At 34.5% G+C, this 144,179-nt stretch overlaps 8 protein-coding genes and 1 long non-coding RNA gene across 13 annotated transcripts; 5 read left to right on the top strand and 4 right to left on the bottom strand.

The window, feature by feature from the left end:
* Positions 1–14,042: 14,042 nt before the first annotated feature.
* Positions 14,043–30,265, top strand: l(1)G0289 (plexin domain containing lethal (1) G0289). The gene is made up of 12 exons (XM_090102960.1): positions 14,043–14,238; positions 15,114–15,353; positions 20,321–20,431; positions 21,757–21,827; positions 21,923–22,048; positions 22,429–22,621; positions 23,485–23,691; positions 24,459–24,610; positions 25,164–25,236; positions 26,049–26,168; positions 26,569–26,741; positions 27,735–30,265. Exons 1-12 carry the CDS (start codon positions 14,148–14,150, stop codon positions 27,801–27,803), a joined length of 1,626 nt encoding a protein of 541 aa, XP_089959086.1. The 5' UTR covers positions 14,043–14,147; the 3' UTR covers positions 27,804–30,265.
* Positions 30,266–30,705: 440 nt separating this feature from the next.
* On the top strand, positions 30,706–31,222 carry LOC149911118 (uncharacterized). Its single transcript, XM_090112232.1, has one exon. The coding sequence runs from the start codon at positions 30,706–30,708 to the stop codon at positions 31,177–31,179; it is 474 nt and encodes a 157-aa protein (XP_089968358.1). The 3' UTR covers positions 31,180–31,222.
* A 412-nt stretch (positions 31,223–31,634) lies between these two features.
* Drat (Death resistor Adh domain containing target) lies at positions 31,635–36,231 on the bottom strand. 3 transcript variants are annotated; one of them, XM_090102973.1, is made up of 5 exons: positions 34,477–34,612; positions 33,649–34,385; positions 33,419–33,566; positions 33,165–33,317; positions 31,635–33,083 (listed from the first exon to the last, which is right to left on the bottom strand). In XM_090102973.1, the coding sequence occupies exons 1-5, from the start codon at positions 34,516–34,518 to the stop codon at positions 32,967–32,969; spliced, it is 1,197 nt and encodes a 398-aa protein (XP_089959099.1). In that variant the 5' UTR covers positions 34,519–34,612; the 3' UTR covers positions 31,635–32,966. The 3 variants fall into 3 exon arrangements, with proteins under 3 accessions (XP_089959099.1, XP_089959117.1, XP_089959108.1); XM_090102991.1 differs by lacking the exon at positions 34,477–34,612 and adding an exon at positions 36,085–36,210 and having other exon boundaries at positions 31,636–33,083; positions 33,649–34,382; XM_090102982.1 differs by lacking the exon at positions 34,477–34,612 and adding an exon at positions 36,085–36,231 and having other exon boundaries at positions 31,638–33,083.
* A 714-nt stretch (positions 36,232–36,945) lies between these two features.
* On the top strand, positions 36,946–43,105 carry LOC149911120 (uncharacterized). Of its 2 annotated transcripts, none has more exons than XM_090102999.1 (8): positions 36,946–37,077; positions 38,012–38,066; positions 38,150–38,326; positions 38,506–38,637; positions 38,761–38,930; positions 39,141–39,321; positions 39,435–39,513; positions 39,834–43,105. In XM_090102999.1, the coding sequence occupies exons 3-8, from the start codon at positions 38,159–38,161 to the stop codon at positions 40,433–40,435; spliced, it is 1,332 nt and encodes a 443-aa protein (XP_089959125.1). In that variant the 5' UTR covers positions 36,946–37,077; positions 38,012–38,066; positions 38,150–38,158; the 3' UTR covers positions 40,436–43,105. The 2 variants fall into 2 exon arrangements, with proteins under 2 accessions (XP_089959125.1, XP_089959133.1); XM_090103007.1 differs by having other exon boundaries at positions 39,435–39,504.
* Positions 43,106–52,615: 9,510 nt separating this feature from the next.
* LOC149911121 (tyrosine-protein phosphatase non-receptor type 61F-like) lies at positions 52,616–81,744 on the bottom strand. Of its 2 annotated transcripts, XM_090103039.1 has the most exons (9): positions 81,297–81,744; positions 72,288–72,449; positions 71,907–72,163; positions 68,500–68,725; positions 68,117–68,266; positions 66,955–67,105; positions 60,976–61,114; positions 59,539–59,649; positions 52,616–54,944 (listed from the first exon to the last, which is right to left on the bottom strand). In XM_090103039.1, the coding sequence occupies exons 1-9, from the start codon at positions 81,381–81,383 to the stop codon at positions 54,902–54,904; spliced, it is 1,326 nt and encodes a 441-aa protein (XP_089959165.1). In that variant the 5' UTR covers positions 81,384–81,744; the 3' UTR covers positions 52,616–54,901. The 2 variants fall into 2 exon arrangements, with proteins under 2 accessions (XP_089959165.1, XP_089959156.1); XM_090103030.1 differs by lacking the exon at positions 52,616–54,944 and having other exon boundaries at positions 57,511–59,649.
* Positions 73,251–80,165, bottom strand: LOC149911122 (uncharacterized). Its single transcript, XM_090103019.1, has 2 exons — positions 75,992–80,165; positions 73,251–75,904 (listed from the first exon to the last, which is right to left on the bottom strand). The coding sequence occupies exons 1-2, from the start codon at positions 79,184–79,186 to the stop codon at positions 73,766–73,768; spliced, it is 5,334 nt and encodes a 1,777-aa protein (XP_089959145.1). The 5' UTR covers positions 79,187–80,165; the 3' UTR covers positions 73,251–73,765.
* Positions 81,745–83,021: 1,277 nt separating the features above from the next.
* ArfGAP1 (ADP-ribosylation factor GTPase-activating protein 1) lies at positions 83,022–93,609 on the top strand. Its single transcript, XM_090103049.1, has 9 exons — positions 83,022–83,229; positions 83,312–83,479; positions 83,691–83,804; positions 84,276–84,430; positions 85,806–85,923; positions 87,653–87,763; positions 88,949–89,082; positions 89,388–89,556; positions 91,657–93,609. The coding sequence occupies exons 1-8, from the start codon at positions 83,170–83,172 to the stop codon at positions 89,548–89,550; spliced, it is 1,023 nt and encodes a 340-aa protein (XP_089959175.1). The 5' UTR covers positions 83,022–83,169; the 3' UTR covers positions 89,551–89,556; positions 91,657–93,609.
* Positions 93,600–95,207, bottom strand: Pex16 (peroxisomal biogenesis factor 16). The gene has a single exon (XM_090103062.1). The coding sequence runs from the start codon at positions 94,958–94,960 to the stop codon at positions 93,968–93,970; it is 993 nt and encodes a 330-aa protein (XP_089959188.1). The 5' UTR covers positions 94,961–95,207; the 3' UTR covers positions 93,600–93,967.
* Positions 95,208–101,609: 6,402 nt separating this feature from the next.
* Positions 101,610–103,543, top strand: LOC149911125 (uncharacterized). The gene is made up of 3 exons (XR_016457579.1): positions 101,610–101,912; positions 102,114–102,287; positions 103,168–103,543. It is a non-coding gene; the product is annotated as an uncharacterized LOC149911125 (long non-coding RNA).
* The last annotated feature ends 40,636 nt before the right edge of the window (positions 103,544–144,179 follow it).

Raw genomic sequence — 144,179 nt, forward strand, 5'->3', positions numbered from 1 at the left:
ATCTGTACTGGTTCTTAGTCGAAGTATAAAGATGTTCGTCACAAAACTTTTCGATCAGAGTGGCGATGTAAGTTTAGTAGTGTAGTGTGTATTCAAAGTAGATTAAAAAAATAAAATGCTCGAGAAACGTGAAATAACGTCCAGTAGTAAAATATGTACCATAAGATGATATATAATATTTTAAATAACAAGATATATTATTATAAAAACCGACCAAATACGAACATGTAATCCCTTACGAATGTTGAAATTTGAAATTTGCGAAAATTTGCAACATAAACGGCTGTATTTGCATTGGCTTATAAGTTTGGTTTTTTTTTTCACAGGGACCGCACTTAGACTTGAGTATTCAATATAGCTCGCGGTTCTGAGAATAAGGGTATTGACAGACAGACGGACAACGAAGTTATCCTATAAGGGTTAAGTTTTTTCTTTTGAGGTTCGGAACCCTAAAAACAAAGCCCGTCTGCAAATTTTACTATATAAATTATTTTTTGGCGCGAATATTAAATAAATAGTTACGTTTATACACTCGAAAAACATTGCCCGGCCTTTATTGCAGTTAGGTAAAAATGAAATAGGATATCATACTTTTTTAGATAACTAAAGTAATTTTCATGTACATTTTTTTATTGTGCAGTGAAAGCACCACTTGCTTCATGTTACGCCATGAAATCTATTTATATAAAGCTATTTCGTTTGTCTAGATCTATCTGAGGCACACGTCTGAGGTTTTAAATCCTAACACAACTTCCGTATTAACTATCATAAACTAATTTTAACTTCTCATCTTGTTTGTCTCTCTTTTCCCTAGCTTTGAAAAGTTTATGGGCAGTTAATTAAGCTAAGCAAAGGAATTACAGAAAGTTTAAATGTGAATTTATAGAAGAGGTGTTATATTTTATTTTTCAGTTTAGCAGAGGTTGTTCTTTTTTATTTTAATTTAGTAGTGAAGTTTAAATATGGTGCGGACTTTCTTGGTATTCTGGCCAATGTTTACCTTTTACTGAAGGCAATATTGAACTTTGAGAGCTATTAGAGTTTAATGACTGCAATTTAATTACGAATACTCAGAATTCCTTTTGCAAGATACTTATGAAGAGAAATAAAAAAACGTATCCTTGTATTTTTATTTTTGAGTCTATGGTCTATTTTCTGTTCCTACTAGATTAAGAAATAGTTCTTGAAATTCCAGTCTTCTCAGAATCCTGTAAACTTACGTTTACCAAGCTAGTTATAGGAAGACAATGTTATGCCCACAGGTTATGCCCTTGTTATGCCAATGCCATTAATTGTCCTGTGAATGCATCGTGTGTATAACACACATGAATGAAATTGAACTGTTATCAAACATTAAGGAAACGCCTTGATCGCACAACTATACATATTTTTACCATAACCTAAATTATATTATATAATACTTTAACCTAAATTACATATACTAAATACTTCGTTACAATAATTTTTTTTGCTCGATTAATTGCACGCAGTGCACGAGCGGACATTTGCGATGTTTCACTTGTCTCAGGGCTAATTATCTTTGTCTCAACCTTAGCTCTCAACTGACTACGGTTGTAAAAGAAAGTATCTTCAACAGAAAACCAAATAAAGTAAAATAAGGCCTTATACTTATGATTTCCGTATCTACTTACGTACGCCTCGGACGTTATATTGTTGATGATAGGCGAGATGCCAGCTCGCTCATAGCTCTCACAGTAGGACGTTAAATAATAATAAAGTGCTACAGTAATTCTCTCCGGCGTATACTCTACACTACAGGAATTGCAACCACCCCGCTAGCTTCGAGAACGCGGCCAAGAATCACGATACATTTTCGGTCATAACCCAGTCATGCTGGGAGTTGGGACATGAACTCTACGATAGGTACCTACCCCTCATGTCTCGTAGAAGTTAGATTTTTAGATTAATAAGTACCTACTTAACATAATTTTTACTGCATTTAAATACTTACTTTCATTGATTAAGATTCCGGTCATACGAGAATTATATAAATAAGTTTATAACTACGATGTTATTATATTGGCGGCTTGGATTTGAAATTTGCAAAGTGTAGTATTTAACTAGTGAAGCCATTTCATTTGATTCACCTTTAGATATATATTTATTAGGTATATTGAAGGAGATGTGAAAAAATATTTACTTGTGCTAAATTTAATATCCAAGAACCACCGACGGGAAACTGGCTGTCGAATTAAAGAAATTGAGTTTGAGAGCTACAATAACACAGACAGAAACAAAACCACAGAAACGGATAGACAAACAGATTTCGTTGTCAAACTAATAACACGGTAAAATGGTAGTCATCTTAAATAGTAATTATACCTACGTCTTTAATAAGATTGCAATTTCATGCTTTGGTACCCCATTATATGGAAACTCAGTCACTTAAATATGGAAGCTTACATCCTTTAGCTTGTAGACGTGTGAATTTATCCCTGCGTTTGATATACAGAGTTTAATTAGAAATTCATATATATTCTCATACCAAGCTCATACCTATCCGCAGTCAGGTCTGCCTTGTCAAATGGCAATTCCATTAATGTAAGTTTCAGCCTTTGACTGATTCAGTGTGTCTCTCTTAGGATTAAACTGAAACTCGTTAGTCAAATGGTGTAACACAAATGGTTGACTTTGACTGGACTGTGTCTTGTCGACGCTGTAAATTCACTAATCAAATATAATAGAGTGGAGCTTTGTCGGCATCGGATGGGATTGCTTGTGAAAAAGGCATTCCGTAGGCTCACAAGAATGAATGGTGATCGATCCATTGAATACTAAAACCTGACGATAACCTAGATATTTAAGATACATAAATGTTCCTAGAATTTTATAACAAATTTACATCATCAGTCATCATCACTACATAGGTAGTATAAAACCAGAAGCGTAGCGTGCCTTGACGGGGCCCCATATAAAAATTTGTTTGGGGGCCCTTAGGAAGGGTAAAGATTTCTCACAAAAGCGTACGTTGGGGGCCCCCTTGGCGCGGGGGCCCCGTATAATTGATACGGCAGATACGGCGATAGCTACGCCCCTGTATAAAACAAAGTCGCTTTTTCTGTCCCTATGTCCCTATGTATGCTTATATCTTTAAAACTACGCAACGGATTTTGATGCGGTTTTTTGTAATAGACAGAGTGATTCAAGAGGATGGTTTAGGTATATAATTTATTAGGTTTTAGACAAAGCGGGTGAAGCCGCGGGCGGAAAGCTAGTTGAATTTGTAAAAGACTAAAAGTAGTGAATAAATTAGTGCATGAACGGTATAGGACTGTGATGTAACTACGTAGGTAGGTACGCTAAATGCCAGCAACTTTAAACTTTTTAAATTTTAAATACATGGGATCGATATCGTTTAAAATCCAATAAAGAAAAGAGTGGCGTAACGAAAATGGTGGCCAATTACAATTGGTATTCTTATCTACATATACCTAGATAAATAGCCCACTCAAGTGTGATCTGATGATACGTTATTGCACGCCTCATGCGAAGCGTTGAGGTGGGTACTACTGTGGTACTACTGTCACTTCGCGCAAAACATCAGATTTTTCAAACTTAAAATGTCTTTATGTATCATACATTGCACTTGTAAGATAACAACGGGTCACCATGAAATTTGACTTTGATTGCAAAGCATTAAATTTCGTAGTTTAGGTCGTAATTAGACAGAAAAAAAATATATGGCATGAAAAACTTTGCTTTTGTGCTTAGAAGACTGATTGAAGGAAATTTTTAAAAATCTCGGATTTTAATTTTTTATCTATACATATAATAAAATCGTAGGAAAGTCAAAACTGTACATTGAATATTTTTTTAAAAGAATACATAATCCATGATCTATAATCGATATAGAAGCCAAAAACATAGTTTTTGGAATTTTTGTCTGTTTGTCTGTTTGTCTGTTTGTCTGTATGTTTGTCCAGGCTAATCTCGAAAAGTACTGCATAGATTGACTTCAAATTTTGCATGAATATTACTAAGAGGTCGAGTGAGGCTTTTTTAAACATATTATCATGCTATCACCTCCGGGGGAGGAGCTGTGAACCTTTTTTTTTCTTACGTATTCCGTGTATTACGACAGCGTACAATCTAAAGACTCATGTTTAAATGTTGGTTTCGGGTAAGCCATGCTATTATCTAGCTTTACACAATAAAAACTATGTCATTTACGTAATTTGGGCAGAGAATCAGTTTAATGAATTTATTTTAGTATACAAATTTGAAACAGCGCCATCTATGAGATTTCGTAAAAATCAAATCAATTTACATGTTAACACTACTGGACACAATGTTAAAAATTAATAATTTAAATATAATTATGTTATTTATTTATTTAACTCTTTAACCCATATCTTCCCTTCCCTATAAGGTGCGCTTATAATTCGTGTGAACTGTGAATATACTACATTTTTAAAAGTGAGGGTAGATGTTTATTATTTTAAGTCAAACTAGACACCATTACAGTTAATCTAATATTGATTGTGTTCATTAGTTACATTTTTAAAAATCTTCGTGTTTTAAAAATTCGATAACGAGGCGGGACTCGAACCAGCATTCTTTAGTGGTCGAATTTTTTCTATTCTTTATAAATTTATTGTTTATGAATTTATATTTATAAACAATAATACAAAAAGGTTAGTTCGTTGATAAGTATTATTCCTTCATCATTTACATGTTGTAAGTGAAAATATACTTTGACTGTTAATACTTTTGTTCAGTATTTACCTGTATGATTATTGCTTGGTAATTAATATAATATTTTCATGTCGTATACCTAATTAAAAACATAAGTTTGATGTGAAACTAGCTGGATTTATTTTTACACACTCACAGTCTTATATTTTGTGTTAATGTTAAAATAGTATTAATATTGTAAATCATAATATTTTTTCACAATTAAAAATATTTCCTTTTTTTTGATGGTGTTGGCATCGAATTAAACCGCGCTGTCGTTTCGTTCACAAAAAGTGAAGTTATGAGGACCGAATATGTAGCCGCCTCAACTTACGGAAACGAGAGTAACCTGCGTTGTCTGTTAGTTATTGTATAGTCGAATTTAACGTTACATGGAAATTGGAATCTAATTATATGTATACTTATATACTTATAAATATTAAATCTGTAGAGGTCAATTCTGTACATGAAATATATTTCCTAAATAACTATCACGAGGTGATTAGGGATCGACACTGACGCCAAAAATTTTTCCATCTGTCTGTCTGTATAACCGTTATAGAAACAAAAACTACTCGACGGATTTAAACGAAACTTGGTACAATTATTTTTCATATTCGTGAGCAGAGCAGTAACTCCATTTTTAAGCTTTCGTCGCGTGTGCAACCTACGGGTTAAAGCTACACAGAAATCAAGTATGAAAGAAATGTATATATAAATGTCTATCTTTTATGGTTGACCTTAGGAGTTCAAAGCTTTCTGATTATATTTGTCTACTAGCTGTGCCCGCGACTTCGTCCGCGTGGAATAGTGACTATGGGACCTATGACCATGGGCTCAGGGTGGGTCAAGAATAATTGTTTTTATTTTCATGCTTCCACTCCCACGCCCACTCCCAGGCCCACGCCAAGGCCAGGTTCCTACCAGATCAAAGCCAGGGTAAGCGCCCCACCCAGCCCCACCGTGGCTACGCCCATGCTGAATTACTACTTAACATACAATTATTGAGTAAATACGTACTACCATAAATAATTAAAAGAATTGTTATTAAAGTTTCTTACTAAACTGAGCTAAAAAACTTACGTACCAACTTATTAAAGAAAATCAAGAAATGAAATGCCTAACCTATACCAAATAGTTACTACATAATATTGTAATTAAAAATTATGATTAGTATATAATATCGAAAATCAAAAAAGAAATGCCTAACTAATTCTACGTAAAATTTATTTTAAATTATGTCATATTATTTTTTAGGAACCAGGGGGGGAGAGGAGCAAAATTCTATTCCCTTCCTTTCTTAAATGGATGTTTTTAATAATGTATGGTGTAGCCACTGATCAGCTTAATCGATACTCAATTTTTATCAAATCCAGCAACAAATCCAAATTAGATGTTTCCTGTCTCACGCACGTAACTAAAGGCTGAAGAGAGAGAGAGGGAGCACGTAACTAAACCGTTTAATCGAAGAAAAGTGTATAGAAAAAGGAATAAATAATTTCATAAACTTCCCGACGATCTTTAAAAATAAATTATTATATCATTTTTTTCATTCCTACTTTTACCCCTATGTAGGTATAATAAGTGGATGAACCGATTTTGATACAATTTATCTAAGAACCAGCGTCGGAAAATATGCTGCCTAACAAAAAAAAGCCGCATCTAATTCGGTTTACCTGTTAGCCAGCTACGGTGCCATAGACAGACACACACACACACACACACACACACAGAAATACATAGCAGTCAAACACATAACACCCGTCTTTTTGATTACGACATAATTTAAAGGACATTTTATGTGGAAAATTTACCTATTAGAAGTAACCATAATGTTAATTTGACCCCGCCCCCCCCCCCCTACTACCTCAGCTTACCCCCAAACCCTTGGCGAATTTTGATATGATCATCTGGACATGTAAAGGAATAACTGTAGCGTATAACAGATAAATTACGTTTTATCGTACACTGTGTACAGTGTACGATGATGCTAAGGCATTCTATTGTACACTGTAGTGTACAATAGAATGCCTTAGCAAATGTTCGCCGTGATTACTTATAAATTGTCATAACTTTTTTATTTATGAACCGATTGACATGAATTAAACACTAAATGTTAAATGAAGATTACCACAATACATTAGTGAAAACCGCATCTAAATCGGATAAGCCGTTTCTGAGATTAGCGTGCACAAACATACATACAAACAGACAAAAAAAATTTTAACTACAGTTTTGGGTTCAAGATCAATTTAATAATATCACCTGCTAATTTTTTTCTACATATTTTCATTGTACAGACATCGCTTTTCCACAATTTTATTATATGTATTGATGATGATGATGATTGATGATTATAACACTCTCAGTCCGTTTCAACTTAATTTTTATTCACTCGCATCAGTGCCACCTAAAAAATCTTTATATCGAATTTCGAGCAAAGCTAAGAAAATGAGAAATAAGAGTTCTCAAGGATCGTTAGAGGTAAGAGGCTTACTATTGACCGAAAACAACATGTGTTATGCCGAGAACCTGAAACCGCTTCACAACGAGAATTGCGGCTCACAGCTAACCGCGAACGGCATGTACTATCCTGTGAGACCGAAACCTTCACTGAGAGGGTTTTACGTCTCACAGCTGACCGCAAATGGCATATTTTATCTCGATAATCTGAAACTTTTACTCAATATGAAGACCGTTTGACAAATGATAGGGTGCACCATAATATTATTCGATCTCTTGAAGATGAACATGAGCATAAGCAATGACTAGAGAAGGGACGCGAATATTACCATTATTTGAGACAAGTACGATTAATAAGTTTGTTTAATGAAAGATTAAGAATTGAAACTATTTGGTCTCTTGAAACGGACGAATAGCGAGAGGCCCGTCTTACTGTAGACAGATTTCGAGTCTTAATGACTTAGAGGTAAACATAGAAGATCAATCTACGAATTCGGTGGTGTGGTCCGACAAATATAAAAGTGGGTTTGCTAATTGCTTATAACCTCACAATTGATTACAGATCATCTTCTGTATAGGCGATATTAACGTAGTATGTTCATTTTGTAATGCTTTAAAGAGGAGTAAGGAGTCGGCTTTCGTTTGAAGATACACCAGAACCTTTGAAATCACTACTTTTAGAGGAACATGTGCAATCTAAACAGTTCTTAGACAATATTCGCTCTTATAGTAGTGCGTTTTAAATGATCCTTTGGTGGTGAACAATTATCAGAGGATCCTTTCATGCTTACTTTTAAGATACAAGGTCAAGTTTATCATTTGATAGGATCCCTTTTGCCTGAAGGCCAACCTAAGTTTCTTCAAATATATTTTGTATTCGACTACAACGAATAGTCGAATACAAGAAATCAATATTTCTCGAATTTAAAATATGTATTACAATTTTTCCTACGGTAGGGCGACGAATGTATTTTCGCATAGTAACGGAGGGGAACTCACGGGGGGTCGAGTGACGCGGGCCACGTACCACAAACATGCTTAGTTTGTTGTACCGAGCGCGAAAGAAAGTCATCGTGTTTTTAGTAAAATTACTATGTAAACTAACGTAATTTAATACTTAGGTACATATTATATAATGATGCGCTCAAACTGTTAATCTACATTTAATTTAGATTATTATTTGAATTACTAAGTAATGTAGAATTTAAATCAAATTCACTCATGTTTTCCTCAGATTTTCGATGTCCTCCGATTTTAAGATTTTCTTATCAGAGTATTCAATTTTAATGTAGTTAATTTTTATAAGAGACAATTAAGAACATTCAAAAATAAAGTGTTTTTTTAAAACGACGAATGACGAAAAACGACGTAATCGCGGACGAAGTCGCGGGCAACAGCTAGTTGAAAATAAAACTATTGAAATAAAAATGTTTATTATTTTTATTAAGTTTTACTATCAAATTAGCTTACAGAGAAGTGGAAAATAACTTAAAAGTGCACACTTTTACTTTTTCTTTTATGTTCATAGCTACTTTCTCTCTATAAACCCCAAATATAGTCGCCCATCATGTTTTCATTGTATTGGCCTTGATAGCGTTGTACAAAATCCATGATGTCCTGATGGAAACGTTCTCTTTGCTCTTCGGAATAGGCTCCCATATTGTTTTTAAATTTATCCAAATGAGCATGCAGCATATGTACTTTTAATGACATCCTGCAGCCCATGGCCTTAAAATTTGTAATTGGAATTTGCCTTTCCTTCCAAACACCTTTTACAATATCTACAAGCAACATGTGGAGCCCATGGCTTATCTTGATTCCGTACAGGACAGTCAAAATATGCTTCATAGGCTTCACAGAGAACGTTAGATATCTTTAGTTCATATTTCACGTCTCGAACTATAATAAATTGACCACATATAAAACAAAATGCATCAGCATCGTATTTGCACTTTCGTGACGACATTTTAAGTTATTCTGGGCTTGTAAATAATACCTGATGGTTGTTTATCACTCGGGTGCCATCTAGCGGCACAGTGTAAACGTTAATATCCCACTCTCACAGCGCGGTCTTTTTAAAAATATTAAAATCAATTAAAATTTATGAAAAAATTGAAAAATTAGTATTATTATTATAACTATCACAAAAGCAAACTTTATACCGAAAAAAGGTATTTTCTTTTCGTTTTTGTGCATAACTAACTGGAAAATAATAGTATAAACTTTAGGACAAAGAACGAAAATTTTTTTGTCGAGTCGTGTAATACATACACACATATTAAGAAAAAACACTATTTTTAACATTCATGATATTTTTGATGTCATTTTTGTTATTTAAACTAGTTAAAAAACAGTTTAAAAAAGTTCTGTCTTGGACGTCCGTGTGTCTGTATGTGCGGAGCATTTTCTTGTTAACACGATAGCGACCGAAATACTTTACTAATCGAGTCTTTTTTTTTCTCTTACGCTTGAGTATGCTCAGGAATAGAACCCTTTCATTTTTCAGGGTCTGATTCGATGTGGTTTAATTGTTATTAAATAAACAAAAAAAATAATTAATAAATAATTATTTAAAAAAAATTATGAAGCGTGCACTTTTGGATTTTCCAAACTATTTAGAATTTTTATCTAAAACTTTTACTTCTCTTCCATAACTATCTACGAAATAAAATAATACAAATAATAACATAAATAATAGTGAGTGCTACATCGTAAAATTCTTGGAAGAGAATTTAAGCCTCAATCAAATTTTTCATACCTATAGAGATAGGTATGAAAAATAAGAAAAAGGACTAAAAGGAAAACTGTACATTGCATAAAGTGAAACGTCAACAGCCCCGTAATAACTTACCTACTTCTTCAGCCAAAGAAATGAACATACGAAATCAAAATAAATTATGTAAGTATGTATATAATATTGTAAACTAGTATTCTACCGAACCCTAAAATAGTTGAATTCCCATGTTAGTAGGTAATTGAAATTTCATGAAGAATCAAAAAAATCGGAACTAAATTGGTCACGAACATCGAACACTAGTAGGTATTTATGTATGTAGCAAATACAATTCCTGTGAATAATTAGGTACTGTTTCTATTTTTACGTTTTAAATTCAAAAAAGGCATGGCTAAATCACATTCTACGTTACACGGTATCGTGAATAAATTAGATACCTACCTATATTTCTCTTTTTGTACGTCTATAATTTCTTAAGGCCTAGCTCACGTTTTACTTTACAAGTTTGTATTTTTTTATGTCAGCATTCAGCAACGGTCAACGGAAACGGTAATGCAGTTGCGTCGGGCTACCGCCCATGCAGTACCTACATTTTCAGACGCCTTATGCTATGGAAATTTATTAAAAACTTCAAAAGCTAAGGGATAATGAATGAATTGATGAGGACAATATGGGCAATGACTGCAATGGGCAAAGGAAAAGCATACCTACTACATAATATATAATATGCCAATCTGAAATTTCCCGGAGTGAGTTGGCCCAACTCCTGCCGAAGCATTCTTGACTTCCACATTAAAAGATTTACAAATTACTATTCTCCATTAATTATTATCAACTGACTTAGTAATATTAATCTGACTAGTGACTATGACTGACTATGACGATTGATACCTACCAAATCTTCCTAATAAAAAACCAAAAATTACGTCACACATACGAAAAATGTTAAAAAATTAAATGTTATGAAAACTATTGTATATTTATACCATTAGGTATACAATATACATGCGATACATTTTTACCGGCTAAACTTAGCTTATGTAAGCTAGAATCGTGCGTATAACGGCTCCTTTAAAGTTTTAATAATTATAATAATCATCATTCAGTATTCACTACGAATACCTAAGTACATAGGTAATAAGTACCTAAAATCAGCGATGGATGTATAATTATATCAACTCTAATAATTTTTTAAATAGATATTTTATTGATATTAATTGTGAAACGTTATTTTGTGTAGCTATCAGTTATTTTTTTTTTGTTCTTATTTCAAAACCGTTTTTAAAGGCATGTGGTGTTAGCCTATTATTAATTGTTGCACTTGATTTGTTAAATTGCATTTTCCTTGTATGTCTATAATTAGTGTTAACAATTGTTGGCTATCCTTTGTAAAATAAATAAATAAATAAACTCTAAAATGAATCAGTTGTGTACATGTACATACCTACGTAATAGCTCATGATTGGTATAGCTGAAAATTGGTAAACTGTATAGTTATTATTTAATGCAGTATATACTACCTTTTTTAGCTACCGCACTAATTAAATTCAAGTAGGTATTTGGTACGGTCTACATACGAAATATCGTATGTAAGACGTAAGTACCACAAACAATAGTAACATTCAACTTAATATTTAAATAGGTACATACATATATTTTTATATCTAAACACAAACCTATTATAAATAGCTAATCTGGATGCCTATGAAATATCTTAGTCGTACTAAACGCACCTACATACCTATTCCCCATATTATACAGTGTGGAAATTTTCAATAGGCCCTGGAGGGAAAGTATTTGAAATACTAGAGATAGCAAATATTGCTGAAATAAAACATTCCTTTATTTTTAAAAAGAAATAGAACTGCATTCAAAGATTTTCGAAAATTCTAGCTTCGACCGGAAATCGAAGGAACTAAAAATGTAAAAGAATAAAATTTTCTATTATATTCTTCAAATCGACACGAATAAGTCTATTTTCTACAACATAGACCGTAAAATATTAAATCTATAATATTGAGTACACTGAGCCTTGGCCCTTGATCAACGTCTACGAAAGTTGTCCGTCGGTCAATTAGTGTGAAGTGAACATCAACATCTTCTGTATTTCTATCACTTTCCCTTCAGGGCCCATCGAAAATTTCCACACTGTATGATGTCTGTGATTACGCCTTTGGATAAAATAATATATTATTGTTACCACTCATTCCCCGTAGCCACGTAGCCATCTAGCCTTAGGGCGTATTCAGAAAGAAAGCTTGAAACTTATAAGCGCTTATCGGCGCTTGTCATGTTCATATATTTTCCTGTCAGTGCTGGTAACCCGCGCAGGAAAATATATGAACATGACAAGCGCCGATAAGCGCTTATAAGTTTCAAGCTTTCTTTCTGAATACGCCCTTAGAGTAATATATATACTTGTTATATATACTCTAAGCATCTATGATCTATGATTCTTTGGGCGTATTCAGAAAGAAAGCTTGAAACTTATAAGCGCTTATCGGCGCTTGTCAGCGCTGGTAACCCGCGCAGGAAAATATATGAACATGACAAGCGCCGATAAGCGCTTATAAGTTTCAAGCTTTCTTTCTGAATACGCCCTTTGTTCTGAGATGATCTAGCTAATATTTTGAAATTGATGTAAGAAATAACATTGGCAACATTATTTTAGGCACAGAACAATAAAAACAAATAGAAGTGCTTTAATGTCATAATTAGTATGAAAACCAGTGTCGCCAAAGCCACACATTTAAACCGATAGTTATACAGTACACTACAAGTAAACTATGCCTTTGATTGGACTGCTTAATTTGAGTAAAAACTGACTTAGGTTATAAATTCAGCATTTCAATATGTACCCTAACGTACCATGTTACGGTTTATTTTAGTATAACATCTCTAGGTATATTAGCTGTTTTGTTTCTCATTGCACAGAAATTCCAAATTCGAAAAACATTCAGCTACTCCACAACAGAGGGCGTTAGTTTTCAATAGATATAACTTTGAACCTCAACACATAGAGATAAGGTTGAAATTTGTGTCACTCAACATTAATGACATTAACTTGATATTTATCTGATGCTATGCCCTGAGGGATGTCAGCCTTGTTATCGATATCGAGATATCGATAATTCACAAATAAATATTTTTTGTGTATTTTTTTTTCTTTCTATTATACGAGTATAGTATAATGTGTCACATTTTGGAGTATGTTTATTACTACTAAGTACGTCTTTTTATATTATTATTATTAAATAAAAAACGGAATAGAATAGTATTAATCTATATTTAAAAAATACAAACAGAAAATATGCATTATTTTAAATCTTGGAACTGCCGTAGGTTTACTGTATCGGTGGCCTTTGTTAGACCGCTTAGTGCTGTTCGGCATTCAGTTAACTCGTCACGTTGCATTTATCCATTTCTCTTTTAAATTAGCCTCTTTGGGAAATCTGTAAATAAATTGGACAAATGAAAGCTAAGGAAAAATAAAATAAAATTTAATATTTATAATGTTTGTCTTTTCTAAAGTATCGATACTGTCGATATGCGCCACAAGCATCACTAAAGCGACATTCGTTTGTTTATTGCAATAATATTCCAGAAAGTCTTGTTTGCTGTTCAATCTATAATAGTACTAATTTCTTATGGATTAAGGTTCATTTTGACTAGATATTTGTATACAATTTTGACAAATTACGACAAGCGAAGTTATAACATAAAATATAATTAAAATAAATAAAAATAAGACTTACCGATGGTATGAAATGCCTCCATTGCTGATATTATTTCGTCTGCTATCATTTTTGCACTCTAATACCGAACAACACGTCCTAATTAATGAATAAATACGGAAAAAAGGTTTGACAGCTGACAACCGACTCGAATATTTTTCTGCGCACAACTGAGAGCAAGTTAGGTGATCTTACCTTACAAGTGACACGTGGGCCACGCCCACATCACACTTCTATCTACTTTACTGTTCTGTGATTTTAGGCGCCAACAGCGCCATACGGGACCCCTTTCGCGGCACGCAATCTAGTTTACACTCTGTAAATTGAAATCAATCATTACTCGTTCACATCACGACTCGTTTTGTTTATGGTTCATACTTTGTACTGCGTTCAATTCAGTTCAATTATACTTCAAATTCAGTTCGTTTATCGCCAGCGTGGATAACGTCAACGTAAAGTGTTATATGTCATTCTAACTTCTTAGAAAAAAAAACCACCCGTTCTATCCATTATTATTCATTATGAAAATGGATTCTTTACAAGTGAAGACGGCCACGAGATTATTATTAACACTTTTGTTATTGGCGCTAACATTCAATCTTGCTGTAACAGGTACTCTAATTATTTAAAATGTTAAAATATTTCGTATTAGTTTGGAGGTTTATGATCACTTGTTGTATTGTAGTGACGTAAATACTGGAACAAACAAGAAGGCGCTATTTTCCATTTCACCTTATGCTTAATCTTCTTTTATTTAGAAATATATTATCATGTCGTGTATATTCGCATTTTTTTAGAACTTTATACTTGGAAAGTCCTCTATTTTTTAGATATTTAAAATTCCGGGTGTATATTGTACATTTACGGTACATTCATGTGTCCTAATACAAATGAATGCCTTAATTAAAAATGCCATTATGTTTTTTTGTTAGATATATGCACATATAGGTATTAGGAATTGTAAAATAACATAAAATATTTTAATAACACCTCGAATCTGCAAACTGAAACAAATTAGATAAACCAACTTGCTGTCTTAAAAAATATTGTTCTTTAAAAAAATTTTCAAAATTCAAAAGCCATGTTGTATGTTCATATTTTTTTAAGAAAAAGTATTTTGAATATTTATCATAAAATACATATTTTACCTAAATGTTACTTAGGGGCTAAAACCTTTAATCATTGAATGTATGTAACATACTATTTCTATATTTCATTTACACCCTAAAAAGGTTGTGGTTATTACATTAACATCTAAATAATCAATGTTACCATGAGTGCAGTTATACCACTTTAAAGTATAGATTCAATAATATTTATTAACATCAATGATAGAGCAATTCCATATAAAAAGCTGTATTGTTTTATGATATTTGACCTGTAGTGTTGAATGTTTATTATTGTATAAAATACCTTCTGTCTATTTGAAAAATCTAGTAAATCTCATTTTATGAAGAAGCGAAGTACACATACTTTTCTTGTTTCAGATTATGTAGAATATGAATTTGTAAATAGTCCATTAAGTCATAGTTTTGTAAGACCAGAATTTGACTTGTTAAAACATGATAGACTCCGCCGAGACACTGGCGTTGAGAATGCAAGTGCCATAGCTACAAATATGACTCCAACTGTGACTATAAGTGCAACTAATGTGACCGATACAAAAGAGATGACTCCGCAATTGAATAAACCACTGGTTACCAGCAATACAACCAGTGATGTGAATAGTAAGTACATATTAGCATGTATAGTGTTAAATTCAATTGGGTGATATATTGTACAAATCTCCATCACTACTGACACTTTCAGTATTTACTTGTGAAAATGTGTCCTATATCTTTCTACAAATACACTTTACAACATACAAGTTCTAAATATTTTTTTTCTATGTGGCTTTTAAATCTATTCAGAATTTCTACTTGATAACATACAGTAACTTTCACATTATTTAACAGTCTAATAGTTGCATATAAGATTTGTTTGTCACATTATAATTTATAAAAACTTATTTATCAACTGCCTCTTCAAAATCCCTAAATTTTATATTAAATAAATATGTATTGTACAAAAATTGTATTTCATATAATTTTTCTCAAACAGAGGAATTTGATATGCCCATAAATTATGTGTAAAGCTATTCGTACGCATATAATCATGAACAACATATTGATTCAGATGTTACATTTATGTTTCAAGGTATAGAAAACATTATTATAAATTCTTGTTATTTGCATTCTGTAATTCTGCAGATGTTTCATTTTATATAGTATATGTATACTACATATATATTATATACATATTATGTATTACTAAATTCCTAAACAATTTCTATGGACGTTTGTCAGTCTTTATTTGTTAAGTACAATTTAATGTACTGGTAATGCTATCCTTACTAATTAAAACAATGTTTGTCGCCTTCGTAGAGAATATTAAACGACACCAGCATACAAATGTACAGTGCATAAATGTCTACTTATTACAATGACGACTTGTTAGGCGCCATTAAAACTTGATAACCTAAGCATTATTCGAGTTCATGGCTATTGACATTACATTAACGTTTTAGTATAAATATGATAATATAGAGAATATAATATATCTAACATCATAACGTGATATTATCCATAAAATTATGCACATAAAAGAAATAGTTTTCCTCAAAACGATTGTATTGTTTAATTCTTATCTAACGGTAACAATAAAATAGGCAGTTATAAGCGAAACAATGAAAGAAATATCATTCGCATGGATGACAAGGATTTTCTCTTTAATACATAGCGTGATATAATTCCACCTTGATATAGAGAATAAGATAATTATTGTTATAATAAATATTATTATCAAGATGACGGTCATGAGGACGTTTTGTTTGAATAAATTATTGTTTGTGAATTGAATATTCGAATTAACTCTCCGTTCTCTTCCGTATCTTTAATTTACGTAAGGAAAAATATATATTTTTAAAACTCTAAAAATATTGTTGTAAATCTGTTGATTAATCTGAAATGAGTAGTCCCCACAAATACAGTTGTGACGCGGGGATTTCCTTAATGCGTCAGCACTAGCAGATATAAGTGTGCAACTTAATTTTGTAGTCCTTATACATTTACAACGTTGCAATACCGTTACGTCACTGCACGTACCTGTTTACAATTATTGTGTAATTAACAGATAGGCACACGCCGGAATTACATCCGTTAAACGAAAAGTACCCATGCGCATTCTAACTTCTCTTTCACATTCGATACTTATAACATTTACGTTTTATATTAGTAGGTACTAATTTCGCAATTCAGTTCATAAAAACATGTTTACGTATAGAAAAGACGTACGCTTGAGCCGGTTAATGTTTCCTCAGCTTCATCAATATTACTGTAGGTATAACATGTTTAGAGAAAAAATATGTAAAATACCTATACGAGTAAAATTCAAAGTTCACTGATATTAGTAAAACGTCAGTACATACATAAAAAAATAGTAAGTACCTATGGTCGTATGAACTACATGCGACGCGACAGTTGAAATAACGAAGGCCGCGTTTATTAACAGGCTTCTGTTATATAACCAATAACATATGTTACCAATCATCTACAATGAACTAAGGTGAAATCAAAAGTTTTCTTATAAAATATTATGTACCTTTTTATTTACCGCGTTAAAACATCGCCTTTCCTCAAAATTCTAAAATAAAATAAGTAGAGTTTAAACTTTATTAATATACCTAACAGGAAAAGTTTAATTATCGCGATTATGCATCATTGAGGTCGTATCAATAAACAGAAGAACACAAACAATGTTTAAAATATATTAAACAAGTCCTTAACTATAGGTCTACCAGAATCTGATGGCATATTTATATTAAAGAAATAAAAGATTTTCATGTGGCAACTTTAATTGACAACTATTAAATTGGTTGTCAAATAATTTGTCTTCTTTGCAATTGATGAATAATTTTTAGGATTTTGTCTAAAAAATCTTCGAAAATGTCGAAAAAGCCGCTGCGATCACAAGCAAGAGGTGTTGTTTATAATGTGTATAGAAAAACATTCGATGAAGAAGGGTCAAACACATCACAATTTTCAATTTTGAAAATTTTATTGGTAAATTGGACTTACCCGTTTTGATACTTTAAATTAATAATATTATTTGTAGGTAACTATTATATTGTTTGTTGTTTACAATATAATTTTATGAAAAATTATTACAGGAGTTTCCAATACGGCTATTCGTCAAGTCCAATAATAATACTTACGAAAATAAACATGGTTTTATTTTATTTTATAAAAAAGCTAGCGGTCCGCCCCGGCTTCGCCCGTGGTACATATTTCGCAATAAAAGGTAGTCTATGTTCTTTCTCAGGGTCTAAAGATTGTCTGTGCCAAATTTCATCAAAATCGGTCCAGTAGTTTATGCGTGAAAACCATACATACATACATACATACAAACCTTTCCTCTTTATAATGTTAGTATAGAGTATAGATTATAAGCAAACTACTTTGGATCTGCATTATCATTACATCCATATTTTTACATGGCATAATGATAATGATAAAATATAATGTAAATAATAACATTACCTAAGTATATAAAAGTAATATTTATATTATATATGTAAGTGTGTACCTACATAATATTACGTGGATATCTCATTATGTATGTACATAATATGTACTAAGTACAGTATTGTTTACTTATGTAATGTGACTAATGATATTGAGGACAAAATAAAAAAAATAAGTAGTATCAAGATCGTTCAGTCCATTTTCCCTAGGTTTGCACACTCAAAATTTTGATTTCCCTAATTGCCATCAGATTCTGGTTTACCTATAAACTTAATTGGTTCTATCCACGTTCTATCATCTATGTATGGGTTAGAACGAATTAATTAAACGCTCTATACGCTAATGGGGTTCGTCGTACTTAAATTATTCAAAAAAATTTATGTGTTTTATATGTAATTAAAAGTATTTATTATTTTCCATGCTTTCCATTATAATTTTCTTCTGATTGATTCTGAATATTATAATTTGTTAACAATCTTGTATATTATTGATTAGGCTTATATTCCAAATAATATGCCCTTGCATATACAAAAATTATTAACTTATTACAGTAAGCACAGTTTGAAGTCGGTACCTCTAAGTAAATATTTTGTGCCGTTTACCACAGATTACTTAATAGGTGGTTACTACTTTTACCTCCATGTGGAACACAGTCTTCATGGTTTTGTAAATCGAAAATTCTTAAATATTTTTCTTATTAGCAAAATATAATAAACTATTGTTAACAAACTGCCTGCAAAAAGTTAAAATAACATACTGGCAAGTAGATGTCGATGCCTAAAATAAGAAAACATTTTATGTATTATGAATCGCAAACTTCGACGTGACTTTAGGAAAGGAGTTTTAACTTTTAATTTGTTAAATATAGCTCATTTTTCCATTCTTACTTTTAAGTTTAGCGTTTTTTTTTTCTTGAACTTGGTAAACCCCAAAATATAAAACGACGACCTACTTTTAAAGTTGTTTATGAAGTATCTCCGAAGTTTTAGATCCTCAAACAAACAAAAAATAAAGAATTCTTATCGACGTCGAGTACCTACTACCTACTCGAATAGATAAAATTAAAAATAACTAAGGTATATTATTCACTATTTTTTTGAAACCAGTTAATAAAATATGACGTACAAAAGGTGATTTTTTTACAATTCGAAACTCGATATGTTACGAGGATAAAAACAACTTCTATCTTGACTCTTGACTCTTGAGTAAACATCAACACTGATCACAGGATTTTAATTTTTAAACTTACCTTAATAAATTCCCGAATGTGATTATGTTTCAGTGAAATATTTTCGATGATTTTGTATTTTTTTGATTAAAGTACTTACTTATAACCTTAATTATAATTGAATATCGCAACGCGATCTTCTTGTTTTTTTATCTCTGTATTTTTAGACATTTGACCTTTGAATATTTTCTAAAGCAATGAATAAGTATTTATTATTGTGTATTATCATAAATTGTGCTTTTTTGAATCTTATGAATTACCTATGTGGCATTATTACCCATTGACTGAGAAGTGCAATTTTTTAATATTATTTCTTGATTATACATATAATGTATTCTAATAAGTTGAGATCTGCGTACAATTTTTAATCATCACTACAATATAATATTATAAATGCGAATGTAAATCTATCAGTCGGTCTGTCTGTCTGTCCGTGTGTCTGTCTGTCTTTTCACCTAAACCACTGAACCGATGACAATGACATGCAGTTCAATGAAGTAACAAAAGTAAGCAACACTCAACGCGTCATAAAGTAAGGCCTATTAAGATGCAGAAGATATTTTTTGACCGATGATAAACGTCACAGAGAGTCTACTGCAGTACCTATCGAAACATACCGAGGTCAATGCCGTCAGTTTCGATACTGGATAAGCTACACAATTTTTAAATTGAACCATCAGGGACGCTTGCCTTTTAGCATTATTTACTTTCTCGTCGTTTCTTTTCACAACAATAACAGTTTTTGCAACGCGAAGGCGAATGTATTTTTCATAAAACATGCAATAAGTATAAAAGACGCTGCGATTTTATTTTTGCTTAAGAAAGTGCGAATTATTATGTATTACATATTTTGTCTTATTATGTTTTGTTTTTGTAAAAGTAATCATTATTTTGTATTTTTTAGAATCAAATGTGACGACGGTTGTTACCCAAACTCCTTTATTGCCATCAAGTATTGCTAACGTTACGGCTGGCAATACGCCTAAAGTAAGCGACCCTATTACAGCTGATGACGGTAAGTACTTGATGTTTCATCAAAAATATTAAAAAAAATTCAATAACCTTTAAAAAACGAATAATTTGCAGTCACAACAGAAGATTATAATGTTATTGATAGTATTATGCAGAGTTAATGTTATTAAAAACCTGATATACATAGGTATACTTAAGTATATGTTTTTGTGTTTGATGTTGAACCTCTTTTGCTGACTGTGGAAAACCTTATTTTTCCCCACGAAGTGGATCAGACCGGAATATAAAATAATAAAATTGGAGTGTCTGTTTGTAATATTTAAATAGTCGATTTTTACGAAAGGCATAATATGGATATAACATACACTGTACATAATATACGAAAACAATAGAGCTCTACCTCTCCCAGGTGTGCATTGTGCGAACTGCAATATTAATTTTAATATTTTGGTCTGTCTGTCTGATCCGGCTAATCATTTTTGACGTGACTTTCACTGACAGCTAGCTGATATTTTAAGAAGTAACTTAAGCTATTTTTTATACTGATATTCCCACAGGATTAAAAAGGAAAAACTCATATATCTATCAATAATGCGCGTGGTTGAAACCGCGGGATAATAAAGTTAAAATAAAGTTGATCCCCTGGTGGTTCACAACTAGGGGTCATATCGGAAATTTTCCATCTTTGCCTTCCTATTTTTGCGGGGTTATTTGATAAACTACTAGCGGTCCGCCCCGGCTTCGCCCGTGGTACATGTTTACGTTTTCTCTAAATAAGAACCATCCTCGTACTTCAAGGAATATCATAAAAAAAGAATTATCGAAATCGGTTCAGCCGTTATCGAGTTATGCGCTTACGAACACATTTTGCGATTCATTTTTATATATAAGAAGATAATAATTGTTTGCTATTATTTAGTATAGTGTGTCTCTTATTATAGTAATTCAAAAATATTCAATAATGCATGTTTACGTCATTTGATAATACATATTTATATAGAGAAATTATTCACACCACAAATTAGAGTTCTCTGCGATAACCTGCTATTAAGAAGAACTTATCTATGAAAAATATTTATACTATGTATGATAAACTTTGTTTATAAAAAACCTAATATAAGTGTGCCGAGTTCAATGGTTTGTTTCCATAACTTTCAACGAAGTAAAATTATGATTATCTTTTTAATAATATTTCTACTCTGCGTTTTTTTATCACTGAACTCCTTCGAAACGGCTGGACCGATATTAATGAAATTTTGTGGTTATCAATCATATGTTCTTATTTAAATATGAATTTAAAATAATTACTTTATCTGCCTCAATCATGTTTTCCTTGTTAAATGGTAATTTTACCTCGCTTTATTTCAGATTTTAGCGACTTATTTAATGATACGTTGCAATCGATCAAGGCTAAGGAAAATATATCAAACGTAACAGAAGTGAGTACTTTAACTCATGAATATCTATTGATTTTAATACTGATTTTTAAACATAATATAATAATAACGAATGTTAAATATTTTCGCGTTTTTAGGATCATCACGTTTTCTACAATAGCACGTTTTTGGGCAAGGAGTCGTTCAAAGATTTTTGGGAAAACATTACGCTACAAAAGGCGGAAGTTCACGATGTCCTCAGCAATTCACATCGCCGTGCTACTGTTAGTATTGTTCTCGGTTATTACGTAATTTACTTGTGAATTGTCACGTTGAAGAGACTTCATTAATTTATGTTCGTGAAAAATCTCGCATAAGAATAAAATAAAAAAAGTTTTACAAATAATAATTGACCTAAAATGTGTAGGTACGCTTACAAATTGTGTCAGCTTTCGATGGATGTATCATAATGCATGTTTCCAATTGAAACGTAACAATCCTCTTAACTATATTCTAAAACATGTTGCGGCAACGCATTTTCCACTGTTGTCTCGCTTTGTTTAAACTCAGGCTTTATCATTTCGATGTGCGTCGTATGAACGACAAATTCCATTTAATGAATCACCGTGTATGCAGAGAATTGACGTGGAGGGTTTCTTTACAGACGATAAAATTGAGTTTCGACTTTCCGTTCTACGGTCACCCAGTGAAGAATATAACTGTAGCGACCGGGGGTTTTATTTACATCGGTGACCACGTGCACAATTGGCTTGCCGCCACACAATACATAGCCCCACTTATGGCCAATTTCGACACAACGCTGGGCAACGACAGCTTCGTCAAACAATATGATGATGGTAAGATATATATGGTGTTCATTGTCGATACTAAATCAAGTATTTATAAAATCAATAGGAACAATTAAAGTTCATAGTATCGATCGTTGCTAGAACAATTAAATGGAAATGAGAATAATAAAGGATATGGCTAAATGAATACTAGACGTATTTAACTTCATGTGTCTACAGATTTTTTATCAGAAATATACAAGTTCACAAATATGTGGCAAAGGGTAATTGGGTGTAATGTTTATAAATATGACAGGGCACTGACCTCCAAATGATTGATAAAGACAGGCTAAACATTAGAGGGTCAATCGCCTCGTTTTTAATTAAGATTAAAATATAAGAGTATGAGTTTAACGAAGTTGAAGAAGGGTTTTGCACTGATAATATTATAAGTACATAACATTTAATGGTTCAAAAAATAAAATTCGTATGTATGATTTTCTTTAAAAATTTATTATTATTATTTATTTTCATTTGTTCCATTGTGGACAATTAGTATTCATTTCTAATTATACGTTAGTAATAAATGTATAACAAACATCAGTTTTTAGTTATGATAACTGGCACTTTATTGAGCTAGTGTTGAACGATCAACAAGGCATCAATGTGTGGTACATTAACTCATTTTACTGTGTGAAATACCAACCATAAAAGAAAGATAAGATGATATAATATGATGATGATGATAAAGTCTGTCTTGTAAATTAATATTATAAAAATTAAAGACAATACCAAGTCATAATATCATAAACTGAAGATTTCGGGGTTATTTATATTCTTCCCTGCTGGAATTAGGGCATAATATTATTGATGAAATATTGCAAAAAAAGGTTAAGATATTTAACAAATATACATAAGTATCTTGGTTGCAGGTGAAAAATTCGCGGTATTTTGGGAAAATGTGACACTGCAAGAGAATGCGACACAAAAGTTTACGTTCGCAGCGATATTGTATAAAAACGGTGACATCGTGTTCGCATACAAGGACATACCTATAGCGGTGCAAGCCATCAACGACAGCGAGCATCCCGTCAAAGTGGGAATAAGTGACGCTTATCTGGCTGATAAAAGCTTCTTGCGTAAGTTTGTCATTCACAATCTCGTTTAGGGCTGATTTTTCAATCCTTGGTTAAAACTTATCCATCGAATAACGTATTAAACGACCATTTCAAAAATGTTTTCTAATTGTCCGTATATGACAGTTTACAGATGACATTTTAAAATATTCGTGTAATACTTTATTGGACGGATAAATTTTAACCAATGAGGATTGAAAAATCGGCCCTTAGTATTTAACAGATATTTTAGGCCAGGCGTAGCCCCGACATGGCAAAAACGCGAGTTCAAATCCCGCCTCGTTTTTTTTTTATTTCTTATTTATAAAGCATTTGAATGCTATAAATCTCTTTATAACTTACTGACAAGTAATACATTTTTCAACAATACTACTACTAAACTGTTTAGTGAAGTACAGTGTCCTATACAGGGGTACAGGGTAGAACTAGAAGCATTATTCATACAAATGTTCGACCAATGGACTTTCGTTAGGGTCAAGTTGGTGATGAGCCATAAGTATCCTGCCAGACCGAGACATTTACTACTAAACTGTATTATACTGATTTATTTTCACTACCCTTGTTAAGCTTAAATTCTAATATTTTTAAGTACTTAGTGTAATTTTGGTTTGGCTGGTACATTTAAATGTATTCATTCATAAGGAGAAACGCTGGCTCTTAATTTACAGATAAGCTCTAGTTCAAGGCACATTGTACATAATTAAGTAAGCTATAATATTTTTGGCAAAATCAAGATTTTATTGTTATTATTTGGTATTATTTGCACCCAGATCTAAGACGCAAGACGATATACGAGTACCACCGCGTGTCGTTCAAGAACTACGAGATCACGAGCGACACCATGTTGAAACTCACGGCTCTACCAACCTGCCTGCAGTACGACACTTGTGAGGGATGCGTCAACCACGATACCAGCTTTAACGTTAGTTTTTATTTATTTCTAGCTTTCCCGATGTGTCTAAAACCTTATCTATACTAATATTATAAAGAGGAAAGGTTTGTATGTATGTATGGTTTTCACGCATAAACTACTGGACCGATTTTGATGAAATTTGGCACAGATAATCTTTAGACCCTGAGAAAGAACATAGGCTACCTTTTATTGCGAAATATGTACCACGGGCGAAGCCGGGGCGGACCGCTAGTAAATTATACACTAAAATCTTCTTTGACAAGATTCAAAGATACCAAAGTCGTTGCCTTACTCCATGACGTGACGGTATTGCCATGTGACCTTGAAATTTAAAAAAACGCGGGCGAAATCGCGGCCGGAAATCTAGTAAGCAAATAAAATGTAATTTATTTATTTTTTTATTTTATTTATTTATGTCAGGCAGCATTGCCCATATATTGTTAGTAGTACTTATTCTTATGTTAGTAAAACTACATAATATATCATACTACATCAACTACATATACAATAAAATTCAAACTACTGTAAGAACTAACATTATTAATTTGTTCTTCCTTTTTAGTGCTCTTGGTGCAGCACATTACAGAAGTGCTCGAGTGGAACTGACAAATACAAACAAGAATGGATAATGAAAAGTAAGGCTTTTTTTTGCAATTTTTCACTTTTGATAATTGATTTCATCTAGTTCTATAATCTATTGTTTTTATCGAGATCGTAAACACAAGTCGTAAATATAATAACTAACCACCCTAAATTTGATAATAGAAATAAATAATGTGTAACTATTTTTTAACAATACATCTACTCATCTTTATAAATATGAAGCGTTTCAATATTCGACAAAATAGAATCACAAGTTGTCCAATTTTCATTTGAATACATACGTTTTCAATTGTAGAAAATTCTTCGAACTCCGAATGATATTTCCAGATATATTTTCCCTTTTACTGCACAATAAGAGCCGTACGTAGGATGCGAATTGAAATTGCTTTGCGAATAATTTTCTCAATGGCAACAGAAAATTCTGATACGGTCTTCTCAGACGTACTATTGTTAAAGTATACAAAGAATAAGTGGACGATGCATTTCTTTTAGACTTTGAATTGTAATATTATATTTTAGAGTAGAATAGAAATGTTTTATTTGGTGAAGCAGTTTAAATATACGTAATAACTAATTATAACGTAATACATAATTTCAAAGCATCAAAATAAGATCGTACTTTTCTTATTGGACAGATGATATTATACACGGAGCGAGGGCAATAAGATTTATTTAAGTAATTTTATAAATTTTTTATTAATTATTCCTTTCCCTTGCAAGTTTGAAGAGGAAAGAAATATTTGATTTCATTTACAACTTCATGAATCGTATCTGTAAAAGTAGTGAAGCTTTTAAGTAAGTTTGTTAATACATAATGATTGTATGTATGTTTGTATGTGTACAGATTGCGAAAGGACGGCTATATCTCAAGAAAGTTCATGTCCCGCGGCCCACGAGGCCACCCCTTCAGACACAGTCAATACTGCTTACACCACCGTTACTGACGCTGACAGCCATAACGCACGTAAGTTATTATCTATAATATATATTTTATATTAGCTGAACCGACAGTGGCTGTCTTGTCCTCGCGCGAACTGTTAAGCGCGTAAAGTTTAAATAGTAAGTGCTATATGTTTATGTATAATATGTTTTCTTTATTTTTTATGCCTGTAACTTTTTTCTTTCCTAAGATCCTTCTCCAGGCAATAACGAACACAACAAAAAAAGAATTATCGAAGTCGGTCCTGTCGTTCATGCGTGATGCCATGACCAAGAGAAATAGTCGCCCTGGCATAGCATGCGAACGCGGGTCGGAATTCCGCTTCTTGATCGATTTTTTTCTATTCTTTAAAAAAAATATGTTTATAAAGAATTTGAATGCTATGAAAATAAATATCTAATTATATTACTTCTTTTTTTTATAGAAGAAGTGAGTCGAACCAAAATGAACGCGGACGCCGGTACGGACAAACCCCACTCAGCCATCGGGGGCGTGGTGGCAGCGTTCGCGGTGCTCACTGCGGTGTGCAGCGCGGCCGCGTGGGTCCTGTACGCGTTCAAGAACCCGCATACGAGGAGCGGACAGCTGCTCATCAGAGTGAGCCTCTTAGTTTCCCATACATTTTATATTCAAAGCAAATGTTCGAAGTGCTGTCCTCGTTTTGGAATACCATTGTAAAAAAAAAAGAACCAAAATATTTCATATTACATGTTTGGGATAGTCATATCTCATACAAAATGTATGGGAGTGATTGATGTAAAAAATTTTAATATTTCCCGTTTTATTTTTAAAAAGTTATTATAGTCATTTTACTCATTACGTTAAGTACTTTCGATATCAGTTAAAGTTTTTTGATATCTTCAATAGTTACGGAATAATCGCCTGTGCACACTTAACGATTACACCCTGTATATATTAAGATGATACACCATCTCTTCGTATCTGCTTTGTGTGATAGACTAAAGCCTTGTTTCCACTTGAGCATGCTCAGGCGAATGAGCGGCTCGGCCAAATGAGCCGCTCATTCGCCTGAGCATGCTCAAGTGGATACAAGGCTTTAGTCTATACCAATAATTAAATTAGAGTCAAGTCATTCCAACCAACTTGCCAAGTTAGGTGTGAAAGGGATAAAAAAACATACAGGCGTCATTTAACGCCATATTTTCTTGTTACAAGTTAATGGTCATAGTGCAATCTCCAGTGTATTAGATATAAACTTCTTGAGTCATTCAATCAAATACCAGATTCAACCAGATGATAGCAACATATACATATGGATGTTTCCGTCTGTCTCTATGTGTTTCATCTCACATCTAAATATTAATTACTAATAATACATAACTTCATAAATGTATATAAATAAATCACATAGGTATCTTATCAGTTATCATGAAAAATGGCTCTTGATGTTTATTTCATAATCGGAGGAGGTTCATAATTCGGCTGTTTTTATTTTTTGTTTAGGGATAATTTTATAATAGTTTTTTATCCCTACAGAGTTGAGAAATTAAGCATGGTGGGAATGTCTAAAATGTATTTTTAACGTGATAACGTAAACTTACTTTACAAACAACCAATTTTTTTTTACAGTATCGACCATCGCAATGGACGTGGCGACGCGGGGAAGCCCGATACACGGCGGCTACCATCCACATGTAGAGTGTAGTAGTAGGGTTGTGTGCGATACTCTTTTGATTACAGTGGGTTTGTTCATTGGTCGCGCTTCAACTGTCAACACCATCACCGGTTCAGTTGCTATACTCAAGAAGCTTATATCTAATACACTGGAGATTTCAGTATGAACATAAACTTGTAACAAGACAATATGACCTTGAATGACGCCTGTATGTTTTTTTATCCCTTTCACACCCACTTGCCAAGTTAGGTGTGAAAGGGATAAAAAACATACAGGCGTCATTCAAGGTCATATTTTCTTGTTACAAGTTAATATTCATACTGAAATCTCCAGTGTATTAGATATAAGCTTCTTGGCTACATACTTCGATATTTGAAATCCGCCATTTTGAATATAACGGTTTGGAACGTCCGCTCTTGTCAGACTGCACAATGTACTTATGTTTTCTAGTGTATAATTTCAGATGAATTGGATATTATTTTTTTCATGTTATTATTACAATATTATAATGCACTAATTAATTTTCATTACGAGAAATTGTATTTCTTTTTTCGATTATTTTCGGAATAAGTAACTGATTACTTTTTTTTATTATGCTCATTTAACTTCCATGACTTTAATTATGCTACTATACTTTAACCATCAATGTTTAATTTTATAAAAAAAAACATTCCATAAAAAATTAATACTTTTCTATCATTTATTATATCATATATCTGAAATTATGTACAAAATAGTACCATAAATCGGTGTTAGGCCTTTATCATATTTTAAATTAGAACACATAAGAGTATAACAACTTATTACACCAAGAATACAATAGAACGCGGATTATCATAGATATCAGTAGATTAAGTAGTACTAATAAATTTTCATAGAATTGGTATGTGTACTTACCCGTAAGATATATGTATACTGGGGTCCCTTATACTGTTTCCTAATAGTGCCTTATCTTGTATTACACCGTATACTTACAGAAATAGTAACAACGAGCCGGTGATACTATATGAGTGTAAATTTTACCAAAGTCGCTACTCGCTGTCACTTTGCACGAACACGAATCGCTTCAAACAAGTGCCTTACCTAACGCCTCGGTAGCTCAAATATACGTATTATATCGCGATACTTAAATTTTGAAAATTTATCCTAAGGAATCTCGGTAAAAACAAATATTAGATTTTTATATTATGTTTTTCTTCAATACTGGAGGTTATATAGTTATATTGTAATTACGTCTAATGTTTATTAATATCTTTAAATGTTTTCTTATTTAGCACTTAATGCAATATTTCACGTACGTATAACGCTATTTTAAGTGAAATTTAAAGTTTATTGAAAATGAAAAATTTTTGTGCAATTTTATATGCCATGTTGCATTTTGCTTGTCAAGTATTAAAAAAGTATCAACATGAAATTTCCATATATTAGGTTATCTTTATTAATTTTGGTTTATAAAAAAGTTTGAAAGCTATAAGTATCTTGAGATGCATTTAATTATCTGTTCGAATAATCATAATAAATAAAAATAAGTCCGTCCCTATATAAGACTACAGTTTACATTAAGGTTTGTAGTGTTTACCCAAAATTTGTATATTGTATAAAATTTTATGCTTAAAATTATTTACCAAAGGAATGCATTCCCAAGGTACTTTTATCTTAACGTGAATCAGCTACATCTCAGGGACATATTATAATTAAACATTACAAACTCTTCATAAATAATATAGTAGTGTAATTTTACTGAACGTTGATTTGTAATTATTTTTAAGTTTAACCGACGGAAATCGTTTAAACTAAAAGGGTATATATACAACAAATATCTTGAACATAGTTAATTCCATAACTTTAGATCAATCTGTAAAATTCTTGCAGAACTAATATTATCGCAAAACAAAGCAGAATGAGGAATACCATATTTGAAGTAAAGATAAATTCTATGTTCAAATTATTTGTCGGCAGCTGTAAGTTACAGGAAACAAATATTACGATAGTGTACAATGCATGCGTCAATTAATTTTAGTTTTAGTAATATAGTTTTCATTTCCAAAGTAAAAATACATAATCATTTTGCTCAAAAACAAATTTAAAAAAGACATTGTTTGGATTTCTCATATATCTTTTATCTATTTTAAAATAAAAATTACTCATGAAAACAATATCAACTACCAATCGCTTTTGCTGAATCGATTTCTTCTTTTTTAGTCAATAAAATTTACAAAACGTGCCTTCTCTAAACATGTTTTTAATCACTATTTTCTTCACCGTTTGTATTTCACACAAGAATGCATTGTCACCCACTCATCTTTTTTTTTATATTTATAGTAATTATTGTATCTAGTTACTTGGTTGTTTCGTTACACTATCTTAAACGTAAATTTAAAACATTCAATGTTATCTTTTTTTTTTTCAAATAGGTTTGGACTATTTTATATTGTATCGATATAAAAGGTGATATTACGTTTAAAATATATTATCATTATCGTAATTCTGTTTTTTATTTATTCTAAATTATAGAAGGTATGAGCATCTTATTATTATATCTTATCTTTTATTAGTCAATTAGGAAGGTAATACTATGTTATTAATTCATTAATTCCCAATAAGCCCATCTCAGTTCACATACTATTCCTAAAATTCTTTGAAGGTGCCAAAGCAGTCAATATGGTGTGGAACTGATGTGTGGACTCATTCATTTAATAGTATAGAAATGAACAATTTGCATAAAATAATCATTTCCAGAGTAGGTATTTTCGAAGATAAGAGAATTATAAGCATTATTTCGTAACATAAGAAGCAAAAAAGAAAAGCACTACAATGCTACTCCTGTTTTATTAACTCCAAGTAGTTTTCGATTCATTTCATTCATTGTTCTTAAACAATGAAGAACAGGTGTTAGTGTTCATTCTCCAAAGACTCGCTAAGTCAATGGATCTAGTGAAATTTTTACTTTTCATTTCTTTCGCTCATTTTGCGAAAAGTAGATTATTTTGTGGAAAGTCCAAAATACCACTGGAAATCGGGGAATGGCATCATCATTTAAAACACATGGATTCAGCAGTGGTAGAGAATCGGCCCGTAACAATTAATGAAGGACAAGTGTACGTATATGAGAATTATTTTCCTGGATACATAATTAATTACATACACGTGGACAATGTTGCGATGAAATCATGTGGAGCAAGCGCTTCGATTAAAAAAGGGGGTATCGGCACTTCGTCTGTTCTTATAATTCTGCACGCGGAAACAAATGAGGAAATTAGATCTGTTATTGACATTTGGGGAACCAAACATTTTGAGCAAACAACAAGAACATTGCCGAAGGATGAGAACACGAAAAATTTAAAGTCATTATATCTCTTCAAGGAACTAAGGGCAGTCAACCACAACAAAAAATATTGATCACCATTTTTCATTGAAATTTTTGATGTCTTTTTAATAAATCGTTAAGTTATTTAAAAATATTTTGTGTGTTATTTAATTTTATCATTGTTCCAATTGCTAGGAGGACCATTATCATTAATAATATAATTAAACGGATTTTTTTTTTATTTATATTATTGTAAAATGTTATGGAAAGAATAATATAGAGAAAAAATACTGAAGATAATAAATAATACTAATCAAATACATCTGACTCAAATAATATTATTGTGACCCATACAGAACGTAGGGTGTTCTGGTCCAAACTTTGATTCAAGAAACAGACCTCAAACAGGGCAAACTAAATAAGTCTAGAAATCCGTTCAAATGAAATTAGTCCTTAGGTGGGTGGAATCGAAATAAATGAAAAACAATTATTTAAACAAAAACATTTATTTTTCAATAGGTACTTTTAACAAAATACATGATTGGTAATTTTACGTAATATGAATATATTTCATTTTTATATGTACTTGATTTGTGAAATGTAAAAATTAGAAAATTCTATTACTTTATTACACTCATGTACATGACTAGATAATAATTAAAAAATACATAAAATTCCAATGAATCTCGGATTATATAAAAATAAATTCTGTTGAAAATATTTGCACCAAATATCACTTTATGACTTCTCAATAAATTAATATCTAAATATCAAATATAAACTGATATAAATATATCAATTGTTACTTTCTAAACCTTTTTGTGCGATTCAATGTGATGATAAAAAGAAATATTGATTTAATAAATTGAATTACATTTTACCATACAGTCTATATATTATGTGTTATTTTATTTTTTTTATCCGTCTTATTCTACTATCTCATTACATAATAATATGAAGGATATAATGTAAATAAGTATTACCTGCAAGCATAAAGTTATTTCACGACATTTTTAATATAATCGTTCTTTCTCTTATTTTTATCAATAAACTTAATAGGTATGATAAATACCATAATATGTATAGTAAACATTTAATACTCTTTGATCGGCGACTTGTTTCCATAAAAGAATATTATGTATAGAAAGGTTTTTTTTTAATTTCCTGCTACTATAGTCTATAATTACAGATTTAAAGTTTTATTCGGTCACTTTTTATTAATAAAAAATCATGGTTCCATTACCATAGATAAAAAATAATTCGCAATTCCTTATTTTAAAGAGTCAATATCTGTGTCTCGTCACAAGTAAACAATTGATATTTTCCTTAACAACTTCGCGCAAATGAACGATACAACATAGATGTGGAGTATATACGATAAGGTTAATAATAGCATGTTCCACTTTCATAAAACTTATTAACAACACATCGACCTATTTAAAATCGCGTTGACGTTATTTATTGATCAATGAAAAATACATGTAAAGCTAATTTCGCTTTCGATTACGCTACTCACGACATACAAGCTTTGAATACATCGACTATACACTATACTATATTTTAACAACATAATAGAACACACTATATAATAATAATGTCAAAGCGTAGATATTTATAAATGTATTATGCCCATATTAGGGGAGATAAAGTAATATAATATCATAATACTCATTGAAATTCACTTTTCATAATTCTTACTCTAAACTTTGTGAACATATCACCTACATCTAATTTCTGCTTTGTTGTGTACTGAGATCTGGTAGTATTTTAAAATTCAAATGACTATTTTGTTTTGGCAGCATCTGTTGTGCTTCAATTTGCTACATCTGTTTCTGTTATGGCAATGAGCAATATTAAGGACAAATAAATTTTGATCAACTTAATCAATGTTATGGAATTTCAATATGGCCCGGCCCTGTATCTCCGAGTTGCAAAGCTTTCTTACAACTTCTTGTGCTTCCTCTGCCGGAAACACTGAATGTGGCGGGGGTTCGATCTGTGAATATAAACCGAAAATAAACATTCCATATACCAAATGATAAAATACAAAACATTTAAATATCACCAAATCACTTACATTTCCATTGGCAACCAATTGAACTAATTCTCTCAACTGTTCAATACTGCCATTTGGTACCATGATAATGTTGACATTCATTTCCTCTGCTTTCTTGGCAAACTTAGGTAACAATTTATCCCCTACATCCTCTGTTACAAGGACCATACCACCCTGTCAACATAAAGAAACAGTTATAAAAGCAATCAAAAATGTTACATGAACAAAAAAAAATATTACAAATATTGTATATACATTATGATTTTAAAATCTACCTGAGCCAAACATTGAAGCGAACGATGGAGAGATCGGGATGTAGTCCCGAAATTAAGCACAATATCCACAGGTCCTCCGCAAGCGTCGATAGTACGCTCGATTAACTGCTTTTCATACAGATCTTCAGACCATTGTACCACTTTCACCCTATTTATTTACGACAAAAATAAATAAAATAATTTTTTTCAATATCCATTATATAGTATGAGTATATTACTAAGGAACTTACTCTTCACTCTCATGCGCCAGGACAAAACCTTCATCCTTAATAGTCGCGACTGATATGAAAATATTGTTGTGGTGTGGGCTTTCTTTGAAACAGTGTGTCGCAATACGAAGCGCCCACAGTGCTAAGCCACCAGTGCCAACAATCAAAACAGTAGCTTTGTCCTTCTTATTAGGACCTTCTAGAATTTTATTCAAACATTCAATAGCAGTATACACGGTATTCATAGCTAGCAATGCACCCGTCGGAAGCATTGCAGCTACGCTTAAAGGTAAAGTATCTGGCACTGGCACGAGACATTTAAAGTCGGGCACAACAATGTAATCTGCGTAGCCGTGTGGAACTCCCTCATATGGAAACAACACAATTCTAGTGCCCTCGCCCAATCCCTCAGTGTCTTCCGCAGCTTTCCCTATAGCATCGACAACACCGGCTACTTCGTACCCTGGGAAAAGAGCACCATCTCGCAGTCCTATATGCGCCGGTGTGGAGTGTAATCCGAATCCCTCCATCTCTCCCGATAGACTTCCGATGGAGGAAACCGATGACGTACTACACACTGATGCTGAACGGGTTCGATGAGCTCGATAACACGCTCCGGCATATACTACTCTAATTCTCGCGCCATACATGGGCACATCGGGAACGGGGACATCAAAGCTAAATACACACTCCTTGAGGGTCGGCCCAGGAGACTCAATTGATACCTGTCTGCACAGCTTACTCATTTTAGTGTCCTTCTGAAAGAAAAAATATATTGAAAAACACATGTTACAGATGACACAGATGCACACACAACTAAATTATTTATAAAAAGACAAATAATATTACTTTCTGAAATGAAATTCCTGATGCGGAATTTAATAAAGCCATAGTTTTATTACTAAACAAGTGTACAAATCAATTCAAATGCTGCCACTATAAGAACTAATGAATAATATAATATCTGCAAGTATCTCTATGAAAAATTATTTTCATAATATGTATTTACACAACCAATTAGGTGTTCTGATTATTCAATTTGTTATCTTATTTCAGTGTTCAATGACATTGATAAAGGATCTTTATCATGCATCTTATCAGTTGTTTTGCTATTCATTCTCTTTTGTTATTTATGTTAATAATTAATAATTAGCAGTCAGACATTATTTGTATTCTGAATTATTATTGGTTGTTGGGTGTAACATTTTTATGTTGTGTAGATGAATTACAATAATTATTGTTACTCTGTAAATAACAAATATATTTTTTATTTATTTATACAATAAATAAATATATAAAAATTGCTTATTGATCAATGAGTAAAAAAAGATGTTTCTAATATTAATACATTACAATAAATATTATATTCTAATGTATTAGTAGTAGAAACACTATTAAAACAAAATTAAATAAGTAGGGTACCTACTAGTAGTATTGTAGTAGTAGTACTAGTAGTAGTATTTGTTTTTTTTTTTTCATTATTTTAAACTTGAACATTCAATTCAATACATAAATTAATAAAAAAATAAAATGTTTGCAACTAATTTTTACTATCTAATATTCTAATAGGTATGTGTTCAATGTTAATACAATATTCTACACTAGCTGTTCCCCGCGGTTTCACCCGCATTGCTCCGCTCCTGTTGGTCTTAGCGTGATGATATATAGCCTATAGCCTTCCTCGATAAATGGGCTATCTACCGAAAGAATTTTTCAAATCGGACCAGTAGTTCCCGAGATTAGCGCGTTCAAACAAACAAACAAACAAACTCTTCAGCTTTATAGATTATCATAGTCATCAAATGAAAAAGGGTATTAACTATTCTGTTTGAATAAATTTATGTACTTACATAATATTATAATGTGTATTCATAAAAAAGACAGTGATAATGTCAAGACACAATTTTAAATCTCAGGCAACTTAGCACCAAATTTAAATTACTCTCAAATATAAGTGGTATATTGAATAATAATATACTGAAAAAATATAATTGTATATTTTCAATTTTAATGAACAAACTATTAAGTAACTAGGTATTTTGTTTAAAAATATATCTGCAAATATTTGTATATCAGTGTTAACACAGTTTCTTGCCACCTAAGAGCCAATGAGGACAATGAACGAATAATAACATTCATATAGAACATTATCACGCCAGCGGACAGTGAAAAACAAAACAATGAAAATTATATAAACATCAGTATTATGACCTTCCTGAACATGAAGGTCGTTCTTAGACGTATGTTATTCAGAAAAACTAAATATGAATTAAGACATAAAACAGTTTAAGAAATGTTAAACAAAAATAACTTCTGTGTTATAAATCCTATTTAAAAACGAAGCCATTCCAAACGGGTAAACAAGAGATCATGCAAGATGGACGTGATAAAAAAAATAGGCATAAAATACAAAAGGGCTTGAATTATATATCAAAGATTCAATAATCAATTACTTACCTATTCTATACGACTTTATAACTGAATCACCCCTTTTTCTTCAAAGATTACTCTTTTGCGTAACGTAATTCGCGATTTTTGAAAACATGGGTCAATATTCAAATCCTATGTCAAGTGTCATATGTCAAATCAAAATCTAAAATGACATTTGACAACAGGCGACAGACGTATCGAAACTTACGAAACCTCAGAACAAAGAATCCTGTATGATCGTTGTTCAGAGATCGAAACCTCGAAACGAGCGAACGATGCAGATGTCTCTGGAAAATAATATAGTCAGAATAAAGTACAATTATAAAAATAAAATCACGTAAAGAAAGTACAATCTAAGGTATAATCCTTCATATAGATCTCAATACATTACTTGCTCTGAGATCTCAATATAAAAAGCTTTCGCTTAATCGCTTCGCACGCAGAATGAGGAATGACAAGGGAATGATGGGAATGACCCACAGGAATGACCAGTCCATTATGGATAGGAAAAGAAATCCATGTAAGCCATAGAACTTTATGAATAATGTTTCATCACCGTGATATTTTAAAATATAAAGCTTCTAAAGTATATAAAATTTGAAAGTCAGGCTAATTATTAGACAAACAATATTATTAATAAAATATAAGACTTAGTCTACATACATCAATAAATTTACTTATAAATAGCATTCGTTTTCTTTGAGTTTGAGCAGTCGAATTAATTGTTCAAATAGTCTATTACTATAATTACCCAAAATCCATTGAATTAAGTCAATCAAATATTTAATAATCACATATTTTTCATGATTCAGTAAAATAGTTATATTATGTACAACAACAAAAAAACAATTCATATTTATAAAATTATATTGGCTAATGGCAATACCTGTTGGCGTGGGTTTGAACTTTAGTTATTGTTAGCGTGGGTTGATTAAATTTATTTTACATAAAAACACTATTTTGATTAATTGGTGCATAAGAATTTGTTAATCAAATGATTTTTTGCACTAAGCGGTTTAGGTAAGTGTATATTGAATAACCAAATATACCAAGCACTTTGATTTAACATTGTTATTGATTGATGTCATTTGTCCGAAGTGGCCTCATCAGCATTCGTTGTGTTTTTTTGTATCTCATTGATTTGAAAATAAGTAAAATGAAATGCGCAGCGCATTCTATTGATTTAATAGTGAAGATACGAAGATGTGAGTATCAATATCGTTATTGTTACAACTTGAAAAGCTGAAGCTTGAATTCTGTGACTATGATGACAGTGAGCGACGCGGTTGACAATTATTAGTGTTATTGCAGTTTGCATTGTTTGCGTTTTTAGTATTTACATAAGTAAATACATATTTATATCAAAAGCAAATATATAAGAATCATAATTCCTCAAAAACTATTCCCAAAATGTCTCGGCGTATTCAACTTGTCCATACGTATAAAAAATTCTATGGGACCATAGTCACCACTCATTTGAAATAATTGATGTACCTACATCAAAGTAAATTTATAATATTACTAATGAAAACGCACAAATTTCATACTTGTATCATAACACAGCCACAGCGAAAATACTATGATGAATGTACATATTTTTTTTAAAGCATAGCGAATACATAAGGCATGTGAATATGTATCTACACCACTATCATTAAGAGATATGTAACATCAATAATATATTAGGAAATTTGTTTTTGTATATAGAATATGTTACAGGATGAAATTGAAAAAATCTTTCACTGCTATAATGATATTTTTTTTCTTATTTGAGAGCAGAGGAATTCAGAAAAGTTCTTATAACAAAGTTAAATTATATACAACTGTTAAATATTTAACTATTACTATAATACTGCACTGCGAAATAGAGAAAATTTTACCTGTAAAAAAATAGTGTTCTTTTAATGTGTAACTACATGTTTATATCTAATAAAGAATTAAACATTTTTTTCAGAGTGTGGTTGCCTATGAAGTAGTAAAGCTTCATATCTGAAAGGATTGTAGAAGAGGTATATTAAATATTTTCTTACAATATCCATTTTAAATGTTATTCATATTGTATTAAATTGCCATACTAAATTATTTCTTCCAGGCAGTCACCATGTCTCAGCAATACAGTTTGCGGTGGAATAACCACCAGCCAAACTTTATATCAATGTTCACAACACTTCTGAACACAAAGACACTTGTAGATGTGACACTAGCGGCCGAGGGACAACACTTACAAGCACATAAAGTTGTCCTTTCAGCATGCAGTACATATTTTCAGGTAGAAATATGTTATATATTACTCAGATTGTTTTTTTAATGAGGCTATTCTTTTGGGAATTAGTTTAACACATATTTATAAATGGATAAATGTAACAAATGAAAGACTTGTAGAACGCAAACTTCTGATGTTGCTATATACTGAATAAAAAAAAAGTAAGATATTATATAATGTTTCAGGCACTCTTTGTGGACAATCCATCTCGTCATCCAATTGTCATCTTGAAAGATGTATCTTTCTCTGATCTTCGCACAATGGTTGACTTCATGTATTATGGTGAAGTCAATGTCACTGAAGAGCAGTTGCCACAGGTAAATTTCATGCACATTGTTCACATTTAATAAACCAGTGTTCAACCAAATTCATTAAAGTGTTGTTATTTTTATAGCATTGAAATGCTTAAAACTTTATTTGAGTGTAATCATTTCTTACAGGTACTGGACACTGCAAAATTACTGAAAATCAAAGGTCTCACTGAGATGCCTGATTCTACATCCCTCACACGACAAAATACATCATCAGATTTCCAGTCGCCAGGGGAGTCTATGGAATCACATAGGCCTTCTGCGTCACCATCATCGTCTCCATGTAACAGAAGAAGAAGGTTAATTTATGTTCTTAATAGTACATATTTAGTATCCTATGTCCTTCTCCTGGCTCTAAACTACCTCCCTGCCAATTTTCAACTAAATCGGTTCAGCCGTTCTTGAGTTATAAGTGGAGTAACTAACACGATTTTCTTTTATATATATAGATTTTATATTGTGTAATCTTTTTTGAAGACATTGAATAAATAAATCTTTCTTCCCCTTAGACGCCGGAAAAGTTCATCTGGTTCAACGAATCTAGGCAATCTGGTGCATGATGAGCCCAAAAATGAAGACTATGGGCAAAGCACCCATGACATTGTCCGCGGTGAGACCATCACACTCAGCAGTCTGCCTCAGCAAAGACGCATGAGGGAATATGAGGAACGGATGGATGTCATTCAGCAGGTAATTAATTCTAAAGATTTTGAGTTTTCTTTACATAGAGGCATATAATATGTGACTTGCCCCCTAATAAAAAGTTTGCAATTATCATGACTGAATGTTATTTTCTGCTTCAGCCTGGAGAAGCCCACAATCTAAATGTTGAACCTATGACAATGGATAACAATGCAGTGGGACTAGCGCAAGGTATGTCAGGTACTGTCACTCTGTACTTCATTTTCATTGCTTCAATTTGATTTTATTTACCTCACTACCCTGGTCTCTTGAACTTCGATAATATTCATTTAATTCTTCACTTTATTTTGCATAATTCCATACATTCACATCAATTCTTATAATACAGCATGTCTACATTGAAAATGTATTATAATATTGTTCTAAATAGTAAGTTTAAAAGTTCGGGATGTATGTTCTGTTTTCCAGGGAAGGGAGATAAATGAATATTATTTTTTTAAGTTTGAATATTTCTTTTTTTTTTAATTGTATTATACGAAATCATTCATCTCTCTTCCCAGGAGGACAATGGAGTATGTTGGAGCACACTTACCCGCGATACCCAAACGCCGCTTGTATCGGTGGGGGAGGGCTGCAACCGGACCCGGGAATGTATATCAACAATGTCATTAATCCTCACGCGGATCACGAAATAAACGATTACGGCCAAAATTTAGGGGTGACCGGCCCGTCGCCGGGCCCCAGTTGTGCGGCGGAAGCTCAAACGACCCACGACATATCGGCACAGAACCAACCGAAACGACGGCGCACCACCAACCCACAGGCCGCGGAGAACTTCCAGAGGGCGTTGGAAGCCGTGCGCATCGGCGGCATCGGGTTCTGTAAAGCGGCGCGGCTGTTCGGCGTGAACAACAGAACGCTGTGGTTGGAGTACAAGAAGAAGGGCTACCCCAACAACCGGCCGAGCATCAAGAGCCGGATCAAGCGCGAGCACTCGTCGCCGCCGATCGAGACGAAGGAGGAGATGCCGCCGCAGGAGCAGCAGATGGCGCTGATCTGCCCGCCGCACCCGGTGCCCGTCGGGTTCATCGACCCGCGGCCGCTGGACTTCCAGGTGCAGGTGAACAACCCGACGCTGAACGTGAACTACCAGATGCAATAGAACGCGGCTTGCGGCGCGCCGGGCGTCGAGTCGTACTCGTTGTGACCGGGGTGGGCCGGCGGGCCGCTGCCCCCGCCCGGCCCCGCGCTGCCGCTGCTGCTCGGGCCCGCCGACCCGTGGCGAGTCGTCAACGTGCAACTGCCCCTGTAGATACTGCACACTCGCGCGAGGCCCGCGTGCGCGCCATCCTTCGCTCAACGGAATTGAACGTGCATTTCTATTTGCGAACTTTCGACCTTAAAATATATTGAGAGGATTTTTTGTGTCGAGCTGTACTGAAGAAATATACCCATAAGTGTGGCGGGTTATCTAGGATGCCAATTGCTACTAATGAAAAAAGCATATAAATCTTCCAGCGACACAAATATACATTGAAATATATTTGATCCTGCTACATTAGAGGATAAACAATACTTTTAAACTTGTAAATACAGTTCCAGTTAACCAAACAGTTTGTCTAAGATACATGGTTTGTGATGGCTTTAGACATTCTAACGTGTTTTATAAAGAAACCTATTCATCGTAATAAATGCAGTTGAAAATGCATACAATTCAATTGTGATGATTAGACTTAAAGTACTTGAGTATCGTAATATTGCACGCCAAATGACTATATTGTATTAGCTTAATCGACTTTAGTTCTCTAACCTCAAGACAAAAGTACCAATGTATGTTGTACGAAATCAATTATTAGGTTAACTTTTCTCTTGAGGTAATATGGAGGAAATAAGTACGATAAGTGTATTACAATAGAGTAAAACAATTGGATGCACTTGAAGTGTGACGCTGGGCGACGCTACATCCTCTGCGGGTGATAATTGCCATAAAAATAGTATATTTAGATCTCAGTAGAACAGTAAGGTTTATAAGATATTTGTAAATGCTTTATTATCATATTACGCATTACTTAGATTGTAAGATATGTGAAATGTGATAGCGAATTTATTATAGTTATTATAATAGGATCAGATTGATGTTCTATGAAGTTCTAACAACCGTGTTATTGCATTGTTGAGCTTTAAATCATAACACAAAAGGCAGCTTAAGTTCATTTGTATGAAATCTACCTCCGCTTAAATATTCTTACGTATAGTTTAGTTATGATCGATTATGCGTCAGTTATTACTACCAGTGAAACACAATTCTGTGATAGTATTTTGAAATATTATTACATTAAAAATACTTGCTTAAAATTTATTAAGCACAATCAAGCAAGATCTTCAGTATGTTTAAATTTTTATAGCATAAGTATTTTTGTAATTGTATTGTATTTATGATTTCTTTTTTGGTGTAGCTAAGTATGATTAGGAGACAATTTATTATACACTTTTAGATATTGCTCTTGCATTAAAAATCATATAAAGGGTTTTTTTTTCAAGCATTTTTATGCGAATATTTCTTTTTATAAAATGATGCGACAGGCATTTACTTGGGATTATTGTGAAAACGCTGGGCGAAGTAACAATATTTCTAAATCATTAAAATAATAACAAATTATTTTCTTTATATTTTTAAAATCAATTACAGACTTTTTTAAATTGCGTATATATTTATACATTAATTAATATTATTAATACACTAAAAGCCATAAACCAATATAGTCGATATATTTAACTCGATAAAATCATTCCGCAGATCTAATGTGAGCGTAACCATAACTATCTGTGGATATTGGTATATCTAAGTCATTTTACGCATAATAGTTTAGGCGATCCTCACACTGCCCCGCATCACGCTGCATGTTGCATGTCGAAGCACCTACGCGCGTTCCTGCGGGAGTGCAGATCTGCATCATCGTGCGGGTTTTTTGCGCACTCACACGCGTAGGTGCGTTTGTAGATTCACGCACGGCGGCTCTCATTTATTCGCCGTTCTCTGTGGTGGTCGTACAATACTGAGCATCACGACGCGCGGCACTGCGGGTTCGGTGTGCCATACCTTGCGTCTCGCCCCGCACCTACGCGCGGGAATGCATGTTTCTCCGCGTGTATGCGCGTGATCCGCATGTACGCGCGTGGTTGCATTTTCAGTGTGTTGGACTGTGCGTGTTTTCTATACAAACGGAGATACTTACAAGTAACGTTAAACACGCAGTCACGCAACATGCAGCGTGGTGCGTGGCAGTGTGATAATCGCCTTAAAGTAGACACATCACAACAATAAAATTTCAGTTAACTGGACAATTACATTAATTTCAAAATTCTTGTATCGCATTAAGGGTTATATTATACAAGCGAATTCCGAACGTGCTAAACGGGTCCGCACCGAATACGTTACGTACGCGGCAAAGTACACGCCGCGCATGCGCAGTGAATTGGATACGCAACTAGAAGCGTGGACGCCATTTTGTACTGCCTCCTTCCGTATTGTACAACGTGGTTTTGCTAAGAACGAAAGACTAAAACGTTGACGATTTTCTACGCGCCACGCCCCGCAGCCGTTTACAAACCAACAGTATGACGAGACCCGTATGTCTCAACGCTTTTAATGTATTGAATCGTGACGCCTTAGGAACTGATTGAATAGGGTTGAAATTAAGTGTTAAGAAAATTAAAAAATAATCAGATTAAAACTGAGCACAAATTAACCTTTTAGCTGCTGGCAGTATAAAGAGTAAATCTTAAATTTAGTACAGTTTTAATTAACGAAAATATAGCAAGTGAAGTGGGTTGTAGTAGACTACAAGCCCGCATAGGACAAAATATGGGTCAAATGAACCACCAGGGGACATATCTAGAACGATAGCAGAGCAAAAAATAATAAGATTCATCACTATGCCGTCACTTGTAAGCTGTCCAACTGAGTGCAGATGAGAATTGAAAAGTACAGGTAGACTCGGTAAATTTTGGTCATATGATTTTGTACGGCATTCTTAACCATCGATAGATCCATTAAAAATAATAAGAAACCGCTCAGTGCCGTACAAAAATGGTGGTCCACCAAGTCGGAATTTTAATTTAATTCCCGAGAGTTACCGGGGGTAAATTTGGTCATTTGACCATGTACGGCATCTGTATCATACTATTGCTATACTGCTTTTAATCCATTATTCCGCAACGCCGTACAAAAATCATGGGGACAAGGGGAAAAAATCGAGAGTTGTAATCCCCTCTCTTTCCCCACTCCAGGGGGTCATTTGACACAACACGAAATAAATTTATTTTTAAAGTATTTTATGCATAGATAATATTTTTTCATGTGCCGTACATTTTCGTTGGTTCAAAGGGGAAAAATCTGAAAAAGAAAAAAATCCATATAACGAAATGTTTGCTTTATATTTTTATAATAAAATATAAATATACATTAATATTAAGAAGCTCGAGGTGGTTAATTATCACCTTGGAAAGTCGGAGTCAGGTAGAATGGACTCCGTTAAATTGATGAACTAATAAAAAAGCTATGAACGAAAAGATGTGAATTATATGCAATCAGTCCATGAATACAGGTAAAGTCACAAGCAAATGCTAGTAATATATACATATTCAAAATGTACAAGTAAAGCGCTTTCAAATGATACCAAACACTGCATATTTATCTTAACTTTATTTTTTTACTCTGTATGTTTTGTCCGCTAGAGGGCGCCACATTAGATTTTGTGAAACCCCATATAGCCTTTAGCTAGCTGGTCGCTGGTTATACAGTGAACAATTCAGACGCTTCTAATGATATGTCATTTGTCGAATTCTGATAAGTAGTTTAGAAGTTACGAGGGAATAGATGAACATACATACATGACCTGTATACAACCATAACCCTCCTTTTGCTTTGCCGTAGTTGGGTAAAAATATGTTAATGCCGTACTGTATCGAATGGCCATAAAGCACCCTTAAAATTGTAGCTTTCGTCGCTTTCATCAGCCGGTCTGCACAAAAATGTACGGCATCGTTTTTTCCTAATTTATCTATGTTAATACTATTTAAAACAACGGATAAAGTGTAGAAAACTATTATATTTCATTAATCTACGATGTTTAAACTTTAACAAAATTTCTGGTTTTGCATTTCTCTATAACTTTTTTTAGAACGGTTTCTTTTGAACGGCAATACTATACAACAATTGAATTTTACAATATCATGTTAAAAAAAAAGTTCCCGTACAGGGTCAAATGACCTTACAGCTCTTTATATCAAGAATTCGATGAAATTAAGATGATTATTGGTATACATTTAAGAGAACAATTATTTTTTGACGGCATTGCTTTTAATAGTACTTTTGAGTGCTAGATAATGTTTTGGAACCGAAGCCGTACTTAGTCAAATGACCCCCTGGAGTGGGGAAAGAGAGCGGATTCCAACTCTCGATTTTTTCCCCTTGTCCCCATGATTTTTGTACGGCGTTGCGGAATAATGGATTAAAAGCAGTATAGCAATAGTATGACACAGATGCCGTACATGGTCAAATGACCAAATTTACCCCCGGTAACTCTCGGAAATTAAATAAAAATTCCGACTTGGTGGACCACCATTTTTGTACGGCACTGAGCGGTTTCTTATTATTTTTAATGGATCTATCGATGGTTAAGAATGTCGTACAAAATCATATGACCAAAATTTACCGAGTCTACCTGTACTTTTCAATTCTCATCTGCACTCAGTTGGACAGCTTACAAGTGACGGCATAGTGATGAATCTTATTATTTTTTGCTCTGCTATCGTTCTAGATATGTCCCCTGGTGGTTCATTTGACCCATATTTTTGTCCTATGCGGGCTTGTAGTCTATAGTTTATTGCGTTTCAACCTGCGCGATGATTGGAATAGTTTAAGCTAGTCGGTCTGTACCAACTTGCATTTTTTTATTTTATTTATTTAAGTTTTAATTTTTTTCTTTAGTTTTAATTTTCGTCATTAGGTACCGCGAAGGTATACTTACTATTTCAAGGATACATTCTTGAAAACATACTCAGGGATTCCCTACCTACGTTACGATTATGCTTTATTATTTTTTTATTGAAGTGAAACTTCTTTATCTGAGTTGGAAAAAAATTTAGTGTAACATTTTTCGTTACGCGTGACATTTTTCCGATACGCGCCATTTTTTTCTTATCCCTACCACGCGTGATTCGACGTATTTCTGTAAAGTTGCATATAGTAAATTACTTTTTTGAAAAATAAGGTCATAAAGAAGTTTCACTTCTTGCGTGTACACGCACACATTTTTTATACACATTGCTATCTCAAATACTTTATGTTATATGTATCGATGTTCCCAAAAATGTACTTAATATTCCTGTGTCATATCTTTTTAAACGAAGTAAATTGAACATCACATTTTTATTCTGACTTGCCATACTGTTCTCAATTCGTAGCGTATTTCTCTTTTCTTTTTTGTGGGGTTTAGTGGAGATGTTAAATAAATCATGACGTACACAACCTTGTGAGGTATCGTCGGATAGGTATTTTAAAATTAGGTTCAGGTTTGATACCTGACTTCCATTTTAGGGATTGAAATTTTGAATATTGGGGATGTAAAGTCGAAATTAGACTTATCAGTAGTCCTATTGTATTGCATTTTAGTAATAACTTTTACACAATTACCATCTAAATTACTATATTTTTTTTCAAAATTATTAAGCCTCGTATTCCTGGTAATCATTTGTTGAGCAACATTTGATCTGATGATGTCAACTTTTATGTATAATTTCACGTTTATTTGTTTTCACCTCTCAGGCGAGACCATTTCAATACTCGCCAACTGCAACATGCAGAGTTTCCAGCAACTTGGAGCTTTGAAATATTTCGATTCACATTGGTTGCTGAACAAATGTTTACTATGCATATGCATTTTTGCTGTATAAAAATAGGGAATGGAAAATGATGTCTGTATGTAGGATGTCATTCGAAAAATTTTTAGTATGTATTGGGTCCATTATATACAAACATTAAATGTTTCATTATATCATATCAGGAATCTATATAAGTAAAAATAAATCATACACCGGTTTATCAATGTTCATGTTTGTGTATACATACTTCTAAAACCTTCGATGTAAAATATTACATTAACGACCTTACTAATAAAAAGTTAAACAATGGATAAATTTCTACCATTTTCTACCATAGCTGTGTCCTGCTCTTGCTCACATGAAACGTCAATCATAAAAACAAGACAGGTGCAATAACTAACCCATTGCATAGCGAATGGGTAACATTTTATTAGTAAGACCGTTATTATTTTAAAACGCAAAGTATGTAGATGCAACTTACAAAATTACTCAGTATGTATTGTGAAAATAAAATATATGTGCTGCGTATAAAATAATATATCGTTTTGCAATAATTATAAATTATATGGCCTTAATTGTGTATTAGATTACTAAGTAAATTGTATAACGGTAAGTGACCGAATTAATAAGCAATTGAATGTGAACCCACTTGATTTGCTGCAAACAGGCCTACATTTCTCTATTTTCTACAGAAATCGATCTCGATCCCTTGTGTATGTATATAGGCATGTTTTTATAGATACCATGCATTTATAGAATTAAGGTAGTGTTAAATTGTGTCCTACGAGTAATATTAGTGTGGGAAGTTATTAAATAATTGAATCTTCACATTAGGGATTGAATAAGTTGTATTTTTGAGTTACTTTATAAGCATGCCAATGACTGAGTAATATTCGAATGAAAAAATGTTACGTTTTGGGGATATTTTTTTATTTTACTTTAGCATGGAAACAGTAATGAAGATCTCTTACATTTTGACTGATTTTTTAAATATTCTTAGCTTTTTATATCGTACTTTGCATTAGCATTTTTTTTTTACAGAAGGTATGTTAAGTGCGCTGATTTATTTTGTATACAGTATTGTAAGGGTAGAAAAGGAGGTTCTAATAATATATTGTACTATGCCAATAAGGAAGTGTAAATAATTATGCATGCTATCATTATCATAATTAAACTATGTACACATATATATATATATGGAACAAAATCATAATCTAATAATAGTTATAAACGAAATTCATTTATGTAAAACATTGGAAATGGCTGGCATAAACGTTGTCAAGATAATATTGTAATCAGTATATTTTCACACTTTACGTAGAAATGTGCTCAGATAATCGTCAAATGTACGGAGCACATCGCCAGTCATTTCTTACTTCTCTTTCGCTTCTCTCACAAAGAACTCTATGTGTAAATTGGTAGACTGTGTAAGTTTTGTTACCAGATTAGGGCATTTAATGTTAAGTGGCGCTCTAGTAGTGAGTGACCTCTGAGACTGTGTATAATTTTTCAGTATTATAAAAGGCGTTTGAGTACATTAGACAAAGTGTCAATTATTTTAATACTATATAACATGATTAAAAGAAGTAGAATAAATATGTCGTATGTAAATACAATGTTTTAATGATTGGCACATTGTACATTTACTGCGGTCATGTCGATACGTATTGGGCAAAAATGTCATGTCATCTTGTAAATATGTGCGTAGCACTACATTATACCAAAATAGGCAATAAAGCATGTGGTTATTTTATAAAATATTATTTTAATTTTCCCTACACCTTCTCTATCCTTTCACTATTCACACGAAAATCACTGGAATTAAGATTCATTAGTATCTATCGCTTAATATGTACTTTGAATTTATATTTTCAATTAAAATTTTAATAGGAACTAGAAATCGATCAAGTTTAGCCACAATAATTTGTATAAGTGGGTTAATAAATAGCCAATTGACACAATATATGTATCTGCGAACTTTCCACAGACACATTAAATTCACAATTAGATCTTCGGCTGCGGCGATCGAAATTTTTCAAAAGGCAGAATCGCGTGCAGCCCGACGAGCGCGAGGTCCGCAAGCAAACCTCCGAGCCCATGCTCTCCGCTGTCGAAGCGACGCTTTCGTCACCGATGCTCCAGAAACATGAGTCCTACCCGCAATATTCGGCTCCAAAGGTTCTACATTTTTTAATGAATATAATAGACCTTACTTTTTAAGATCATATTTTTCGTGACCAGTTTTATATTAATGGTTTACACGACAATTTTAATTTTCTTTTGTTTATAACCGGGGTTTCATTTGATTGTTAGGCACACATTTAACAGATAAATAGTTCCTGAATTGTATTAGTACTTAGTACGCTATTTAACTCCCCACAAGCGAGACCCATGCTTATGTCCATTACGCACACAAACAAACTACCTACTAGTTTTAGGCTACCTACACTCACTTAATTCGTGAGTAAGAGGTAATCTCCACACCGCCATCCACAAGTGTACGTAACTCGCATTCCTCGTAATATAATGTGCAATCGCTCGTTAGTGAAATGTGGTGTCTATGCAATGCGCAAACACAAACCCCAATAGCAAAATCAACATTTAGATTCTAGAATATTTATTCTATTTTCTAAATATATTTACTAGAATTAGTAAGATTCATTTATTACCTACACACACCTGTTTTTAAAGTACAGTTATCTAAATTCTAAAGTCTAATAAGTTGCCCAACTTGAGAATTGACATTTCGTTCGTAGATGAAAAGGCCCAATTATCTCTATAAATATCTTATTTTTTTTAATAGCTTATGAGCGATATCATCGACTACAATAGACAATATTAGCAATCCTGTATATTTATTAACGTAAAGTGTTAAATTACAGAGTCGGCGCCCTAAGCCAGAGCAGACGGTGGGATCGTTGCTGATCCGCACGGTGGCCGTGCTGGACCGGCAGCCGTCCGCGTCGCTGCCGGCCACCACGTCCACCACCACGTCGTCGGCCGAGCCGCTGGCGTGCGCGGCGGGGGGAGCGGGGGGTGCAGTGTGCGGGGCGGGGGGCGCGGGGGCGGCGCCGCGCGCGAGCCACACGCCCGCCGTGCGCTCGGGCCCGCCGCTCAGCTGCAACTTCTGCTGGAACACCGTGGACGAGTGCGGCCGCATCCTGCGCCGCAAGACGCAGTACCACTGCCCCGAGTGCCGCACCAACCTGTGCATTGTGCCCTGCTTCCACGAGTACCACGATAGCGCCGAAGCCGAGACCGCCGCCAACGCCAGGTGAGCCCGGTCCGTCATCGTGCCGAGACCCGAGTGGATCTAAACGTTTCGTGCGGAACCGAACCGCTCGCTCCCGGCGACCCGGCTACGTATTTGACGCGATAACGGAGGCACATTCTTCGTTGCGAGCGGAACCATGGTCATTTTTAACTATGTGGGACATCTAGCCCACGCTATGTGTTGTGAGAGTGATATATATGTATGTGTTAAGTATCTGGTTGTTATTTAACTGTGTGATCACGAAAGCAATTAACGGAGTCTTTCTATTTCGTATTCCATTGAATGTAAATAAGTAGTTGATCTTCCTTGTACCAAAACTGTTACGATTAATGAATGTTTAACAAATTTTATATCTATAAATGTTGTCCAAACCTTAAAAAAATAAATTTATGATTGAAACTTGAAAGTATAATATTTTGTAAATAGTTGCGAAAGTTTGTTCATGTTACCCTTTAATAATAAGCTTTATGAGGAATACGTCCGTGTATGTGGTAAGTATGCAATGATGAAACTAAATTGTGCTAATGCGGTAATGAAACTATTTTCTTACTTAGAAATTTATTTTTTTCGACTGTGTGGTCTGTACCTGTCGGTAAATGTCGGTTTAGATATAATTTTTGAAGACTAATATATTTATCGATGTTTATCTATACATTCAATAATGATTACTGCATAATGATTACTTTGTAAATATACTTCAAATGATAATTTAGATATTTCTGTGATGAGTCTTAACTATTGTAAATCCGTTTTTGAAACGTGATAACTTTATTTATCCAATGTGTATACTCATACTTATACCATTAAAAATTTTGAAGCAATATTTGTGTAAATAATGATGGGTATTTTTTATAAATTTTTGGCTGTTGAGAGTAAAAGAATATATTTATGTTTTATTAACATTTCGAAAGTTGTATGTATGAAAATATGATGAATGTTAAACTTTAAAATGTCCTATTTTGTAAGAAATATATTTATATCTCGATATTATTCAAAAATATCGTTCTATGAGACATCACTGTTAAAATAAATTTGCTCAAAATGAGCTTTTTGATTGTAAGATAACTAACTTATATTAAATATAAGCTCTAAAATTTTTTCATGAATTCTAGGTGTGCCTGTGGAAAAGTGAATCATTATTTCACAATGCATACCGTAAGCCAGCATTTTCAATGAGTAGGAATTGTTAATATGACTAGTATATAACAGCTAAGGAGTAATTAAAGACATAACTAATTTTGTCTATTTTGATGAATGTTACAATATCCCCAATATTACCGTAGAGTAAAATACATTCTTACATAAAGTGTAGTAATAGTAGGATCACTCATTAATGGAGAATCAAACGATTTATTCCAACTACTTCCGTTACACTTCCTAATGTTATAGTGACATTTAAGTATGTTGTAAGTAGATTGCCGTGTTTGTAATATTTTTCTTAACCAAGTATGTAATGTAGAAAAATATTTTTAAAATCAGGGAAAACTTAAACCCTATATTTAATATAGTACTCATACCCTTTTAATGTAATTTGTAATCTGTACTCCAAAACGTAGAGGAATAAATCTATAAATATGTAATAATAATTAGTACTCTATTTGTAAATTAACAGCTAGTGAGATGAAAAGTGATCAGAATTACGTAGTTACCATTTTATTGTTACGTGTGAAAGCCTTTTTAACATTTTATCTATTGATGTAAACTGTAATAAATAAACGTATTAAAGGAATTGTTAAAACGATAGTAATTACTATGTGGTCGTTTACGATAAGTATGTGAAAATTTTATAAAATATTATATCAGCATAAAAATATATTTTGTGTGTCTTTAGCTCAAAGTATTAAAAATGGTTGTAAATTATAATGAAGATTTATCGGATGTAATACGAAGTTCAAATTTATTCCAGGACATAAGCAATACACAGATGTATGTATTGCAACTTAGCTTTATAAATTGTTATAATATTGAATATCTATTCAATGAATGATAATTAAATTTGTGTCCTCCACTATTTGAGTTTACAAGTAATCAGTAAAAAGCCAGATGTAAGAAAAACGAAAATTTAATATTGTGGAAAAATTAATGTAACTATATGATAGAATACCTTTGATCTTTGGATCACGATGTATATCGGATGATCAGGGAAATTGAATTATTTTACAAAAAGTAAATTACTTATCCTTATAAATTAAATGAAGCTGGTTTACGATGACTTCATATTACCTGGGAACATTGACCTAATGTTAATGATTGTAAAGAAAAACTACAAATTGGTAACACTTGTGTTCCCTAAAAGAAAAGAGGGGTAAGATTTTGTGGATTTTCAGTATATTATGTATTAGTAAGTTATTATTAAAGGACATAAGTAGTGTCATCATAATATAATAATATTTTAACCAAAAGAAAAGATCTAATATGATGTTTTGCACGAGTCCCCCATTAGAAAACCTTAGGTATGTGTGGGATCAAATTAATTAATTTTTCAAGTTCGATACCTAGAAGTCTTAACTTGCATCTAAATTGTAATATGTTAAATATTGAGCTGTATGACAGTAAAAAGAACATTTTAATCAGTGTTAATTGCAAATCACACATTTTATGAAATATCGTGGAGTACCTATTCATATTTTTGTAATGAATAAAAATTGTCCTGAACCCATTTTGTACCCCCTAGTAGACTACTGAAGTGAGAATAACCAACGAATTTTAAAATCTATGTTGTAGATTCTGTAGTGTGGTTTATGTAGCCATTTTACGTGCCATTGCATTTGGAAAACATATAATTAATGTGTGTGTTTCTCTTTGATGTAATAATCTAATAAAGAATCCATTAAATAAGATTTCTTTTATTTTTTCAATGTCCCCTTATGGTAAGGTATGTAAGGAAAACAGGGATCTACCATTTCTTGTGTCAACTAGTCATTGAGCTTTGTGCAATTTATATACAGTGATTATACAAGCAGTTCTATCTTTATAGTATTTTAGGAATATGTGGAAAATTAAAGATAAAATATGTACGTATACCTTTTTGTTTATTATAAGTACTATAGTGTTAAATAGAATCCTGAGAGCGTGTGTATTGTCGAGAGCTTCATTCGATACATACATCATATTTATTCGTATTTAAAATAATAGGGACTGAGATGTTGGTAGACGTGACAACAGGTAAAGAAGAGAAACTGATTTTCATTTAGAGTTTTATTATATTTAAATAAGTTTTTTTTATTGATATTACATGACTACAAGTGAGCAGAGGAATTCATTCGTAACTTGCAGCTTAGGTGTAAAACAAAACCCAATATACAGATAGAAATAAAAGATTAAGTTCAAAGAGCATCGACCAGTGTATTTAATCAAAATATTAGTGCGCGATAAAAAGTGAACATTTTGTTGTCATTGAACGTTCCACGCAAATGAAAATAATCAATTTTTACCTGTATGATATAACATAAGTAACGTTCTATGTCTAAAACTAACGCTAGTACATTACATGCATCAACAGTTGCTAATTATCTGTTAATAAAAATATAGGTCAGATTATGTTTGTTGCTGTATGTTGCTACTTAATACCAATCTCCTTATACTTATTTACATCTTCTATAATAAAACGCAGAATAGACTTTTCATATGGCTACATTTAAACTTTTTAAAATCCAATATTTATAAAAGATATGCAAGTTTTAAACAGCGGTATTTATGAAGGTAATGTGAATATAAAAATATATTTCAATCTTAATAGTTAGTTATGGTACTAAGTTATGAATACCATTAATTGTCTTATGGAATTTATCTACATACTTTGAATCTTTATAAAGTTTAAAGGTTTCCAGTACATATGCTGTTTTACAAAAGCAATGTTAGTAATCGAACCATATATTTTTCAATCGTCGAAGTTTTCAAGATACTCTTTATCATAGAAATAGACAATCACTGTCCAAATCAAATATTGGATTATATTCATATATTGCAATCAACAATCATCAATGGGGTTATTCATTATATATTATTATGTCTATTTCTCTAAAACATATAACAAGATCAATTTTTTTTACAACACGTACTACAATTAACGTCAAATAGCCTACTGCGGAATAAGCATCCTTTATTACACATAAATGTTCGAAACAACAAATATAAAAACGGAACACTAATGTAGGCATTTCGCTTTCGTGGCGTATATATATACGCATATATATCATTTCAGGAAATGTTACAGTATATATTTTTCAACTACTATATCTATAAAGAATACATAGACACGAATCAGTAAATACTAAAGTAAATTTACACATTAGGATGCCTTAGCAATAGGCATTATTAAATCATTATTTAATCATCTAAGAATTTTTTTATTAGCATTATAATTCTGTTAGTGTACATCAAGTCAAGCCTACATTATGATTTAGTGCATACATAAATAAGTACAGGTTACAGTCACCAATAGGTGAATAACAAACCAAGTTTTACACTATACCATACAGGAAACTTGTCTACGATGTGCTTAGTCTAAATATAAATAAAATTGACAGTTTGCGTAACCGATGAGTAAACACATCTTTGTTGAAAACCTTATGTTCGTAATTTCTTTCTTTTAAGTTTATCTACTTTAATTCGGTAGTATCACACGAATATCATTAGTGTTATTAATTTAGGACATAAATATATTCCAAAATATGGATAACGCCTACTCAATTATTTACTTTCGGTGGTTTTCGAACAACAGCAGGTCTCCAAAAAGATGTATTTAGTTTATAAACTATGCTATTTTGACTAACCTAAATAAATAGCTTAGCACCTATAAATGAAATGAAAGTTGGGTCAAAAATTACTTTGAAAGCTCATTCATTTAAGAATATGTGTTACTCAGAAAGGATGGATATATCAGTTTTAGTAGAGTTAACTTCAAAGTGGCCAAGCTCACTTCGAGGTACATTTGGGTGTTTTTAAGCTTGGTTTATGTTACCTATCATTGGCGTATTCAATGTTTTCGTAACGTTGGTCAATGCGCAAACAAACTCCCCTCCTACACCTACACTCTAGTTACTACAAATTACGAAAATATAGGAAACGTTATACACGAATGATAGATTCCCAATACATGTGCTCACTGTGAAACACAATGCACCCTTTTAATATCGATAGATTATATTTTACCCATCGTATTTTTGATTCAATAGCAGTATACCTACTCCAAAACATTTCCTACCCCGCCGACAATCAATCGTATTTGGAACTAAAATAAAACTAAATATTGAAAAACCGAATAAACCGGAAATAAAACGAAAAGAATATTATGCCTTAGTGTAATTTTTATAAAAGTTTTACCAACTATAAGAATTGAGGACGGATGCCCAATATTATGATTTGGCCAATTATAATTGAACCCTTTATTTTATTGCAAATTTTGTCGCCAATTCTGTGATATTATTATTTAATAAAACAAATTTTGTAGAAAAATTACCTAATTCCTCAGTCTTCATTTTCAGTAATAGGGTTTTCCTCCGATTTTAACCTGAAATTAATAAACCGCTATTCAAATTCACCCATCTTATTATTAACTATACAATATTATTATATTAATTTAATGTACCAATTAGTTGTATAATTGTCGGTTAAATAATATTAGTTTAACGTTATTTTTGCAGTGATAAATCGATGTAAAATGCAAGCGATAAAAACAATGCATTATTTTATGTTAACCCGTTAATAATATTTTGTACCCTAAAATTTAAAAAAATGTTCAAAGCGTAGGTAAAAATTTCACAAAATTAAATATTTAATGCTAAATAAGTTTTATTTCATAAAATATGATCATCCACGATATAGCCACAAACCGTAAAAAATGTTTTGAATATTATAAACCGATGTCGTCTATACTTAGTTTAGCGCGAATATATACATTTAAACTTCATAGTAAGAGTTACCGATCGTGAGCCAAACTCACATTTTATATATAATGTCTACATTTGTTTTTTTTTTTCACAAGCAGGTGCCGTTTATTGCTAAACGGGTTTATTGTTGGTAATCATGTTGAATTAAATGCAGTTATGATTCAAGTACAAATAAATGCTTCTGACATTTAGTCAAATGGATGTAGCAATCATAGCAATAAGTTATTTTTAAGATTTACAGAAGAATTAACAATATGTTACGATCACATACATTAAACTACGCGCATGAAAATTATATTCTGTAATGGTTCCATACGATGTGGAATAAAATTACGATTGTTTTTATAAGACTTTTAAACGTCAATTTGTAACGTACAGACATTAATTATTATAAAGACTATCAATTACATATATAATAATTACCCCTTAATACACACATTGCTATTACTGAAAGCACATTCAATTAGAGAATTATGTTAAAGTTAACCTTAATTAAAAATTATATATCAAATTTAAATTCTTCGTTGCGTTCAACGTGCACCAAACCTGGTGCAACTACATTAGTTATAGTTATCCCTAATTGGACAGCTTGGATCGATTAGTAGCGTCAGTGTAAGGCAATATGTATCAAAATTTGTACCAATTACTTCAATAACATCTTCAAAGGTCAAGTTTTTACTGAATTCTAAAACTATTTCGTGACATCTCCTCGTATATATGAATAAAAATATAAACATGCAAGCGTGTGAGTAAACTCTAATATGTTAAAAAACTATTAATTATTTCATAAAGTGTATACCTAAAATATAAATGTGAATGCTACATGCTATAAATTTAAAACTATTTTAGAATTATTTTCATCTATCGAATTCTGTGTGGTTATTATGCAAACATTTTGATGGGATACTGCTATCAAAAGTTATACAGTTTTTACTTTAATAGTTAATTTCTTCGTGATATATCGTGTCGCAGCCAAATTGTATAATTTCGCCATTTATAAACAGCGTCGTCAGTTTACAACAGCTTGGCTTTTTGTAATAATATGCCGAAAATTCGTCTTCAGAAATAATTGTTTGTTTGTTCGTTGTATTTTAACTACGCAGAAATAGGAGCCCAAACGGCGCATTGTGAACGTTTGGTAATAGTATCTACTGATGAGAATGTTCTCAACATATTACAATAAGCCGAGCTACAGTTTCTAAATGTCTTTTTTGCAGAATAATACTTAACCTTAATCTCTAGAAGATATTTGGGTAAACTAAAGGGAACTGGTAAAAATAGTGCTTTCTTTTATTGCATGGTTGTATGAAATCACCTCTATTGTGGACTATAATTATTATTATTAAAAAATATAATCCTCTCAATTAGTCAAGTCGCAAATTACAAGTGTATCGGAAAAATTGGAAACATTTCACCGATAGCTTTTGTAATCGATGATTCACAATTCTAATTGCTATCATTATGTATATAAAATCATCTTACGCTGAATAGGGTCGTATGCTTTTCTTTTTAAGTTGTCGAAGTTGTTGTGAATACAAAGATTTTTCGCCCTTGGTAAGGGGAAATTGCGATACTAATTTTGATGTAGTAATGTCAATTGCGATCACAAAATGTATTCTAAAATAACCTTGTTTACAATTCGGTCGTAAAATTATACGTAAATACCTGTACGTCTTGGATGTATTGTTAAATATGATAATGTTAAATACGATTATATTAAAATATTTATATAAATTTCTACGGTTAGTTTGTTAAACATGTAAACTACTATTCAAAAATTGTATGGAATTGTAATAATATTATAAGCGGAGTCCATAGTTTATCATGGGTAAGATTACTGTTATATATTCGGAGTTAACATGTCAGTCATGATTACATACATGTTATAATTTGGGGCATAATATATCAATTATAAACATTAAAATTCGCCTTGCAGCATACTTGATTATGGCTTAAGCTTTGGAACCAAATAATGCGTGGTCAATAGTTATATATTATGTAGTAGTTTAATATTTGAACATAAAATACGACCCATGTATATAAAGTATAAGTATATGTATATATGTATAAGCCATCCTGTTACAAATGACCCGAAATTTTGTGGGTCATTTGTAACAGGATGGCGGTTCTACAGGGGTCTTAGTACGCAATGACAAAAAGAAAAATGATGGTCAGAACGCTGAACGCTGGTATCCGGTACCTTAAGATACTGTAATATAAAATTTTACAGTATCTTAAGATAAAATATTATAGTATCTTCACCGTGTGTGACGCGCATTATTGTATTATAAAACAAAATCAAAATCTATGGATGTAGGAAATAGCTGCCTCGTTGCCAGAAAATTTTTATATTACTTTTTGAATACTACAATCGTAATTTAAAGTCTTTATAATGATGTTATATTTGTTAATAATACATTCCTAAAAGCAATGATATATATTAATTCGATATTAAATTTATATAAACATCGATGTAAAATGACTTTTCTTTGTCTTAATTTTTTTTAAGCAGTCATATAATTGATGGGAAAGTTTAGTGTTTAGCTTAGTCATACTTAGAAGATATAATTGATTTTTTTTTTATTATGCGATTTAATGTTTTATAATGGTTAATTTAGCTGTCAAAGAGGCTTTGGGCAAATGACTTTAGGACACAACTAAGCCAGCTTTGTAAATGCATTTCCGATTAAATTCAAGTTACATACAATCGGAATCAATATTCGATTAGAAAAATAATATCTGCACAACTAAATTAAAAAAAAATCATAATTTAATTAATATGTATAATCATTATCATATATTGATATATAAAAATAAAAAATATTAATAGATTTTGGATAAATTCAATCGATAAACGCACGTCACTGATCACTTTTGATGAACATCTGACGTAATTAACTAAAATAAAATTCACGTTATTTCAGAAGTACATCATCTCTACCTAAAGAGAAACATAATTTTCTCTATCTCCCTCGCTCTTAAAAAAATATTTGAACTGTTATATGTAGTTTAAATTAATATATAATCTATACCAATAATTGTTTCTCTTAGTGTAATTGATCTCCAAAAAATTGGAGTGTCTGTTTTTAATATTGAAATAACCAGTTTTTACTAAATGTATATGGGTATACATATACCAAAATAGGATTTTTTTAATTTGTCTGTCTGTCTGTTTGTTCCGGAATATCTCACGAACGGCTGAACCGATTTGACGGGACTCACTGACGGATATCTGTTGTTATAGGGAGTAATTTAAGCTATTTTTTATACCGATATTCCCACAGGAACATTAGGATTAAATGGAAAAACTCATTCAATCGTGCGGTTGAAACCGCGGAGTGCAGCTAGTTTAATAATAAAGTCCGGTCAAAATCATAACATTTCGGTCTAATGAAGTCCAAAACAAAGAGCGATAGATTTTTACTTCTGTTTTTAGTGTTTCGCAATTTGTGGTATCTACATTGAGCACAAAATCAGATGAGTTTATAGGCTTGACCATTTTGGCACTAAAATCATGTTTTCATCATGCTGTAATTCATTAGCATGACGGTCACTCTTTATGTTTCATTACGATTTTTGATTAATTGAAAATTTTTGTGATTTTTAAGATGTCCATCAAAAATGAATCTGTGACGTTTTGCAATCAGTTTGAAAATTTTACAACTGTTATTTATTTACAAATAAATAATTGTATTATTTAAATCATTTGATTTCAACAGACCAAAAATTGTATAATAAACGTGATTTTCAATGTGTATAAGTCTGGCTTTAATTCGCAGTTTAATTAGTGAGCGTTAGAAAATAACCTATAGGGAACTCGTTAGAAGTTCGAAGTGGGAAATTTGATATTGATATTCATTTAATACAAATTAATGAAACATTAAATTCTAACAGTATAAATTCTCAAACATCGTCAACACGGTACGAATAGAAAGGTGCATTAACGGACATTTATTTAAAAAACAATTAACTAGATCAACATTCCTCAGTCCAGCGATGATATATCAATAATTGTCGCGAGTCAAAACTGAGGCGCGAGAGGCCTCCACGACACAGAAACTATGACACATATCATTAACATCAATATGCAAGAAACACCGGAAAATGCACTTAATAATAATCGTCATCCCGCACGGCTAGTGTTTGACGTAGGAGTAGACGATGATGCCGGTGAGGAGGAAGCCGAAGGTGATGGTGAGGGGCTTGTATAGTGACCTCTTGAGCGCGTGCCACCGCTCGGCGTCGCGCGCGCGCTTCTTCATGCCGGACACGCGCTCCGCCAGCTCGCGCGTGCGCCGCCGCCGCAGCGTCTCCGCGCTCGTGCCGCTGGAACACACAAACTCAAACTCAAACTCTAAAAATTTATTTATTCAATTAGACTTCTTCGAGAAGCACTTTTGAAACGTCAATACATATTTTTTACATTTACCACCACAGAACATATAAAAGAGGTTAGAATGGCAACAATTCGCCGTTCCTATAAGAACCGGTGTCGCCTGTGGGTGTGGCCAAGTCCGCGCAAGTCCGCTTACGCACATATTTGCAATTTCAAATCTAGCCAATCATAGCGCCGCGCGATCACGCGATTTAAAATGGAACGAATCATACGCATGATGATAATGTGAGCAGTGCTCATATCCTTGGCGCGTCTGCCCCGCCTACAATGCTTAGAAAACCTCTTTTATATGTTCTGTGTTTACCACCGATTCGGAAAGCAGTATCTATGGAGAAGAACCGGCAAGAAAATCCATAGTTGCTCTTTTAAATCACACACACATATATCATAAATAACAATTTATTTAACAACAGAACACACATATACATGCAATTATAGGGTAAACTAGCTGTGCTCCGCGGTTTCACAAGCATTGCTCCACTTCTGTTGGTCTCAGCGTAATGATATATAGCCTTATAGCCTTCCTCGATAAACGGGCTATCTAAAACCGAAAGAATTTTTTAAATCGGATCAGTAGTTCTTGAGATTAGCGCGTTCAAACAAACAAACTCTTCAGCTTTATAATATTAGTATAGATTATTTTTAACGAACAACATAGATTAATTTTATATAGGTCCAGGCGGGTAGCACCAGTTTTCAAACATAAAAAGTATCATCAAAATCGGGTCAACCAGACAAATGTTTTAAGGAGACGAGAATCAAATAAAATCTTATTTTAAACCTTATTCATCTAAGTATATAAACTCATGAATAAATATTATTCAGTATTATTTATAAATTCCTCGGAACTGCATTTTAACTACGAAAACACTGAAGCGTAGTACGTAAAATATCGAGCGTTCTCATTAACGTACTATAAACAATAAAGACTAAAATCGCTTATTATGAGATCGTCTATAAATTTTATTAATTAACTTATAATAACATCAAAATGACCTTGCAGCAATGTGCAAAATCTATCTCTTATTAGTCGAATACAAGCGTAGTTAGAGTTTTGGTTCGGACAAATTTGAGTGTGATAATGTTAAATTTGTAAGTGTCAATTCTTTTTTCTTTTTTCTCTAGAATTCTAGAGAAAAACTTAGAAGTTAGGTTCCAAATAAATGTTATTGAATTTTATAATTGTAACTAGAAACAATTATTGTTGTTTGATGTGTGTTTATTGAACTACAAAATGTGTGTAGGAGTATACTCACGTTTCATGAACGCTGGGTGCGTCTCGGTCGTCGTCCTCGTCGTCAGCGGAGGAGACCGGCGTGGGGCAGTCGCGCGCGGGCGGAGTGGGCGGGCCCTCCTCGGAGCTCGAGCTCTCAGCCAAGTTGTACTTCAAGTTTCCTGTATTTTGTTCCAACATTGTAGATTTGTTTTTATTGAATTTAATAATAACTGATCGGGGGCTATAAGCTATTTCTTTCAAACTATTTGAAATGTTCAAATACATATTAAAATTATTCAGAGTTAATTGTTTACGACTGAGAATGTATTTCGATTTTTATTTAAACAAAAGACGGGTTGCACTCCGGGAGTGCCGGCAGAAGTGAAAACTTGATTATTAACGTTGAGCATGTTTGATATCCATCCGTCTTACGCTTTTTCGATCAGGCCACGTGTCCTGACGCGAGTTTAAGATTTTATACCCAACGCCGCTAAAGAAGTTTTCACTTCAAAAATATACTTATGAAAGCTTTTTGCACAATCGGTCAAGTGAGCTTTTAAGTTCCTTTATTAAAATATTAATAACAATATTTACTTCAAAATATTTCCTCTTTATAATAGTTAATAACAATTTTAGATAGAGGGAATGAGATTTTAATTTCAGCTTTTAAAGCAGACTACGAATAAATAATAAGAAACGTCACGTCTTAATAAGTAACTAGATTTCCGCAGTCACTGTCTAAAACTTAATTTATTACATATATACTAGCGGTCCGCCCCGGCTTCGCCCGTGGTACATGTATAACGCACGAACAAACGAACCAAATCGGTTCAGCTTTTCTCGAGATTTGAGCTTAGCAGCAATTAACAAATTTAGCGTTTCATTATTAAATTATAGATTAAAAACACACTCTTAGTACGAGATCTGAAATTAAGCCAACCTTCATCCATCTGTTATCCAGATGAGACGTATTTTTTATGAAATATATATTATAAACAAATATCTCCATGATCACTTGCCTATCCAAAAGTGATCATGGATATTTTTTATTTAACTAACTTTTATGGATTTTCCTTCATCACTTTCATTGCGAACCAATGATAGATAGTTATTGATAGTTTTTAACATATAGACTTGACTAATCATTTTTATGTATGGTTATGGTTAGGACGTGAACTGCAGGGAAGTCAAAATAGGTGACTCCACCGGTCTGCTGACTTATCGAAATGGATATCAAAGGTTAGACAATTTTAACACAAAATCAATCACACAGACTTGCCTGTAACAATCATGCTCAAGTACGTATTAAAGAAATTGCCATGAGCACTTTTTGATTCATAGGTTATCATAGGTATATTTGATCATAAATTATATTTGATAAAAAATACGTCTCATCTATCAGAGTGAAGGTCGATCCTAATTCGGATCTTAGACTACTTGAACCACTCTCTCTATTAAAATCCCGCATCAAAATCAATTGAGTAGTTTTAAAAATATATGCATTATGCATACAAATGGAGACAAAGAAAAATGCAGTGATATTACGCAATATACCTATAAGAAGACGTACAGATATCGAAATAAAGTATTTTACAGCAACATGGTGACTGCATGTTGACTGACGGACATTGCCCAATGCGTTGTATATTATGTTATTTATTCGTAGAATGCAACGACTGATATAAAAGGTAAATATTAAAGTATTTCCTGTTCGTTGACTCTACATGAGATGGTGACAGGCCGGTGCTTGTCTACTCCGGAAGATTAATTGTAGGATACTTTGAGCGCTGTTCTTCCTTTCTGTAAGGTTTTAATACTACCTGGTCGTTTGTAGCCTTCATCCACGTAGCAAGCTCTCGTAGTTGGACGATGAAGTTAAGGTTATAAATATATATATTATATTATGTAGTAATAAATAAAAAATACATATTCACTGTTGAGAACAATAACAAGAATAATAAATATATAGATATAAAAATAAGCATAAGATAAATAAATATGTATGTAGTGTGTCGGGTAGGGATCCTAGTTCTATAATAAGTATCTAGTTAATCTTATGCCGAACATAAGATGTGAAGTAGTGTGAAAAATAAAAAAAATATACTATATTTATTTAAAAGATATATATCATATAATTTGAATTAAAAATTACGATTTTTTTGTTCAAATTATCAAAAATCCATTGAGATTATGATGTTGAATTGAATTTATAAGTGTATGTAGGTACACGTAGCGTAGGACGCCCTGGTACTCGGTGGAGAGCCGACATGCGCAGGGTTGCGGGTCACAATGTTGACAGCGAGCCAAAGACCGTGCTCATTGGAGCCACACGAGAGGCCATGTCCGAAGGGACACTTACAGACTGTAAATGGTGATGACGATCCCCATGGTCCAACAAACCGTAATCGGGAGATACTCCTCGATTGCAGCAACCAATGTCTATTAATGACAGATATTAATTATATTTATACGTACACGGTGGAATTTTGACATCAAAATACACACTGATAAGCGTGGAAACAATTTAGTATGAGTAAAACATAGTTTTAATTGTGTATATCAAACTATTTTTACTTTTATGATTACCACCAATTAATAAAGGAGATGTTAACTGACGAGACCATTAATTGACTACATAAAGTTCTTGCATGAGTTGACAAAGGAGCAGGTGGGTCGCATAGAAAGCGACTTACACCGCCCACGAACATTTACAGACGCCTTATACCTCTGCAACTGTATTGCCAACTTCAGTGGATACTTATAGAACGATAGCAGTATTATGATACTTATTCCACGCCGATGTTGTGTGCGAGGGGTACTTCCCGAACCAAGTTCATTTATATATGTTACAGTCAAAACCCTGAACCAGACAATATCCTTATTGGCGGTTATTAAGATAAAATCAGTCAATAAGGATATTGACCGACGCCCTTAGTCAATAACCTTATTAACTGATTTAAAGATCAGACATTCAGTCAATATAGGTTTTAACTTTTAACCAACGTACTGAATAGATTTTAACACTTAAATCTTTCTGTAATGGGCAAGTAAAACAATAGCGAGTCGGTTCTGGCACTCGCCGGCCGCTGCCGCGGCACGCTCGCTTCGCTCGCTCGGCTCGTGCGTGAGGATCGCAGTTCAAACCTAACCTAACCTACTGGGTCGAATTTGACACTTAAACCTTTCTGTATTGGGCAAGTAAAACTCGCTATTGTTTTACTTGCCCATTACAGAAAGATTTAAGTGTTAAAATCTATTCAGTACGTTGGTTAAAATCTATATTGACTGAATGTCTGCTCTTTAAATCAGTCAATAAGGTTATTGACTAAGGGTAACGGTCAATAACCTTATTAACTGATTTTGTCAGATAAAATCTGTCAATAAGGATATTAACCGACGCCCTTAGTCAATAACCTTAATAACCGTCAATAAGGATATTGACTGGTTCAGGGTTTTGACTGTAGCATATATACAACATGCTTAACAACCAAATTCAGATTTTAGACATAATATTTTACGATTACGATACGATTTTAATAAGGGATAATATTATTTAATCTGCTAAAAAAGAATGTATCTACATATGCACTATATATCTTTTTATACATATGCACTATTAAAAATAAATAATGAATTTTTTAGACTTAATCTTTAAATTTTTGTGTCTATACTAATTGATCTACAGATAAAATATGAATGAACTGCATTTATGTTAATACAATAATTACACATATTTAAATAAACCCTTTTAATGTTTGAAATACAATAACAGAATTTGATCCTCTTTTTTAGTTATAGTTTTATTTTATTTGCTGATTTTTATTTGAAGTCTGTTATGAGACACATTATATTTTTTACACGGTATTTTGCCATTGGCCATTTACAGAGTTAGCCTGCAAGTGTAGTTGTTCGCAATTTGCAAAAGACAACACACATTCGGGACTGAAATTGTTAAGCCAACTCATTTGCAATATATTTATTGACTTAGTTCATTTGAAAAAAAAACCTACATCTCAAATTTTTTTGCGTGATTCTAAGTAAAGTTAAAGTAAAAAATATTTATTCAAAAAATCAAGCATAAAATCTCTCATCAAATGCTTGATTTTTTTGCCATAAGGCAATAAGGTTGTTAAGACAGTAAATTGAGTATACATTATTTGACCCAGGTGCCCACACTAGACTGTGGCCTATACAAAATATACAAAAACAAACAAAACTAGACATGGATGTAAATGAAATGTTGATTTTAATGTTTTAGGCATAAATATTATAATTTACACATATTATTACTTATGCATTACTTTATTTGATAAAACTTAAATGAACAAAAAAAGTGGATTAAAATATCAATCAAATAAATTTATTTTATGGTTCTAAGAAAGAGGATCAATCATACATGTACGCAAAATTAAAAGGATCATTTAAATACTTTTAATAATACCTACTCTGCTAAAATATAATGCATATATACATAGAACTTATAGATACGAACTAGAAAATCTATGAGGTGAATGAAATGTAATGTTTATGAGTTAGTATAATATATTTGTAGTATAATATAAGTGGAGTTATGAATATTAGCTTGAGAGGTGTTATCCGTTTTGTTATACGTAAGATATCAGATTAATATAGTGTATAAGATTTTATTATATAGGTACATATAGAGAAAGCAGCAAATTATTAAATATTTTAAGTTAATATGTTATTGACATGATAGAAATATAAAATTATAAAGCATTAACTACAGAGTAATACTATTTATTTTCCATGAAGTTGGAATTTTAGTTTGATTAAGTATACAATCATTTTTATTTTGGATTTTATTTGTATTTAGTTTTACTTACATAATACATATAATATAAAACTCTTAGCTTGTATTTATCTTTACTAGTGATGCAACGAATACTACTTTTACGAATACGAATACGAATATCAAACCTACTATTCGGCGAATAAGAATACGAATACGAATATCTCGCCTTGGTATAAAAGACTTATTTATTTAATGAATGGTTTACTCTTCTAATTATTAAAATTTACAATAGGCAAATTTTTATTTAAAAAACATAAAATTCGTAGATTTTCTGGTTTCAGGCGTTTTTTTTTTCAGTCTGGATGTTTCCAGCCGTTGAAAAAAGTCTTTCCGAAGCAACTGTACATGGCTTCAGTGAAAAATATTTTTGGGCGATTTTTTTTGACTTGGAAAATGGACATCTTCTCGCCAAAAGGCCAGTGGATCAGCAGTCTCTCAGCACACGTCATATTTTTACGCGCGATTTTTAAATCTGTAGTAAATAGAGTTGCGTACAAAAATATTCGTTTTTAAATATTCGTATATTCGCCGAATACGAATATTCGGTAAATGTCTACTATTCGGCGAATACGAATATTCGTATTCGTATTCGTTGCATCACTAATCTTTACCTTTAATATTTGTGTACATATCTACGTGCAATAGTAGATTAAATAATCAAGTTTGAGCGCGCGTGCGATCTTGTGTGCATATATGTATGTGTGTGTGTCTGTAATAGTACTTTAAAAGTAGTGCGTGTGCGTGCATGGGTGTGTGTGCGTGTGCGCGCATGTGTTCGTCCATGCGTATGTGTGCGTGCATATGCGTGTGTGTGTGTGTGCGCGCGCGTGCGTGCTTGTTGCGTTTGCATGCATATGTGTATGTGTGCATGCATGTGTGTATGGGTGCTTGCATGTGTGTATGTGTGCTTGCATGTGTGTGTATGTGTGCGTGCTTGTGTGCGTTTGCGTGCTTGCATGTGTGTGCGTGGGTGCATGTGTATGTGTCCGTCCATGTATGTGTATGCATGTGTGTATATGTGCAACAGTAGTTTAAGTAGACTTGCGTGCATACGTTCGTGCGTGTGTGAGTGTTCGTGCAATAGTAGTATAAGTCGTGCGTGTGCGAGTCTATGTGCAATAGTAGTTTAAGTGGTGCGTGTGCACTGTTCGTGCATACGTGTTTCTATGAACATGTGATGAGTAAAGTAACAGATTGCGATATTACCAAGTGAGGTGCTGGTCGGTATAGCGGGGAGAGGTCTTGCGGGCGCCCGCGTGAGGCTCTCGGCGCGCGGCGGTGGAGGCGGCGGGGCTTCCTCCTCGCCCTCTTCAGCAACGCTCGAGTATATACTCTCTTCCATTTTCGGCTCCTCTTTCTGTACCAATCATTGTACAAACAATTAAACTCACAGTCACGCTCAAAAATTTTCAGGAACTCGTGCCACGTGATTACGCAAAGTTTTATTGTCAGGATTCCGTGCCACGTGATAACTCAGAGTTTTGTTGTCAGGAGCCCGTTCCACGTGATTACTCAGAGTTTTGTTGTAAGGAGCCCGTGCCACGTGATTACGCAAAGTTTTTAATGAACAACACAATCATACAATGTTGAAATGCTGCCCGAAATGAGGTATAAATGTTTCAAGGAATGTTTTGTATAAGGGGCTTTGTACATTTTTTGACGACATTTAAAGGCGTGTGTGATGGTTATTTACAAAACATCAATGTTGTCTAGGTGAATTCACAATTAAGTTACGTATAGTGGACTGTGTTGAACTTAATAAATACACAGTTCTTTATCAGCTACACTCCCTCGGTGTTCGAAAGTAAACTTTCTCATTCGATCGTTGTTGTCAATCTTAATTTTATATATCATCATTTATGATGTCAACTAGGATCGTAGCGACACTATTTGTTTTTATAAAAAAATGATGACAAGCTGCACATTATAATTGCAAATGTGCAAATATGCAACCTTAATTAGTTAGATTATAACCACATGAAGGTAAAGGGGTGCGGGCTTTAGTTGCTATCATTAATCGCATCAACCTTGCCTCGTGGCGAGTATAATTGTAATTAAAATTTATTATTGCCGCCTTCACACATATTTATATGTAGTCATTTTTTCTAATAAACAAAAGACCTAAATTGTATGATATACTAACATTAAATAGTTCACCTCTTACCTAAGTATATTAACTCTTGTTATTCTGTCTTGTTGGTATATAATATTTTATGCTATTTGCTGACTTTGCACCTTTTAAGTACATATATCGCGACTCTCTAATAACATATCCAAACGCTTCTATTACACGCTCTAAAGAATCCCATTCATGCGTATACTTCAATTTGCAATTCACTTAAAATAATTAGCTAGTGCATATACTCACATAATCGGGACTGAATCTTTTGGCACCTTCTATAATGGCTTGATATGAAAAACGAAGTTGGTCCGGTGTTTGGATCAGCCCCATTCTATCTTTACGCATTTCCAATAGGATTTTCTGAATGTTGACACTGTCGAGACCTTCTTTCTCGATCTAAAACCAAACACAATAAAATCGATAAACCTTATCAAGGTGTCTTCATCATATTGCAAGAAATGTTTTACTAGGCTTGTTATTTAGCTGAAGGCTGTAATCTCAGAAACTACTAGGTCAAATTGAAATATTTTTAGTGTCCGATAGTCTCTTTAGCGAGCTAGGCCGTAATATACCATAAGATTATAATCCAAATGAGTGGGGAGTGCCGTAGGCGAGAGAATACAACTTACAATGACAAGGCAGGAGTCCACCAGGCAGAAGGTCCCCGAGCGGCCGATGCCGGCGCTGCAGTGCACAATGGCTGGCCCCACGTCCGCCTCCAGCGCGCCCGACGAGCGAACCTTCTTGAGGAACGCTAGAAACGCATTCGGCGAGCTTGGAACCCCAAAATCTGGCCAAGTCGTGTAATGGAACTGCAACACCTCTCGAGCCTCGCGACTCACCATATCGTAGATTCTAAAACAAAATTATATATGCAGGCACGTTGCGCGAATGCATGTCGGTCGCACTCTGGTTTTATGTTTCACCAGTATAAGGAGTAATTCAATACTTGCCCTATTTTAATAACTTTTCAAGCAAATATTCATTTTTCTTGCGCATAAACAATATTTCCTATGGAGAAACTCATTGAATATATTCGTTCCATTCCTATTTAAAAAAGACATTTTTTCCTCATTACAAAGCGATAATTGAGGAAAATTACCAGTTAGTAACGAGATTCATTGAATGCTTGTTCTCAGGTAACAGCACATACTGAAAGTAATTACCTTACAAATGTTCACTACTTTTACAAATTCACTTTATTAGATTGTAAATGAAATATTATTTCCTTTGAAGGGTCTAATAAAATTACTTAAATGAAGACTTATTGCCCTCTGTGATTATACTATCTATTCAATAAGAAAATTACGACCTTATATTTTCTTTTCATTCCCTGGTATTTTATAGGGGTTCTTTAATCTTTGATATTCTAACTTAATAACTAATAAGTAGATCGTAGAGATCTACTCATTTAAATTGCTGTACCTATTGCTGTACATTTAAACATTACAATAATTCATAATTCATTTAAATAAAAATAAGATTATAATACTATTACAATAAACTGTTTACCTAATAAAACATTTGAACTCAACTCTTAAATAAATAATAATTCAAAGTATAAAACCAATATGCATCTTCCACTTATTCTTTGAAGTCCCTAACAATACGTCTAAGACGACCGTATCAGAATATTATGTTACGATTGAGAAAATATTTCGCAAAGCAATTTCAATTCGCATCCAACGTATGGCTCGTATTGTGCAGTAAAAAGGAAAAATATTTCTTGAAATATCATTTGTAGTTGGAAAGAATTTTCTACGATTGAAAATATATGTATGTACCTATTCAAATGAAAATTGAAGAACTTGTTATTCAATTCTCGTGAATCTACAAGTACAAACGTTTCATATTTACGTAGATGAGTAGATGTATAGTTAAGAATTATTTACAAGTGGTTTTTATCTTTATTAAATTTCGTATGTCTACCTAAGTGTAGAAAATTTTATATTATCTAGTATGTAATTACACTCATTACACATAATTATTGGATATAATAATTGTTGGAAAATATTGTTTTCAGTTTATTTTTGTTGATTCCACACTTAGTTGCATCATAATAGATCATCATAGTAAGTATTTTCGCATTAGTGACACATGTGCATATATTTTTTGCAGTTTTGCGTTATAATTAGGAATAAATACATTTTACAAACTAAGTCTTAGAACCATAGTAGAACGCTGATACAGATTTTTCTTCTCAGCGTTTCTCTAATAAAATTCTTAACTGGAAAATGATTTATGTTTTACAAAGTTCTAGAAATAGGTACTACTTATCTACCTCCCTTGCAAACTGGGTTGTGCGTGGGATGCTAGTTGCATCCTATCCTATATACAGGATAACATAGGATTTATTTATAATAAAATTTACCCCCATAAGGACTATGCACTTCTATTCTATTTGCTGTTGCAATTCTTAAAACAATTCAATTAAACAAGGCGGGAGACTACCGAGATTAGTCACGGTCAGATCAATTAAAAATTACTGTTAAAACGTGCAGTTACAGATTATTGAATTTAGAATATTGGGATTCATGCTTTTAAATTTGGACTTTTCAATGTATAAATCATTCATTTGCATTACAGTATCAATTTCAAACATTGCAATATTATGTATCTTTATATTAATTAACAATCCTCACTATAAGGTTTAAGGGTGCGTATAAAGCAAAATTACCAATCTTCTATTAGATGATACGTGTAATATTCAAGACCAAATATAAAAAATAAAATATATATCAAACTAGATGATATGTTCAACGATTCTGTTCAATCAAAAACATAAAATATTAAAATTGACTCGATAAAAAAAAATCACCAAGTTAGCTCTAATTTTCACACTTTTACGTTTTCTACTTGACATGGTAATACTTATTATGATTTTTTTTTCATAAACAATTATATTAAAACATTTGCAAGATATTTGTCAGAGCATTTTGTGTAATTACTTTTAGTTTTGGTTTTATCTGCGATAAACCACTTTTATCGTGACAAAACCAAACGTTTATCTCGGGAAAAAAAAAGAGCGCCAAAAGTCGAAACAATACACGATTCTTCTTTGTATAAAATACAGTACTTTTTTTATTGTAATAAAAATTAAAAATGACTTCATTAAAAAATAAAGCCTGAGATCATAGTGAGACGGATTATAGTCTAAAGTCTAAAAGATGAAGGTTTTAATTAAGGTTCGTTCCGGTTATAACTTTTCAATTAAATCATCAATTAATGGTGGGCATTTTCAATTTTCATATACCCGGAAGCAGAGCCGTAATTAAAAATAAAATTTACATTCGCATTGAAAGCTTCGCACTTGAGCATAACAAATTTTTTAATTCAAATTAATAATTCGCGCAATGTGACCAGCGCGATAATTGCTTATGGCCAAATCAATTTATTCTATTGGCACTGGGCACGCATGCTCAGAATACAGCAATCATATTTAATTTTCATATAGGCGTTCATTATCATTATTTCAGACATTGAGTACCAAACAAAAATACAGTATTCGAAACAGTTCAGATATATGTACTTGATATAAAATCTGTTCACATTGATCGATTTTCTCTGCACCAGGTAGGCGATAAGCTGCCTGAGTTCTATTTATAGATATATTCTTCGAAAATTGCAACAAGCAATAAAAATATTATACTTGTTATTTTCTAGAAGCTTCAGTAGATTCGACGAAGAGATAAATTGAGTAATAATAATGCTATTTCCAATAATTTTCAGGAGAATTTCCTAACGGAAAATAGTCTAGCGACAAACGTATAACACTCGACGTACCTATGCATGTAATATTCGCTGTGCAATTGGATTGAATAAGGATACACGAAATTAGCAGTTATACAATCACGAGCAATCACAGTCACACACACTGGAAATAATTTTGTAGGGATGCCACTGCAGTTATAAAGAACTACAACAATTGCTGCTATAATATTATTTTATTATATATGTTAAAAAAATTGGCAAATCGTATTAGCGTACTTAGAACTGGTACATTAAAGAGGATTAATTAAATACGCAATAAACTTACTTGAATTTCCTTGTTGTGTAATAATTGCAATCTTCTTCACTAAGAAGATGAACTATTAGCTCAACCTCGCTCAGTACCATTTCGGAACCGATGTCTTGGGGCCAATACCAATGGCATTTGATCTCATTTTTCTCAATTAATTTATTGAGCATTAAAATTGCTCGGCTGTTTTGTTCCCACACCATCAACCAGAAATGTCCAACAGTGAATGCGAGTGGCCCTTGTGTGAGAATATATTTACGATTTGCGCGCTCCATCTAAAAATAAGTAATGTACAGTTAAATTTATTTTTTTTTGTGTACGTTCATCTATAAACATTGATTAATTTTATATATTTTTATAGATTTGCATAAAAACAAAACATACATGGTTGCAACTTACTTTAACAAGATTGGCATTGATATAGTCTCTCTCACTACGCTTTAATATAACACGGCTGTGATCGTAGGGATTAACATCTCTGTAGCGGTTCAGCGGCTTGTTTTGGGGTTTCTTAGCCTCTGTGCATGTGTAGGGGTAGGACTGGCATTCTTGGCCAATTTTCTAAAACAAAAGTAATCCACATCGCATTTTTGGTTTAAAAAAATATCATTTTTGGCACAAACAAAATTATTAACAAACATTAAAATCTGTTCTGTTGGTCTTGGATTATAATGGTGTAATCATAGAAATCTAAATAACAAGACACTAGAAGTCGTAAGCACGCGTGACCTTGTCGCCACTCAGGTGACTTCCAAGCCACCAGTGCGTTCGTCGGTAATCAGTTGCCCTCGGGACGTGCGTGTGTAAACATAGTGTGTTTCATCATTTCCCATTGCGGAAATTTATCCTGCTATACAAATAAAGGAATAACATTTCGTCGGTAATTATTTTTTTTTAGAAATAATGCCGTTTTTCCTTAAAATTAAAGAATATTTACAAGAAATACGAATATCACCTATATCTATAATATAACACACAATCTAAATAACAATGAATGACACAGTCAACTGTTCTTATTATCAAGTTTAACACAAATTTCAACCTTATTTCTATGTGTTTAGGTTCAAAGTTTTATCTATTGAAAATTAACGCTCTCTGTTGTAGAAAAGCCGAATTATTTCGAATTTGTATTTTTCTGAGCAAAAAGAAACAAAACATCTCATGTACCTGGGGATGTTATTCGAAAATAAACCGTAAAACCGTGCGTTAGGGTACTTAATAAAATGCTGTATTTATTTTTTAAAGTTAGTTTTCACTAAAATGAAGCTGTCCATAAAGGCATAGTTTACTTATGTGTACTGTTTAGCTATTGTTGTGGACTGTATAAGTTTGTTGGGTTCGTGGTCGAAATAAAACCCTTCCTTCGACATACATAAGTACATATATTTTCTCTTTACAATTACAATTCCTAATCACTATTACTTATTAACTACTTGTCTGTAATAAGCACTTGCTCGAACTGATCACTATTAGTACTTATTCGCTACTGGTCTGGAGTAAGCACTTGCTCGAACTGAACTCCATTAGAAAATTTGTGCTATTTATATGCGTCGCCGGCGGGGAGATTCAAAGCGGCCGCCCGGCGGCGAGGCACAAAGCGGCGGCGGCATCCAAAAGGCGGCGAGACTCAAAGCGGCGGCGGCATCCAAAAGCGGCGGCGGCCGTCTTGCATGTGCCGCCCAGCCCCTAGGCCACGCCTCCTCCACGTGTAAACGCAATACACGTGGCGTATTGAGTACAGCGCGCTAGGCGAAACCGCGGTGCGCCTCGTCGAAACCGCGGTGCGCCTCTCTTCCACGTGCAGCGTTAATATTCCGCCTCATACACGTGGAGCCGCTGCGCGGGGAGCCCCGTTACCGCCTGCGTGTGCTCGTCCTTTACAGTCCTCCCCCCGGCGTAGCTTGCGTAGCCTCCTTCATCACGACGAGCTTGCTGACGGGGCGTCTGAAGATCCCGCTCTTGGTCTTCACTTCGGCTACCCGCACAGCGTCGTCCGGCCCTGCGTGAACGCGCACCACGACCCCCATGGGCCATGTGTTGCGCGGCAAGACGTGGTCCACGATGATGACCACGTCACCTTCCTCGAGGCGTCGCGTGTCCTTTCGCGCCTCCCCCCGTGGCACGAGCGTCGGTAGGTACTCCTTGATCCATCGGCGCCAGAAGTGGTCGGCGAGCGCCTGGCTGGCGCGCCAGGTCCGTCGGTCTGCTTCGTCGCACGGCCCCGTCGTCGGCAGTCCCGTTGAGGAGCCCAACAGGAAGTGGTTGGGCGTGAGGGCTTCGGGGTCGTCTGGGCTCACGCTCACGTGAGTCAGCGGCCTCGCGTTCACCGCGAACTCCGCCTCGGTGAGTAGAGTCCGCAGCACCTCTTCTGGCGGCGCCTTCTCCCGTAGTGTCGCGCCGAGCGCGGTTTTCACCGACCGCACCAGCCGCTCCCAAGCACCGCCTTGATGCGGTGCACCCGGCGGTATGTAGCGCCACTCCATCCGGTGGCGCAGCGCTTCTTCTTGTAGCGCCGGCGCCCACTCGTTGTACGCCTTCTTCAGTTCTTGATCGGCGCCCCTGAAGTTTGTACCGTTGTCTGAGTACATCAGACGAGGCCACCCTCTGCGAGCTGCCATCCTTCTCAGCGCCATGATGGCTGAGTCCGTTGACAGAGATGCGACGAGCTCCAGGTGCACGGCTCGCGATGTCAGGCATGTGAACAGCGCGCCCCATCTCTTCTCTCTTCTTCGTCCGATCTTGACCATCATTGGCCCGAAGTAGTCGACCCCGCAGTTGGTGAAGGGTCGATGGAACGGGTCGAGGCGAGCGCGCGGCAAGTCCCCTTTGGCTGGGACCTGCGGCATTGCTCGGCGTACTCGGCACAGCGCGCAGTTCTTCTCCACGGCGCGCACTGTAGGCCGCAGGTGGATGACCCAGTAGCGCTGCCTCAGGTCGTTGGTGACGCGCTCGCGGTTGGCGTGTCCGGCGGCACAATGTTCCTGTAACACTATTAGTCTGGTTATTCTGTGCCGGCCGTCGAGGATTACCGGCTTCTTCATTGTGTCGGGTGCCGTGGCTGCGTTTATGCGGCCCCTTACTCTCAGCACGCCGTCTTCCATTACCGGGTCCAATTTGTACAGTCTACTGGATCTGCTGATGGGGCGCGCGTCCTTGATTCGCTTTATGTCTTCTCCAAAGCTGTCGTTCTGTGCGCGCTGCACCAGCAGTCGTTCGGCTTGCTCCAGGTGGCGACATTCTAGTCTCGTCGCCGTGTGTCTGATGCGTATGTCGATGAATGCGAGCACCCTTGCTGTTGCTCCCACCAGTGTGCGGAATTTGGAGAAGCGCTCTGGATCCGGCAGCCATTCCATCTTCCGTGGCAGTTCGCTTACATGAAGTACATCAGCCTCGTCCGTTGTTTCTCGAAGTTCCTTCTCCGTGGGCCACTGGTTCTCCGTCTTAGTCAGGAATTCTGGACCCTGGAACCATCGATCATGTCCCGTGGTGAAACTTAGGCGGGTGGCGTCGTCGGCAACGTTTTCATGAGTCGGCAGCCACCGCCACTCTTCCCTTTGTGTTAGTTCTCCAATCTCACCGAGGCGATGCGCGACGAACGGCGTGTATCTCTTTGCATCGTTGCGCACCCAGTGCACCACCGTCGATGAGTCTGTCCAAAACCAAGTACGAGATATGTCATACCTGTGCTCTCTTCTTATCTGATCAGCGAGTCTGGCGCCGATCACCGCCGCCTGCAGCTCTAGGCGCGGGATTGTCTGCGCGCGCCGTGGTGCCACCTTTGCTTTCGCCGAGACGAGTTTAACTTGCACGCTGCCGTCCGTTCGCCGCATACGCCAGTACGCCACGGCTGCATATGCTTGTTCACTGGCGTCGCATAGCACGTGCAGCTCGATGTCTTCGACGTTGTCCGTTGTGTAGCATCGCGGCAAACGTAGCGCGCCGACCGCTTCCAGCTGCGCCAGCCAGCCCGAAAACTGCTCGCCCTCTTCTTCAGGTATTGGTTCGTCCCATGAAATCTGGAGGCGCCACAGGCTCTGCAATATGATTTTAGCACGGATGGTGAAATAACTTAAGAGGCCTAGTGGGTCATAAATTGACATTACCGCACTTAATGCTTCGCGCTTGGTTGGCGGGCGCTTGCGATCTCGCACCTCCACCGGTACCCTGTTCATTGCTGTGTTGAATCCTAGCGCGTCCTGTTCGGCGTCCCAAATTAGCCCGAGGATCTTCGGGGCTGGCTGCGCTCCTCCCAGCTGCGTTGGTGTGCTGGCGTGCAGTTCTCGTGGCACGTCCCTCAGCACGCTCTTGTCGTTGGCGTTCCATCCTCGTAGCTTGAAGCCTGCCGCCGCGTGCACCGTCCGTATTTCTTCGATTGCTTGTCTGGCTTCCTCCGCGTCGGCGTAGCTCACCACCAGATCGTCCATATAGTGGCTCTTCGTTATCGCTTCCAACGCCATTGGATACTGTTCTGCGTGCTGCTGCGCATTATGATTACGGATGTAATGCGCCATGAACGGAGAGCTCGCTGCACCGAATATCATGGACGTCATCTTGTAGTGCTGTGGCGGCGCGTCGCGTCGGCTCCCCCTCCATAAAAACTGCTGCGCTGGCTGGTCTTCGGGTCTTATTTTTACTTGTAGGAACATCTCCTCTATATCTGCCGTGACTGCCACTGCCTTTTCCCTGAATCGAAATAATATACCCGGCAGTGATAGTAGCAAGTCTGGGCCCTCAAGCAGTTCGTCATTTAAACAAGTCCCGTGGCTTTTGGCTGCCGCATCGAAAACCAATCGCTGCTTCCCTGGCTTGTTGGGATTGGTCACAGCGAAATGCGGCAGGTACCAGCACACGCTGCTCTCGCCTTCACTGCCGTCGCATGGAACCGCATACCTTTTCTCAAATAAGTTGTTCATCTGCTTGGTGTACTCGGCTGCGAATTCCGGCGCGGCGTCCATCTTGGCTTCAATCTTCAGAAGTCTCCGCAGCGCAGCATTGTAGCTCGGCGGCATGCGGACATTATCTCTCTTCCATGGCAGGCCGATTTCATACCCGCCCGGCGTCTTCTTCGTAGTCATCTCGACGATTGACGTTGCTCGGCGGTCGGCTTCACCTATGCGCGGTCTACTGGCTATGTTCAATGATTCTATCTTGAAGTGTTCTTCCACCAGGTTGTGTAGCCGTAGGTCCGCTTGCTGCTGTTCTCGGACGTGAAGCACGCAGTCCCTTTCGACGATCATTCGACGCGGCGTTGTCCCATGTATCACCCAGCCGAGATTTGTCTTGGAGGCGGCAGGTTCGTCTTCGTCGCCCGTCCGAAGTTCTCTTGTCACGATATGCTCCCAGTGGTCGGTACCCACCAGGACACCCGCGCGTGCTTGTTCGTAACATACCTCATGTTCCGGTATGTCGCGCAGGTGTCTGTACCGAAGCAGGGAACCCGGGATGGACTGCTGATGCAACTGTAGCTTCTTCATCGTGCGGGCGCGCAGGTCGTGTAGTGTCCCGTCGCTCTGCCCCCGCAGCTGCACCGTCACCAGTCGACTTCCTTCTTCAATCTGCTCCATGTTCGCCCCGTGGATGCGGAGCGGCGTGGCGGGACCTTCGGCGCCGATCTGTCGCGCCAGGTCCTCATCAATGAGGGTGATGGTGGAGCCCTCATCGAGCAGTGCGTGCGTCGATACCTCCCCCCGTGGGCCGACGACGGTAACTGGACACATCTTCAGCAGGACGGCGCGGGGCGGTGCGGTTGCGCGGTCAGCAACCGCCATGACGGTTTCTTCGGTCGACGCAGCAGGCTCTTCTCTTCTTACGTCGTGCAGTGATGAATGATGCGGGCGGCGGCACTGGTTCACGCCGCATGGTTTCGCTCGACAGTAAATGCGCCGATGTCTCTTCGTGGCGCACTTGAAGCAGGCGCCCTTTTCCCTCACCAGCGCCCACCGCTCATCCACCGACAGCTTGGCGTAGCGCGGGCAGGCAACCATGGTGTGGTCGTGCCCGCAGCATAGGCAGAAGTCTTCTTTCTTCTCTTCTTTCTTCTCTTCTTTCTTCTCTTCTTTCTTCTCTTCTTTCTTCTCCTCTTCATCACCACTGCTGGAAACTATGGCGTATACTGCCGACTTCCTTCTTGGTGGAGCAGGTCGCACTGCCGCTGCTGCCGCTGCTGCCGTGGTGTCTCTGCGCGCTGGCGCAGTGCTGCTCGTCGGCGCGTATGTGTAGCGGAGCGCCTGGTCCGCCTCTCTCATCAGGAAGCGGGACAGCACCACAATTTCCGGATCTGCCGTGCCTTCCTGTGAATATGCATAGTCGCACCATCTGGACCGCAGGTGCGGACTTAGTTTGTCCAATATCTCCCTTGCTAGCATAGGATTGTATAAATATCCTTTCCTATCTATGGTTTGAAGTATGCATACCACGTTCTGTACCTTCACCGCGAAGCTGTTGATGTCCTTGGCCGCTGCTCCAGGTCGCGGCAGCTTCCTCAGGTCCTCCATGGCCCTGTCGATAATTATCTCGGGCCTCCCGAAGCACTGCTCCAAGGTTTTCATGACTGCTTCAGGTGATGAAGCAGTGTGAAGCAGCGCTGCCACGGCGTCCCTTGCTTCCCCCTTCAGGCATGTACGCAGCCGCTGGATGTTTTCTGCGTCGGACACTTGGTACATGCTGCTTGTGTCCCGGTAGGCTGCTCGGAACGGCAGCCACTCTTCGATCGCACCTGAAAATATAGGAAGGTCCGCGTGGCGTAGGCGCGGTCGCGCCATCTTCTCTAGGGACGCCGCCAGCTGCTCTATTCCTGTTCGTCTGGTCGGCGTCGGCGATCTTCCTCTTCTTAGTTCGGATCGCTGGTGTCTGTCATCCTTCGGCACAGGATGTGACTGGAGCCACTCGTCCACCTTGTTTCGTTCTTCTGTCGCGGTGACGATATCTTCCGGCAGGTCCTCGTCTTCCTGTATGGCGGACACCTCGAACTGTAAGCGTTTATTTATTAGTTCTTTCTCAATCTGTAGTTCTTTTCTCTGGATAGCGGCGAGTCGCTCTGCCGCTTCTAATTCCGCCGCCTTAATCCGCCGCGCCGTACTCGCCGATGACCGCACCGATCTAGCGGATCTCGCTGGCGAATGCCGTCGCGGTTGCGGCGGGATCTCCATTGTGTCTGTGGCTGACGTCAAGCGTGCGTCAGACGGCGATGCTAACGGGTCCAGCACCAGCCGCCGCATTCGTTCTTGCCGCACACGCTCTGTCTCCTGGCTCCGGTCTTCAACTTCCACAGCGTCACCCTGGCTGCGGGTTACCACCATGCCTAAAGAGGTGACGCACCGCAGGCTTATACTGGCAGACTCGTTCCGCTGACCAGCACCCCTGATTCCCGGCGCGTACCACTAGGTCACCACTGGCGGCCCGTGTCTGCCCGTAAAAAACCTTACGACTCACCTTATTGGACTAGTACCAACAGCGCGGCCCCGTCGGTAGGTACCTGACTCGCCTGGTGACGATCAAAAACACCAGCAGGCTAGTACCAACGTTACCGGTTTGCCGATATTCGTCCCTCGAAGGTGAGCTCGTTGCCGATGTGTACCTCTCTTCGGCAGGATCTGGTCTTCCACGTGCAGCGTTTCTTCCTTGAAGTATCCGGTGCTCGTTGGATCACACGTTGTTATTCGGCGATCGAAGGGTCACACGTTGTTATCCGGCGATCGAAGGACCACACGTTGTTGTGGACTGTATAAGTTTGTTGGGTTCGTGGTCGAAATAAAACCCTTCCTTCGACATACATAAGTACATATATTTTCTCTTTACAATTACAATTCCTTATCACTATTACTTATTAACTACTTGTCTGTAATAAGCACTTGCTCGAACTGATCACTATTAGTACTTATTCGCTACTGGTCTGGAGTAAGCACTTGCTCGAACTGAACTCCATTAGAAAATTTGTGCTATTTATATGCGTCGCCGGCGGGGAGATTCAAAGCGGCCGCCCGGCGGCGAGGCACAAAGCGGCGGCGGCATCCAAAAGGCGGCGAGACTCAAAGCGGCGGCGGCATCCAAAAGCGGCGGCGGCCGTCTTGCATGTGCCGCCCAGCCCCTAGGCCACGCCTCCTCCACGTGTAAACGCAATACACGTGGCGTATTGAGTACAGCGCGCTAGGCGAAACCGCGGTGCGCCTCGTCGAAACCGCGGTGCGCCTCTCTTCCACGTGCAGCGTTAATATTCCGCCTCATACACGTGGAGCCGCTGCGCGGGGAGCCCCGTTACCGCCTGCGTGTGCTCGTCCTTTACAGCTATCGGTTTAAATGTGTTCATTTTAGCGACAGTGGTTTTCATACTAATTATGACATTATAGCACTTTTATAGTGTCTTGTTATTTAGATTTTTAGGGGTGTAATTAACACAACTTGCTTTGATACATAGATGTAGATTAAGATTCATTACTGCAAATGGCATTATTCTTTGAATGGTATTGTCTATTTTTAAGCTAAAGACTTGAAAACCTCATTTAGCTTTCATCAAGGATATGGTAACAGGGAATAAAGAGAAGCATACATTAGTACAATGTCTTTAATCTCGTAGTTAAACACGAAAAAATCGAGTCAACTGTTGCGGTTGACACAATTTATTAAGATCCAAGATGAAAAAAAATTAAGCCACTCATGGAGAGCCACATAAATAGTGAAACAAGCTGCTGACTATGTCTTATGAAGCTTGGGATCATTCCTGTGGTCTCTCGCCCATTGGCCCCTGAACGATTGACCGGTCTTAATGTTTTAATTATTGTAAGAATTGTTAGACGGTGTTTGTACATTCTTGTTGTTGATATTGTTGTATAATACTCTATTATGCATATTTATGTATTTATTTTTACAGAAATAATCTCTTGTGTTATAATAATAATCATAGTGTAATAGTTATTGGAACATTACAATAATAGAAGAGGAGAACATACAACATTTGGAAAAAATAAAATATGGTTTACTTGTTTGTATTTTTCATAGTTTCAAAGCTATGAAAAATTCAAACAAGCGAACCATGTGTCTGGTCTTTCTGTTATAAATGATAACCAATTGGGAATGTTATTGCCAAAATTTACCTAAGCAAAAGGGAATGAATACCAGGAATACCATCAAGAAAATTGAACAGTTCATTTCAACAGCATTCAAAATTTAAGGGAAATACTTGAAAGGAAAATATAAGCTTTAGCAAGGAAATTCATACAAAACATAATTTTCTGGAAGTATGTGCTACAAATTTAGAGGAGTCTATTTAATTTCTAACCTAGTCATCTTGGTATTGAATAACTTGCGAAGTTAATAGTTCTTGTGGTTATAGTGATAACACTCCAAATTAGTCACTAGTGCGTGGCATACACAACGCAAAATAACGCGTCATATCATGCAGGCAAAATTTACCTGGTAAACTATCGGCCAAGCATTTCTGTTTGCGATGTCCATGTATTCTGCTTCCACATTGTTTGAACTCATTTTGTCGTCAGTCATTGTTCAACTATATCATTTCACACCTGTATTGACAAAGTATCAAAGAACAGCCGGATACCGCAAAACTCGCGGCTTTCGGGAACTTGATACACTCGCATGTACACTCGTAAATATTTTACAAAAACTTCATTAACGTCTAAACAGATGAAACAAACATAAAGGAGCTGCACATGTATCTCCTAACAAAATTAATAAATAAAATTTAAAGTAAAAGCTGAATATATCATCACAAGTTCTCAACGACACTGCCTTTCTTCCAAAGAGTAAATTAATAATTGCTTTCTCGTAAACGGTGTTGGAGTGCCGAGCTATGGTGCCGAGTGGATGCTCCCGAACGGCGAACCGACGTTAACTTTTTATGTTGTCACATTTTTGTGTCGTGACTGTAGAGTATTATAAAATAAAGTTTCATCTACACGCACTACATAACATTACATTTATGCAGATTTTAATAACTGGCTTGGCAAATTATTCTAATTGTTCTAATCTTATTCAATTGTTCTATTTTCTAATCTTATTTTATCTCATAAATAAATTAAACATGGAAAATATTTTTTCTTCATACTTTTTGTTAAGTACACATTTTGTTACATTCAATTAATGGGTGCCATTCATTGACTTTCGGCTTTGTCCGCGTAATCAAAGGAAATTTCGATGGGAATAATCAATACTAATATTATAAATGTGAAAGTAACTGTCTGTCTGTCTATTACTCAATCACGCCTTAACTACTAAACCAATTTGCATGAAATTCGGTAAAGAGATATTTTGATACCCGAGGGAAGACATAGGCTAATTTTTACCCCGGAACATAGAACAGGTTTTATCCCGGAAATCCCACGGAAACGGGAACTATGAGGGTTTTTCTTTGACTGTGCTTGTGAAGCCGCGTGTGGAAAGCTAGTAGGTATAGTATATTATACATATTTCAACACGGTAAAGAAGCCTATCAATTTCTAGCCTCCTAACTATTATATATATCTCCAGTTATAAAAATCACATCATAAAGTCATCACTTTGATGAGAAGTGAAAAAAGAAAAACACAAATTAGGTTTCTCACAGTCGGAGACCCCAATAAAACTGAATTTACTTTAAATACTACATTATACAATTTAATATATTATATGCTCGATGCATACCGCTTTTAAAATCACAATATAACGTCAATAATTATTATTTGTTCATTGTTAAGTAGGTAAACTTTTAAACTACGGTAAATCCACTCTCACATGCCGATGCCATGCAAATGACGTCTTCAGCTAATTACTATGAAGCAAAAAGTAGTATAATTAGAAGGCAAGTGTAAGGCAAAGAAAGAGAAACACACCTAAGGACACAAATTATCTATACTATAAAAATGAGTCGCAAAATGTGTTGGTAAGCGCATAACTCGAGAACGGGTGGACCGATTTCGATAATTCTTTTTTTATTATATTCCTTGAAGTACCAGGATGGTTCTTATGTAGAGAAAACATAAATATGTACCACGGGCGAAGCCGGGGCGGACTGCTAGTATACAATATATTTTTCGAGTGTTTCATTTCTTATTTCTTGTTCAGAATCTGTGTATTTACTCTCTTTTTATATTACCTGTTCAAAATTGCCAAGTGGACTGTGATAAATGTTTTGACAGTGACAGCAATGTCGTCGTCGTCGGCAGATCAGTAATCGCAGATTTTAAATCTGTTCATCTCGTATTGTATTTTATTTAAATAAAATATTTCATTAACTTGTGTCTTTATCAATATAATTAAAGTTCTATTGTGAAATTCTTCTCTTAAGAAAATGGCTTCTCCAAGAACCCGCCGGAAATTAAATTTTATCCGTAACTTAAATGAAAACGACGTTCGTATTTTTGTTCCTAATTTTATCATAACTTGACTGATCTATAGCGACAATAATGTCATCTTTTTGCAATCTTCCATAGAAATGTTTCGAGTGCGGTACCTTAAATCCCCAATGGGTATCGGTTACCTACGGCATATGGATCTGCTTAGAATGTTCAGGCGTACATCGCAGCCTTGGAGTGCATCTTTCGTTTGTTCGCTCAGTCACTATGGACAAGTGGAAAGATATTGAGCTAGAAAAAATGATGGTACGTATTGTAGTTCTTATGGTTTCTGAAGTCCATTTTTCGTTTTTCTCTTGTTTTAGTTAGTCTGCCATTGATTATAATTATGTATGTGCACATGTAGCTATAGTTTTTTATTCTTTCACATACAATATAAGCATCTTTGTCTGTATATTTCAATATGTTGCTATGCATTAATTTACATATTGCAAGATTTTTTATTAACATTATACAGGTTGGAGGTAACTCCAAGGCCAGGGAATTCTTGGAGAGTCAAGGGGACTATTCGTCTGATATGAAGATCACGCAGAAATACAACACTAAAGCAGCAGCTATGTATAGACAGAAGGTATCAATAAATAACTTATTTTTTGTTGTCTTAAACAATGTGATGTGATTTGACTATTACATATAAATATATAATACAATAACTTCCCTTGCATAGTCTTAAATGTTCAATGTGACTGTTACATATTAGCATTTTCTCCCCCTTTTTCCCCTTTCAACACATGGTGCTTGTTACCATGTAACTTTCTTGTGGTATAATATTTTAATAATCAGTCAATTTTGATTTAAGTTTTATGAAACAACTATCTTTCTGATCCACAAAGATTGCCCAGTAAATCTGAAAAGAAGCTTTGAAGTTTTTACTAATATATTAATTTTGTTAATCTTTAAAAATGTTTATAACAGCTATGTATTAAAGACAGTTAATTATGGACTACTTGATAAGCTTATTGTCCCTGTAGTTCCTATTATTTGTGACATTAGACATAGTGCTTAGATTTGCATACTTTTAAGATCTTTTGTTTACATATAGATAGCAGCTCTTGCTGAGGGAAAGGAATGGAGCCCAGCTGACTTCAAATCGGAGGTTGCAGAGAGACCCACGGAATGGAACCAGTCTCACAACTTCTATTCATCTGATGAAACTGGCATTCATTCAAGTGGTTCTGACAATAATATCAGCTATCAGTATGTATTCTTATGCAAAAAGCATATTGTTCTGCGAATTGTATGTAAATCCTGTGAAACAAGTTTCTTATTTTATATGCCCAATATTTTAATTTATTTTTATAATAGTTATTATGTCATATACTGCATAGAAAACTTACGTTGTATTGTTGCTTTTTAGAAAGGCTAAAGACAAAATTAGATAAGATAGATTTGGAAAAATAATTTGCAGGGCTAAATCAATGTCAAAAAATCTGTTCAGGGAATTTGCCAGCTCAACTTAGTTTATATTTAACCATGATGTTGAGTATAGGTCCTTATTGCTACTATTTACATTTAAAAAAATATGAAGTATGTACTTATACTTCAGTAGGTAAAAACTTAAAAGAATATAGTCTACTATGTGTAATATTGGTCCCTTAGAATCTTGTCGACCATTATTCAAAAAGCACCATCTTTTAACACTCACGGGATTATATGTTTTGGAAATTTGTATATTTGTCAAAAAACATAGTGAACTTTTTAAAAGCATGAAAGACCACTCTATACTGGGACTAAGAGATCCCACACGTTTAATGATGCCTAACTGCCGTTCAGCACTCTACCAAAAGAATGCAAGTGTAATGTGTGTAAAGATTTTTAACCATATACCAAAACATATAAGGGAACTACCAAAAAATTTCATGCACAAAAAATAAAAAGCGTGGCTTATTAATCACTGTTTATATTCCTTAAACGAATTTTTTAGATTATAATTACCAAAACGATAAATGTTAACCTAGCTTGACAAAATTGACGTAAGAAATCAATTATAATAAAATTAAAATATTTGTATGCCAATTGTTGGCGAATTGTGCGGATGTGAAATTTATTATAACTTTGCTTTGTAACCACAATTCATACAAATAAATCATTTCATTTCATTTCATTTCAGGTCAGAGCCTGAAATACAGCTAGCTAAAGCATTTATACATGGCATTTTTTTTCTTTTGTACATTATTATTTATATCATGACCTATAACATTTGTGTGACATACTAGTATTCACTTTTGACCTTTAACCTTTGGCTTTGTATTTTATCAAACTAGTGGGTTGAGACATTTATTTGATATAGTACTTTTTTAAATCATTCTATTTTAATTTTTAAACTACATGCTTCTGCGAAGTTACATTTTTTGAATTGTTGAATTTATTAAACCCAAAAATAAATTTGGTGCTAATAACAAACAGATTCATATTAAAAAAATGCTTGTTATTTGGGTCTGTTGTTCAATAGAGTTAATAATTGGAAAAAGAACAGAAAATGTTCAGAAAATGATTATAGATCAAAATTTTGTTAATTGATCAGTTACTATACATGTTAGGAATAAAATATTAATATCAAATACGTTTTTAGTAGCGAGTACGGCAGCAATCGCTACACTGGGTTCGGCAACACCAACTCTTACTCTACTCCAACCACTCCAGTGGCCGGCAACGAGATGGTGGAAGCTGCTCTCTCATCTTTATCCACTGTATGTATATTATTGATATTTAATAATTTATATAGCTTTCTGTCTGCGAAATATCTTCTTTACTCTATATATATATATACTAGCGGTCCGCCCCGGCTTCGCCCGTGGTACCTACATGTTTAAACTATCCTATCTCTCAAGTTGGATCGAACTGCAAATGGTGTGGGAATTTTATTATAATCGGTTAAGTGGTTTAGGAGTCCATTGAAGACAAACATTGTGACACGAGATTTATATACATATATTAAGATATATAAAATTCTCGTGTCACGCTTAGTAATAAGAGTAAGGCAGAACAATGTTTGCCGGGAAAGCTAGTAAAACTGTACAACTTAATTTATTACGCGAAATATAAAACTTATTACATGCTGAGACATTCCTCGAGAAACATGTTATCAAAATGAATATTGGTGCAGTTTTTGAGTATATAGCTAACAGACAAACACAGTGGAGGATTTTGTTTTATAATCTATAGTAACTTTATAGTAATTTTGGAATTAGTTGATAAAAATTCCTATGAGAATGAGATGCCTCACTGCAGTAAAAAGTAGCCTATATCACATTCTTCTTACTATATGTACCTATATGCCTATAGCCTTCTCACTATCTTCAACCACGAAAATTATATGCAGGAAAGAAAAAAAAATTAATAGTATACAATATATTTTCGCGTTTATTATACTGAAAGGTATGCTTTAACGTAAGTGACTACATATTATACATATGTGTCTTATATATTGTATAAATGGATTTCAATTGACTGAGTGCTTGGTTGGGTCTTTTGTATCCATTATGCTTTCAATCCAGATCAACTCAGATGACCTATTTTAGATAAATGCAAATGTGCATACTGCATAACAATACTAAGCCATATATATGTTACCTAGATGCATATTATAACATTTGAATGTTGTTTGTATTTGTTAAACTGAGCTAATAAATATAAAGCCTGTGTTAAGAAATTCCAAGCATTAAGACTGGTTCTATTTTCTGTCATTTATGGTTTATCTTTTGCAATATAATGGTAATAAGAATAATATAATAATGGGCAATATATCAATTACACTGTAACTGGCTGTAACCAATTGTTGTACCAAAATTTATCAATCCAATAAGCTATTTTGGCGTGAAAAAGTAACTCCTAGTATATCGTCTATCCATCTAATTATACAACCTTTCGATTAGTTATGAAGACAGTATAGTAGACTGACAACCTTAAAAAAATTTAGAGAATAGAATTTTAATGCTATTAATAGCATTAAAATCTTAATGTTGTAAAATTATTATTGTATCCTATCTTGTTGGGTTGCATCTAACCTGTTTTCCCTTAAATTTGTTTTAAATCTGACTAGCTATCCGAGCGTGGCTTTGCCTGCTTTGTGGACAACTTTACAAATCATATTATACTTACTAAAACCTTGCTCAAGAACTACTCTATCCTTTAAAAAAAACTTAAATCCGTTGCGTAGTTTTAAAGATCTAAGAAGCGACTTTGTTTTATACTATAACTAGCGGTCCGCCCCGGCTTCGCCCGTGGTACATATTTCGCAATAAAAAGTAGCCTATGTCCTTTCTCGGGTATCAAAATATGTATCTCCATACCAAATTTCATGCAAATTGGTTCAGTAGTTTAGGCGTGATTGAGTAACAGACAGACAGAGTTACTTTCGCATTTATAATATTAAGTATGGATATAGTGATTTATGTTACTAAAAAAATATTTTTATAGGGTTGGTCGTTATTCACTAAAGCGGCCCGCACCGCCACTGAGGGGGCTGTTCGCTACGGAGGCATTGCATCTCAGAAAGTTACTGAAATGGCTTCCACTGTCACTGAAAAGGTAAATATATAGAAATATTTGGGATTAAATAAATTTCAAGTCATAATAAATGTATTACCTACTTAAAAAATTATACATTTCCTTTTTGTGAATTTTGAACAAATGTTTTTGTGTGAAGGTCTTGTGATTGCTACTTAGGTCATGGTTTATTTCCTTTATAAATTTTTACAGTGATTTTTTTCAATTATTTACGACATTATCGGATGTAATATAAACACATTTTTTTTTTCAAATCGACTAATAATGTAAACTGATAAAAATTTCACAACTTTACATCAATATTTCAAGATTATAACAAGTTAGTCATGCCTCAATTTATGTTCAACCTTGTTGATTATTTTTTCTATATTATTCATATTATTGGTATAATATATACTTAGGTACTACATATAAAAAGGAATTATTAACAAATAGAAACAAGGATTCAGTTTTGCAATCCGACTGATTTTAAACGTGCATTTAGGAGAAAGCTACTTATTTCATATCCACTAATAAATTATTTTTTTTTGGGCTTTCATATTTTTATTATTAACTCGAACTTTATATTTTAATCGGTTTTATAAAAAAAATAATGGTCTATTGAATTGCATACAAAGATTAAAATAGGCCAATAGTAAAGTACCGTTACTACCCAATTATGGCGAACATTAGCATCACTTTCACTTCTATCTAACAAAATATAAGTGTGAAAGTGGTTTTGAATAAGTATTGCTCAATCATGACTAACCTTGAATTGATTCTTAGAGAAGGAAGAAATATAAATTCCTTTCGTTAAATGTGCACTTAAAATAAATTAAAGCACTTTCATAGATCAGGAAACAAATAAGACTCAAAAAATAGAAATAACTACCTGCTTGGCCCGGCTACGGCCAATAAAAAGACCATATATTTTCAATACTTATAAACCGCGTTTTATGCATTGAAATTAAAGTTAAATTCAATCAATACCATTAATTATATGGATTAGGTACCTTCGTGGTTAAAAGATGGGCCGGTCAATTATGCATCTGCTTGAACTATGAAAATATGGCATACTTAGTCAGTTTTTACAAAAATGATAATAAAAGTAAAATAAAATAATAATAAATTTACAATTATCATTCGGCTGGTGTATGAATTTTTATTTTTTTGAGTTTATCATGTAATATTAAATAGGATACAAAATAGACATTTTTGTTAATAAAGGTAAACAACCGTGGCGGTTGGAGTTCGTTGGGCGGGACTACGGAGCTGCGCCGTGCGAGCAACTCCGGGATGAACAACCAGCCGCAAAGCTATGGAGCCATGAAGAATTCCACCTCGGAGCCCTACTCCAAGTGGTAAATTACGTTCACAAAATGATCGGCCACTTACCAATTCATTTTTTAAAAAAATGTTATAAATGAAGATCAGAGCGGATCGAATTTTAGCAAAGTTCACATTAACCTATCTACTAAATATCCTCTTTACATAATATGATACCTTTTGTATTACTGTTCATTTTTTGCTTTATACATTCATGTTTGTACAATAAATAAATAAATAGGCCGAACCTAAAAATTTGGTTAGCATAGGTGAGCCCGTTCTTGAGTTATAAAATTACAACGAAAAGCATTGATTTTTATATGTATACATTGTATTATAGGAACGAGCAAACCCAGCCGTGGAAGGAGTCGGTGACGACCCGCAACAACCTGGACACCCGCGATCTGTCGCAGGTGGGCATCTCGAGCCCACCGCCCGATGTGAAGAACATCAAGATCAAGAAGAAAGGCGACGACGACTCATGGGACTGGCTGAACAACTAAGATCTGGTATAACGCGAATCATGTAAAAAGAACGCTGGATGAAAGTGATGGGGTGTGTTTTGGCATGTATCGAGTTTAGCACGAAAGTTATTTGCTGCTTATTTTATTGTTGAAGTAGGCTCTCGAGTCGTGGCTTCGCAACTACATATTTGTTATTCTTATACCACCTCATAACACCAAATAGACCAATAAATCGCCAATGCGCAGCTTAACCGTCAGCTTTCTTTTTACATGACCCGACCTATAAATACCACCACTGGCCCGGCCTCTCCCGTGGTATAATGAGACTTGATAGGTGTATTAGGGTGTTTGATTATTATACGCGAGTATTATACATTTAGAAATTAAAGACTTTTTAACGGATTTTAAACGCGATTTGTGTCTCCCCGTGACCACGCTCGCTGTAAAGTGTTCGGAACGTCGGGAAAATAATATAATGAATAAATCGCGTTTAAAATCCGTTAAAAAGTCTTTAAATTTCTAGGTGTATTAGGGTTGAATGAGTGAGAATGAGCTATCATTTGGAGTAAAAAATGTAAACAACCTAGCTGAACTTATCAGTTTCAGAAATATTTGACATTTTAACTGTTTTTGAAAATTTACCAAATTCTTAGGGAAAACCACAGAACAGTAAAGTAGATAGAAGTGTGATGTGGGCGTGGCCCACGTGTCAATGATAAGTTTAGATCACCTAACTTGCTCTCAGTTGTGCGCAGAAAAATATTCGAGTCGGTTGTCAGCTGTCAAACCTTTTTTCCATATTTATTCATTAATTAGGACGTGTTGTTCGGTATAAAGAGTGCAAAAATGATAGCAGACGAAATAATATCAGCAATGAAGGCATTTCATACCGTCGGTAAGTCTTATTTTAATTTATTTTAATTATATTTTATGTTATAATTTCGCTTGTCGTAATTTGTCAAAATTGTATACAAATATCTAGTCAAAATGAACCTTAATCCATAAGAAATTAGTACTATTATAGATTGAACAGCAAACAAGACTTTCTGGAATATTATTGCAATAAACAAACGAATTTCGCTTTAGTGATGCTTGTGGTGCATATAGACAGTATCGATACTTTAGAAAAGACAAACATTATAAATATTAAATTTTATTTTATTTTTCCTTAGCTTTCATTTGTCTAATTTATTTATAGATTTCCCAAAGAGGCTAATTTAAAAGAGAAATGGATAAATGCAACGTGACGAGTTAACTGGATGCCGAACAGTACTAAGCGGTCTAACAAAGGCCACCGATACATCAAACCTACAGCAGTTCCAAGATTTAAAATAATGCATATTTTCTGTTTGTATTTTGTAAATATAGATTTATACTATTCTATTCCGTTTTTTATTTAATAATAATAATATAAAAAGACGTACTTAGTAGTAATAAACATACTCCAAAATGTGACGCATTATACTATACTCATATAAAAGAAAGAAAAAAAAAAAATACACAAAAAATATTTATTTGTGAATTATCGATAACAAGGCTGACATCCCTCAGAGCATAGCATCAGATAAATATCAAGTTAATGTCATTAATGTTGAGTGACACAAATTTCAACCTTATCTCTATGTGTTGCGTTTCAAATTTATATCTATCGAAAACTAACGCCCTCTGTTGTGGAGTAGCTGAATGTTTTCGAATTTGGAATTTCTGTGCAATGAGAAACAAAACAGCTAATATACCTAGGGATGTTATACTAAAATAAACCGTAACATGGTGCGTTAGGGTACATATTGAAATGCTAAATTTATAACCTAAGTCAGTTTTTACTCAAATTAAGCTGTCCAAACAAAGGCATAGTTTACTTGTAGTGTACTGTATAACTATCGGTTTAAATGTGTGGGTTTGGCGACACTGGTTTTCATACTAATTAGACATTACAGCACTTCTATATGTTTTTACTGTTCTGTGGGGAAAACGATAAAATGTAATAAAAACTTTTTACAGCTTCCTAAATACCAAATTTTATTATAAACGGTTCAGTAGTTTTACGTGAAAGAATAACAAACATCAGTCCATCCTGATCCTCACCATCTTTCGTATTTATAATATTAGTAGGATTATAAGTTTTAATATCATGATTTGTTTCAGAAATATTCGTTCCTCGCAACAGCAGTCATCTGTTTATTAGTAATTTTAAGTCCATAACACAATTTTTACACTTTTGGATTTGTGTAACTGATTTTACAACATCTTTGCATTATTTGTAATTTTTATTGTATTAATGTGATTATTAAATTTCTTAAAATTTTGAACAACATGCCTGCAGGATATAAAAAGTCAGTGTATAAAAATAGTATGTATGAGAATATTTTACCATTATTCATCATAGAAGACCACACTTTTGCGGTCAATTTTAAGACATACAGCGTAATCTTTATTTCATTAAATATTTTATGAGCCAAGTATGATAAAAGTTATCTCTTTAATTTTTACATTACTAAAACACTGCACTATCAACTATTTAAAGTGCATTGGGGTTACATTGATATAAGTATTAATCTAGAAATATGTTTAGATGAAAGATTGTTCTGCAGTATCATACTTGATGGCTTAGATTTTAGGTGCCATTATAGAGTAAATTTTAATAAACTAACCTAGTAGAACATGCCAACCATAAATTTCTCGTCATAACCCCAATATACTTAATATTTTTAATTAAGTATGTAATTATTATGAAAAAGTAGACTAGTTCTTGTCCTGGACGTAGCTTAGGTCTTCTTAGGGGTGTGGCAAAGGCCATTACTATAACTATTACTTTAGTGAATGCATAATAAATTAGACTATTATTTCGGAAATCATGAATACTTAGTCAATATACGCTCAAATACATTTCTTTCTATATGGGATTAGCTATCTCGGTCCCAATATAGCTACGCCCCTGGCAGCCTCAATAAATAAATAAATTCAATCTAATTTATTGCTATTTGAAGAAAAAAAATCCCTAATATAATATGTTTTGAAAAAATAACTGTTTTTATAAGTGTATACCTAATATTAAATAGCATAATGCGAATAAAATTTATTTACAGTAATTTAATAGTTTTACATGATTCATGAATATATTTTAATTATTAAAAATTATGTTTTTCATATTGTATATTTAGCTATATTTTATTGAGAGACTAAGGTGCTTTTTGGGATATGAAAATATGAAAGAATTTGAATAAATGTAAAACTTATTTACTATGCTTAAAACTACGCAATTAATTTTTGGAGAGCCCGTTTTTATCAATTAATATCGTACACTAAACAATCAAGTCGGTATTAAGATAAAAACCTCTTGATTAATAAACTGATAAATATCTTTGCAAAAAATTTCATCCGCCAATTATCCGACCGTTTATGTAAGTTATTATTAAATGGCACTAAATCATAATCCATTATTGTGTTAAGTATTTTGTATAACTACGTACAAATCTATGTTAGGAATAAGTTAAATTATAGGCGTAGCAACGGACTTAAAAAAAGTGTAAACAACATGGAAGTAATAATTTTGTTGTATTAATTTACATCATTTTTTTGTAGCTTTTGGCATTTCAAATGTATAAAGAATTATAGAGTATTATATTGTTTGAGGCTAGAAATTCTGTTACAGTATTATATAAACTGGAATGAATATTGCTACGCCTGTGATCAAAGTTTTTTTTTATGCTTTATTCATCTATAGATAAATTAGAATAGTTAGGAAAATTGTTTATATTATTCAATTATATATTTTGGGGCAGGATAATATAAGTTTAACCACATAATATGTATGACTAATTAAGTAACTAACAACTAAGAAAATTTTTGTCCTAATGAGATTAAGGGCCTTCCGTTGGATTTGATGAATAAATATATTGCATCCTTGTTCTCAATTTTAATTTATAACAGTGGAGTTTGACATCATATGAACTATTGTAAACAATGCTGTACTTTGATGAAGTTAATACATATTATATTATTCCCAAATAGGATAAGATGAAAAGTTCGGATGGCCCTATGCAAATTAATGTGTACTGTATTGGTTGAAAATATAATAAAATACTATAAAATTGCAAAGTGATTTTATTTATCCCATGAATATACCTGATTAAAGTTCTCTTAGTCACTATTTACCATACCCATGACAACTGATAAATACAGAAAAGGGAACTCCATAGAACCTGCTTATAAAATATAAATAGGTAACCAAAATGTTACGTCTGTAAATCACAACATCAATATGCAAGGTATAAATATTTTGTACAAGATATCTTTTAAATACCTCACTTACACATTATTTCATAAACAGAAATACATAACCATTTATAGGATTTAGGTCTATTTATAAATTTGGCTTTTATTACATTATAAAATGTAAACCTAGTTGTTAACTTAAAAATATTTTCATATAAAACAAACAAGACATAAAATTTTCTTACATAGCCCACATATAGAAGTAAATATCTTGCCAATGGTTCAAATATTGCAAGATTGGCCCACACACAAAGGACATTGCTGGTATTGTATTTGATGTCGATTTTAAGAAGTTTTCAATGACATTTTTGGAATAACCATTGTACATTGGACTTCTCATCAAGTAAAGTACAAGGCTGAGCTTTCTGCGGCTTATTTCTAACCTTTGGTCGTAGTTTAACTCTTCCATGTGCCGATTATACAGCCTGAAACTTGCAACATCCAAACCTAAAGCTATCAGCCACTGTTTCCAAGATTTTGTACCAAAAACTTTCATTGCAGCCAGATGTATTATTGGTTTTAACACATGGAGTAATTCAGCATTCTTTAAGTCTTTTATTTGCAACGTGGAATGTATAGTTTCATCCTTTATCTTAATTGGCTGCCAATCCCGTAGACCTACAGGTGGGGCACCTTCTACACGGCGAATCACTCTCCCTGATCTTTTCAATGTGAAAAATTCATTTGAACTGTCTTCAGAGTCCATAGCCTCTGATACTCTTTTCTTCCTTTGTAAGGCTGGTACTGGAGGATGCTGAATTGTGATTTCTTTGAATCTGTACAATAGCACTAAAGCTGAGGAACACTTAAATAATTGTAAGATTGTGGCGGCCGTCCATTTACCTCTTGTTCCCCATTTCTGCCTCACAACTAGTTCAACAAATACTTCACAATAGTGAGTAATTGTCAACCATAACTTTATTTGTTCTTGTAAACTGTAGTGTGGTATATCATTGCCATAAGCATCTTTTATGATTTTGTCATTGAATAATGATAATAGTTTTGATAAGGCATACACGAGTTCAGACACAATTGGTGATTTATTAATTTTCCCAGCTATAAAGTACGACGACCATGTCGCTACAGTTTCTACATCTGTTACGAGACTGGGATTCTTTATAACCCATTTTTGGTACGAACTAAATAGCTCTTTCAAGGAGAATTTTCTGTCCATCTTACCGGCTTTCAGATCTCCGTTTCTCCGTTCTCGTCGCAATGTATTGATTTTTTAGCAGGCTAGTTACTCGATGACAGGAAAAACATTTCATTTACTTAAAATATGTTTTAATGATTATTGCCTAATATGAGGTACAAGCGCAGAACATAATATCATTTTCCTTAAGCTATGACGACAATCAAATTAAAAGGAATATATTAATAATTGTTTGTAAATTGTAAAACTGTGAGAGCTGAGGTCCGAACTCCGAGCCACACTCCGAGCACACATGACAAAGTACGAACTACGAACCACATACCACAGAGCAAGTAATATAGCACATACGAATAACGAACCACAGAGCAAGTAATATAGTGATACGAACGACGAAAACGTCACAACTGACAAGTGACAATCGCAGAGCTGACAACGAACGTCGAAGTGTCCGTATTCTCAGCTATACACTCGGGCACAACTCGGGCTATACATTATTCCTTTAATGGTCCGTATCAAAAAGCTTATATCTAATACACTGGAGATTTCAGTATGAACATTAACTTGTAACAAGAAAATATGACGTTGAATGACGCCTGTATGCTAAGCCTGTATGTATATATTTTACTAGCAATGCGCTGCGGTTTCACCCGCATATATAGCGATATCGTTACAGTGAAAAGTCTACTATAGGTCGGACTATAGGTTTAATTTTTAATCACATGAAAATCACCTTTACCCCGTCCCGCACTACGGCCTTTTTTTTTTGTTTTAGTGGGGAAATCTTTCATATAGGTAAACCAGAATCTGATGGCAATTAGGGAAATCAAAATTTTGAGTGTGCAACCCTAGGGAAAATGGACTGAACGATCTTGATACTGCTTATTTTTTATTTTGTCCTCAAAATCATTACTCACATTACATAAGTGGACAATACTGTACCTACTTAATAATGAGATATCCACTTAATATTACGTAGGTACATACTTACATGTATAATATATGTCGGCGCAACGACGATAAACGACTACCCTCAAACTACTAAATAATTATAACTAGCTAAAGTTTACTTTGATCTTTTTAAATAAGTGGTTGATTCATTAATCAACCACTAATGAAATAATTAAATTAACGAAATAATTAATGTTTGTTAAAACTGATGAAAATTCATTGTAAAAATTCGAGTGGCAACACTCAAACTAATTCTTGTGAGTCATGGTTTGCTTTAAATGCAAGCGCCCGACGGCACAGAGCACATTCACTCGCCGGCCGTTGGAGCGTTCGGAGCTCTCTCTAAAAATTAGTAATTTCGACGTGAATTAAAAAGGCAGTAAAAATACCTACGGGCGTTCTACTTTGAGTATGAGCGTCTGCTTTGATGATGGTGACGTCAGAATTGCTGACGTCACTCTTTTAAAAAATAGCCTTTGGGCCCCTTCTTCCGTCATATACAATTATACAAATTACTTTTATACGGGTAATACATATTATTATTTACACATACCTATATTTGTATATTCATTACCAGTATGCCATGTGAAAATATCGATATAATGATAATGTAGATCAAAACTGCTTATAATTTTTTATAAAATAAAATAAAATAAAATAATGTTTATTTTCGTAAGTATTAACCGACACACATTATAAAATTGACTTGGACAGCTTGGACTTGAAGAATAGCCGTATTGGAAACTCCTATAATAAGTTTTCAAAAAATTATATTGTAATCAACAAACAATATTATAGTTACCTACATATATAATATTTTTTAATTTATAGTATCAAAACGGGTAAGTCCAATTTACCAATAAAATCTTCAAAATTGAAAATTAGGATGTGTTTGACCCTTCTTCATCGAATGTTTTTCTATACGCATTATAAACAACACCTCTTGCTTGTGATCGCAGCGGCTTTTTCGACATTTTCGAAGATTTTTTAGACAAAATCTTAAAAATTATTCATCAACTGCAAAAAAGATAAATAATTTGACATCCAATTTGATAGTTGTCAAATAAGTTGCCACATAAAAATCTTTTATCTATACATATAATAAATCTGTAGAAGGGTCAATTCTGTACATTAAAAATATTGAAAAAATAAATAGCAGGGGGTGTTACTGGATCGATACCAAACCCAAATAAGTGATTAAAAAAATTTTTGTCTGTCTGTCTGTCTGTCTGTATGTGAAGACATCACGTGAAAACTAACGGTTCGATTTTGATGAAACTTGGTATAATTATACCTTATTATCCTGGGCGTAAAATAGGATACTTTTTATCCTGAAAAAAATACGAAGAAAAAAAATAATCTCAATTTTTCAGTTTTATCCATAGACGTTGTTCTGTAGAACAGCGAACACACGTTGGGTATTATTATAGGCCTAGCCGTATTTGAGTCCAATAGATATTTATAAGATGTTATTGTCAGAGTTACTCAAAATGGAGAAATAAACCATCCACGCAAAGACCGACATCCGCGTGGACAGAGTCGCGGGCGGAAGCTAGTTTCTTAAATATAAATATGCCATCAGATTCTGGTAGACCTATAGATACCCACGGCCTCCGGGGGAGGGGCCGTGGGTTATGTCGGATTCCTACCGACCAAAACCCCACTGTGTTCCGTCAAGACGCATATTGGTAGAATTCCTCCGTGACCCCCGCACTACGGCCTTTTTTTTTTTTTTTTTTTTAAAGTGGGGAAATCTTGCCTAAGATACCCACGGCTCCCGGGGAAGGAGCCGTGGGTTATGTCAGATTCCTACCGACTAAAACCCCACCGTGTACCAACGCGCTGCTTTAGACGGGATGCGGGTACACATTCGCAATCTTCCGCATGTCCCGCCCAGCAGTTGCCCGTTTCCAGGCCCTCCGCCACTTGCCCGTTTCCAGGCCCTCCACCAAATGCCCACCCCGGGGCGGCGCAAGCTGTACACGAGCTCACGCCACCCGCTCGCCGATGATGGATGATTGTTCCCCGTTCCATCATCGGCGTTCCCCAAACCCTCGACCCCAGCACCGACCGGCCGAAGGGCGCGCGCCGAAAAGCCCTTTGAAACGTGATTCACGCGTCGAAGGACCCTCCGGCGCACTTCCCGCACTACGGCCTGCTCGAACAGTATACCTACTATTTTCTGTAGATTGACACTTTTAAAAATTCGTTATATCTTTTGAATGGAATATCCAATTCTTTTCATTTAAAAAGTATTTTGCTGGTATTGAAACAGTCTATAATAAAACATCATTTAATGAGATAAGGATATGTGTATGGATAACATGGTTTGATTACTGTCGGCACTTCTATTTACTTTGAAAACGTAAAAAAGTTGTTGTAGTAACATAACTACTGAAGATGGACATATGGTATCGCGGACTTTCTTGTAGATATTGATCCATTCTATAATACCGTAGAACATTTTTTTGTTCTATCTTCAATAGATTCCGCAGCGCACGCGATGACAGAAGTTTTATTGAGGATTTTTTTACACCTTGGGTTACATTATTGCATTTTTGGTAAGGATCTCTAATTTTTCAACTCTATGTTGCTCAGTAAAGATGCAGCTTTCTAATGGTGAAAGAATTTTTGAAATCGGTCCAGTAGTTTTTGCGTGAAAACCATACATACATACATACAAACTTTTCCTCTTTATAATATTAGCATACATACCCGTGCGAAGCCGGAGCGGGCCGCAATGTTTTTATAAACAATGTTCACAGTTTTTCTGTAGTGTATTTAGTATCAGCATTGCACCCGTGCGAAGCCGGGGCGGGTCGCTAGTTAGATATAAGCTTCTTGATTTACCTATATTGGTTTCTCTGTCTACGCCTATATTACTTCCTCTGTGGTATAGGTTAGGTACCTTGGGTCTACCCAAGAAGCTTATATCTACCAGAATCTGTATTTATATTTAACAAATAAAAGATTTCCATGTGGCAACTTTATTTGACAACTACCAAATTGATTGTCAAATTATTTGTGTTGATGATTAATTTTTAGGATTTTGTCTTCAAAATCTTCGAAATGTCGATAAAACCGCTGCGATCACAAGCAAGAGGTGTTGTTTACAACAACTTTACAATGTGTGTAGAAAAATATTCGATGAAGAAGGGTCAAACACATCACAATTTTCAATTTTAAAGCGCGTGAAAGATTTTATTGCTAAATTGGACTTACCCGTTTTGATATTTTAAATTAAAAAATGTTGTGTGGTTTTATGAAACCACGGTAAAAGTGAAACTGTTCGAACGGTTCCGAACACTGCTTTGTGTAGCGCATGTCGCGTGACGGTCGGCTGCCGAGTAGGTATACCTAACTCGGCAGCCGCGATACACGCGACATGCGCTACACAGACCAAAAAGTTTGAGACGATGTAATAAAAGTTTCACTTTAAAAATGTTATAAATAGGTAACTATAATATTGTTTGTTGATTAAAATATAATTTTATAAAAACTTATTACAGGAGTTTCCAATTCGGCTATTTGTCAAGTTTAAGGTGTACAAGTCAATTTTATAATGTGTTAATACTTACGAAAATAAGCATGATTTTATTTTATTATTGTTTTATTTAAAAAAAAATATTAACAATCGTTTAATATAGTAAATATAAAATATTTTGATCTGCATTATCATTACATCCATATTTTCACATGCCATAATGATATATAATTATATTCAAATATAGGTAAGTGTAAATCTTGTGTAAATACATAATACTATGTATTACCTTTAGAAAAGTAATATGTATATTACTAGCGGCCCGCCCCGGCTTCGCCCGTGGTACATATGAAAAATAGATGTTGGCCGATTCTCAGACTTACCCGATATGCACAGAAAATTTCATGAGAATCGGTCCACCCGTTTCGGAGGAGTATGCAGACTAACATTGTGACACGAGAATTTTATATATAAGATACATGTAATAAGTACCTACATAATATTACGTGGATATTTCATTATTAAATACCTACAGTATTATCCACTTATGTAATGTGACTAATGATATTGAGGACAAAATAAAAAATACGCAGTATCAAGATCGTTCAGTCCATTTTCCCTAGGGTTGCACACTCAAAATTTTGATTTCCCTAATTGCCATCAGATTCTGGTTTACCTATATGAGTCATATTCAAAAAAGTTGTACCTTGTCTCTTATTATGCTGTCCGTAAGGAACAAACCCGCCATAAACCTGTTTTTTTTTCACTTTTGATATTTTTCAATTTCATATAGCTTACTTATTGTTATTGTTTATATAATTAATAATCAATAGCATTTGTTCCTAACAAATAATAAGAGAAATCATCATTTTATTTTGTCATTACCCAATCCATTCCATATATATTTTTAGTGTCCTCCTGTACACACAATTTATAAAACAGCAATTTTGGATTGATTCTCGTATTTATATTCACATTGTAAAGAGGGCACATAAATAATTAGAGTATACAGTATGTTTCAGTGAATAGCATTATAATTACAATTAAATTATAGTAATAAAAATGATTAAAAACATTTTGTCATTAAAAGTGTACACCATTTACTGACATTTATTACTGAGGCGGTTTCTCCTAGCAGCAATTAGTAGATCAATGGCAGATTTTGTAAATATCAGATGGAAACACCGATCCATTTTATAGACAACCTAGAAGTTGGCTGTCATTTTGTTTTCTTGTTACAAATGTTGTTCCAAGTTCCAAGACTGTGCGGAGTAAAAAATATAATACCATTTCGTAACGCAGTTTGAAGGACTAAATGTGAGTATAAAAAACTGATTATCAGTGTTTAGCTCTAAGAAACTAGACATTTTAAGGCAGTAAACTGTGAAAATGAATAACCTTAATACGCGAGACATTTTTACAATTTTTAGGTTGTGTTACACCAATTTACTGACGACCATTTCATGACTTTAGTGACGTCAAGCTCTAAGGCTGCATTTTCACTGGTGTGGAAGTTATCAATTCAAGAAGAGTATGGGATAATGTAGGCATTTTGCTATATTTATGTAACAATAGTTTATATTAAATTCTAAACACGTGTGCCAACTTTCATATGAATGAGTATATTTATGTGTTTGTGCAAATATTGTTCAGAAACTTGAAACTAAATTGAAACAATTTTTTTTATGGATTTAGTTAGGGCATTAAAATCGGTTCAAAAGTTTCAGATAATATGAACTATTAAACCAAAAAACTACGTAATAATAAGGAATTTGTTAAATATCTTCCTGAACCTTTGAGAAATGGCGATAATTATATATTTGCCAATGATATTGATATAAGAGAAGCGTAATGTCCAACACACTAGTAAAATAACACGTGTTGTAATTGTTTATTTTTTTTTCATTTTTAATTATTAATAAAGTAAATAAATTAAATTTTTTATGTGCTTAATTACCTCTTCCTTATTATTTTAGAAGGTCGAATCGAAAGTTTTTCAAATTTTCTTTACCAGAGGTTTTATATTTTTGTTTTATTATATTATTATAAGAACATGAATGCCAAAAGTCAGTGCAAAATAGGTTAGGCTAGAGTTAAATAGGCTATTCATTTATTGATGGTCCAGAAATGTCACTGTTGAGTATGCATCTTTACATTTACCATTTCATGACATTTCGTGACAATACCATTTACTAACCATTTCTTGACGTACAACTTTTTTGAATATGACTCATATTCTCTTTGTTGACGTAGCAGAAAAAAAAGTCGACCTTTGAAATTTGAATTTGTCTGTGGAATTTTTGAATCCAGTTTTGGCAGTTGGAACTTGAAGCTTGGAGTTTGGACGATAGATCATAGAATAATGATATGAATATGATTAGAATATAATGTGAATCTGCGTTTTCCTCATATCAATGTATAAGTTGTGATAAATGTAGTGGTTTTCGTTCTGTAAAAATGCGCTGGAACCAGGCTCTGACCTAACCGCAAACGGTTGGTCGATACTTACGGCCATCTGTAAATCTTGAAGAAACAAAGGAGGTACGCAATTCCACATTTCCATGCATTTAAATAGAGCGGTCCACATGGTACCACCGTTCACCACATTGTCAGTTCTGATACAAGAGTTCATAATTTTTATACTAATCTACCTTGTATTCATTATATTATGTATTAATGTGAAATTATGTAAAAAATTATGAAAAAATAAATTAATTTTGAATTTGTATTATTATTCCACAGGTGGTGCTTCTTGGGTGGAAGGTTTCAAATTCACAACCAGCTAAATTGGATCATGCTGACTACCAATTGGATTGTTGTGCAAAAGAGGAGCAAATGTGGGAGGATATTTTAACAGTTGTGGTCTTAATATCATTTAGAATACACATAATTCAAAAAAGAAAATTCACCAATAAGGTTACCCATAAAACTTCTACCTTAAATTATTGTGATGTGCAAAATCATCCATGTCGAGGCACGGCTTAGGACTTTCCAGTAAAACCATTTGGAGATAGTGGGTACTGTGTACAGGTGCATGTGCATGGCTGAGGTTCATATATTTTTTTTCTGCCATTTTTTCTGTTTTACTAGACAATCTCTCAAGTGGTGGCTGCTTTATTGATAAGTTGATGATTTGTGAGCTTGTTTGCTGATCTTGGTTGATGTTGAGCCACTTGCTATTCATTGTATGAGTGCATTCCAGCTCATGAAGAGCACATATTATGTGCTTGCTTATGTATGCTTTTGCAGAGTGATATCTTTTCAAACTTGTTTCCAATTTTAGAAATATTTGAGTATTTATATGGATATTTTGTGGTATGTTTTACTAAAACATACTACAAAAAATTTCTAAACATCTTCATCTTAACACCAAAATATTTTTTTAATATAATGTTTAAAGTCAATCAGTCCCCATTAAATTGAAAAATTATTTTTTTCTATGAATAATATTATCACTGCTGATTAAAATCTGCTCTTTAAAATAATGTGATTTGCTGAATGTCCTCTTTTTGAGCATATAAAATGTGCATTTGCAGCATTGTTGCTTTGTCTATTGGTACAAATGCTTGGGTGTAGCTATCGCTTTATTTGACACTACCTTTAGACTAATTGGATTCGCCAGACATTTCAAGTTGCTTCCTATCACATAGCCTTTTACCATGAAAACCTCCCTCAGTAGTCAGTACAGAAATCCTGTTTAAAATATAACAAATCAATTTACTTAAACCTGTTTTGAAGCGGTGGGGTGCATGGTGCCATCTATGCATTTTTCTTTAAAGTTATATTGTATTTTCAGTTCACAGGGGTAACGATGGACAGAGAGAGGGTATATTTTTTAAAGTAAAGTGTTGATGTTAATATAAAATATTAGAAGATACAAAATGTTGCAGTGTCATGTTTTAGTTCATCAAAATTTCATCATTGTATAAATATTAGGAGAGAACTCTGGTCGTTATTTCAGTGAAATGTCTGGGAAGTGTTTCAAACCACGAAGATGTAATTGTCAGCAATATTTTATTAAATAATTATGTCACCATCCAAATTCTGCTCTTTTGATAATTTAAAATACATTGTTTGTTGATCTGCTATGTATGTGAGGTTTTAAAAGTGTACAATACTGAACAAAGAGTGGCGACAGATTCGTCACATAAAAGAATTCGAGAGGTGATTGTGAAATGTCTCTACCAACCCAGAGTCACTCTTAAACAACATCAAACTGCACACCAGTCGCCTTTCGTGAAATATATTTCATTACTTCTGATTTCCGTCAAGGTCAGGACAACTGTAGCATGTTTCGTTTAGTGTTGATAGGAAATAAGCGATGCAATATCTTCTCCGATTAGTATCAATTTAATATTTTTTATAGAAAACAGGCTATATGATGAGTACCCAAATCACCAGCAAGAATGCACTACTTAGGACGTAATTAATAAAATTTTATTATGTCAATATATTCAATGTGTTGATACATTTTATTTACGTTACAAATTAATAGCTGTTTTTGTAAATGAACTCCATCATTAAAGTTAGACACATAATTAATTCATAGCAGAATGAAATTATATGTATCTAAAAGTATAAAAAAATCTAAACTTCTCCATTTTCTAAGAAAATTTATATAATCTTATATATAAAATTCTCGTGTCACAATGTTAGTCTGCATACTCCTCCGAAACGGGTGGACCGATTCTCATGAAATTTTCTGTGCATATCGGGTAAGTCTGAGAATCGGCCAACATCTATTTTTCATATGTAGGTACCTACCACGGGCGAAGCCGGGGCGGACCGCTAGTACCTTTATATAATTTTTCAGAAAACTGAGAATTTCAGATTGAAAATTAGTGTGCTTTTTCACTTCACATTTGATCAAGGAGAAAAACCTACTGTAAAAGGTAACCTCTTACAATTAAATGGCTCTATTTCTCAGGTACTTGGCTGATGACATAAATCAAGTTATCTCGCTCGAATGCGCAGCCACGGTTTTAATTTGTGTTTTCAAGGAATTTTCCTTCTTTAAACAATGCACCACAATCGTGGACACTACTCAAACACCGAGTTGCAATCTAGGATAAATTATTGTTAAATCTTTTTTGGTCGGCGAACGACATATTTGAACAAACAATCAACAACGTGTGACTCATGACACAACGACATGATGGTGTTGGGTTTGAATACCAATTTTCTCGTTTTCTTTAGATTCAACATAGTACACTTCAATATAGACTGCTCTGTGATTGTCTAGTGTTTGGTTTGGTGAAGTTTTGTAGTCATTTCCTCTTTTCACAAAAGTTCTTTTTTAGGTTATGATAAACATTTATTTCTTTCTATTATTGAAACAATTTACACATAACACAACACGAAATAAGGAAAACAAACAAAATGGAAGAAAAATAAAGTCGTATAAATTAAAATTAAAATTTCTATTGCTATCCATTTTTCTTCTCCAGGAACTTCATTAATTGATTTGCTTAGTGCTTCACCCCAAATATTAGAAACAATGTTGTTTCCTTTCTGAAATATAGGCTCTATCATCATGAGTATTTATTTAGTATTATATTTGAACTAATTATGAGTGGCGATTGAAACTGCAATTGATGCTGTATGTATATCTAAGTCCCGAGTGACACAACAAACTAAAATTTTTCTTTGCACGTTTAGCATTCAAATGTGGACTTAGATGCAAGCCCAACAGCGTTTCTCTCCTATTAATTTCAAAGATTGTATACTACGACTTTGACTGTCTATTTCTTATAAATGGGAGAAAAAGTAAGGTACATCAATCAGAAACATCTTTGGGTGCCGGTTGTGAATTTTCAATAAATAAATCTTCTACATCGCGTTCAGACTAAAACTTACATCGTACCTTGTAGTGATGATGTTTTTTTACGAGTGTTTATGGCGCCAAAAGATTATACGTATAATGGACTTTTTATTGAGGATCCGCCGCTGGGTCAATTTCTCGGGCCCTTTCTGCATCTCTCTTTGCATTCATTATAGCTTCGCAGAAGGCCATGAGCGCCTTCCTTTTTGTGTCGCCAACGACCATCTCTTTACCAGACTTTGAATTGTCAGCTCATCGTTTGTTCCCAACGACAAGTTCCCAACCAGTATTATTTGTACTGGATTCGTATCTATATTGTAAAAGTTGCTTCTTCTAAAAATGAATTCTCTTAACATTCGATCTGGTTAACATACGCTATCAAAGATAAATTATAATTAAAATAGGAGACATCCAAATCTTATTCACAGTTCAGTTAAAAGGAGTTTGTACAGTTCTAATACAGTTCCTATTTATTTTGATATTAATCTTTTTTTTAAATAATCGACAGCTGTTTTTTGGAGCATGTCTTTAGCATCGAAATCTGTACGAACTCCTTTTAGTAATTTATTAACATCTTAACACCAATTGCACAAAAAAAAATTAACACAAATATCTTCTAATCACTATCACTACATAGTATAAAACAAAGTCGCTTTCCCTGTCCCTATGTCCCTATGTCCCTTTGTACGCTTAAATCTTTGAAACTACCCAATGGATTTTGATGCGGTTTTTTTTAATAGAGTGATTCAAGAGGAAGGTTTATATGTATAATAACATCTATTAAATAGTGGAGAAGTACTGTTATTTTTGAGGTTTCTAATGTGATGTCGTAAAAAATTACATTTTTTCCGCTTACATTGCAAACGCAGGCTGAACCCTACGTGCAGGTCCACACTGCGAGCCTCGAGTTTTATCAAAATAATGTACTAAGTATTATACACATTGAAAAGGTCTACAGAAAAGTCCGCGATGGTATATGTCTATCTCTTATGGATAACCCAAAATAACTTTTTTTTGTCATTTACTTTTTACGACAAATAATGGCTAATTTTCGAAGCGATTTTAACCAACACAGCATTAATCCTTAACCAATTAAATACCTTGAATACATTGTTCATTTAATGTAGATCTATATGGCCCTTTACACCGTATGATTTAAGTGAATATTTTCGAAGATATTACAGATTTAAAAATTGCGGGACGTAGCGTTTGCGGCGGTACCGGCCGGCCGCCCAGCTATCTATATATTTATACCCGTGCGAAGCTGGAGCGGGCCGCTATGTTTTTATAAACAACGTTCACAGTTTTTCTGTAGTGTATTTAGTATCAGCATTGCACCCGTGCGAAGCCGGGGCGGGTCGCTAGTTTTAATATAAAATCATTTTTATGGGTGGTACAATTTATAAAACCACAATTAATATTTATTGATAAAATTGTTTTGATATAATTATAGTTTAATATCGTTCTTACAAGCATCTCTTCTAATTATATTAATAACATTATCCTGAATATCTGAAAAATGTATATCGGCATATAGACCGGACTCTCAGTGGAGTTTCGTTTGCAAAAATAGCGGAACTAAATCTGACTTCTGATATATATATTGTATAGATCTCAGAAATCCTATAGACAGATGTTGCCAACCAGTTTTGTGGTCCCCCTCCCCCCACCCCGGTAATTAAATATGGCATACAAAGAAAACAATAAAAATTTCCAAAACATGCCGTGTGGTGTATCAAACGAAAGAGCTTATTGAGTAGATCACGAATATATAGCTTACTATAACATTTCTTTCACTTTCTCTAAGATTTTTTAGAAAATTTACGAAAATGCTCCATTTTTGAGTTAACTTTAAACCAGATAGATTGAAAACACATGAATATATTTTTTAAATTATTATTTTAAATAATTAACAATAGGCCATTGTTAGAGCTGTTTACAAAGAAATTAGTGGACTTACTAATTTCTTTGTAAACAGCTCTAACAATATTTTTTTAATATACAAAAAATAAACATGAATTAACTCACCTGCTAGATAACCCATTTTCACTGCTACTGTGCAGAATAGCACATTTTGGATATTTTTTGTGGTTTCCTATGGTTTTCCGTTAATTTTGGGACCAATTTTAATCCCTGGTATGCTGGGTCTTTGTTGTATAATTGTAGAATATGTTCCCATTTTCCTATTTTTTCCCTCCCCATTTATAATGCAATGTAAATCGTTGGTCAGTAGATTATTTCTGATGCCTTTTAGTAAATGGGGAGGATCATATAATGGAATGATTTCTCCACCATCTATTTCGAAAATTTCATTTTTTTTAGTCTCATTTTTTAAGTAATTAATTGCACTTACATTTGTTGCCCCCTGATCACACACGGTCGCAATTACATTAAAGCCAGATGATTTCAATTTCCTGATGACGGATTTTATTTGGATTACTAAGTCTTCTTTAGAGGTTGTGCTGGCACAAAAAGAATAAGATATGAGCTGCTTATAGTTCCTGTGGATTCCTCGAATCATGAATACCAGTGCATGGATAGCAATTTTATTTTTCCTTTCCGTACCATTATTGACAAAGTGTGTGTTATTGTTTGTAAATAAATGTATGTCTATGTCTATGTATGTCTATGTCTCTTTTGTCGGACATGAGTGTTTATTGAATAATTGTAGCCATTGAAGAAAAATATCACTATTCATCCAGCATTTTGGCTGGGCCACGCCTACACTCTCGGCTGGAGTATAATTATCATGAGCCGATCATTCATTCTTTGCCAAAGAAAGGCGGAATGAAGTGGCCGTTAGCACTCATGCAAAATAAGACTGTAATATTTTTGCCCCTCTCAGCAGAAGTGAGCTTTCCTACTTGTCGAACAGCCTTTGGAGCAAGTACTTTTTGGTGTTTTTATACGCAGCTGACTCCCGTTTCGTCACAGTTATTAATTTTCGAAGGTGGAAATTTTAATTGTGTCATCATTCTGTCAAGATTATTAAAAAAGAGATCAACTTGGGGTTTGTTAAACCCCACAGCCCTCATCATGCTTGTAGACTCTGGTGATCTCAGCGATACGTCCTGATTGATGTCTTTGCATGAAATCGTAGTCAAAGTGTTTACCAGCAGCTCCTTTCTCTTTATTAAAGCGATGAGGAATCTTCAAAGCTTCAGCCAAATCGTAAGCCAACTTCAAAAATTCCTGTTTTGTTAACGGCAGACACCTATTAGATAAATCTTTTACATGCTCCACTAAGTTCTTCGTGTTCTGGTGTGAAGGTAATTAGTGAATCTACCTAACTTTGGTTGCAACGACACTTCTTGTCTACGGTTTAATGACGATGTTTTATCATGTAAGGTGCTTTTTGGAATATTATAACGCAATGAGGCTTTTCTCACTCATTTCTTTCGACAAAATTTTGTCTATTGCAGTTTGTAAATTACTTTGGTCCCATTTTGCTCTCTTTTTCGTCTTCTCCATTTCGATATCTCTTTGTTCTCCTAAAACAATAGATAATAATGATCAAAAAGTATAATATTTCATGAAAAAGATTTTATTTTTAGTGTCCGATATTAGGGGAAGCTTTTGTGTCCGGTACTAGGGAGCAGAGAATCCTTTAATTAATTATCGTATACAAAAACTGCCATGGAATTCGACAAAAAATATTACTAATTTTGGATATGTAATAACTACGACATAAAATACCAATTATCACTAAAAACCATTACACATAAACTAAAAACCATTGTAGTTATACTCACTTGGATCTTACGTGATGTATTCCCGCCAAAAGCAGCAATCAACTGTTCCCACCTAGGCGTTGCGCGACACTGGTGAACCACGACCCGCGATTGTGTATTGCTACGTTCCCCCGCGCTCCTATCACCCGCTTTTTAAACAAACGCGTTGCGACTTGTCGGGATAGTTCGAGTGTCCGATTTTAGGTGCCGTCCGACTTCCCCCTAAAATTTGTTGAGGCACATCTTGAGACCTTGCAGGGTCAGCTCGTTGCTTGATCCCATCAAACTCTCGAGAGTCCTCCTTTCAGTTTTCCATGCTGGTCACTTGACCAGTGTGTGTAGGGCCGTATATTATTGGCTGCTGCAGTGGTGGCAGGCGGAGGCTGCTTATTTATTTTTTATTTATTTATTAATTATTAAGGCTCATTAGCAGCTGTACATCGATGATATTACATAAAAAATACACAAAAAATATAGAACATGATGGACAACCAATAAAGAATGAGCACTGCATGCACCATAAAAATATGTTACAACACATTCAATACATTCCAAAATAATCAGTTAATAAATTATAAACAAGTAAAAATTAATTCATATTATCCTCAATCTTAATTCATAAAAAATAATAATCAAATTAATTATAATTTAAAATAAGTAAAAAGTGAAACGTTACTTTAAAATACATTCTAAAACCTTCAAGTAAATTCATTTAAAACACAGAATTAATTCATTTCGCTTAACGCCCTATCCTATGCAGGCAGCCGGCAAAGCATCCATATCCCGATAGAACCTGTACAAGCCGGTAGGTGAGTGACCCCTTCTGTCTACCCACTCTCTAAGCACCGAATTAATCGCGTAGAGAATCCAGGCTCCCACGCAGGATGAATAAGTTCCTGGCGCCATTTTCAGAATACCTTGTCGCGAGCTTCCCGCTTCAAGACTTACAGCGTTTCGGGGGGCAGCTCTTTCTATCTCTTGCTTGCGCCGCTTCGAGGTGCTGGATCGCATGCCGAACCCCATCGCACGAAACAGTGCGATACGCCCTTGCAAGCTTAGATTAAAACAAAAAGAGGAAGATACGGCAGATAGGTTTAGCAAGACAACTCGCTAGCCGCGCGTGGTCCTGCTAAACTTAGAGCCAGCGCGCACGAGCAACTTTGTCTCCGCAACTATTTTGTCTCTCCCATCAATTTGTATGGGGAGTTGCGTTGCTACGTGCGCGCACTTTCATACTAGCCCATGGGTGGGAGAGACAAAATAGTTGCGGAGACAAAAAAGTTGCGGAGACAAAGTTGCTCGTGCGCGCACTGTCTTAGTCCAATTGACCTGCTTTGTTTCAGTCTACGTTTAACGTACGTAACGTTTAACGTGTTTTAATAAAACAGCGAGTGGTTTGCATGTGCTTCGTCGACATTGTAAAAACGATATTCATTTCTTATTATTATTATTGATATTGATATTTATTTATTATTTATTACGAGGAAACTATGAACTTTGACTAAAACTGGCAATTTTTTTTCCAAAAATCTAATTAGATGTAAATAATCAGCATTTACATTTATATTTTACTAACAATGCCGGTTGTTCTTACTTAAAATTAAATACGAATATCTTATTCCGATATGCGGTTCTGTGTTCTTTGGAAGCGTTCGTAAAGTTTTTGATCTTCGGTCTTGAAAATAGGGGTTGAAATGGTTTTTACGATACATCTCTTAGGGCGGCCGTACACGGACCGCTTCAAGCACTTGAGACCGACGCGACGGCTTGAAGCCGCGACCGCGCAGTGAACTATCGACATTCATTGACTGACGTACACGGACTGCTCGAGCCGTCTTCAAGCCGTCAACTGCGCGGTTTGTAGCGACAGCTCGAGTAGTCAACGAGCGACCGCTCGAGCAGTCCGTGTCCGTCGCCCAGCCGTTAACTGCTCGAGCTGATAAAAAATAACATTTTTTGTTGCAAATTACATTCTCTACAACTTTGGTCCAGTACCTTTTTGTCGTAGAACTTTATCATTCGTCATTGTTTAGCTTTCAATCGTTCAATGATTGTACACTTCTAGGAAACATACTCTCCTGTAATCGATTACATTAAATCTGTCGTGAATAATTGACACTCTTCACTATTTTCATGCGAGTAAGAAGATACATCCGCCATTCCTGCGTCATTATTATTTTTGCTTTCACTTTTTTTTGGAATAAAATTGCTTGTTGCAGTTGTCATGATACTTTGCTCCAACTGTCATTTTGTACTCTCATTAAGTACAATACAAACCCCCTGTCGGCTTGAACGCGAATTACTTGATCCTGGACCGCTTTGGCACCGATGAAGCAATTGTTCACAAAATCTAAGTCTGGCTCTGGAGCTTCTGAACTGAAGATACTGGAGCTGCTGCTGCGACGGCGAACAACATTATCGGTTCGATATTCCACGTAATAACAATAAAACGTATTATGTACGGTAACTTCCGAAACTGTTCGTAAAAATTGTTCATTAACCTCATCATTTATTGCGATAGCTCGGTTTAGTAAAGTTTTTACATCTTTTGCCTTCACAGTTCTTACTTTATTTACACCTAAGGGTATTTTTACAAATAAAACAATCGCTAATGATGAAATAATAGGAAAAGCATGCTTAAAAAGTATAAACGCTAATAAAAAATAAAAATAAAATTTCAATGAACTTACTGTCACTAGCTTGCTACGAGGGGCATGCCAAAAAAAAACTAGATACTCGAAATCCATAATATTTTCTATTTATTACTAATATCAGATATCTATCTTTTCAAAGTATTCACCCCGAGCATGTATACACTTTTCCATGCGTTTAAACCACTTGGAAAACACCTCTGACCACTCTTTTCTAGATACCTCGGAAATTTCGAAATTATAGGCAGCCAGTGCATCTTCCTTGCTCTCAAATCTATTTCCTTTCAAATTTTCTTTAATTTTGGTAAACAAGTAAAAATCACAAGGTGCCAAATCAGGAGAGTATGGCGGGTGAGGCAGGATAGACACATTTATTGAATTAAAAAAATCAAGTGTTCTGGCGGACGTGTGCGCCGAGGCGTTGTCGTGGTGCCAAAGAAGGTGCCGGATTCCTGACTTCGGTCGCTTGTCACACCAAGCTGACAATACTGAGGGGGGCAGAAATTGACACATACCACTCAGAATTAACTGTTTTTTGATCCTCTAGCACTACAGTAGCGATAGGACCGGTCTTACAAAAAAACGAGGCAATCATTTGTTTCTGCGTGCTGCGTGCACGACGGACGACATTTCGTTGGTGTTGGTTCATTATCGAAACACCATACAGTCGATTGTCGTTTTTTTTCGGGGTCGAAGTTATACAGCCATGTTTCGTCACCTGTAAGTATATCGTATGTACGTTTTTCTTCTCGCCTCCGTCGAATTTCTCTATCATAAATCGGCACCAATCTACCCGGCGGTCTTTCTGCTCATCGGTCAGTTTGTGCGGCACCCATCGTGAACAACGCTTACGGAGAGAAAGGTGATCATGAATAATGGTTTGCAACGCTGCTGATCCAATACCCAGTTCTCGCTCAAGCTCTACATATGCAATTCGTCGGTTTTCGCGAATAAATTTTTCAGTTGCTTGAATATTTCCTTTAGTGACTGCGGTTGGCGGCCGACCTGTCCTCGTTTCATCTTCAAAGCTTCCCCGCCCTCTTTTGAATTCAGCAAACCAATTAAAAACTGTTGCTCGTGAACAAGCAGATTCACCAAAAGTAGTAACCAAAAGTTTAAAACATTCTTGCGGCTTTAAACCTTTTTTATTATCATAATAAATCATAGCGCGAAAATCTCGTCGATTGAGTTCCATTGTTGCAAGCAAATTCCCGTCAGATTGTCACAAAAATAAGCCTTTACGAGCAAAAAATATTTGAATTCAAATATGTTTCATATTTAAATTTGACACTAAATAATGTTTACGATGGTGTATAACTTGCCAGTATCAAATTATTAAGTAAAGAGCATCTAACAATTTTTGGCATGCCCCTCGTATATTAGCTTGAAAATTAGCCTCGTATATCCCGGGCGTTAAGGCTCTGGGATCTTACTCTATCTGGGATTAACAACAGGAATATTGAAATAGTGTGCGAAATTAAAAAAATATTATTTAAAAAATTCAAGGTATGTATCGTTTACACAATTATCTGAGTCGTCTTGTCGGTACAAAGAAGTTGTTAAATTTATAATTTGTGTTGCGGAAGTACCTACATGTCAATATTGCGATATTCGCTATACGGAATGTAGTTGCCCGTTTCTTTCTCTTCGTTTCTCAAGTTTCTCGTTTCTAAATACATAATTAGTTAACAATTTGAATATTATCGATCTCAGTTTTATTATCTTCAGTAATTGGTTTTCTATAATCAAAATGTGCCATGTTTCGCAAATTGAAGGTTTCGAACGTGTCATTCATTAATTGAACGAAGTATTCAGTAGGGTTGAGATTTCTTAAAATCTCGTAATTTTAACTCAGTTAAACAAAATAATAGAGTTAACGCAACTCTCTTACTTAGGATCTGAATTGCATGGTTTACTTTCATTATTTGATTTCCAAAATAAATACGCCTTTTTGTTCTTTTATTTGCTGAAGGTCTTCATCGTCCTCTTATTGATTCAGTTGCCCGATTCAACCGAGATTGCCCCTGCGGCAGGTAGATGAGTAGCTGGTTTTAATATTCGTAGATTTAGTTATATCATAACCGAGTTGCTCCAAAGTAGTAAAAGACGTGGCACGGCCATAGAATGTTAGCGAGACAGCTTTGATACCAGATTCATGATAATGTGGCTGTACCATTTTGCTAATGTTTTAGGATGTGACAAACAAGAGTTAAAGGATTTTTTGACGTACTCATAAGCTCTTGGGAGTATAAAAATTTAATGACAAAGGAGAATGGGCAAATTGGGCCTGAAACTTTGGCTAAGACCAATACACACGAAATATTGTTTTTGTGATAGATCATTACACATAACTTACGAAAAAAATAAAATAAAAAAATAAATCAACCGGGTTCTTGTACAGTCAAGGCAAAAAGTTTTATTTATTTGGCTATTATTTTGCGCACAATAACGGTGTTTTTAATTCGAGTGAAGTAAATATAAATCTAAATGTCACTGAAGTGACTGAGTTTAACCACAAAAAGCACTAACTACGTTGAATTATAATAAACACGGTACCTGTTACAAAACATAATATTAGTGTATTTCGGTTATAAGGCTTAAGATTAGTACGTATTTGTAAGTGAAAGTGAATTGGAGTAACATAAAGATATTGTCATTGTCTTATAACAGTTATTTATTGCAAAAAATATTATACACAAAGAAATAAAACTTGATGTGACTGTACAAAAACCCGGTTGATTATTTTTTTATATATATTTTTCCCGTTATGTATGTGTTATGATCTATTATAAAAACAATATCTCATGTGTATTGGTCCAACTCAAGGGTTCAGGCCCAACTTCCATAGTAAAATGCCCATTCTCCTTTTCTGAATGCTGGGGAATACTTCATTTTCTTTGAAGTTTTAAGCGTTTGGCCACAAACACATTATTGGTGGATAAAGCACTCTTACATTGTTGAATCAGTGATTCTTTTATACGTACAATCTTATACGTACAATAAATACAAAATATCCCTTAGAAACGTATTGGAGGCGTCTAAAAATGGCATTTATTAATTTTTACGTAGCTTTATGCGCTTACAATGATATAACGTTGGAATTATAACAATTCTTAACATTTACGAGAAATTAAATCAATCTGACTTTACGTTTACGTCCTACAAAACGTCCTTACGTCGTTGGCATTTATCGACTAGTGCGGAAAGTATCGATAAACAAATTTCGATAATGGAAACGAGTTCACATATTTTCCATGCTTAATAAGCTTTAGTGCATACACTATTGAATGGAACAGAAGATCGCAGCATAAAACAATTGCATACTCAAGAAAATTAAAAAAATAATGACTATAGGACAAAACGAAGTAAAACAAAAGCTGTTTAACGATTATTTTTATTTAAATATATATTTTAGTCTGAATCTGATGAAATCAGTGCTTGCGCCTCTTATTTAGAATCAGAACTGCGGTTGATCTACTATGGTGTCGTATCGCACATTACGATCCCAATCATCGTAGCAAAGTTTTTTATTTATTTAGATTGAGTATGACGCAAAGTCAAAGAGTAAGACTGAAGTAAAAGTATATACTTAATGACCAAATAGTATACTGACCAAATAGTATGGTTATATCTAAAAAAATGTTAATTTACTTACCTATGATAATATACGTTTTTTAGACAAATTAAATGGCGGCTTCCATTTGATAATTGATAAAATCATATGCACTGTGTTAATCGGGTTAAGGGTGCGTATAAAGCAAAATTACCAATCTTCTATTAGATGATACGTGTAATATTCAAGACCAAATCTAAAAAATAAAATATATATCAAACTAGATGATATGTTCAACGATTCTGTTTAATCAAAAACATAAAATATTAAAATTTACTCGATAAAAAAAAAATCACCAAGTTAGCTCTAATTTTCACACTTTTACGTTTTCTACTTGACATGGTAATACTTATTATGATTTTTTTTCATAAACAATTATATTAAAACATTTGCAAGATATTTGTCAGAGCATTTTGTGTAATTACTTTTAGTTTTGGTTTTATCTGCGATAAACCACTTTTGGCGCTCTTTTTTTCTCGAGATAAACGTTTGGTTTTGTCACGATAAAAGTGGTTTATCGCAGATTAAACCAAAACTAAAAGTAATTACACAAAATGCTCTGACCAATATATTTAATTTTTTAGATTTGGTCTTGAATATTACACGTATCATCTAATAGAAGATTGGTAATTTTGCTTTATACGCACCCTTAAAAATTACGTGAAAATGATAAGGTGCATTTTTATGTTTTGGAAAACTTTCGTTTTACTGACCTACTATGCTAAAAAAATTAAATTAATACAACAACAACATAATAGACGTTAAAAATTTTAGTTAAAAATTCAGTTTATAATATTGGTAAAAACAAGTTTACCGACGTGGCTGAATGCAAACCACGCCTTTGCCTAAAATAGTAAAGTATCGACACGACCCATCAAACGAACAATCACGAACGAACTGTCATACTGATCATCAGTCGCCGCGCCGGGTAGTGTAGTTCCAGACGTTAGTGTTGTAAATTTTTGCATGCTATCATTTTTGTTACTTACTGAAATGTCCTATTTTGTACATTGTTCCTATGTGCTGTTTTCTTCTCTGTTATTTTATTTGGTGTGCAATAAAGAATTTATTATTATTATAATTAAATGTCATTGTATTTTTTTAGTTGGGCGGCCGCGGCGTGTAAAAATATTATCGGTGATTGCAAATTTACTAGCAAGAAGTTGCACGATTCAATAGATTTACTTCTCTACTACAAACTTCAATTTTTTTTTGGTTTCTTTTTCATTGTCATCACTACTATAATATTCATCTATACCTCTGGCGTTATTAATACAAAATTTTGACGTTTTCCTCTGGCAAGTCAAAACGATAGTCTATGACTCTATGGTACCAATTGCTATTGTCGACGTACTTGGGACAGTTTCGTCTTGATTAATATAAGTTTTAAGCTATTGCATAGCTTCTATGGCGGGCCTTGAGCGCGGGGACCGAATCCAGAAATTTAGTAACGAAAAACCTCACGCTCCCCACTCGGACGGGCACGGAGGTGTGACTTGAAAAGGCATAGCATGCAATAGCTTTACCGCGGCAGTCCCCAAGTGCCACACGTCTTTTTTATATTTAAACATATTTAATTTTTCGACCTCAGCAGTATGCATTATCATTTGGTCAAAATCTTCGGAGCAATTGGCGTGTTCTGAATGTTTTAAAATGTTTGCAATAAATAATTTCATAAAACCGACCCGACAATTCCCTCCTTGTTGCCTAACCGCCCCGAAGAAATTTTCCAATGCATCCTGATTTAATCTGCGGGTAAAAACTAAACTTTGGACTTTAAGTCTTCTGAGAGACTTTTGATGCTACCTATAGAAATTTTCAGGCCTGTGAGACATTTTATGGAAGTGGTAACATTTTTTTCATTTCTATTCAAAAGTAACAGTCCGCCCCGGCTTCGCCCGTGGTACATGTTTACGTTTTCTCTCCAAAAGATCCATCCTCGTACTTCAAGAAATATTATAAAAAAAGAATTATCAAAATCGGTCCACCCATTCACGCGTGATAAAGGGAAATAGAGATTCATTTATATATATATATTTGGAAACAGAAGTGGGAATTTATCTTTTACTATCTTTTTATTCAAAAGTCTCTATGCATACTCTAACTGAACCATCTTTATTTTTAACTAAAACAACTGGACTAGAATATTCTGAAAAACTCACCCATATGATTAATGATACGGTCTTCCAACCACTCTTTTACCTGATTTTCTACTATTTTATGCTCAGCTAAGGACAATCGTCGTGCTCTTTGTGCAACAGGCACATCATCTTTTAATTCTTTTCAATTAACCCTTAATTTGGCACGGATAAAAATATTCAAAATATATGAATTTGACAATTTTGTGGTTTCAGGAGTATGTCATTAAGTTCTCGAAAAATGAAAAAAAAAATCTACCATAGCCCACTGCTGGGAAAACTGGTGTCCGTCACAGCGGACACTGCCAAATTACGGAAAATAAAAACCACAGTTATTTTTATGTTTTTTTACTAAAGAAAAATACAGAAATGAACATTTTAGAACTATTTGATACCGAAGTACCGTTTATTTTGTATAAAAATTAAAAAAAAAAACAATTCAAGTTTATTTTGTATGAAAATTAAAAAGAAAGTCTAAATTCTTCTTCTGTTAGTTGAATTGACTTGCCGGTTTTTTGAACTGAATATAAGCTTGTCTGCTCTATGATACTAGTAAAAATATCTTGAGAAAAAAAGGTGAAAGAAACTCAAAGGTGAATCATCTTCTGGCATGTCTATGTAATCATCCTCCTCACCTTCTTCTATTGTCGCTTGGTGACGGAATTGAGTTACTCTCCAATAATTGTAAGTCAGCTAATTTTTATTGTTTTTTTTTTGGTCTTTTGGCTTTGTCTAAGGGTGGTTTCCTAGATCTCATTTTTCGGCGTGCTAATCAAGAAGCTATTGGTGTTATAGGCGTTGCAGGCAATCAAGGAATAGCAGACAGGGATAGAACATTTTCAAAAATGGACTCGCCAATTTCACGCACGAAAGAATCTGGCCATCAGCAGGTCTATCAGATAATTCCTCATCGTCGGATGTATCTATTGTTACGTTAGAAAGGAAAGATGGTGGAGATGGTGCAGGAGAAAACAGGGGGGTGGAAGAATTAGTACGTGCATCATGCAGTTCAGTTTCCGAATCTGATATTACGCTAGCATCGGAAGGTGCATGTTCATTCGGCACTAAAGCAATAATTTTACTTGCGCGATTAGGCTCTTGGCTAAGAAAAAAAATCCAAACTCAGAACCATAACCAAACAAGCAGAAGCACACACATTTTGGCGGTGTCCGCCGCAGCGGACATAGTAATAAAGTGGTACTTTTCTATACAATTAGCAATGTCCGCTGTGACGGACAAAACATTTTGGTTACAAATAAACACCATAAAAATGTAATAAAATATGTATGTTCTTGTATATAATGATTGAAATGTTCATTATCTAATAAATAAATATATAATTCAATTCATTTTTCCACAAAAAATAAGAAAAATAATTATAAATACCTTGAGCGAAACAGGTGGCCGCCTTTTCGCAAACATTTTGCGTCCCAACTGACATATGTAATGTTGTCACAATCATTACTAAATTTTTTACTATTTGTTTATGGTATAAATAAACATTTAATCGATTAGAAATCGATGAACATGAAATAGAAACTTGGCAGGATTTAATTTAAATAAGTGTCCGTCACACCGGACTATACCAAATTAAGGGTTAAGGGCCGATTTTTCAATGCCCAGATAAACAGCTAGATAGACTTTATTCTTCAGTTAACAAAATATTCAATTTTTCAATAGACGAATAGGACGACTTATCTATCCAATAACTACGTTATTTGAGGAATAAATCTATTTGCCACTCCAACGGCCAGATAGCGCGCTATTCGACTGTTAGGCGTTTGAGTTGACAACTGACGCGTCAAATTTTAGATATTTTCGTATGTCATAACATAGAGCGTAGAATTATTAACAATTAAACCTCTTTCTATATAATTATTATCAATTAAAATCATATTGAAATTGATGTTTTTGATAGTACTGATGACCATGCCATTGAAAATTTGCCGAACGCTGCCTTTAAGTATGTCGTTTCCATCGTAAAATATATAAATTGAAACACAAATTTAACCAAACTCTTTACTCGAATCAAAACAACAATCAACAATCATAGAAGACAAGTGCACTCCTGACGTGAGTCATAATGACGGTTGTTGATAAATTCCAAGATTTGACTCTATCCCGCTCTAACCTGACTAATTTAATATGTTTGTTTCGCCACTCCGAGAGCAGTGCTGCCAATATGGAAATATTTGGTCAGATAGTTATTCATCAAATAAATCACGATTGAAAAATAGGCGAGCCGTAATGAGTTAGATAAATAATTGAATAAATCTATTCGAGGGGTAGTTATTAGACTGTTTATCACGCGATTGAAAAATCGGCCCTTAATCTTTAAAAGAGTACATAATAAATAAATAAAAAAAAAGCGCTTCAGTAGGTACAGGTTGTTCGGAGCTGTCGCTGGTAAATTGTTTCGTATGTAAAAGTCCCTGGAGAGTGTCAGTAGATAAATTATTGCGACTAGAAGTTTTTAATAGATTAACAACAGAAAAGAGTCTCTTAACATTAGCACTACTGTGTGGAAGCACAAGTACTTAGTTGTCTTACAAATTCACTTAGCAGAGGAAACATTTGAGAATTATCTCCTTTTGCACGCCTCATAAGCGAAGCGTTGAGGTGGGTACTACTGTCACTTCGCGCAAAACATCTGATTTTTCAAACTTAAAATGTCTTTATGTATCCATACATTGCACTTGTAAGATAATACATACACACACATATTAAGAAAAAACACTATTTTTAACGTTCATGATATTTTTGATGTCATTTTTGTTATTTAAACTAGTTAAAAACAGTTTAAAAAAGTTCTGTCTTGGACGTCCGTGTGTCTGTATGTGCGGATCCTTTTTCTTGTTAACACGATAGCGACCGAAATACTTTACTAATCGAGTCTTTTTTTTTCTCTTACGTCTGATTCGATGTGGTTTAATTGTTATTAAATAAACAAAAATAATAATTAATAAATATTTATTAAAAAAAAATTATGAGGCGTGCACTTTTGGATTTTCCAAATTATTTTAATATTACAAATATGATGCCAAAAATACTCAACCCTGATATCCTCTCTACTATTGAACGGAAGCGTAGTATTCCGCAACAGACGCCACTCTCGGTCCAATTCTGTTAAATTTGAAGGGCATAAATCTGCAAAGAAAAATATTTACTGTTACTTACTGTTTAGATAAATTATCATTATCAATTACTGTTTAAAATCATTAGAATACCTACCAGGAAAATATTGTCTTAAATGAAAAATAGAAGTAACTGATTTTCGATTTATTAATATTAAGCACAGAGGATTGAAAAATGATAAATTTTTCAATCGTTGTCTCGATAAATGTTCGAATGAAAATCTATTTCATATTTGTTTAACACTCGTGATATAAAACAGAATGCATTTCTCTATAATTTTTTTTATTTCAACTGCTCATTTCGCGAACGAATTTTTCTTGTGCTAATAATGCCAAAACGTCACCTCCCAGGTATACTTGATCATTAGGTAAATGATTAGACTTCAAGTCATACTTTAAATTCATAATTTTACTTTCTAAACTTGCTGAATGATCTGTGCTGACTTCTTTCTCTTCATCTGACAACTCCAGAAATTCCGGCTTAAAAAAGCACTCCAAAATAGTTTTGTACTTAGGTAGCAAATACTTTTTCGAACAAAATAAAAAGCTTAGGGCTTTTCGATTGCATTTCTTTGTTAAGGTCGTGAAAGTATGACAGGATAAATTTTAAGAACTGCAAGTAAATAATAGTAGATGGAGCTAAGCATTTCTGGAATTTCGTAGTTTAAATAACTACGAAATTCCAGATTTAAAAGTGCTCGTATACTTTTGAACGTATATATCTTCTAAAACAATCTCAGCAGCCATTTGAACAATTCTAGTTCGTTCGTCTTTTTTACTTTTTAATCTTTTTTCATACTAGTCTTTGCAGAGTTTCTTACTTACGGTACTATTTATGCACAAAATTATCATGTCTCTTTTAATTAAATGACAATCGATATCGTTCTGAAAGTGCTCTTTCAATTTACAATTAACTGTTGTCCAACATTATTTCCAAATGATATTTCTTGACATTCTACATGCTGATTGTTATCTTCCCGTAAGGCTCTTATTCCGTTTCTTTTCTTAGTCCATTGAGTTTGGGGTGCTGATCTCTTGCGCGAAATAGAAGGTTGGTCGGAAGAAAGAGTATGGTGAGACTCGGGTGATGATACTGAATGACGTAACGAGTCAGATAATTATTGTGATTCCTGTAACAATGTTTTCTTTTCAGTTCCCTTCAAAGAAGGGTGGATCAAGATAGCTTCTGATTTTAAAGAAATGTGGCAATTTGAGAATTGCACGGGAGCAGTAAATAAATAAATAATCCATTTATTCGAAATCTCACTTATTATGTAATATACAGTTTTGTTAGTAAGTAGTTACTTAAAATTAAGGTTTCTTATAATTAGTATTAGTATTATTTAAGAGGATTCGATCCCTTTTTGGGTAAAGGCTGGAGGACCATCCTTTTCCATAACTCTCTGTCCTTGCCTATCTTTATCCAGTCTTTTCCTGCGACGTGTATAATATCATCAGCCCACCGTTTTAATGGTCGGCCAACATTCCTTTTCCCCTTTGGTTTATTCCATCTTGTAGCTTCCATTGTCCACCTTCCGTCTTCATATCGTGAGATGTGCCCTGCCCATTTCCACTTTAGTGAGAGTGCGTGTCTGAGAGCATCAGTGAATTTAGTTCTTTGACGAATATTTTCGCTCTTAACTTTATGTATTTTTTTAATTTTTAAAATGCTTAATCCAGTCTGTAGGTATTTATGCTCTACAAAAGGTGGCGTAGAAAATGTTTTGAAACTACATATATTGTTTAGGTATGAAAGGTTAATCAAAATCCAAGTTTTCGACCTTGACAGACCCAGGCGCTAGCCGCCATCTTGAATTAAAGGTGCTAAAATTAGGTATATTTTAAATAACTTCTCAATTGTTTACTAAATCACAAAAGTGTCTATGAAGGGTTCAAAGAAGACAAAATTACCTACATTTTTTGCATACTTGTAACTTTTTACCCTTAAGACTTACAGAATAATCATTCTGTAAGTCTTAAAGGTAAAAAGTTACAAGCGACGGAAATAATAATATTAACAGAAATCATATAATTTTAATTTTGTTTAAAAATTGTACAGCTATCATTTTTTAATTCTCTTTGATGGCCTGGGCTGGTTAATGGTGGCTTCTTCACTATCGTTGCTGAAATTTTCTGTTTCATTGTCTGTATTTTTAGTTTCCAACCATGAAATTTCGTGTGTGAATGCTGTGTTTTCCAAGTTGTGTTAATTCTTCTTGTTACTTCTTCTTCATTACTTGTCATTTTAAATGAGATTTGCTTCCCCAAGTAGATGTAATCACTTACATATACTATACTAGAGGTCCGCCCCGGCTTCGCCCGTGGTACATATTTCGCAATTAAAGGAAGCCTATGTCCTTTCTCGGGTATCAAAATATCTCCATACCAAATTTCAGCAGTTAAGGCGTGATTGAGTAACAGACAGACAGACAGAGTTACTTTCGCATTTATAATATTATTAGTATGGATTATTCCCTTATATATCTGTTGGACGTTCATGATTGTTGGTTAGGTTAGGTTTTGTTTACATTCATTTCTAGTCCGATTTTAGAGCTTTCGTAGTCCAGTGATCTCATCATCTATTCAAGGTCTTTGGCAGTTTCAGCAAGTATGGCAATATCATCAGCGAATCTCAGATGGCTTAAATAATGTCCGTTTATATACACACCTTTGCTTTTCCAGTCTAGTTTTTGAAAAATAATTTCAAGTACTGCTATAAACAGTTTCGGAGAAATAGGCCTGTCTCACTCCACGTTCGATTTTTATTTCATCTCCCCGTAGAGCAGTAGAGCCTGTAAAAATCATGACCCTCCTTTTGCTTTGCCGTAGTCGGGTAAAAATTAACCTTGATGAAATAACTTCTTAATTTATATCTGAGCGAGCTGTTGCGGAAAAAATATGCAAGACTCTTATTGAAAATCATTTTACATAAGATGATCGTATGTTAAAATTGTCATATTTTATAAATAATGATACACTATAATCCTATTTATATTCGAAATATGACTTTAACGGAATATTTAAATTTTCAGATGCTGTAACATCATCATTATTTGCAGTATATAAATGTACCTACAAAATAAACACAATATTACAATTATCTGTTATTTTATTTAAAAAACACCAAAAAGTTTATTCTTGTTTCCTTTTCCTTCTGTTCATCTGATTTCTTTGGTGTTTTAGTCTTTCTTGTTTTATTTTTGAACTATTTCAATGTTACCATAACATATTTTCACCATGAAATTTATTTTTGTGCTATGATTAAAAGTGCATCTCCTATCGTTTTATTAATGGCTTCAGCGAATGAGGCGGTTGTTTCTGCCATTTTTTCAGTAGCATTTGCCAACGTCTGCAAGAAGAAAAATCATTTCTTTTTTTTCTTGTTATGGCAAGAAGATATAACTATTTGCCAGTGTCAAGTATGATAAAAGGTAAGGAAACTATTCGCGGTAAGGAATAAGGTGAGGAGATTAGGATTAACGTTTTAGGTCAGAGGAGTTAAGAGGAGAAATATTTATATACAGGGTGTCCCAAAAAGTAGTGATGAACGGAAGCTGGGAGGTAGAGGACCTAGAGGGCTATCCGAATCACCCCCATGTATGTTATGCGATTTCGGAGTTATGGCATTTTTTTCAATTTTTCATCTAATTGAATTATTGCGCTAGATGCTATATCCGGGTTATTTCGTCAATTGACTGTATTATGTCTGTAAAAGATTTCGAAATTTGAGGATGTAATTTACTTGCTTCAGCGTATGATATATTCTGCTGAGACATTGAAATTTTAATGTTCCTCTGTCTATTGAATTCAGGACAGACTTTATTTGTAGCATAGTGAGAGCCAGAACATATAATGCACTGAACACAATCTTCCTCAACTGTACATGTCCCACCAGAATGATCTAGACCACATTTGTAACATCGAGGTTTTGATCTACAAATTTTTTTTGTATGGCCATATCGGCAACAGTTAAAACATTGAATTGTTAGGAAAATATACAAGTCAACTGGTAAAGCATTATAACACATAAATATTTTTTGAGGTAGAACTTGACCATCAAATGTTAATATAACAGATTGGGATGGCTTCCAAACATTTGAACCATCAATGTTAACTTTTTAATTTATACGCCTAATTTTAATATTTTTTCCACAGCCAGAAGGTTCAGTTCTTAGATTACAAAATAAAATACAGATGGAGCATGACAACCGCCCGTCGCCCTTGTCAAAGAAAATACGAAATCAAAAGCAAATACGTCGCTGCACCAGTGCTATAGCGCATATAGTGTCATGCAATACGTCAAAAAGTGTTTTGCAATTTTAGTAAAAAAATGCTGTATGGCGATAATAAAACGCTGTAAAATTTGTTCCCGAAAACAAAAAAAAGATAAAACATAGTTTCACAGGTTTTCTGTAGATTATTTAGCTGATTTATTTCTTTATACGAATCATAATTTTACAGATATGAAGGAATACAAAACTTCAACGTATGTTGCCAGTATTTTGCAAATGAATTTGCCATTTTTATTGGTAAAACGGTAAAATGGTTAAAGGATCTTCAGGGTTAGATTATTTTAATAAGCATATTATACATTATTTTGTTACTTTTATAAAGCTTAAAAACGTCATAGTCGTTTTCGCTAGCGATTTAATTTATGTGAATTCCATGATGGATATGATGAAAATAAAATGTCCCGTATTCTCGACTAAAAACTACCGCTATTCGCATTCATATACATATTTTGAAAAATAATATAATTATTATTTATTATAGTTAATATTGAAGCTTTTTTATGTAATTTATTTAATTAAAAATTGAATACAATTATTTTGTCCATATATATAACTTTAGTTAGTAGGCAGGTAAGTACTTTATGTAAGTAATAAAATAATTTTTACAATATTATAAAAAAAATATATCATAAACCCGAAATTATATTAAAATAAAAATTAAAACTTGACTGCTAATTTATGTATATAGCCAACGTCACTAACATAATAATTCAGATGATTGCAATGAAACCTCACAACTCAAAATCGGTCCAACGGTTTATACTGCAGGGCGTGTCAAAGAAATATTATACATAGGAAATATTATACATAAACTCGAAAAACATAACCCTCTTTTTTTCCGTAGTCGGGGAAAAATTTGGGAAATTTTTCAATATCTGGTAACATTACACGCACACAGAAGCACCGTGTACGTACAGTGCAGCGGCGAAATGACAGCACACATAGCTTTATTGAAAATGACGATAAATCATTCGGTTTAGTTCGGCAACGCTCCATCTGTCTTTTATTTTGTAATCTAAGGTTCAGTTATATTATTATCTATAACTTCTTCTGGAGACCAGTCACTCGGAACACCCCTAACTAAACCCATTCTTGTTATGTGAAATGTTGGGATTTTGGCATTAAGTTTAAATGTTGTTTAGATTGCTATTATTTAAAAATAAATGCATTTGCATCATAAAAGGTTGAAAATGCAACAGAACATCTATTTCTCCCTATTCTCTTAATGCTCCCAGGTACAATGTTCAGAATTTTATTTTTCATTAAAAATTACCAAATGTTATAGGGTGCAATGTGGAGCCATCTCCCGCAGAACCTTCAATTCTCTGTACATGGAGACTATATATGGATCTGAATCTGTTTGAATACAATTGGCACGGATAATATCTATAGGAGTAGGTGGAATCAAATTTGATGGTTCTGCTACATTTTTAGATATAGAGGAAGAAGCATCATTACTAATGTTTATTTCACTTTCAATCATATTTTTTTACGCAGCCTTTTTCTGTTTAGTTCTGGATCTATTAGCATACTATCATTGTGTGTGTCTAAGGCGCGGGACAGACACAAGCGGCGCGGTGCGAATCGGGCGCACTGCCGGCGCGCATCGGGTGCGCTATTGGCGCGCATCAGGTGCGCTATTGGCGATTTGATTTATGGCCGATTTGTTCCCATATCTTGTCTTGTACATTACGATTAGAGTATTCTGGACGATTATAATCATATAGGGCTGGATGTTGTACGACTAATTCACAAAATTTTATGTTATAATCAGCATCGTCACGTAATTGACGCATTTTTATGTGAATGTTAACAAATTCCGAACGTCCACGGATAACTCACTGCAGTCTAAGAGCGTATACGCACTTTGCGGGTAGCCGCATTGCGGGTAGCCGTCCGGCTGACTGCAAGCACAATTATGTACGTAATATTCATTTCTATGCGCACTGTGCGGTCTGCGGTAGCCGCATCGCAGTGCGCATAGAAATGAATATTACGTACATAATTGTGCTTGCGGTCAGCCGGACGGCTACCCGCAATGCGGTTACCCGCATAGTGCGTATACGCTCTGAGCGCGGGCGCTGGACGTGGGACGGGACAAATACAACCGGTGGTTGTGGCCGGTGTGGGTGAAGTGGCGTGGCGGGGGATGCGCACAACCGTGCGCGCCTGTCCAAAATTCTTTCATACAAAATGTAGAAGAAGGACGTGGTGCAAAACAGATTGAAGAGGTGCGCTTATGGCACGCCCGCGCCGCGTGACATAGCTGGCCACAAGAGGGCCTCACCGTAAATCTAGCTCCACTGAAAAAGGACCGGGAGGGTCATTCATATTCCCGCCCGAAACTCTTACGAGGATTTTACATAAGTACTAATAATATCTAAGAAAACTTACCAATACATATACACAAATTTATATGAATGTACATGTACATGTATAATATAGATACAAGTAATATTTACAAATTTAACACCTGTGACTACGATAAAAATAATTAAAATTAATTAAGCTTTAGAAACACTCCCTCCAACTTCGAAGTTTCCCGCGCTTCCACACCATTCCTTTTATTTAATTAATTTCGTATTTTAATATATAGTAAAAAATTATAAATTGTCTAACTCGTATACTTACCCTCATTGCTTCTGATTTTGATTTTGCGATAGATAAAAAATCAATCCGAGCTGAAGCGAGCTGCTTATTTATGCTGTGACGTGGAATGGCTCCTGGAAATCCCGCAATTCAACAATTTATTGTTTGCGAGCATTTTATTCGCTTATTACTTTAATATTGCTGATATATGTATAATATACAATATGATGATAAAACTCACGATTCCTTTCTTGGTTCTGACGCCTTCTAGAACCTGTAAATTTAAAATTTGTATATTAGGTATAATATATTGTTACAAATCTATACAGTTTCTCAGTACAAAACTACTACCTACAATTAAAGTCTATTATTGTCAGAAGTGTTATTTGGGCCAGCACTTGCATACAACTCATTGGCTGAAAAACGTATTAGTGTTTAATAGATATGCCAGCGTAAGATTGTGTCTGTGAATGTGACCGTTATACATATTATGAAATGGGCATTCGATATGATGGATTTGGTTAGGTTCGGTTTATTCAAACTACGCAGATATAGGATTTCCTGATCGACGTTTTGAAAATTAAATTTTCGGCACATTTCATAGCTGTTATGGTATAGTCGAACCAAAAATAATGCGTTAAATTTTAAGAAAATGTTAACGATCATAATTTGTGTACACACTACTCGACTTGCGGGTTAGTTAACAGTAACAGTTTTTACAATCTTAAGATATCAGATACATTTATTATTATAATAATTGTAGCAGGAAATTAATCCCTGATTTTATCTTGGGGTTGCAAAAGGTCATTTTCCAAGTCTAATTATATAGAATTGATGGAAGCAGCTCCAGATATATTTGGAGCTGCTTCCCCCTCTTCCACATCTACTATTATGACTGTGACAATTCTGCAACCTCGAATAGATCTTCATTCTGTAAAAAAATATTTATTAGACATCTTCTTGTTCCTTTGAGCATATTAATTTGAAAATCAATTAGAACGCATCATGATTATCTAATATTGAAAATCAATTACTTAGAACCTAATGAATAAGTAAGATAAAAGATTTTAAAATACACTTACATGCCGAGGAGATTGTACCACAGACATTGAATCGGTACAGCTTGTTCCATAAACATAATCTGAACCGGTAATAGAGATAATTCTTCTTTCCAATTCTATTACTGGTAGCTGTTCTTTCTCTGCCCAAACTAGTGACTTTAGTACATGTTTTACACTTAAGGTACTTCCAAACCAAAAAAAAATAATATTGTTTATTTATACTTGTTACTTTCTACGGTATTAACAATGTAATAATTATATATCGGAATGAAATAATCTTTGTTAGATAGTAAATCTTCGACCCGGCCGGGAACACAAATTGAATGTCCTTGGGCGATATCACTTAATTCACTGACAAATGTCAATCTTTGAATACCAAACGTTCGACACTGTAAAATAATATGGTTTATGTCTGCATTTTCCTGGGAACAATGGGTACAAATGTTTTCTGTAATTATTTGCATCCTATAAAGATGCGCTGGAACCAAGCAATGTCCAAACCGCAAACGGTTAATGATCGTTATAAACTTTCGACTAGTGTATCTGAAATCATTATACCAAGGTGTTGTAAGTTTCTTTTTAAATTTGCATACCATTTTCCATTGTTTTCTGTGGTCAAAGCCCAGTAATCTTGCCACATATTTTTCATTAACGTTTTAAACTGATGATAATAATCCGTAAAAGGGACTTTGAAAGATCCTAGCCTTTAGACAAACGTACGTAACGCCATAGAATAGAAACTGCTAACGCTAATTATTGACATAAGCTCATGACATTTTGGTAATGGTTCGGTCACACTACCAACGACGACGACAACCACGACCAAAATTCCAATCTTGCCGAAATTTGTTCAAAATCAATATTAAAATCTCCTGTCATTCTGGTACTCGGAAATAGAAATTAATAAAAAAAATTGGGTTTTATGCGATTTTTGCCGAGACGGTAAGTATATCATACAATCACCTGAACCAAAATGGTAGATCATCTAATTATCTTCTAGAAGCCACCGTTTCTATGAAAAAGCTGTTTGTTTATCCATTGATCTCAAAATTTTTTTTTCCAAACACCAATACGACAGGAAATTCATAAATTTCATTTTTAATTGTGTTTTGCACAATTTTATTTAATTGCGACTGTCGTCGTCGTTGTCTTTGGTAGGGTGACCGAATCCTTAAAGGGGTGACAGACGTGCGAGTAAGTACGCGAACTTGTGGCTCGACGACCTTTTTCGCTCGTGTATCACCCCAAGTACGCGTACTTAAAAACCGTTGAGTAAGTTCGTTGACGATCCAATATGTTTGAAATTTTACTCGTAGCCCGCCTTCGCTCGCACGTCTGTCACCGCCGCGAGCCGTGAGCCTAGCCTGTCTAGCTATAATAGGTGTTACTAAGTGCAAAAGTTCATCATATAATGGCTCAGGTATCCTTAAATTATTACGTAAGTCTTCCTTCTCTTCACGTATTAGCTACTTCACCAAATTTACTTGAGATAAACGCTCTTTTTTGAAAGTCAGTTTTTCACTCACTTTTGCCGTTTTCGTCTTCTGCTTTTAGTTTTATGGATATAAGTAATATAATATAATTCCTGAATAACACAAAATTCCCTCCGTTGATGACAAAGTGACGTCCGATATCGGTGACACGTGAGAAGCTACTGACCATGCTCTACGTGTGTCACCGACGTCGAGCCGAGTAAGTACGCGAACTTTAAAACCGCGATTTTAAAGTTACTACGTGTCTATCACTCGTTTTAGGCAAAATATCATACGCTTATGTCAATTTCTATCGATAGCGTATTCTATTCCTTGGCGTTTTGACATTCGTTGCGGCCTGCCTGTCAGGTCTTCATCATGCTCCTGACGTGCTGCCTCGTCTACAATTTCGTTACCAGTTATGCCACTGTGTGAGGGAACCCATACAAATTCAATATGTTTGCCAATAATTCGTAATATCCAAGAGCCCACGAGCGACGGCCAGACTTTCCTTTTTTTCGGAAAGTTGAAAGTTTCTCTGTATATATCTCCTATACAGATAAGAACGACCAGCGACTATGAAGTTTGGGTTGTGGTTACTTTGGCAGGAAACAGGTAGTTAAGGTGTATAAAATAGTACTTAACTTTCATTATAGTTTAAAAGCTAAATTTTATATATGTTACTTGGGGACCTATAAAAAGATGGTACCTAAGGAGCCGGACAGTTTTCATGGTTCTTACATCTTGCCAGACACATTTAAAAATAACTATCATATCAAATTCACATAACTACCTTAAAGTGTAACAAATATGAAATAACCCACTAAAAACATTGGTTAATTATAATTAATAAAAAAAATACTAGTATAATATATAAGTAATAAAATTATTACTTATCTTTTACGGGGGCTTCGATATCACCAACTGACTGGCCTTCTTACTACGCGTATTGAGAGCGTGATAGTCGTAAGTTTGTCGTAGAGGTATGCTGGTCGTCTTCCTTTAATCAGTCGAAATGTGAGTGCCGCTAGATGCAGTGTCCTTCTTTCATCTTAACAATTAAAACTACACTCGCGTCGGGAGCGCGCCCCACTATCCGTGTGCACGAGACAGTGTACTATGTGCATATATTATTTAATTATCATTATAGTTACTATACTGCACAAACACTACATACACTGATTATCACACAATTATAATTACAAAAAGATTAATCAGAATCAAGAGTATCTGCATTTCTGACATCATAGATTTATCAGAACTTTCATTATCATTCTGCTCTTCTTCACTTTCACTTTCGCCACTGCTATCACCTGTGAAAATAATCATTTTATCGGAAGAACGATCGATGCTTGGGTCAAATTTTCTGTATTCATCTTCGCATTTAATGGCATGATCACACACTTTTTTCCATTCTTCTGGCCCTATATTATTGATTTTTTCTAATATAGCATCTTTTACTGACGTGACAGTCATTGTAATATTTTTTTGGCTACGTGTTGCTTTATTTGGGACCAAATATTATTTACAATGGGGTTAAACTCGGGAGTCGGGATGGTATGGTGGCAATCGTATAATTTTATGTCCATGTTCTTCCATTAACGTTTATTATGTTCCTCCTCCATTACGATCAATAGCAATTCTGTGTATTTTTCTTTATGTCTTTTTATAATGTCATACAAATCGGGTTTCAGTTTTTTTGGGTCATGAGATGTTGTGTTGTTGTAACCAAGCTATCATTTGTGGTTTAGGTGTGTTTGAATTTGGTGGTTTTACACACAGCTTATTATGATACGGGGCGTTGTCAATTACCAACACACTGTTAGGAGGCAAGTTGGGAATCAATTTATTGCGTAGCCAAGTTTGATAACGTTCCGCGTTTATTTCTATATGATAATCACCTTCTGAGTCGACACATTTATGTAAAACTAGCGGTCCGCCCCGGCTTCGCCCGTGGTACATATTTGCGTTTTCTCTACATAAAAACCATCCTCGTACTTCAAGGAATATAATAAAAAAAGAATTATCGAAATCGGTTCAGCCGTTCTCGAGTTATGCGCTTACCAACACATTTTGCGATTCATTTTTATATACAGGGTGTACCAAAAAGTAGTGATGAACGGAAGCTGAGAGGTAGAGGACCTAGAGGGCTATCCGAATCACCCCCATGTATGTTATGCGATTTTTCGTATTTTCGGAGTTATGACGTTTTTTTTCAATTTTTCACCTATCGCCGAGTACGGTGATATTTTCACTCATGCTGACGTCAATGATTGCGGAAGATGTTTGATTTTTTTTTGTGTGCTAAGCTGAAAGATAGGCCAATTCAGTATGGTATCATTTACTATCGTTAGATCTTTGAATGGAATAAAAAAAAGAATTAAATGGCAAGAAAGATAAAATTACCTAGTATGTTCACCACTTCAAGGGCCCGTAAAAAAATAAAATCACATAATAAAAGTTTTCCGTTTGACTTTTAAAAACTTGCTCTATCTATCAGATAGCTACCCTGAAAATTTCATTTTATTATTCAGAAGGCTTCAATCGAAAAATTTTAATCTAAATGTGGTAAGTGCAAAAATTGAATTAACATGATGATCATTAAAACCAATGAATAGGTGTTTATTTACCAAAATTTTTTAAAATAACCCCGCTGTTGCTCAATGCAAGTGCGACATTACCGTAAAAAGTTGTCTTTTAAATGTCTGAATGCCCTTTTATCATTTTTAATGGTTTCTTCTGCTACTATGAATTTCCGGGTTATTTCGTCCAAATTGTGGCATTCTCTCAAGTAGCCAAGGTCTTTTTAGTATTCCCATTGAAACAAATCAATGGGGTTTAGGTCGAGGGACCGTAGAGGCCAGGCTTTAAGGCAGGCGTCACCGGCGCATGCGCAGGCTGCAACGACCAATCCATCTTTCAGGGTATCTTTGCCCTTAAGCCTGGCCTGCACGGTCTCCGGACATAAACCCTATTGATTTTTTTCCGTGGGGATACTACAAACACGAGAGACTGCCACAATTTGGACGAAATAACCCGGAAATTCATAGTAGCAGAAGAAACCATTAAAAATGATAAAAGGGCATTCAGACATTTAAAAGACAACTTTTTACGGTGATGTCGCACTTGCATTGAGCAACAGCGGGGTTATTTTAAAAATTTCTGGTAAATAAACACCTATTCATTGGTTTTAATGATCATCATGTTAATTCAATTTTTGCACTTACCACATTTAGATTAAAATTTTTCGATTGAAGCCTTCTGAATAATAAAATGAAATTTTCAGGGTAGCTATCTGATAGATAGAGCAAGTTTTTAAAAGTCAAACGGTAAACTTTTATTATGTGATTTTATTTTTTTACGGGCCCTTGAAGTGGTGAACATACTGGGTAATTTTATCTTTCTTGCCATTTAATTCTTTTTTTTATTCCATTCAAAGATCTAACGATAGTAAATGTTACCATACTGAATTGGCCTATCTTTCAGCTTAGCACACAAAAAAAATCAAACATCTTCCGCAATCATTGACGTCAGCATGAGTGAAAATATCATCGTACTCGGCGATAGGTGAAAAATTGAAAAAAAACGTCATAACTCCGAAAATACGAAAAATCGCATAACATACATGGGGGTGATTCGGATAGCCCTCTAGGTCCTCTACCTCTCAGCTTCCGTTCATCACTACTTTTTGGTACACCCTGTATAAGAAGAAGATTAGAGCCCCTGGTACAAAGCCTTTTCCATTGCCTGCGTGAACAATAATTATTCGCTCTCCTTTGTAAATGGGTTGTTTTATACTTTTTTGCTGCTATCTTGCCAGGTTTTACCCTTCCGTATGTGATGTATGTACGTATGACTCCTCCATAAACACAATGTTTCGACCAGAAGTTGTTGTATTTCAATGAGATATTTGATTCTTTTCAAACGTGTATCATGATTTTCCATGAGCTTTTCCATTTTCATATTCCATTTTCCAATCGTCTATTATTCTCAATTTTCATAAACCTAAACCCCATTTCTTTCAAGATCAACCTTAAAGTCTCTGCACACCCTTTGAAATTAATAGCTTCGATCAACTTTTTTCTCAAATTATTTACAGTTGGGAGTTTTTTGAGCGTCAACTGCAAATTGTATATAATGTTAATAACACAGTAGTCGAAATCATCAAGTCCCAGCCGAAATATACTTTAAGGTTTTCCTTTTTTCGGTGTGGAAAATTTCATCAATTGGTTATTTTTTTTCGTTTAAGATATTACACAAAGTTCGTCGTGAAATTCCTGTCGCTTTTGTGACACGATCCTGAACTTCATTAAAATAACCATGATGGTCTCTTTTAAAAACATTGGCTTCATTTAAGAAATAAAGGTACACGTTAAATACCATTTGCCGTGCTTGTGACTTAAGCGGCTTTCCACGTTTAAATTTACCCATTTTGGAAGAATAATAAAATAGAATGCGCAGAGTTAGCCATATATTTTGTCATAAAATGCAGCCTTAACATGACAAACACTCTTAGAGCCATCGGTATCTATACAAATTGTTGTGGTGCGGAAATGGAAATGCGACCGTGTATATCGCGGCGTAGGCGCAGTACGAGCTTGTTCGTACGCAGGTCACGCGATATATGTGCACGACCGATAAACAACGTATGTCTATCTCCGCTGAGTGAACGCCTTCGAACGTTGGTTCACGCTCACTCCCGATGCTTCTGCTAGCGCCAGTGAAAACGTAGTATACGCCAATGCAACCCTCTGCACGTATAAGAGGAACGCGTATTTCGCGATGCAAAGCACGCGGGCTTCGCAATAACGTATAACGGCGAAATAAAACTGCAGTAATTCTTCTTCAAGTAGCTTTCGAGGGCTGGTGATAGTCGCGTAAGTTACGTGTGCTCCGTACCGTTGACTCCTGAGAACTGATTTGCCTACGCTCGGCGTGGAGATTATATACCCGTTTAGCACGGAGAGTCGTTAGCAAGTCAGATAACGAGCTCCGCGAAAATCATTTACTGTGTAAAAGACGTTGTTCATTGTATTGCAAGAATAAACCAGTTGATTCAAGTGTCGAACTTCATCAAGTGCAAATAAATTCAGTGCGGAAAACACGTATTAATAAAGTATCGTACCCTCGACATTGGTACCTCGCAGCACCCAATTCTTTTTTGAAAAAGGAAGGATTAAAGTCACACCTAGTCAATGCATGAAATCCTGGTAAACTTTTACACTAAGGCCGAGATTCACAGATCGCACTTTTACTTTACTTTGATGGAAAGATCTACTTTCACAGAAAAATATATTTCTTAGTCGTGTCAAGCTCATCTTTACTTTCCGAAAACTATACTTTACTTAGTAAAGGCTAAGGAGTCGATAATCATGACTTTGGTCTCAAAGTAAACTTTAAATGACTATGCGTATAAATCATGTAGGCCTTCATTTTAAACTAATTTCCTAGAACAGAAACGCATTTTAATATGGTTGGGTTATAGCTCGAAACGTCATGTTGATTTGAGTGACATTTTTTTGTTGATTTGTTGATCGTTGCATTGCTTCGTTTGTTTTATAACATTACTAGCTAAAAAACCCGGCTTCGCCCGGGAGTTGATATGAGATGACGTGGTAGAGTCGAAGTAAAAAAATAAACTATTACGTAAAAAGTAAAAAAAAAGTTTATTGAAAACGTTTTCTCATTATTTACAATACTTGTTTATAAACAACATTTTTCATTTTATTGTCCGGAGTATAATATATACATATTTTTTTCGGATTTCCTACCTTGAGCAAGCTACATATAGCTGACCGTGAGAGAAGCAGGATTCTTTGAGGTTAATGCCACAACATTATTTTAAAGTTTGTCCTTGCGCTTTGTTAATTGTAAAACTAAAGGCTAATTTTATTGGAAACTGCAGTCTTTTAAATTGAAATGGCAATTCCGAAGAGATCAGAGGTATTCTAGGTATAAATACTGTTTGTCCTTTGGTCTTTCCAGAAATAAGTTCAGCTTCAATGATATTATTCGATAGCTGTTTTACGACCATTCTAGTTCCATTACATAATTTTGGGGAGTTGAGATTTCTGAGTAGTATGATTGGAGTTCCAATTTTCAGACGAAGGCAGTGTTATGGCATTCCTGGTACTTGTAAAGCGTTTAGAAATTCAGTGGGGAAGTTTTTCGCTGTTCAAATTAAACTAACTCTGGTGAGCGACACCGGGCTCTTATATATTCAGAGACACTTCGAAAATATTTTCTCTCTCACACCTTCTAGAGTATTCTGGTCATTATCGTCCGCCATAATAAAAGGTTCTATAGCGGTAGCATTTGTAGTAAAAGCGCGAAATTTAAAAACCTAAATTTTTTAATGTTTTGAGAACTAATTTGGATAACTAATTTAATGTCGCTTTAACTCCAAAATATAAGTTAGCTAATGACGTATAAATACACAAATAACTTTATTATAGCAACAAATTAAATTAAAGACTTTATTGAAATTGGAATTTTAAATTTCATGTCACTACTACACATGCTACAATTGTTCGCAACGCTTTTGAGATTCAACCCAAACAATCGTTGTCCTGAATGAAGTTTAAATATTCGATAACAGATGGCGCCACTATGTAGGGTTGGAAAGTTCCTTATATCTTTAGAAACACGCCCTTTCGATTAAAACGGGAACTTTCTAGCTTCTGTAGCGGTAGCGTATGTAGTAAAGGCACGAAATTTAAAAACCTAATTTTTTAAATATTTTGAGAACTAATTTGGATAACTAAAATTATGTCGCTTTAACTCCAAAATATACGTTAAATAATGACGTCTAAATACACAAAATTAAAATTTAAGATTTTATTGAAATTTGAATTTTAAATTTCGCGCCACTACTCACTACACATGCTGCAATGACTCACAACTATGGAGACTATAATACACTATGAATATTGTGTATAGTCTCCGAAGTTCAAATATTCGATAACAGATGGCGCCACTGCACTTAATTTCCAAGTTGAATGGTCGGAAAGTCCCTTATATCTTTAAAAACATGCCCTTTAGATTAAAACGGGAACTTTCTTGTTCGAGGGGGGACAAAGGGCTATCACACCACATAAGTCCCTTTATCGTGTCGGGACTCCTTTTTAAGTTTTATCGGCACGCACATTTTATCGACTTAGTTTTATTATATATATAGATAATATTTTTCTGACGAATTTTGCTGTGGCTACCGGTTTTTGATATTTCTACAACAATCTTCCCGACCCTGGCTTGTTATAACGGATTTGAAACTGCTACCTGACTGACAATAATTATTATTGCAAATCCACGTAATACCTACATTGTTTTTTTCTAATCAATTAATTTTTGATATAAAATAATAATGTTGTTATTATATATGGAAATATAACTTAATTAAATTATATGTTCTCAAAAACATAAATTATGCGTATAATGTACTAACAGTCACACGTCTTTCCCTGTACTTTACTTTGAGGCCGTACTTTTCTAAGGAAAGTCAAGCAATTGTCTCTGAAATTAAATATGTTGAAAGTAAACTTCGGTCATACAAAGTTTACTTTGTGAAGACTCTTTTGCGATAAAGTAAAGTCACGACTGTGAATCTGGGCCTTAGATGGGCTCAAATGTTCGTAATTTTTTTTATATTAATGTATCTCTGGTTATTTCCAGTGCCTGCGTATAATGCGTATAATAAATACATTGGAGTGATAATTTTTCAAATTACCCATATGCCCTAACATAATTATTGCAATATCCGTGTCAGATCATCTAACAAAACAAAATTTGCTTGAGCATCAATGTTACAAACATGAAAAACAATTTTTGTATCAGCTTCTTCATGCTCTGAACAGGATAAACTGTCATCTACACCTGATACAACTTTGTTGTTATCAACGATGTAAGAATGACATTGTTTATTATTTATAAATATCCGTTTATTCTATGTGCGCACATACACAGTAGACTGAAACAGAATGTGAGTTAAAGAAGGCGAACCGGGTTACTATGGACGTGTCACTCGCTCTGAAACGCATGCATAATGCTCTCGCGTTCGTACTCACGGCCGAATATTTTTTTGTATTTAGTGGATTTTTGGTCATTCCAATTTGTCTGACTGATTAAATATAATTTTGTAATAGTTATGTTGATAACATATTAAAAAATCAGACATTAAAAAATAAGTAAAGTTTATATTTATTTTTGGTGGAGCTTTAAAGCGTCTGACAAAAGTTTTGGTCCATGAAAAGTGTCTGATACTTGCGATACCAATTGAGAATGATATTCTATAAAATATATCTAAAAATCAGCCATCTAAATGTAAGTAAAGTAACTCTTATTTTTAGTCACCTTTCTCACCTGGTACCTGCCCAGGTGTCACTGGGCAAACTTCACAAACACGCAGGTATACAAAGTACATGAGACACTACTGAGAACTTAATGTTTCATCTTTTAGAAAATAAGTTATATCTTATCGCTCTGGGATCTTACTCTATTACATAAGACGAAGAAAACTTCTACGATGTACATTATAAAATAAACATTATCACAAAACATTAAATATTAATAAAAGCAAACAAGTTGTCATAATGTATTTACATCGAAAGAAACATTGATTAAATGTGTGCGCGCGTTTACTACCGTCGCTCTGTACTCACTTATTGTGATCTACACTAACAATTTTTAGTTACTTGCATAAAAAACGACGTTACGCCTAACATCGATCGCTAACATCCTCCCCCTCGTGCATAGCACCAATATCTGTCTTTAGCGATCCAGGTACAAGTAAAACGATTTTAGATGTTGGACGTCTCAGCACGCCAACCGTTGTCTCGACATCGATGGTTCTCGTTCTACCATCGGGGCCGGGATAAACGTGGATTATTTTTCCTCTCGGCCATGTGCATCGTGGTAGATTAGCGTCAACGATCATGACGATATCATTTACTTTAAGGTCAGCTCCGCTCATTTTACCGCTTATTTTACGTGGTAGCAGTGTAGGCAAATATTCACGAATCCACCTTTGCCAGAAGTGATCGGCTAAGCGTTGAACTGATTTCCATGTTTCTCGGCCGACAAGCTCCCAATTTTCAAACTAACCTATTCTCGATGCACCACACGATCTTCCAATTAGAAAGTGATTTGGTGTTAACATTTCTTCATCTTGATTTTCTATAAGATGCGTAAGTGGTCTCGAATTAACTATATGTTCGGCTTCTAATAAAAGAGTGTGAAGAACTTCTTCTCGCGGATAACGCTCTTTCATGGTTACTTCAAGTGCTACTTATACTGATCGCACTAAGCGTTCCCAAGCACCCCCCATATTAGGCGCACCTGGTGGTATGAATTTCCACGTTACACCAATCTTTTCTGCTTCTGTAGCCAGACCTTGAATTTTCATATTTTCTACAGCCTCTTTTATCTCTTTTTTCGCGCCAACAAAGTTCGTTCCATTATCGCTATATATATTTTTGGGCATGCCTCGTCTAGCCGCAAATCTACGTAGCGCCATTATAATTGAGTCGGTTGATAGGGTTGGAACCAACTCAATATGTAGATAGCGCTCTCGTTGTGAGACACGTAAAAAGGGCCCCCCATCGCTTTTCATGTCGTCTTGCAAACGTTATAGTCATGGGGCCGAAATAGTCGACCCGAGTGCATGTGAACGGGAAAGCTCCGTGTTTAGACTAGAGTAGATAATTTTTGAAACAAAAAAAAATCGCAGTCGGATGAAACCCATTAGAAAAGGAGGGGAGTATGATAAAAATGTAAGGAAAAATAAATTACGGTCAATCCGAGTTCGGGAAGTGGGAGGGGGGAGCTTTTAAGAGAAAAAAATGGTCTCTCTCGATTTCCGACAAAACTACAAGTCCTACGGAAAAAAGTTCAATGGAAAAGTTGTAGGTAATAAAAGGATCTACAACTTTTGTATTAACAATTTTTTCACATAACCTCAAAATTTAGGTGAAAAATTCAAAAAACTAAGTTTTTGGTTTTTTATTTTTATCTACTTCAAAATTTATTGTTTTTCTACGAAATTTGGTGGAAACTTACTTTATTATGTCCCAAATACACTGTAATTTATTTGATTGAAAGTCTCTTTCTCTCTTTCTTGAAAGTTCGCGGCGCAGGCCATTGAGATGCGTTTTGTTTAAGAAACAATGGACCCGTAAACCACCGATGACTGTGGTTGAAATCATCCGGCACATCTCTCGTTGCATCATCAGCTGGGTTGTGTGCTGATGGTATCCATCGCCAATCTTGAGGTTTTGTAAGTTCCTCAATTTCGGCGAGTCTATGCGCGACGAATGTTTTGAAAGTTCTAGGGTCACATTTGATCCAAGACAACACAATACTGGAATCGGTCCAGTATGTTTTATTTGTTACTTGCAAGTCAAGTTCATTTTCAATAGTATGTGCTAGCCTACTACCAAGGAGAGCCGCTTGTAATTCTAATCTCGGCATCGATATGGGTTTCAAAGGTGCTACACGTGCTTTCGATGCTATGAGGCTCACGTTATATTCACCTCTATTATTCTCGGTACGCCAATATACAGCAGCGGCGTATGCAGTTTCACTCGCATCTGTGAACACGTGTAGCTCCCCCTCGGTGTTATAAGGTGCTATACATCGGTTCAAGCGTAGAACTTGCAATAACTTCATAATGTTTAAGTATGTCAACCACGTTTGATAATCTCTTGGCTCAATTTGATTATCCCATCCAACACCGCTTCTCCATATACTTTGTATTAACTTCTTTCCTTGTATTAAAACAGGCGACACGAGCCCTAGTGGAACAAATGTAGACATAACAGCACTCGTAATCTCTCTCTTCGTAGGTATTTTTATGCCTTGCAGTATTTCTTGTGATGTATTGCGTAAATTAGCACGAAAGGCAATACTATCACTTTCTGTTAACCAACGTAAGCCTAATGTTTTCTCTTCATTTTCACCTAATTCGACTTCACTTTTATTTTCCTTTTCATTCTGCATTTCTCGAAGGAGATAGGGTTTGTTTGAAGCCCACCCACGCAATTCAAAACCTGCCTTCTTCTCGAACTCTATATCTTCTCTTGTATCGGCTTTTCGGTAATATTTCAAAAGAAAAATAGTTATCTGTTCTAAGTTTAATATTTTACAGCATATTCAAAAGCAAAATGATGTCGATAAAAACATTTCAGGTAGTTCGAGAAGTGTGCCTGATTTAGTAAAAGCTAATTTTCACACTGTTTGTATGCATTTCCTGAGAACATTTACTATGGTGGTGTTTATTTTTTTTACACCATATGAAAGTAGAGATTTCATTGAATAAAAGGCACCCCAAGTTTTTGGAAAAAGCTGATATTTTGACGGGTGACTTTTCGATTGAAAATTAGGTTGTTTTTTTGTTATTAATTCAAAATAAGGCGAAAAAATAAATATTTTCAATCAAATAAATTACAGTGTATTTGGGACATAATAAAGTAAGTTTCCACCAAATTTCGTAGAAAAACAATAAATTTTGAAGTAGATAAAAATAAAAGACCAAAAACTTGGTTTTTTGAATTTTTCACCTAAATTTTTAGGTTATGTGAAAAAATTGTTACTACAAAAGTTGTAGATCCTTTTATTACCTACAACTTTGCCATTGAACTTTTTTCCGTAGGACTTGTAGTTTTGTCGGAAATAGAGAGAGACCATTTTTTTCTCTTAAAAGCGCCCCCCTCCCACTTCCCGGACTCATATTGACCGTAATTTATTTTTCCTTACATTTTTATCATATTCCCCTCCTTTTCTAATGGGTTTCATCCGACTGCGATTTTTTTTTGTTTCAAAAATTATCTACTCTAAGTCTATTAATTAACACCTTTCACTGTTAAGTTAATCACTTGCGAGTCTTTTTTCGCTATGTTTCCACCGCCACGGATGAGTCTAATAAAATTACTGTTGAACCTTCGTCCATAAGAGCCATTATCGTTTCGTATCCTATCGGCAGAAACACATCCACTTCAATTATTTTTAAATAAGCACGTGGTGTTATCGTTGCACACACTGATGACGCAGTATTAGCCGTTGTCGTTGTACTACTTTGCGAGGCGATATTGCTATCTCGCTCTTCCTTTTTATTGAAATCATGAATATGCAATAGTGAATGATGCCATTTCTTACAGTACTTACTTACATGATGGCTTACGACATGTTTGCTTGCGATGTTTCCCGTCTGAGCACTTAAAACATATGTTACACTTTTTCACCATGTCCCAACGTTCGTCAACAGACAGTTTAAAAATCCAATTACCTGTCAGCCAGCGCTTTAGAAAGCATTTCTTTCCTTTTATTATTTTGTTCCCCCATCAACTTCTGCCGCAGCTGAAGCTCTTCCAACTTCACCTTATGCACCACCAATTTATCTTCTGTATAATTATCAACACATCTTATTACGTCAGGTGCAACATATTAGTGTTATCTCCCGTCTCATTGCTTTTTTCACAAACTTTCTCATTCTGGCCAGTAGTCATATTGTTAGCATTTATTTCTATTACTTCTTGAGATGGGAGTGGTGGAGATTGTGTAGTAAAACTTAATCTACACTTCTCAAAAAGATCCGTGTTGATAATATCATCTGAAACTTGCTTTTGTAGTGACAGTGGCTTTTTAGGTGCCCTTTTTTGTATTGATCCAATTTTTTCAATCCTCCGTGCTGTCTCTATGCTTCTATGACCTGAAACAATATTGAAATTAAATATATACTAATTTAAGTGTCATCAGGGTGCTTGATACATAATATGTTAAGTATATTACTTAATTATTCAAACGATCCCATTTAGTACCTTTGTATAAGTAATAGCAATAACACCTTATTATTTACAAAACAGTATTCATCAAGGAACAACAACTTAGAATGAGTCATGAATTACATCATTTATATTATATATCATAAAAAGTATGTAATATTTTACATAGTTCATTAATATCAGTCTATGGGCAATTTATGTGTATGTATGATATTATTTTAAAATTCACATAAGAAACACTTAGATTAATTTTTATCATTGAAATAAAATAAAAACATATTTATAAAATGTTGTGTGGTTTTATGAAACCACGGTAAAAGTGAAACTGTTCGAACGGTTCCGAACACTGCTTTATACCTACTCGGCAGCCGACCGTCACGCGACATGCGCTACACAGACCAAAAAGTTTGAGACGATGTAATAAAAGTTTCACTTTAATAAATATTTTATATATCGTGCGTTTTGACGTTTGGTTCGCATAGATATGTGAAGTTTTTAAACAAAGAGTAGTTGTATTAAAATTAAAAATAAAATCAATTACATTCTCATATAACGAAGTTAAAAACAAAATATGTATAATATATAAGGTGCGTTTTGACTTTTGGTTCGCACTGATATGTGAGGTCTTTAAACAAAGAGTAGTTGTATTAAAACTAAAAATAAAAACAGTTACATTCTCATATAAAGAAGTTAAAAACAAAATATATATTCTATATAGCGTGCGTTTTGACTTTTGGTTCGCACAGACAATATGTAAAGTCTTTAAACAAAGAGTGGTTGTAATAATAGTTATCGTTCTTTTTATATACAAGCTTATTGTTGAGTTTAACAATTTATTTACCTTAGAATTTATCTTAGTTATATTAATACAATTAATCAATTTACAGTAAATTAAATAAAAAATATGTTTATGACAGAATATAATACTTAATAGGGAGAAAAGTACTATTTCAAATGTTGTGCGAATTTCTAGACAGAAAATATTATAATATTTAAAAATTTTATACCAAAGAAAAAAATATGATATGCGAGTGAGCTTACGAGATTGTTTGATTGTTATTAAACGAGTTGTGCAGCCGGTGAAGATCTTCTTGTTTCTTGATGGCGATTGCTTGGTTTCCTTCTTGTTTACGTATGTAAACCACGCCGTTTTTAATCCAACAGTACTTGTAGCCACATACATGCCTTTGTTTATTGCCGAGCGGTACGAAATAAATGTCTGTTTTCCTGTGTGAGCCGTTCATTGAAATAAATATCTGGATTTTTGTGTGCTATTGAACCAAGTCCCATGTCTTCAGCGTTAATGGAGCGCTGCTTCATTTTACCAACTTTTAAAAATTCATCCCGTTTATTACGACTCAAAAATCGGGCTATTAAAGGTCGAGATGGCTGTTGTGAGTTGTCTTCGGTGTTGTCAATATTTTGTGAGTACTTCCGCAGGGAGCCCACGCGGATGATGAAATCTAAGTCAGATTCTTCTATAGGAATACCTAGTTTTTGGGAGATAACGCGGAATGTATGTGCGGGGTTTTC

The sequence above is a fragment of the Colias eurytheme genome, chromosome 1, assembly GCF_061535395.1.
Source record: "Colias eurytheme isolate Ceu_HAF_F1 chromosome 1, ilColEury1 Martin Lab GWU primary, whole genome shotgun sequence".
Taxonomy (NCBI): Eukaryota; Metazoa; Arthropoda; class Insecta; order Lepidoptera; family Pieridae; genus Colias; species Colias eurytheme.

Excerpts from the sequence above, each read along its gene's own strand:
- ArfGAP1 (XM_090103049.1), top strand. The coding sequence starts at position 83,170 with ATGGCTTCTCCAAGAACCCGCCGGAAATTAAATTTTATCCGTAACTTA. Across the intron at positions 83,230-83,311 it reads GTAACTTAAATGAAAACGAC|AAATGTTTCGAGTGCGGTAC; the intron begins GTTCGTATTTTT and ends AATCTTCCATAG. Across the intron at positions 83,805-84,275 it reads CAGCTATGTATAGACAGAAG|ATAGCAGCTCTTGCTGAGGG; the intron begins GTATCAATAAAT and ends GTTTACATATAG.
- LOC149911121 (XM_090103030.1), bottom strand. The coding sequence starts at position 81,383 with ATGACTGACGACAAAATGAGTTCAAACAATGTGGAAGCAGAATACATG. Across the intron at positions 67,106-68,116 it reads AAAGATTCAGTCCCGATTAT|AAAGAGGAGCCGAAAATGGA; the intron begins GTGAGTATATGC and ends TGATTGGTACAG. Across the intron at positions 59,650-60,975 it reads GCACCCAGCGTTCATGAAAC|CGGCACGAGCGCGGAGACGC; the intron begins GTGAGTATACTC and ends TGTGTGTTCCAG.
- Pex16 (XM_090103062.1), bottom strand. The coding sequence starts at position 94,960 with ATGGACAGAAAATTCTCCTTGAAAGAGCTATTTAGTTCGTACCAAAAA.
- Drat (XM_090102973.1), bottom strand. The coding sequence starts at position 34,518 with ATGGCTTTATTAAATTCCGCATCAGGAATTTCATTTCAGAAA. Across the intron at positions 34,386-34,476 it reads CAGGAATTTCATTTCAGAAA|AAGGACACTAAAATGAGTAA; the intron begins GTAATATTATTT and ends TTTTTCTTTCAG. Across the intron at positions 33,084-33,164 it reads AATTGGTTGCCAATGGAAAT|ATCGAACCCCCGCCACATTC; the intron begins GTAAGTGATTTG and ends TTATATTCACAG.
- LOC149911118 (XM_090112232.1), top strand. The coding sequence starts at position 30,706 with ATGGATCTAGTGAAATTTTTACTTTTCATTTCTTTCGCTCATTTTGCG.
- LOC149911122 (XM_090103019.1), bottom strand. The coding sequence starts at position 79,186 with ATGGTGGTAACCCGCAGCCAGGGTGACGCTGTGGAAGTTGAAGACCGG. Across the intron at positions 75,905-75,991 it reads AGCGCGAAGCATTAAGTGCG|ATTTCATGGGACGAACCAAT; the intron begins GTAATGTCAATT and ends TGGCGCCTCCAG.
- LOC149911120 (XM_090102999.1), top strand. The coding sequence starts at position 38,159 with ATGTCTCAGCAATACAGTTTGCGGTGGAATAACCACCAGCCAAACTTT. Across the intron at positions 38,931-39,140 it reads CCATGTAACAGAAGAAGAAG|ACGCCGGAAAAGTTCATCTG; the intron begins GTTAATTTATGT and ends TCTTCCCCTTAG. Across the intron at positions 39,514-39,833 it reads ACTAGCGCAAGGTATGTCAG|GAGGACAATGGAGTATGTTG; the intron begins GTACTGTCACTC and ends CTCTCTTCCCAG.